Source organism: Battus philenor, unplaced genomic scaffold (genome assembly GCF_028537555.1).
Source record: "Battus philenor isolate CCGP_79_NKW_IND1 unplaced genomic scaffold, ilBatPhil1.0.hap1 SCAF_23, whole genome shotgun sequence".
Classification (NCBI taxonomy): Eukaryota; Metazoa; Arthropoda; class Insecta; order Lepidoptera; family Papilionidae; genus Battus; species Battus philenor.
Window position 1 is genome coordinate 12456865 of NW_027181686.1, and position 106603 is coordinate 12563467.

Consider the following 106603-nt stretch of genomic DNA (forward strand, 5'->3'; position numbering starts at 1 on the left):
GCTGAAGGAATATACTTGCATCACTGAAATGTTTTTATATAAAATAACACCATTACAATGTAACAGAAGTTTTAAATGTATTACCTCAAAAGGATATTATTTCTAGCAATCTCGTAGGAATTCATGAGTGAAATTATTAAATTCGCAAAGGTTTTTTAACGCATACATTATGAGTTAGATGCATATAGACAGTTCATTAGAATTAACTATGCTATTTTTATATGGGAGCTCCGCTGCGAGATTGAATCAGAAATAAATATATCCTCAGAAGAACTAACTCACTGATGTGGAAGTCGAAGAATTGCTCGTTTAAAGTGGCAGTGGAGTACATATATCTTACAAGCGATGGCTGTGGATGCCGAAAGATTCTTGGGTGGCCACTAGGTGGAACTTCAACATAGTTAAGCGCGTTTGAAGTGGCTGGATACGGGCAAGTCAAGACAGATTATTGTAGCGATCTTTGAAGAGCAAGAAAAGGACCAATATTTAGCCACTTCCGCACATGCAGTGGTAGTCGTGGAATAAAATGCACCGCCCGCCAGCCCGCTGATAAATACGTATGCGGTAAACAATGCGAATCACACAACCGCCGCCGCCAAATTACTCAACACGTGTTTCACCCCTCCACGGGGCATCTTCAGGAATTATGTTACACCGATTAGTGCCAAACACAGATTCTCTGACTCTAACTTAGCCACTGGGAAGTGGCTAAATATTGGTCCTTGCTTAGGATGGACTTCCGCGAGGTAACGCCTGATTCCATTAAATATCTTTGAAGAAGCCTATGTTTTCCAGTGGGCGTCAGTGGCTGTTTTGACAACCGAGATCCACACATTTCGATCAACTAAAAACTCTTGAATGATATTATAAGATTTATTTAATAACATACTTTTAATTTTAGATTTAAAACTAAGATATGGGAGGATCTATAAAATCTTTATTATATATGCGTACACCTATGATTAGTGTAGTCCACAGAAAACTGGTAAGTTTTCGTCTATGATAAGAGCAATAAAAATGGTGGCAAAGTTTTTCACTAATAAAATACGTGGCGAGGTAGACACGATTGGAAATATTAATAATTTGATATTGAAAAGATTTAGGTGTAAAGAACTACGTGAAGGGACTGCCGAAAGTTTTTTTTGCACGTAGTTTCGTCAGTTTCGTAAATTTAGTTAAAACTTTATGTATGTTGTTTGAATTTACCACTGTTGAACAAAGGCGTATAGGGAATGTATACTGTCATGAATATAAAATGGTTAGGTTAGGTTAGGTTAGGTTTTAGTTTCGGAGTCACGGGAGTTTAGGGTGGGGGCCCTAAACTCCCACTAGCTTCGGCGACTCTGAGGCGGACTATGGTTTGACGTGGTTTCGAACCATCGTGGTAGCACCACGAGGGTTTCGGGGGTAGCGTATATACGCATACCCCGGGACGGGCTATCGAAAAATAGCATGGCGCGTGGTAAGACCGCGTGGCGATCCCTGACTGGGAGATATCGCGGTCCCCCGAATAGCGCAGAGGGCGATAATCGGAGGGGTTAGTGGGTAGGAATCTCACATACCCTGTCCTCCCCCCAGAGGCGAGGCATCTTGAACGTCCGGAAGATTTCCCCAACCGAAAAAAAAAAGGTTAGGTTTTAGTTAACTTATTTTTAATATTGTAAAATAGTTAAATATCTTTATACGTCCCGGCAAGTATTTATAAAATTTAATTTAATTTTTTTGATTTGAATTTATTTACTAATTAATATATTATTAATTAATATTTTTTTTGGTGGTGACGTATAGATCATGATATGGTCACTTACGACGGGGCTCATAGAAGACTCAAGGTCACTCAATAGATAGTGCTATGCTCAGAGTCTCGGTATGAGATCCGTAGAAGAACCAAGAAGAAACGTTGCTCGAAGAATTGCTCGTCCGAGGTGACAGTGAGCGGGGTACACATATGGGCGTTAAGGTCGAAAGATTATCGAGTGGTGACCACAGGCTGGTAGTTGCGGTGTGGGTAGATTTCCCACTTGGTGGATCTACCACTGGTAGACCTTGGTCTACCTACGGTAAGTCATCGGAGCAATCTTTGCGGGAGCCCTATGCCTTGCAATGGGAGTCTATCTGCTGAAAATGTTTAAATTATAATAAATACGTATAAATATTTATATTATTTATAAATATCTACGAGATGTCATACGTTTGAACGTCTTTTAGTTCGGCTTAGTTTTCAAGTCCATATGAATTGATTGCTTCTTTCGAAGTCGGTCCGGAAGTGAAAACCTAATCGCAATCGCTTTCACGTGCGTGAAGACGTGATAAAATATAATAAAATATCTTTACGGACTGATGGAATTATGTTATTTCATAAGAGAACGCTAAGAATGTGTGATATTAGAGGTTGAAAGGAGGATACATTTTTTTATCGACATTTTCGGTTTTACGGCAGCTCTAGTCTAGGTATGCGTGTCGTTTATTACAGAAATATTTATTCAATCAAAAATACGTTTTCGTTCCATTTTTTTTTCTAACATTTTTTAAATACGCATAAAAACTCCTTATTTGCGCTACCTTCGTTCGCGTCTAAAAATATCTTTATTTGCGGATCCAATAAGTAGTTAGTAATAAAAGGATTTCATATTTAATGGAATCAGGCGTTACCTTGCGGAAGTCCATCCTAAGTAAGAAAAGGTCCAATATTTAGCCACTTCCGCACATGCAGTGGTAGTCGTGCAATAAAGTGCACCGCTGATAAATGCCATGCATTTTTCTTTCTTTTCTTAAAAGGATTTCAATAAATATCAACTCAATAACCTTTGTAAATACTGTCCAATAGACGAATTAAATTAAAATAGAGCTTATTACATATTTGCCTTAAGTATATTGTTAAATGGCATCGCCGATGACTGACAATCGTTCGCCGCGATCGGTGTTTTTGAGAATGTAAACAAAAAGCAACTTTATTGCTTAAGGTCTAAAGTTTATTTTTAAATGTTGCTGTTCCTTTCTATGAGAAAAGACGCATTGTATGTTTTTTGTTTCGTCTTACATATTAGTAATAAAATTTTTGTTAGAGTAACACGTCTCTATCTCTCTTTTTTAAATTTATGATGTCAATTAAGAAAATAGAGACGAATTTCGGCACAAAAAAAATCTGTTTTAACGCTTTTGCTTGTCACTTGGAACGTATCTCCTATAATCTCATATAGATTACCATTTCGTGTTCACGGTGTCTGTATTCGCGGCATGTTTATGAAAAGTACTTTTTGTATAAAGAGGTTTACTGTATGTATTTACATCGATTCATTTTTTATAACAAATAATACGATTTGTTTGCTATCGCTATCTATATGTAATTAACAGAAATTTCACATTAAAATCATTATTTTATATGGCTCTCTTACCCCTAACTTATTTTTGTGTCAGGGACTTTTGAATAATTTTTTCATATTGTATTTTAATTTCGCGTTATTCAGTCGTTCCTCATATGATCTTTCATTCTTTTATTATCTTTCTCAATACAGTTCTTCTACCTTTCTCTTTCATCCATTTTCCTTTAATTCGACCATTCTTTCTTTTTCTGATATCTTAACTATTACAATTCTTGTTTAAATCTTATTTCTCACATTGGTCGTTTTGTTTACTTCTTTATTTATTTATCTAATTTATTTTATCTACAATTTTTATTTCAAACATTAACTTTTGTTTATATTTATCACCTGTATTCCAATTTTTCAGCAAAACTATATGAACTCTGGAAAATCACTATATTGCACCAACTGTACTGTTTCGAAGATAGATTTTGTCAGTTTCATCTGACACGAGTTCATTGAGCAGAAGGGTCCATGAATGTAGAGAAACCAAAAATTATACCGCGATATAAGATACTAGTAGCGCCATCTGTTATCGTCCAGTTAAACTAATACATAAATTATCAATCAAATTAAGCATCCATTTAAAAATTTGCTAAAAAAAGTATTTGTACGAAAAGCAAAGCTAGATCTGTTTTTATTAGGTATCGTCACAGATTTATGTCCAATGGCCAAAATCCCTCAGTGTTATGACGAAAGTCTAAAACAGAGTTCGCCAAACTTTTTTGTGTCGTAGACCCCTTGCCATGTTTTTCCGTGTTGGGTAGACCCCCTACTTACCTGATATTGATTTCCTGTAAATTTCTAACTGTAGTGAAGTTTAGTGTTAAAAACTTAAAGTAAAAACACATGTTAATTTATACATTTATTAATTGAATTTAAATTAAAACTACTCAAAATAAAATTTTGTATCTGTTATGTAAAATATACGTAACACTAAATAAACATAAAATAAACTATAAATAAAATAACATAAAGTATATAAGTACTTCATAGGTACTTTTATAAATAATGTAAATGTTTTGATGTCATAAGATGGTATGATGTAAATAAATAGTTACTATCAGTGTATGTATCCACTATCGTGGACCCCCATTTTCATTTCATAGACCCCCAAATTTTTTTTCGCTAACGTAGACCCCTTGCAAGTTGCCATAGACCCCTAGGGGTCGATATAGACCACTTTGGGAATCACTGGTCTTAAACCTTTGTGTGTTATGAGTGACGGTATAGAGATCTAGTCTTACATTCTGTGCCTTACAGATTAGTTTGCAGAGATTCAACGAGCCATGAAGCTGCTCGGATTGTTCTATGAGATAGAATGAAAAATGAGGAAATTCGTAAATGAAAGTATCCACTTAGCCTAGCAAATTGGAAGGTTAGAGTGGCAGTAGGCAAGTTTGTGATCTAGGACAAGTGCAGTGCAGATCGTTCGTCCACAAGGTGGGCAGAGGACGTTGCTTAACACGTTCACTGCGGGCCCAATTTTGAAGAACTTTCAGCTGGTGCGGCTGAGGTCAAATCAGCCTCAAGCTGAACTTCCTAGTAGTGCGGTCGAGGCCTTTTCTGCCTCATGTTCATCAATATTTTTTTACAATATTGAGTCAATGCTTCGCAGACATAAAGAAAGCTATATTTGTCTTTGTCATACCTCATACGGTTTAGTGTAAACAGCCGCCGCACTAGAGAGAAAACACGAGTTTTACGCGCCGCACCAGTGCAAAGTCTACCATGAGGCTGAATCGACCTCAAGCCGCAGTGAACGTGTTAAGGCTGTTTTTTACCGGTCTTTTTAGATATATGTCGAAGACCTACAATGTCGATGAAATGTAAATAAAATCTAAACGCTATTTGATCAGTTTTAAGTTATTTTAACGACACGTTATTTCTACATTAGGTTAATTTCGTTACAGAGCTACAGTGGAACGGGATTTTGTTAACAGTTTAAATCTAATTTTAGGATACGACATCCCGCCTGTCAGCTACGCTCCCGGCAAAGTTAAACAAACGTACGTGACCACTTCCGGAAAAGTTAACTGCGCAAACACTTGTCGTCTGAAATTACGATGCTCAGGAAATTTCGGTAGGTTTTTTAAGGTAAGTTACATATACACCTATCCCCCGATTTACACGGTAGATACGTTCCTGAGAAAAACGTGTAAATCGAAAAACTTGCAGAAAATGGATAATTTTGCTAATTAACAGTTGCGGATTTTTTTTCCAACATTTTTAGGTGTACACAGAAATTAAAAATAAAATGCATTGACAAGTTTAAATATTTAATATATTACATAAACACTACTTTTTTTGTTATTTAATTACAATACATTAAACAGAAGAACAAAAAATAAAACCAAAGGTGTTTTATTATCCTTTATCACTGTCAGAAATTACTACTATTCTTTTTTTCGGAATCGAAGGATCGAATTCACTTTCATCACTCGAAGTTATTTTTGCCGATTCGATGTTTGAAGCAGAAATATTTACATTATGAGAGATGGTAATAAAATCGGTTATTAAAACTGAAAATAAAAGCGAAAACCGTGTAAAATAAGTACCGTGTAAATCGGGGGATAGGTGTATACTCATGGGAATAGTCCTATCAAGCAATAGTACGTCAAACTTGAACAAGTCGCTCGCACAGGTCTGTGTAGGTATTGTTATATACTTGTATAAAGGTTCATCATAATCAACGTACATACATCCAATACTGGATAAAGGCCTTTGACCATCTCTTACACCAGTTCAACTTAGGTTCCTGTCCATTCTGATAACATCTTTTTAGTCGATGAACACCCACTGCTGGATGGATGACTGGTGTTGCGGTGCCCGCTTATACCGATTTCCCGTAGGTAGATCAAGGTCTACCTATGGTAGCTCCACCTAGTCACTCGAGAATCTTTCGGCCTTAACGGCCATCTGAATACCCCGCACACTGCCATCTCGGACGGGTAGTTCTTCGAGCAACGAGTGACTTCCCGCAAACTTAACTGTGTTGTCGGTTTACTTATGGGGGTGTGGGGGGGGGAGTCTACCCACACCGCGTCTACCGTCTAGTGGTCGTCACTCAAGAACCTTCCGGCCCTAATGGCCATCGGTTAGACGAGGGATGTGCCCCGCCCACTGCAAATTCGGAAAAGCAATTCTTCGAGCTACTTCGATGATCTTGGTTCTTCTTTGGATCCCCTCATTTATGGCTCGATCTCGCAGTGAAACTCCACGACCTTGAACCTTTTGACTCGTCGTATGTGACCACGTCTCAGATGTATATCCCTTATGTCATCACCGACAATATATATACATTAAACAAAGGCCTTCGTCAAAAATTGCGGTATTTTGGACGAGAAGATGTTTAGGAGCTTCCTCAACGCTGCCCATACGAGGTGGATTTGCTTAGTGGTCATTTTCTCTAAGTTAGACTTAAAGTTGGACGGCTTGTTCAAGGTATAAAGAGTCAGTAGCAACTACGACAAGTACTAAAGTAGGTAAGACATGGGTATTAGACATCATTTTCGTTTTATCCATGTTGATTTTATGGCCTACTTGTCTGGACACTCTATCATCATCTAGTCCAAGTCCTCCATGCTCTCAGCTATTACAACCATGACATCAAACCGAAGAATATTTTGACACTCTATCTGTTTCGTCTATCCAACTTGCTAACATATCTGTCTCATTTAAATTTTCTTTTTGTACGCATATTTATGCGTCAACTTGATCAGCATTAATTTGGATTTAGATCTATGGGCCTATATCCAAATTACAGCCTTTTTAATTGATTTTCCTTCTTGCTAAATGATCTTTAAATTTTATGACCATTTTAAATAGATGCTGTTACACAAAGTTTACATATAAAATGAATAGGGTAGAAATAAAAATAAAAACACATTTTCCTAACAAATATATTGTACATTCCCATCACACAAATCAAACTGTAAATATTGAATATTAAAAATATTTTAACGTCTGGTACAATATATCTAACAAAACTTTTAACCCAATAGCAGATAGATTTCAGTTTTTGAAAATTCAAATTACCTAGTGAATATTATGTCTCGTACTGGTCCATTATGAAATTACATTTAAATTTACGTCTAATTTTACATAAATATGAACATAAGACTAAATAAATAGGTTCAGAATCTAATGTATATTCCTTATAATGTAATGTAGTTTATTTTCCTGATTTTAATACTTAAATTTGGACCGTTCGTTGATTTTCGACCATGTTAGTTACAACATTTTGTGTAGTTTTCTCAGTATTGTTTGCCCTTTCTAGAAGTATTCTATTTATAACATTAGCACAATCCTTATTCTCAATTATACTGACGTGATTGCCTTCGAAGTAATGAACGGTAACGGAATTTTCAGTGTATTTATCCAAGCCGTAGTTTTCTTCGCAGGTCATATAAGGTGGTAGCTCTTTCGGACGGAGAAGAATGATAGGAGATTTCAATTTCTTTTCAACAGGTCGGTAATTAAGTATCATTTTCACACGATCATAGCAACTTTCAGCGATTGCCATAATAAACTTGTCTGAATAATTATTCTTTACTTTCGCAACGCTAAGTGCGTATTTAATTTTATCTTCGTATATTTCGAACTCATTAAGCTTCTCCATCAGGCCCTGGGTGTAATCGCTGTTAGGGGACACGATATCGATGGTGTGGCAGATCAAGCTGTTCTGCAGAAGGACGTCGTCTTTAGTTTTCATGGTTACAGCGACAGTACTGAGCAGGAAATCAGGCGCTCCGTCGATGCAGAACACGATGCCTTGGTGACCTGTGAGAAACGATATTGAAATATATTTAATCAGATTTGATGGAAAACCTTAGATGCAGGTTGAATTTAACCAGCCTTATTGAAAATAATCTGGAAGGCTTACATCTAGAAGCGTATATACTACAGTTGTAACGATAAGATAAAGTATCAAAAATTGTTATTTGTGCTAGTCTACAAAGATATATTACTAAACATTTTGCTTTGTAAGTTAGAAGTATCTATATATATAACCAGCTGTCAGAGTATTGTATTATAAAGACAACTAGCTGATCCCGCAAACGTTGTTTTGCAAAAAAAATTAAAGTTTTTAATTAACAAATGTAAGATAAGGGTTAATTGTAGAAGGGTGAAAATTTAGGTATGTATATATTTTTGTATGCTGTATCATAATAAAATAAAAACCAAAAAAATTGTCTAAAAAATTAAAAATAAAATTTAGGGGTGGACCACCCTTATCACTTAGGGGTATGGAAAATAGATAGTAGCCGATCCTCAGACATACTGAATACGCATGTAAAATTTGGTAAAAATCGGTCAAACCGTTTCGGAGGAGTTCAAGTTCGAACACCGTGACACGAGAATTTTATATATTTGATGATCTACAAAACCGTATCCGTCCTATCTTGTTGGTAATTCGTTCTCTTCTTGTCGATGTGCTAAATTAAAAATCATGCAGGCAAATCTGAAATTGTAATAATACTTTAAATAATTTAATTTTAATTATACCGTTGCTCTCTAATGCAGCTGCAAGATTCAGGACGGGCAAAGTTCCAAAACTGTACCCCAAGAGGATAAACGGCGCTCCGGGAATGAGACGACTCTTCACCGTCTAGAATGAAATTAGCACGGTTTAGTATTTGATCATATGTAACTATTATAGCTTCAACTGGTCCAGCTTTTGGAAGTTTATGGTGGAGGTAATTCAGCAATGAATATTCTGCAACTAAATTATTAATGACGAATAATAATTTTAAAGAATTGTAAAATTTATTAACGTGATTTAATATAGTCACGTATGTTTAAACTATATTTATCTGGAATTATTTCACATAAACAAGTTACTGACTCTAAACGTGGCAGACATGAATTGCATTGATGTTTTTGAAATATGGTATTAGAGAAAGATGCAATATTAGCTGAAAGTCACGATGAACTAATAGAAAAATATACCTAAGCATCTATTTACCATTTATTCTCTACCATTCGCCCCGAAACTAATACTTAAGTATTTTAGATATTACCAAAAGAGCTAATATTCTTGAAAAACTGATGCTCATCGGCAAATTTAGATCAAAAAGACATATGGTAGTAACCCAATATGATAAAACCAAAGCAATAAGTTAATAGAATGAATAAATGAAAATGTAGAATTCAGGAGAGAAGACGATGAAAGTGAAGCCATGCATGTATAGAAAAGAATGAGAAGGAATGAAAGAATGAAGAGAAGGAAGAAGAAGACGAAAAACAATTGGCGAATGTAAAGAAGGATGTAAGAAAAGATGGAAAATAAAAGATCTTTGCTCACACATGGTAGGGGAGTAAGAGATGCCTCAAAAATGGATCCGTAAAGACACCCAAAATGATTGTCTTATTAAATCAGATATGTTAAGATCTCATTTGAAGTTTAGGAGCAGACCTATCTCTAGTTATTACAATGATCTCTAAATTACAATCTGATGATGGTGTCTCGCTTGCTAACAATAGAGGTCCAAAATGTAAATTAGGTAACCTTCAGAATTGATAACGATAAGAGGAAGAGCAATTGCTTATGTATTCAAAATAAAAACAACTCGACAAGTATAAAGTGATTTAACAATGAAACAGAAGTGCTTGGAAAAAGAAACTTGTGTAATGAAATTTGTAGATCAAAATATAATTACAAAAGATATTGCAATAATGAGATAACATAGATGTTTTGTTGTAGCATTTATGATAATGCTTACTGTGTTCCCTTAAACCATGTTTTATTTCTATTTAGCAATCATACGAAGAATTGAAGGCAGTTAGTAAAAACGTACCAAATAGATACTTTTGACAAGATCATTTTTTGTTATTTTGACCATTTTAGTTTCATATTCATCTCATAGTGTAGTCTCTTCACAGTTTTTATGTAAATGATTTGTTTTCATGTCAAAGTTTTTTTTATGTTTGCATTATTTTTTAGTTCTATTTTAGATTTTTGATGAAAAATTTGAGGTCTACCAGTGATATTACCTGAAGTAATCTCTCAACCATGAGATCTATGGTGTCGTTCCTGAATTCCACTCCGAGCTGCAGAGCGCAGATCTTGATCTTCAGTCTTCTGCACAGAGGTTCCAAAGCGGACGCGCAACCTTCCAGACCTGGCAGTATGAACATCACCGGCTCCGATTCATGGATTGGCACCTCGTTCTGTAACATTTGCTTACACAATAACTGCCTGGTTTAAATTTTATATAAATAGTGCATAACTTTTTGTTTCATTCCATAGAAGCCTGGAAGGCATAGGTCACCCAATAAGATGCCTGTGGTATTGTGGGACACAGAGGAAGCTGCTGCCCATCCTCTGGAAACTTTTTTGTAAGTAGTAGCAGTCCCATATAGTTAATTCATAAAGTTACTGTATCCCGGGAATGAAACCTACTACCATTGCTTAAATATTTTCGTAATTTTCCGAAATTCCTTTATGATACTGTTTATTGATTTGTTTATAGTACTTTCCATTTTGAAAGAATCAAGGTAAGATTAAAACACTTGAAGTATTTTAATATAAAGGAACTAAACTACATTGAAAACTTAAAACAAACCTACAAAAGGGTTCAAAACTGATTTTAAGAATCCATAATGAACTACCGCTTTATTCTTCCCTCCTTTTCAATTAAAAGTGCATTTTGATAAACATTTTCACTTTTAAACATTAATACAATAATATATATTTTTTGTAGGACATACAATCACATTTCTATTGCTCACCATATTTGAAACAATATTATCGGAAAAAGCACACAGAGTGTAAGAAAATTTAATTTTGATCAATGATTCTGATGTTTCATAAATAAATGCTAGAAGACTGGAAATGATTCTTCTTGTATCACATGTGATGAATAAACTAGAATACCTTAAATTGGTTTGCAAATCTGAGATGAGTTTGACATTATAAGGTGCCATGACTTACATCTGTTTCATCAGTAACCATAGTGGTCATGTACAGGAGAGGCTCCGAAGCCAGTTTCTCATCCCCGAAGTTCCTCATCAAGACTCGCAGACCTGCGCCACCTTCCACCTGAACTGGACGAGCTGCTGCCGTGGAAGCGGCCGCTTCCCTTTGGGCGGTTAATTCTAATAATCTGTTAAGGGATGAAAGATTTGTTACATTAGAACATGGTTGCACAGACTTATTAAGGCTAGGGGCCACTCGGGCAAGTCAAGAACTGATGGTAGGCCGGCCGCCAGAAGTATAGGTAATTAAATTTTTTTGGTTTTATTCTGGAATATAATTCAATATTTTTCGAATGTATCACAGTATTATTTTTGCTGTCGGCTGTGGTCTTTGCATTCATGCATTAAAATCTTAATATTTTCACTGTTAAATATAAGCATTCTTCCTGTTCTTTTTTTCAGCGTTCAGATGCTCCAAAGATCGCCATGATGACTGGTCTTGTGCTGCCCGTATCCAGTGACTTCCCCTGACCTTAATTCTGTCGTTAGTCAACCGTGTGAGGGTCCTACTAACGTCACGTCTACCTGCTCGTGATCGCCACTCAAAAAACTTTCGGCCCAAACGCTCATTTCTTGCACAAGCGATGTACTCTGCCCACTACCATTTCCGACGAGCAATGCTTCGAGCTACATCGGTGATTCTGGTTCTTCTCGGATCTCTACTTTTTCATATAGAGAATCAGTTGTCAATATCTAATGGATTCAGGCGTTACTTTGCGGAAGTCCATCCTAAGTAAGAAAAGGACTAATATATAGCTACTTCTTTTAGCTTAGTAAGGATCATCATGTTTGAGACTTATCGATGTAACATTACTCCTGAAGATGCCCCGTAGAGAGGTGAAACACGTGTTGAGTGATTTAACGGTGGTAGTTGTGTAATTCGCATTGTTTGCCGCATGCGCATATATCAGCGAGCTGGTAATCGGTGCACTTTATTGCACGACTACTCCTACATAGCGGAAGTAGTTATATATTAGTCCTTTTCTTACTTGATTGAGTATATTTATATTTACATCATAAATCACATTGATATTTGATGCTAATTTAAAAATCAAGGCACATTCACATTATGACATTACTTTTGCGCCACGTGTTATTAAAAGGCGTACCTGGCGAAAGTCAATGTTCTTATGTCCTGGGCTGTGAGGAAGACCTCGAACTCTCTTTCAAGGGTCTGTTTGATCTCCACGGCCATCATGCTGTCCATGCCCAGTTCGGCTAACGACACTTGCTGCGATACCGTCTTGAGGTCTTTTATACCTGAACAGATAATTGAGATATTACTAAGTAGGCTATACTAAACTAAATATATTTACAGTTTTTTATAGGAAACACTTTGGAGAGTAATCGAAGGCTCTTTTCGAACTGATTGAGCCATCTCCATTCCTTTATCGGACTACTAGGCGCAGGCAAAAGTTTAATCCATTATTGGTGAGGGTCGCCAAGATTTGGAACGACCTGCCTGGGTCTATTTTTTCTGTTGAGTTAAACTTTGGAGCCTTTAAGAGTAGAGTGAAAAGGTTTCTTTTGGATGGGCGTGTACCACCTTCGTCTTCATCTACACTTTCCATCAGGTGAGATGGAAGACAAACGCCTAATCCATTACAACTATACAACTACTGTAAACAGAGATTTAGATTTGGATGCCTATGTCCATCCTGAGGTAGAAATATTGATAATAATGATATCTTTAATAATACGTCTATTCCTGAGTTTTTATAGTCACGCTGATATATATCCAAAGAAGCATATATAATACATATATAATAAAACATTGTAGTCACAAGTTTTTATAAACAATTTTTTTATTGCGGAAAAGAAACAGATTTGAAAACCTTATATATGACTTTTTAGTCCTGGTCGTTTCACCTTATAGATACCCACTGCAAGAAAATGAACTTTTCACAAAGATATCTATGGTGGAATATAGCATAATCGCCACAATTGGCAGGCAATTTGGCGAATACAGTGTGGGATTATGGTACTCAGAGGACGCTGCTGACCATCCTCTGAAACTTTATTTGTGAGCAGCGACAATTGTATATAATGAATGCGCAATGCGTGAATAATTTAAGATTGCTTCCCGGGAACTGAACTCGTGACCCATGATCGCAAGTCTCAGTTGTCTACTGCTGGAATACCATTGCTAATACGGTATTATTAACTGATAATAAAACGTAGGAATTAATTGCTGAAATTAATGTCAAGTCTTCTTAGTTTGTTGCGGGCTTTTAGGTCCAGAGGAATCTGTAACCTTTGTTGGTTTATTTTATATTAAGAAATGTATTGTAATATTTAATGGAATTAGGCGTTACCTTGCGGAAGTCCATCCTAAGTAAGAAAAGGACCAATATTTAGCCACTTCCGAGCCGGCTCACTCTGTGTTTGGCACTAATCGGTGTAACATAACTCCTGAAGATGCCCCGTGAAGGGGTGAAACACGTGTTGAGTAATTTGGCGGTGGCGCTTGTGTGATTCGCATTGTTTGCCGCATACGCATTTATCAGCGGGCTGGCAGGCGGTGCACTTTGTTGCACGACTACCACTGCATGTGCGGAAGTAGCTAAATATTGGTCCTTTTCTTACTTATGTATTGTAATAGTTGAACTATGTTTGTACTGTGATTGTAGTTTCCATCAATTTGAGCTATTCTGATATGGATCTATCAACAGCCTCAAATAACTGATATAAATGATTCAAATAGAAATAGTTATGAACAAATATAGATAAATGTTGTTGCTTACCCATAATCTGGGCAACTGAGTCGACGATGTTACCACAGCCGGAACCGCCCGCCTTCTTCTCCGCCACAACTATTGAGGAAACTATCACAGCGTCCTGCCTCAAGAATTTATCTAAGGATAGTAGACAGGATGATATTCTCTGTTGCAGAGTTCCACCTATTTCCAATTGGACATCTTCGTCTTGCATATCAGCGACTAATCCAACCTGTATATGAAAAGATTAAAAAAGAATGTTAGAAATCATTTTTATAATCTTTGTTTTATACATTCATTTAAGTGTGTAAAGTTTCACTGCCAGATCTTCACCAAAGACCGCAGCAATGATTGGTCTTGCAATTCCTGCATCTAACCTACCCACGGCGATATCTACTGTAAGTTTATAACATATCATCACCATTGTAATCATCATTATCCACCAGGGAGGCGATGCTGCCAACCTCTATACGTATCTCCAACTTAATCTAAATATAAAAGAATTTAAAATAAGAATCGAAGTTCGTGGTCCATAAAATATATATATATGACCCAAAAAATAAAAATAGAATCAAATATTGCTACAAACAAGTAAAATGTAGATAAAGTCGAAAAATTGCATCAAAACTGTGATAATGTTGAAAACTGTGGTCTAAGAATAAATATGGGGGAAGGAAGGTGATACACGGAGGTCGATTTGAACGTGATAAAAGATAGATATCATGAAGGATAAAAGGAATTTGTAAAATATGATATTTTGAAAGATAAAGGAGAAAGTGACATAAAAGAATAAAATGAACAGTTTTCTCGAGTTGTAACTTCTCTGCCCAAAACGTGGCAGGTGTAAACATGAGATCCACAAAAAAGGGAGCCATAAAAAAGGTGGAGGAAGGTAAATGAGGTATTGGACAAGAAGAATAGATAATATAAGGATGGAAGATGATGAAAGAGAAATATTGTAATGAATAAAATAGAAGAAAGGCAATAAAATAGGACGGGAAAAATTTACAATGTTTAGTAGAGTCCCTGACTATGCTCATAGGGGTTGAATGTAAGGCCATAAAACGCGGTGTTAAAATTCAGGATACCGTGTTTCAATGCTACATTTTAATTTAAGACTAATTTACCCTAAGACATAAGTAGAGAATGTTCTGTAAAGCAGTTAATTTTGTTGTAATTCTGATGCAATATCGCACTTACATCTCCCACTGCTCCCCATTGAACTGCCAAAGCTGGTAGACCAAGTTTCTTCCTCCATTCGCATATTTTCTCCATCACAGAGTTGGAGAGACCGTAGTTGGTTTGACCAGCATTACCACGTCCGCAAGACACTGATGAGAATATCACGAAGTTCCTGAAATCATAATTTTGTTTTAACATTTCATATTATTATTTCCAATTATGATGTGTGATTATATTCTGTTTGCAGAGACCGCTGTCTTAGGTGTTCCTTGAAGATCAACATGACCGGTGAATTGCCTCTTCAAAAGCAATTCGGTGATCTCAGTTCAGCAAATATCATCATTACTGATTGTATCTCGCACCGAATAAAACAAACGTAATTGACCACCCTGATCTTCGAGATACAGGCCTGAAGGCTTATTGCAAAGTTCAACCGCAAACATACATATTTAACAATATTAATTATTTGCCTCAACAACTTACAAGACATCGGGTCAGACAATTCTGATAATGTACTTGGAGTTTTATTTAAAATTTGATATATACAGGATGGTTAGTTAGTATTGTAAAAGGTTGAAAACAGCTTTACTGCCAGTGTCTTGAACATGGGAGTCAGAAGCCAACGTTCTTTTTTATTTAATTCACAATGATTCATATCTTATTAATAATGTACCTTTTGCTTATATAAGGTAATAAAAAAATCAAAAACATCACGCACCGGCGCGAAATCGGTACTGCGAAAGGAATTTTCTTTATCAGTGCCGGGTATGTCGTTTTTTGGCACGCGGCTAACCCTTCCTCGTACTCATATTGAAGGCGAAATAAAAAAGATAACTAAAAACCTTCGGTTCGGCTACAAAGTTAGAACGATAGCGTCGTGCAGGCAAATTAGCATGTTACTTCGCGCGATGCCGACGTCGTACTGACTCATAAAAATTAGTGGTTGGTCATCTCGCACCGGCGCGAGACCGGCACCTCACCGTACACAATGTAAGTTGTTAAAGCTGTTACATGTATTTTAATCATCATATATAAAGTAATCACTCTGAAATATAATACATTAATTTATATCTTCTATTGACTTATGAAAGGTCAATAATTTTTGACTGAATAATTTTAATGTATAGCAATCTGCATTTTGAGAACGCCTTTTCTAACAATGTTATCATTACATTGTTCTTACACGTACTACCACCTTTAAATCTTTTATTACATAACTAAAAAACCTTTATTATTGGATAAGAAGATATATAGAAAAACATTTGACTTACTTTAGTTCAGGACAAAGCTTCCTAGAAAGTTTGTCCAAATGCATTGTGGCCAGTGCTTTGGGTGCGAAAGAAATCTTGAAAGTTTCAGGCGTTTGATTTTGGAATATGGAATCTTTAAGAATAACAGCCAAGTTGAATATCGCCTCGACCTGTCCCATCGAGTTCGCCATCATCAGCATTTCCTCGCAGCCTGATTCTGTGGTCACGTCATGTGTGGAAATTCTTATATCCGCGCCATAGGACGCCCATGCTCTGGAAAAAAAATATCATTTAAACTACTTATTGATCAGGTAATTCAGGTGTGAACAACATTTTGTAAATAAGTTCTATAATTTGGATTTTTTTCTTGCATTACCCGTACCATTTGATTAGCCACAACGGACTGAACAAGCATGTGCCTTTTCATATGCCATAGATTAGTTTGTTTTTGTAGAGCGTTGTCTTTATCGTATTATTTCAATAGCTTTATGTATGTAAAGTAGATACAACTGATTGTATTTATAAATCGCATATTTACATAAACCTTTGACCATTTTTGATACTTGAAAATTTCGATTTTGATTCCAAAGTGTCAAGACGTGATCTGTCATGTAAAACTGATCATAATTCCAAGCAATGAGCGTATTGGGAGAATATATAAGCTACATTATCATTAGCAAAGTAATCATGAAGGCTTTGATAATTAACTTAGATTAACGGAAGGTGTTAATTGAGGCTTCTTGCAATTAGTCTTATTGGAAAACAATTAGGAAAGCCTTTATTCCTTAACCATTGTAATAATGGTAAAATTTTTGAAGTTTTGGATAAACATAAGTGAAGTTAAAAATTGGTTGTCTGGAAGGAATTTATTTTTTATAACACCACCGATCTATGTGTGTGTTTTTAGTTCTTTCACGGATACCACAACGCGATACTGATTACATTTAAATAATATGAATAAGAAAGTACAAACAGTATAACATAAATAGATAAAAGATCAATATAAGATAGAAAGCTAATGTAAAGTGAAAAAAAAAAAACCGAACAAGATATACCATCATGCTAAATGTCATGTATTAGACTAATAAATACCGGGAATGTATTATTATGACATTAAAATTAAGATTCACATAAAACAATGCTAAGATCTAGTGTTTAAGTAATTTGATATAGTAAATACTAAATTAAGAAAAAAATATTATGACTGAGGTAGTACAAGATCTCTGCCATTTTCGATAGACGTGTAAGGCGTCTAAAAAAATAATGACTTAAAAATTATACCTTAGTCGTGATGATTGATAACCATTGCTGATTCCTCTTCGTGACGTCAGCAAGATCTTCCTGGCGCCTCTCAAAATCAGCCAATCCGCTAGCTCTAGACCGAACCCTCCAAGACCACCAACCACGACGTACACCAAATCATCTTGGCACATGTATCTGGAATTTATTTGAATTTTTAAGATCTTGAACTAAAAAAAATATATGTAAGGTTTCCAATAGCAAGCCTTAGATCAAAATAAAAAAAAATGCTTCTTAAAGCGACCGGAGGCTTTATAGGTAGAAAAAGAGGCTGTATGCAATTTAAAAATTTGTAGGAACAGCTATTTAGATAGGGTCTACCAAATTGTCCTTCAGCTAATAAAGCTACTCAAGCAAAGCCTCAGATATGTTCAGATATTGGAAGAGTCAACAACAGACTCAGGTAAACATTTGGAATCATTTTCATGTGGAATGACTTACCGTGGTACTGCATCCATCGGCACACAAGTGGGTTTCACTGGTCGATTGGTTCGTTCTTCATCACGAATTTTTATTATAACCTAAAAAAATTAATTAGTATCAAATATTGTTAGATTTTATTCTGCAAAAGAACACTTTTTTTATAAGCAATGTCCATGATTTATTTCTGCACTTAAACATCAAGTGTTGTAGGAATTTAATTGAAATAGGACTGTAGATAGTATATTGGTCTAATAACTTGAATCAAGGCGATACGTTGAACCATGTATGACCAATAACCATTGAACAAAAGTCAAAATGAAAAGCCTACAAGGATGAAAGAGTAAATGTTTCTATTGTAAGATCAAAGTTGACCCATCGTTTACAGAAAATGTTACCTTTCCAACGTGTTTTCCGGCAGCCATATATCTGAAGGCGGCTTCGACTTCATTCTTTTCGAATACGCAGTACGTGAGCGGTCGAACTGCCCCGCTTTCTATACCGCCGTTGAGGAGATCCTGTATTTTCTGTTGAACAATTCTAACTGTTAACTACTTCTCCTTTCTTACTCTATGTTTATCTATAGTAACAAAGTCTTAGATCTTTGCTATAAATTGTGATAATTTAACATTTTTGATTACCGGAAAAACTAACGTACGGTTTGATCAGGAAGCCGCAGCTTCTAGCTAGTCCGATCAGATCCAAAACATGTTGGACACCGAAATAGCCGAAGCGTTACATATCGCCGAAGACTGGTATAGATGGTATAATATAGTGTATTACCAACTTCCCAAAAAGGGTCACGATATTCACCAGCGGAGGATATGACGCAAGTGGTGATGGTAGAAGTGGTGGTGGTGGTGGTGGTGGTTAGGGGGCGATAAATAAGACTACTATTGTTAATCATTTATTATCAAATCTTCTTTTTGTAGTGCCTTTAGTTTAATGAAGTTTGGCAGTTAGTTCTTCGTATTTCTTTTTGACTTTGAGATGAAATAGTTCCACCCCAGTCTGGATTCCCATTCATTCAATGTTTCTCTGTTTCTATTTTTATCACCCCTACTATAATTCACATCAATAACGTGACCCGTATTAGGCCTTTAAACTTCGTGTACTGAAATATCAGATTATTTTATGAAAATATATCACCTAAAGTTATTTCTTCTAAGTAGGATCATTTAAAAAAATAAAAAAATTGTTTTTCACTTTCGTGTTTCTCATACATAGGTGATATTTTCCATCTCACTCACTTCAACTATTTTGTGTCCAATTTTGTGATGCTAATCTTTCCAACAGGATCCGTTAAAAGCTACCTGCATCTAGAGCCTTTCGACGATGCCAATAAGGTTGTATAACCACTCTAAAATTTAATGACCCTAACTCCCACTTGAATTTACCAATCTGGACCATGTCGGTCACTCAAATTATTAAAATTAAATGATGAATATAACTTACTACATTAAAATTATTTAAATAATCAAGCTCTTGATGAAGATACTAAAGTCTTGTACTTATATGTTTAATGAAACGACAAAACTAACCTTTCTAAATTCCGTATCTTGTTCGAATATGTAGTCCAACATGATGCCGTGGAAAGAGATTTCTTTCAAGAAGTAGTACATGCCGATCGGGGTGTTGTTGCTTATGTCGAATTTGCCGATCTCCAAGAAACGCCCGCGGTAACCCAAACAGCGCACTGATGCCTGTAAAAAGAAGTTTAGAATTATTCTTAGGATTCTTCTTTCTCTTCTTTTTAGCTGATAGACGGCGCCTGCATCCAGTGCCTTTCCGCGACCTAAACTATGTCGTCGGTCCATCTAGCAGGAGGCTTAGTCACGCCACGTCTACCAGCTTGTGGTCCTCATCCAAGAATCTTTCTTCTTTAACGGCTATCGATTCTATGAGCGATCTACCGCCACTTGAAACAAGCAATTCTACCAGCTATGTCGTTAATCTTGGTTCTTCTGCGAATCTCATTTTTGTTTCGATCTCCCAACGAAATGAGCATAGCCCTCTCCATTGCTCTTTGAGTGACTTTGAACTAAAGCTATTAGCTATATTAACTATCAACTTCAATGCAATATTTGCATATATATTCTTTCACTCTCTTGTAATATTGATTTACAAAACTGTATAATTTTGTTAATCAACAAAGGTGTTTATTTGAGACAAAATTTCTATCACATCAATGTCAGGGTAAAATCAAAAAAGATCTTTAACCACTGGTTAATTTTAACTTTCTAGTAAAAAATATTCAGATGTAGTTCACCTGCAGCTTCTCATCCGAGAGTGAGTTGAGGACCATGTCCACACCTCTGCCTTTAGTTTCGTTTCGGATCATATCTTCGAAAGATGTGTCACGAGAATTACCGATGTGGCTGTCTGTTAAAAGAAATTTATCAATTACATAGTGGTATAAAGTGTAATGGTTGTTTTTTAAATAAGCTGTTATTTGTACACCTTATCATTTTGTCTAGGATTTTAATATACAAAATATCAAGGAGCATTGTTCATAAGGTTCTCTCTCGAAGGCTGTCGTGCATAGTTACTCTATGAATTATCACCTGATTGAGCTTGGGAACCTTTCAAGTCGGTGTAAGATACCCTCAAACTTGATAACTATAAATAGGTTAAAATTTTGAAGATCTATTGTCTCAAACACGTAAACACAATAAGCGCGAATATAAAATAGTAACTTAGGAATATAAATGGATTCTTCTTCTTTTCAGCTGATGATCGCCACGATGATAGATCTTTTGCTGCCCGTATCCAGCCATTTCCCATGACCATTACACGTGACGGCCCCCGGCGAAAAAGGCCGGTACCCCTAAAGCTCACAGCTATTACGTCATCGCTGTATTTGACATCGGAAACTTATTTTTGTAACATATAAAAATCAAACTACTAATAAAAGATGATTCTTGAAGATTTTGACTATGAGAGTAAGTACATGCAATTGTGTATTAGTAGTAAATAGAGGCTGTATTTTTTATTAAAAAAATAAATTTAAAAACTTTTAAGTTAAACGGTTTTTTGATACCCATGTTGTGGTGGTTGTGGGAAAATTTGTACCTAGTCCGCCATATTGGAACGGCGTCCATCTTGAATTTTAAATTTTGACATAATCATCGTGTTTTACTAGTGTAGCCCTTTTATTTTATACCCATATTGAGGGGGTTAAGGAAAAATATGTAATCCGCCATTTTATATCGGCGGCCATCTTAGATTTATAATGTTATTGATTTTATTATATTGCATTGTCATCTAAATTAAATGTGTGTTTAATTGTGTGTTTAAAATTTCAGATCAATCTGACAACGGGAAGGTGCTTAAATTTCAATTCCTAATTTTGACCCAAATAAATATGCAAAGGTATATCTCTAGTGGTACAACTTCTACTGGATATAAACTTTCCCATTTCCTATAGGACTGGAAGGAAGATGACTGCATCCAATGTCTAGATAATTCACCTTGTTGGACATCCTTTACTGCTCTTACCAGTCCATGGTCCAAAGGTATGTAGAATTTTCTACCACAAAATCTGGTTTAACATCATCTACCTAAGAGATCTACCAGTAAAACAGATTAAGATACCTGCGTCTTACCTTTCAGTTGAGGAAACAGTTTCTTGATAAAGGCTCTCTTCTCCGGAGTTCCAACTGTAGTGAACACCTCGCATCCGTAATGTAGCGCTACATTAATAGCAGCCTGACCAACTCCTCCAGTGCCTGCGTGAATCAGAATTGACTCCCCTCTTTGAAGCTGGCCAACAATGATCTGGACAAACAAAGTTACTTTGTAAACAATATTGTACATAGGAATTTAGTTTCACATAAATCATAGAAGCAAGTTTTGCAAAACCATTTATGTTATTCCTTCAGTTCAAACTACAACAGCAAGGGTGTTAATTTCGTGCTAGTCTGATTACTGTTCTTTTTTGGTAATCACCTTTACACCTTTACCCTACCGTGATTCAGGCAGAGACTACATCATCAGGTAAATATATTTTTTCGTCCTTTTAATTTCATTCATCATTTTCACATTCTTTCACACTTCTCAATTTCTTATATATGTTTCTTCTGTTCTTTGCAACCTGCTTTTCCCTTCTCTTTCGTATCTTCTTTCACATATCGCCTTCCTTCTCTAGTTATCATTCATAGAACACAGATTATCACAGTATCACAGTTTATTTGACTTGCATATTACTTTAATTTAAATTTTTATTTCTGATAATAATTATCTTTTCACTAAAACTATTTTTATAAAAGAATTAGTTAAAAAGCAATTCATTCTAAGCTGTATTATCTTTAAGACATACTCTACAATTTAGAGGTATTATTTTGCTGCTTTTCATTTGATGCTTTAAATGTATTGACCTATTCATGGGCATCAGGAGTTGCTAATCTTCTCGATTCTTAAGATTTAGCAGTAATGACGTGACCAGTTAACATTTATTCGTATAGTATCTGTGGTAAATTACCATTGCGTAATAAACTGTGCCGTAAGCTACAGGAACGGTCACAGCTTCTTCGAAAGTCCATTCATCCGGAATAGTCCACAACAGATTTTTATCGCCTTGTACCATGTTTGCCGTACCACTGTTAGTGACCATCGCCATCACTCTCGAACCACTGAAATTGAACAAAGAAATTAATAGTTGAGATGTATGGAGAAGAATGAATGGTATCGAATAAAAGTAAAAATGTATATGGAAGGGAAATAAAGAAGAATTGCAGAAAGAAAGAAAGTTAAGAAATTAAAGATAATAGGATGAACGATAGAAGAGCGCTAAAATAAAAATATTACATGAAAAAATTATTAAATAAAAATAAAGTCCCTTTCCCACAATAGATAGGTGTAATAGGGGTCCCGATAGCGAGGGCTATATAAAAACCTCTGAAATTGAAATTTGAACTTAAAAACGTCTGAATTAAAGTAATTTTTTGAGTATCACATTTTTGAGGGTTATTCATCATTATAATCTCATTCGACAAATGCTCATACGTGGGCTTTTCCTAAAGACATGATCGTGCGGATAATTTCTCATCCCAAATCCACATTGCCATCAGGCTGTGTGCCAGTGTATGCGAGGCGGTAGCCGTATTCACCACATCTATGAACCTTGCGATCGAATCTTGAGTCTCATCCGTATACGACGTGATACTGCTATCGCGTGATGGACACTTTTATGGAGCCCGAGGGTGTCTGTTGATGGATAGACAAAGATGATCACCTCGTTCTTGAACCTGCCTCTGTACCGTACCCTTTGGCTAGTAAGAACTTGTTTATCAGCTTGCGTCTGAGTTATGGTGTGTTCCCGTGAAATGTATTAATTTGTACTAAAGAAAATATTACTTACTTGGGAGTCCTGCCCACAATTTCGAATCCTTGTACGCATTCTTGGTTAAGTCGGCCTCTGGCAACTGCATCGGCAGTGACACGTCCTAACGTTGTCATCACGTCACGGAAGTTGATGGCTGAATAGTAGACCTGGTGGTGGAAATAATTATCATTAAATTTCTGGACAAAAGACTAGTTAATCTTGGAACAATATCCGAAAAATAAATGACAGGCTTTGCATTATATTTTACATTCTTCGTAAATCATCGCCCACATTACCAGCAAATCCGAAAAAAAGTAATGGATTCTAGTTGGGATAGGAAAGATTGCTATTCGGGGGTAGCGTATACACGTATACCCCGGAACGGGCTATCGAAAATAGCAAGGCGCGAGGGAAGACCGCGTGGCGATCCCTGACCGGGAGATACCGCGGTCCCCCTTATAGCGCAGAGGGTGATCACCGGGAGGGGGGGGGGGTTTAGTGGGTAGGAATCCCACATACCCCTGTCCTCCCCCCAGAGGCGGGGCATCTTGAACGTCCGGAAGGTTGCTAATATAACACTCAATCATTCATATCGGTTTATTAAGGTATGTGAATATATTGATTTTACCTGAATAAGAACTTTTTGTGGATCTTTGAAAGTCTGGTTTTCTTTAAGCGCGCCTTCTAACCATTTAAGCGTGGTTAGATCTCCGACGGTTGTCACGTTGACGAATGCGTGGGTTGCCCGGATTGTTTCCAGGTCTCCCAGCAACAGATGTCTGTATGTACCCCATTGCCCCTAGAAGTAAGCAAGGAACATATAACATCTTCTGTAACTTAAAACTAAACATAGATAAAGGCAATACAGATGGCCGCTGGGGGTTTAATGTTCTGGAGTAGTCCACACAAGGTAGACATGACCTTGTTGAGGTCGCCGTAAAATATTAGACGAAGGCTGCTTTTTTAAGGCCTCCGTTTTTGAGAACCTCTTGTTATTCCTCAGTGTTGAGTGGGGACAATTTTAACAAAAAAATATTTCTTTCATCATATTATTGGTGTTCTTATCTTTAATGACATTTATTCATCAATGTTTTATTCTTCACAAATACTTTCATTCATCACTTCACTTTCATCACCTTTCCACAAGAATACTACAACTTTACATGATGTTATGTTTTGCTTTATTTTTATTTCTTTGGTTATTTTATTCTTGCATTAACATTACTTTATGATTAAATTCAACAGATTTAGGTTTTTATTTTGACTCGTCTTATACACTTTTTTTGCCTACTTGTTCCTTTTAATTGTCTTCTCTATGTCCCTTCTGTGGTACTTTAGGAAGATCTTTTGACTCTTTTCGTTGTTTATAATTGCTTGATGCAACGTTCCGTGAACCACTTTAAACCAATATAACTAATCTATGATGGGTGCATAAGCTCAGCAGTGGACGTCTCATTCCTAAAACGACGATGAAGAGGTGCTGGTTCAAATATGTTTTGATCATCCGGTAGTACTTAAACTCCTTGAAGCGGAAGCTGTTAATGATCTACTCAAGCTGAACCTTAACTGCGATCAAATTCAGTGATATCAAAGAGTTGAATTTGAATTTGAATTTTATGAGAGGTTTATTAATCTAACAGAAGTATAATTTTCTGGACATGATAACTTTATTATGGATCACAATAATAAGGTCACAGTTATTCAATAACCTATGGAAGGATCTATGATAGATTTCATCGTGAGATCGAATTAATAGTTAAAAGACCCGTAGAACAACAAAAGTAATAGATAGAGCCTTAAGATTCTGGAGTTGGGATCTAAGACCGACATATATATGACATCGTTAAGGGTGTCGTAAAATGCTTAATTGAGGTCACTTCCAATTGGTCTTATTTGAAATTGTGATAATTATGAATAAATATGATAGTAAACATATGTAATAACTTACGTCTTGGTAGACATTTATAGCTAGATCTTTGTCTAATTGTTCCTCATAAAATTCTAAGTCAGGGTTGAATGCTGGAGCAGAAGGGTCTGTTATTAGCAGTCCATGCACTATTTCTCCTCCAGGCTCTCTCCTGAGGCAGTTCACCAAACCCAAGAGTCCGTTTATTGACTCATCTTGACTGTAGAGTACGAGTTTTTGGCCAGCTTTCAGTTCCTCCTTGACTTTGTCTATCCAAGAGAACGTTTGATCATTCGATACTATTCTAACAAACTTGGCTGGTTTTGCTCCAATTCGTTTTCTGAACATAACGATGTATTCTAGACCCGTATCGTGTATGGTGATTATGTCGTATTTATCGGAATGGATCTTTGGATCAGGACGTTCTTTTTCACGGCTCATAATGAAGCATTTATCACGAAGAGTTGCTACTCCTTGTTGCAGGACCTATTAATTAAGAAAAAAGAAGTTTTTTATTTATTTACAATTTATTGTACACAAAAAGTCTTTAAAAACATCAAAAAGGAAATGTAACAAAATAACAGATACTAAAAGGAATAATTTTTATACAGGTACAAGAGGTGGTCTTATCGCTTGAGGCGATCTCTACCAGACAACCTTTCGATGGAGATGAGAGACATTCAGTTCCCCTTAGGAGAGGGGTGTTTATGACCTGTATAATACTATCATACTTACTTAAATATATGATATATACAAATATACATACATGTATATATTTTACATGGAAAAGGTATTACGTTAATACGAATAAATAGCATATGGTGCACAATATCTTATTTTAGAGGTCAAGGTGGTATTCTTTCACCATCTTTGTAAAAGCTGATAACAATTTAGAGCATCTTGTTGCTTTTAGTAATCCATTCCATAATCTAACAGTCACAATAGTGAAAGATTTATCCATAAATATAGTAGAATGAGCAGGCATAGTCAATTTCAAGTTCTCAGATGATCTAACCAACTTATCATGTGAGTCACGTTAGAAAAGAAATCTAGATTTAAGGTGAGGGAGTAAGCGGGATAAACAAAATACTACAGAAAAGGATGCAGGCATTTCAGCGAAGTCGAATCGGCAACCACTCGAGATTATTATGAAATTCAGAAACGTATTTGCGCAGACCAAATATGAACCTTGTACTAAAATTCAGAAGGCACTTGAGATTTTTCATTTTTAGCTTAGCTTAAAATGAATGAAACAAGATATAAGAGTATTAACTATGCGAAACCTTTCTACAGCCCTGATTTTCAGGAAAGTATCCAAGTATTTGTATTTTAGTATTTATACGACCAGATTTTATTGCTTGCAACCATGAAAAGGAAATAAATTACTTAAAAATAGAAAAATCAAAAGTTAGTTATAAATAAATAAAACAAAAATGTGTGAACGACTTTTGCCAATTTACAGAGGTTGAAATATTAGCAACATCGTAATATTAATTAAGTTAGTAAAATATACGCATTAATAGTGAAAATTATGTAAGGAAATAAAAATAGTAACAAACTCACATCAGGCCTTTCTAGCAGATTTGCTCCAATGAATATGACAGCATTTGTTTCTCCGGAAATTTTTCTGTTTTCAACTGTAATATTGTTCGGCATTTCTATGGTTTCTTCTGATATAATCAAGAGATCTGGTTGCACGAGAGGCAGATCTCCAAGAATATCTCCGACTATTTCCATAACTGGTTTAAATTCGTTCTCTTTATATACCTCGTCGGCAACTTCAATAGCTTTCACTTTGTATGTTTGTATATTTTCAAGAATAGTTTGAATATTTGAACGGAGCACATCTTCTACCTGTAATTATATTGCTATTATTACCGCTATCTGAATCATTTTCTATTTGTTATCTTGTATTATTATTTATCACCTATCTTACCTTCATCTTGTACTTTCCAAAGTTTGGAACGAACTCGTATTTCTCGAGTACTGGTACACCTAACGGTGCTTTTCTAGAGATCGGAGTCGCGTGAAGTCCTCGGATCTCAACACCGCCAGCTCTGTAATTGTATAAAGTTAATTAATCTGTATTAAAAATCGATTTTATTTTTGGAAATTTTTATCGATTTTTACCTGATAACATCAACGTGAGGATACACTCGAATTTCGAATGACTGACGGTTAGAGTCGGCGTTCATTTTGGATATGGCGTCATAGTGCATTTTTGTATCGATGCAGAGCTTCTCGATCCTCGTTGGAACGAATAGACCTCGTGTATCTTGTCCCACAATTTTTATTTGCAGCATACAGTCCATGAAAGTGACCCAGTTATTGACCCATGCGATACGGCCTCTTGTTCCTTCTACGTTGCACCCGATGATGCCACGGAAAAGTCCGCTGTAAAGATCACACATTATTTTATTGATATTTAAATTTGTATGTTTGAATATTATACGAATTAATTATACGAAAACACTATTACTAGCGGATCATACATCACGTCATGTATGTCCGATTCTGGAAATAGGACCCCCCCGTAGATTTAATATAGGTCTGGTTGGAAGCGACATTAATCTAGCGTCATCTATCAACTTTAGCAAGATCATGCCATCCTCTAGGTGGACATCTTACGCCGTGTCCTTCATTACTGACGAACGATAAGGATTAATTAATAGCCTTTCCGCATTTGGTGGGATTTTAAGTGATTTACTAAAGTAATGGTTATCTTCATCATCATTTTAGCCACAGGACGTATTTTACTACCTTCACGTTCCAGTATTGGACAAAAGTTTAAAATTGGAAGCGGCTTGCATCAAGCGTTTATCGACAATCTTAACAAGGTGGTTTCGTCTGTCCATCTTGTTGCCTGTACTATGCTACGCTGGTCCGTGGTCTTCATCAGAATCAAAAGGTCCAGCTGCTATGTATTTTGCGTTATGTGGCTCGCCTACTGCTACTTCAACTTGTTAATCCACTGAGCTAAGTCGGATACTTTTGTTCGTCACCGGATTTTTATATTTCTGATTCGACATTTTAGACTATAGTCAATACAGCATTGTTAAAAGACTCTAGAGTGACTATGAGTTTAACAATGCTGATGAATATGTGGTAGATGAATGAAATTGGTGTAAAAGTTGAAGAAATATCACCTGTATTGGTAGCCTCGAAGACGCAATTCCTTGTAAAAGTCTTTGGTTAGTATATGTTTGATGTTGGGTCCACTCGCCTCCGGCATTGCCTTGAGGGCACGGTATTCCTGTCCCACATTCTTCTTGGCATATATCCGACCCGTCACAATGGAAGCTCCACTTTCGACGATCTAAGTTAAAAAACAAAGTTATCGTAAATATTTTAATGAAAATTCCTTTTATAAGTAATTCGTTTGATCACTCCCAAGTTCGTTATAGGCTTTTGTTTTCGGGTTTCGTGTCGTGAAGTTCTCTAGTTACTCGATTGTTTTAAGCTTTTCGGAATGTGTTCGGTAAAACACGGAGTTTTGATGTGAAATTATTGACTTCATTCTTTTCATATTTCATTCTTTTTTATAACGATAATGGTTTATTTTTTTATTTCTAGATGTTTGTAATTTCTGAGATATATTAATTATGGAAATATGCTAAGAGATCAAAAACATCTTGTAGCTCTAGTAGTGGAATTTTAACTGATTTGGAACCTAAGTATAAGTATGGCATTCAAAAGTCAACGCTTTGTTTTACCTGAATACTTAAATTTAATTCCGAATTCGATTTTTTTTATTTTATATGGCCTTGTTATTAGGAGCCTTTTATTCCACCTATCCTATTTGAGATAGAGATTTTATTTAGCAATATTTTTAATATTTTTTTAATTTTTTTTTCGTTCTCCTGTTTCATCATTCACAATTTCTATTGCTACATCCTCCTTTATCAGCACATTTTCTTTTATTCTTCTCCTTTCATTTACAGTCATTTCACATGTTGCCGCATTTTCTTCGCTACACTCTTTGATATCACTATTGCTTACAGTTTGTTCGTATATTTATTTAATATAAAGTGAGCCGTAGACATTTTTCATATTAAAAATTATTATTCACACCCGTATTTATGAGTCTTTAAATAAAATAGCTATAGGAAAAAGGTGACAATTAAGAAAAACTTGATCATTGGAACAGGGGAAGCAATGAACACCGGCAAAGATCGGTGACGAATCTTTTTAGAAGATGGACGCTCTCTGTAAAGCATAGGACTGTCTTCAAGATCATCACGATGACTTGTTCTGCGCTGCCCTATCTAGCATCTTCCCGCGACCTATGTCGTTAGTCCACCTAATGGGGCACCTGCGACATTTTTATTTTTAACTTAGCAATGTTTAATACTGACCTCAAAGTTACCGCTTCCTTTCTGGATCATTATGATGAACTCCAAATTGCCCTCTTTAGGAATGTTAGTCGCTCTTTGGAAACGAACGTTTTCGAATACAACCGATATCTCCATGAACAGCTCTCCCATCATCATGCCGAGTGTTTCCCAAACCATCACGAGGTATCCAGTGGCAGGGTAGAGGTTGCGACCTTAAACAATGATTTGGGTTACCTATCTAATAGATTCAGGCTTAGAAAAGGACTATTATATAGCTACTTCCGCTATGCAGCAATAGTCGTGCAATGAACTGCACCGCCCGCCAGCCCGCTGATACTACCCCGTCAACTCTATTCCGAAGCTTTAAAAGTCCCCGGGCTAACAGCATCAACATCTACAGAAACCTTTGGATCTTTGAATTTCGTGTTGTCATTATATTCAAGGCCTACCTTGGAATCCCATAAACTGTCCAGAATTATGAAAAGAAGATTCCAATAAATTTCTTACTGAAGTAAAGATTTAGTTTGGTGACTACAAAAATCTTTTTAAGAAAAGGACCAATATATAGCTACTTCCGCTATGCAGCAGTAGTCGTGCAATGAATCGCACCGCCCACCAGCCCGCTGATAAATGCGCATGCGGTAAACAATGCGAAACACAACTACCACCGTTAAATCACTCAACACGTGTTTCACTCCTCCACGAGGCATCCTCAGGAGTAATGTTACACCGATTAGTGCCAAACACAGAGTCTTTTTGGTCTAAATGTTTAATAAAGGAACGATAGAAATTAAAAAATTCATATGAAATTACCATCAATGACGTGACCGGCCATGAACTCACTATCTTCATCCGCTATAGACATTCGTACAGTTCGTTCACCTGATTTCATTTTCTCTTGAGCCTTGAACGATGTCACATACCTGTTTGGGACAATTTTTTTATGATTAATAGTGTATTTATGGTATTAACATATATACATTAAGAGATGGGCACGAAAGTGGAAGAGGAAAGAGTCGTCTTCCTGATGGGTGACCACAAATATCGATCAGGGTTCCTGAGGTTCTTAAAAAAAGTGGTGCAGCAGATCATTGCTTGGACCCGCATTGTAACGTCTCTTCCCAAAAAAAGGAAGGGGAACAAGTATTTTAAAAATAAATTGGACAGGTGTTTTTCTTCATGTAAATTACTCACAAGGATGTTTTGTTAAAACCCAATTGAAATCAGATCTTGGTACAGTCATGTAAAGAAAGTTATTTTTTCCACGAAATTATGAACTGTACTATATTACCAAAAAAAAGATATGATTGTGAATTGGAACAGAAGGAGCTGGTTGAAAGTGACGTCACCGCCTCCCTAAAGGCAGAGAAAGAACGCCGCTGCACATTCCTATAGCAGGAAAGTTGTCAAAGGAGGTTACATATAAAAATGAAGATTAGATTTAAAAATATCCAGTCGATTATATAAGAGGAATGAGGATATTTAAATTGTACAGGATATCGAAGAATGTGGTGAAAGAAGAGAAGCGATGCGACGATCAAAGAAAGGAAGAGATCAAATGATGAAAGAGGATGTAGTTATAGAAATTGTGAAGGATGAGAGAGGAGAACGCAATGAAATGGTAACAATGAAAAAAATATTGCTAAATATAGTCAATGTCGCAAATATGATAGCGGGAGAATAAAAAAAATTAGTTGCAACTTCCAGTTAGAAAAATAGGCTTGCAATTTTTGAAGGTTGTAAATAGAGCAATATTTACCAATCTTCACTGTGCTCCCACTCGACCAAATGTCCCAACATTGGGGTCCCTTGCGACACTGGGAACGGTACAGTCGGGTAGATATTTGCTAGCTGTGGATTGATTCCAGTTTCATATAACCTGAAAATAAATTTCTATATCAATACAAGTTTTTAATAACTATACCTAACATTATCTGCTTTAAATCAACTTGGTAGCTTGTGGTTTAAGTAAAAGGGTGCTGAAGGAACGTGTATATTTATGACGTAAAAATTCTAAAGATATGTAACTTTCACTAACCCACATTTGATTATACAGGGTGATTTTTAAAAACTTGAAATAGGTGAATGTACGTATATGCTCACTTGCTATCAACTATTATATCGTAGTATATAGGGTGTGGTACATATCCAAAATCTAATAATAATCTATAAAAATAAATAAAATTGGAGTGTATGTCTGTAATACTAAAATATACGCTTTGAATACATACATACGAATATATATACGGTATATATATATAAAAATTTCACTTTATAAATTTTGTTGCGTGTCTGTTCGTCTATTCTCGTCTAAATAGCAGGACAGATTTTCACAGGACTTATACTGGAAGGTAGCTTATGTAATATAGAGTAACTTAGGATATTATTTTCTTAAAATCAAAAACTTAAAAAAGACTAAATATTTCTTTTGTTTAATTTTACATGAACGAAAGCGCGGGAAAAGCTAGTACAGTAATAAAAAACGTTTCCAAATTTCGGAATACTATATATAAAATAGTATTGTTTACTGTCTATCTCAGCAGAAATTGAACTGCTAGTAGTTGTATGCTTGTCTCGTCCAGTCCAGGGCTACAACATTATATATGCAATAGGAAACAGGAGTTTTTTAAAGTTTTGCTGACAAATGAGCCTTACATTTACTCCTGTAGAGTTCCTTTAAAGCAATAATTCTGTCCACATGAGAAGACAGTCTCCTAACAAGGAAGACTGGGTTGATAACAAATGAAGAAGAGACCAGAGAGGAATATCAGAAGACTACATATGAAATTTTTATAGACGAGATTGTACACAATACTCACTTTCCTAATGCTGTTAATAGAACTTGCACGTTATCTTCATTCCTCTGAGTAAGAGGAATATTAATGACGTCCTTCTTCAGCGAGCGGCGCAGAATCGCCTGCAGCAGTCCGTGGGGGGCTATTTCGATAGTGATCGCATTTGGCTGTATGAGTTTTGCAGTTTCTTCAAATAACACCGGGCTCTGTTAATTTAAAATTGCCTAATGTATTTCTTAAATGTACTGAGCACTTTGCTTAATTAATTAATTTATTTATTCGTACTCCGTAGTTTCGTTCGGCAACAACAGATGGCGCTTGTAAGATATCATGGCAAAAATGGAATATTCTGGATCAGCTCAGTGGTCGTGTTGCCGGAACTTTCTGGGTCAGATCGAGCTGTGATGCCAGATTATTTAGGGTCAGGAGTAGTCGAGAGCTTAAAAAATCACTGTTTTGTTTCATCATCTTTTATGGACACGTAAGGCGCAGGCTATATCGTTTGCCTACTGCCATTTCCACTTACATCATTTGGATTATGTCAATGGAACTTGATTCGATGTTGGATGGAAATCCTGGATACAATAGCACTATAGCTCGTTAATAAAAACAATTGAAGCTAACTATCATAACTTCTTTTCAGCCAATAGGCTTCCTGCCCTGTGGACCAGTCCTGCACTGTCCGCATACAGTGACTCCCTGTGATCCTTACAACGTCGTTGGTCCACCCTGATTCTCCCGGTTCGTGGTTGCCACTCGAGATGATGACCCTCGGTTGCAAGTGTAATGCATATTTATATTAACAAACGGTGGACACTTTTCCATCAAGAAGTAAGAAGCTTCATCAGAAGGTTTTGGTCTCAGAAACCATCTACGTGCCATGTCGCCTACAACTACTTTAATAACCAGTCAACTTACCAATAAATTGTTGGTATGATATTCTGCAGACGATAGTGCAGCCTTCGTATCACCCCACAGAGCCTGGGGTACGGACGTGGATACCCAACGTTTGGATCTAGGCTTTGGATCTTTGATCACCTCCCGCAGGTACTTCAATAATTTAGGTCCTGTTAAATAATTCAAATATTAAAATGTATATTGTGTAGACACTATTAATTTTGTTATGTTCATCAAGCTTGATGGTCAAGAAAAATTGGAGGGTTTAGGACAAAAAAAGAAAGAAAGAAAAGTAAACAATCTGACTAACGTCAGGGTTAAGCAAATAATGATTTTCTTACCAGCATCAGAGATATATCTTGAATGGTACGCGATATTAGAGCAAGGCACTTCCTTCGCAAATATTCCCTGTTCTACAAGTTTAGCTACAAACGACTTCATGATATCAGCTGGTCCTGAAATTGTACAGGAATCGGGTCCGTTGTGGCAGGCGACTTCGATCTCCGGCGGGCATATTGTCTTTATCTGTTAACAGAATAATGTTATTAGCTTCACATTGCACACTCCGTTCATTCATCGCTTCACTTATTCCTCAAATATTACAGATCTAGTTTATATCATATTTCTTTACCTTAATTTATATTTACTATGTGCTATTTTGCATTCTTAATTAATATTATAATTTATTACGTATTATCACAATTTATGACAGTTACCAGTTTTTATTTTATTTACCTAACATTGTTTTGGGTTTACTTTATCCTAGTTCTTCTAGTTTTATTCTTGCTTTTTATTTGGTTGCTTAACCAAACTGTACCAGTTTTATTTTTTATTGCATCCTCCTCTATCTACCTGACGCATGTGAAAAACGCTGGCCTGTCATTGTCATCTTTCGTGAGACGATGCTGTCCTCGCTTATCTTTTTACCCAACTGTCCTCCGAATACAGGACAGTCGACTATCAGATGCATCATGGTCTGGTCTAAACTAGATTCATAGAAGCACGAGAAACTCTCCTAGAGGTTAAACCGGTGAAGGTACTCGGAGAATTCCCCGTGCTCCGTGAAGAGCTGGTCTAAGCATGTCTTCAGCTTGATGCTGTAAAATTAATATTTTAGTGTACCTGATTGTACCCCAATCCCACTGCAGCCATGGAGCCCTTGATGAAAGGTGTCTCAATGGAAGCCAGGCCACGGCTGTACGAGGATAGTATCATTTCTTCAGCTGTGAAGCATCCATCCGCGTATGCACATCCCAATTCTCCTACGCTATGATCTAAAACATTATTTATTATTAACATGGCATATCAAAATCCAAATCAAAATATTCTTTATTCGAACAAGCATTTTTCAATGGTCACTCAACATAAAATCTCGACATTGTTGTCCCTACAGGAAACTACCGCCGGCTCGGAAGGCAGAGCCGGCAAGAAATTCAACAGTTGCTCTTTACAAACATATTTTTATAGATGCGCGACAATAATTAGCTTCCCGAGTGAGCAACAACAACATTTAATTCTACGCAATAACATTAGTACAGTTTTTTTTAATATCGGTGGGATTTTTTTTGCATATGCGTATACCTTGAGCTATCAATTATTTATTTGATTTTTGGACACAATAACTAGGAGCATACAGCCAATTTTATTCTTTGTATTAACACTGTGTCTATCACCGTTTTTTTTTAAATAATCCTGGAAGTTTTTAAAGACAAACTAATCATTATAGATATAATTTACAAATATAGCACTTCAAATATGGTCTTCGCGTATGTGCGTATTTATTTTTAAAATGATACTTTATCCCTTTATTTTGGTTTCAGCGGGAGAGGGAGGGATCTTGCTGATGTTCAATATACCCTGCCTCTGGGGATATATTCTTTTTGTGAAAATAATTTTTACAGTCGTTACCTTGCCTTTATGATTCATTACAGATACTGTTCCACACGGAACATTGTATTTGGAAGATTTATTTCATTTAGATATGTATATATGATCCTCTAAAATAGGATTTTGGATAACATTTGTTATTTATTCGTATTTATATAATATCTTTACGAAGCTATATATACATATATATATATATATATATATATATATATATATTTATATACACCCTAAACTGCCCTCTCCTTCATGTCTCTCATCTCCATCCAAAGGTTGTCTGGTAGAGATCATCTTGAACGATAAGACCACCTCTTGTACCTTTATATAAATTGTTTCTTTCTTTTAGTAATAATCTGGTTTACAATAAAGATCTACCAGCCTATATCTATAATATGACATACCTATGATGTGGTCAGGTTCAATTCCAACAGCTTTCAAGATGTCGGTAAGGCCAATTTGGACCGCAGCAATTCCGATGAAGGAGTTAAGTATGTTGTCGTATATCTTCGGATCGGGTTCCGTGATGATTTTTGTTAAATTGATCCCCTTCGGTTCTAAAGCCTTGTGGCATCTAAAACAAATTAGATATGTAAAAAATCTGGAGTTTCATTTGAAAGATTTATTGATTTCTAAATTGATCTTAAATTTGTGTGGTAAGTTATATTGAACTTAGTTCTAGATTTTTCCATGTCTTTAAGTTTGACTGTGAATACTCGCTGTTACGTATATATTTCTAGTAAGATATGTCCTTTTACTAAACTATGATTTACATTAAACAAATATACATTATACTATGTTTTCAATCAATTACTTCTAGAATGAATTATAGATATATATCCGTTGATGATTCGGATCGCACATTGAATGATTCTAAATTTAAATTTGTTGCTATGTTTTCTTTATGTTATAACATTATTGTTAGAAATGTAGTTTATGTCTTTAAGAGCAAAATGGTCTTCTATTTCGTGGGGTACGTAAAAAATTAAAATATTTAAGAAGGATTTATTATTATGTTTGCAAATACATATATGAAGTCAGTTACAGTTTTAATTTTATCGCTATTTTTATCACAATCTTCATCGTATTTATATCCAACATTATCATACTCATCATCATTATTAATTACAACTTCATCAACGTCTGCATTATCATCATTATTAATTACAACTTCATCAACGTCTGCATTATCATCATTATTAATTACAACTTCATCAACGTCTGCATTATCATCATTATTCCTATCATCGATATCCTCTGATTAGTTTATAGTTCAAGAAACAACATACCTCTCGATAGCAGCTGCGAAAATTGGTATCCTCATGAGTTGAGTCGCCATACCAGCCCACTGCGAACCCATTCCTGAATACACGAACCACACAGGACGACGGACTCCAGAAAAGTACTCCATACTCCTGGCTAACCTTACACTCTTCGTCGGGGTTGAACCTGTAAGTTGAAGTTATTTTAGTTTTGTAGCGGTTGTCATATACGATGTAACAACGACAAGATAAATAAAACAAACGATATGACTTAAGTTGAATTTAACTCAGGATATAAAAGGTGGTTTAATCACTTAATCATGACCTGAAATTTGTTGAACAAGCTAAAACGTTGTCTCGGAAAAAATATATAGTTTTAACATGAACCAAGAAGAAAACAGACCACGCGTTGTGCCTTTGTATACAAGAGCAGATTAAGATAAAAAGGAAAAGAAACTGATTAAATGTTTCTAATGGCAAATAAATAAACAAGAGTTGATGTCACAAACAATGTCGTCCTATAAAGTGCCCATAGATATCCAATGCAAGGTATAGGCCTCCTTGCGAAGTTGTAGGAGTGGTTGTAGTACTGTAGCTTCTTGTTAATGTTGACCACACCTCCGCTCGCAGTTATAATGAGCGCGGAGACTCTCAACAGCGCGATGTAAACTTTTGTTGCGTCTACCCTGGCGCCATCTATCATCTATTCGTTTCATTACGACGCCGCCGCGATGCGATCGACTCCGCGGACACGTGGGTAAGAGCTTGTTGCTAGGCAACGCGTTTTTCGAGGCGCGGTCCAAAGGCGGAGCGGTTAGCGAGTGGCGCGCGATATGCACGCCACAAAGTTATCTATGGGGGTGGGGTGGGGGGGATAAACCTTAATCGCCACACTTGGCAGACGAGATCGCAATTGTTGTATTGGATTATGGTACGCAGAAGACGCTGCCCATCCTCTTTAAACATGCTTATGTGCAGTGGCAATCCTATATAATCAATGCACTTTGGTAAATTATCAAATGTATTAACTATTATGTGATCTGAAACGAGAAGATCCATAGAAGAAGAAACAAATCACTGATGTAATTGGAACAATTGCTTGTCTAAAGTGGCAGTGGGGGGCGGGAGGGGGGGGGGGATGGCATCTCTCGTGCAACAGATGGCCGTTCCAGCCGAAAGGCTTTCGAGTGACGACCATTAGCCAGTAAACGTGGCGTGGATAGGCCCTCTTCGCTAGGTATATCGATGACATAGTGAAGGTCTCAGGAAGCTAGCTGGATGCGGAAAGCGCAGGACCGGTTTTCTGGACTATCTTTGGGGGAGGAAAAGAAGAAAATGAAGTTTGAATTATTCACAAGAGTGTATCCAGGAATCGAACTTGTAATAGTATTATAAGTGTCATTCCGCTATCATGCTCATGTCTGATATCAAGAACACACACGTCGTCATTACATTTATTTAGACATATGATAGAAATTAAAAATGTTCAATACGTATAAATATTTATAAACAATTAAATAACTTTACAAGTTCATCACCATTAAAGCCTTAAGAGCATAGGCCTTTCTATCCTTGTATAACTGTCTTGGACAGACAACCTTCACCTTTTCAATATGGTGTTCCATATACATGTCCGCTATTTTATTGAAAAAGATAAATAAATCGAGAAATTACCCAGCAATGTATATCCACGTACAACGTGTCCCGTGATGTCGTCGTTATGTATTGAATGTATTAATCGGATTAGTTCTACATCCACTGTCTTGGACTCCAAATCGTTTAGGATTCTTGATACGGCTGATTCGGTTCTTCCTGACACGCACACCAATCTAGGCAGGTCATCAGATGGCATTCCATTGTTTACCTGAAATTAATTTTATATATTAAGAAATACAATACAATAATAATAGTCAACATTTTAAAATGGATTTGTTTATTGTGGGCCACCTCTCAGATCTTAAGTTAAACTTAAAGTTGATTTACAATAGTGAACATATTTATTTTTGTGAAATTTTAATTTAATTTAAAATTAGTTTTTCTTCCGATAACACGTCACTGTATATTATTCTAGTGCGAAATAACTTGAAACAAATGAAATTAAATAAATAAATAATTCAATGATTTTATTTACAAGTATCTATGTAGAAAAAAAAGCTATTTTTAATACGTAAGATATATATATACTAGCTGATCCCGCAAAAGTTGTTTTGCAAAAAAAAATAAAGTTTTTAATTAACAAATGTAAGATAAGGGTTGATCGTAGAGGGGTGAGAATTTGGGGTTGTATGTGTTTTTGTATGCTGTATCATAATAAAATAAAAACAAAAAATTTCGTTAAAAAAAAATTAAGTGTGAACATCCCTTATCACTTAGGGGTGTAGAAAATAGATAGTAGCCGATTCTCAGACCTACTGAATACGCATATTAAATTTGGTAAAAATCAGTCAAATCGTTTCAGAGGAGTTCAAGTTCGAACACCGTGACACGAGAATTTTATATATTAGATAAATAATGACTTGAACAATTGTAGTTACTGACCTTGTCTCTAGCGAAGTTTTTCAAGAGGACGTGAGCGTTTGCGCCTCCAAAGCCAAAGCTGTTGACACCGGACATGCCGCGGTTCCAGGGCTGCTTCTCCGTGATCACCTTCAAGCGACCCTCAGCCAGGGCTTCCACACCTTCTCGTGGAACTATGTAGTTCAAATTGGGTGGAATGTAGCCAGTTGTGTATGCAATGCAGAGCTATAAACGAAAATTGTAGTTAAATTTATATGTTAGTACACGTTCACGTGTCAACAAAAAGGCAGTTTTGATGTCTCAAACGTAGTGTTAAATTTTTTTTCTTTGGAAAATCTTTCTAGAGATATACCTCAAAATTTACTAAATTTTACAGATACAGATAGACGGACATACACATACATTTATATATAGATGGTCACATATGTACAAAAAGCATTTACAATTCACACGACCCTAACACAATAGCAGCGACCACATCACTGATGGTATCTGAATTCAAATAGGTGTCCAAATTTGAATTAGAACACGAAAGAATGATTTAAAAAAATTGGGTTCGTAGTGGCTTGCAATACAGAGTGTGCTATTAGCAATGAAGTGCGGTGTAGAATATCCATTCACCAGATGATCAAATAACCCTTTCAAAGTCTTCGAAATACGTTGATAGCCTCTGGTATTCGATCTTGTTGGAAATCTTTATTGGTAGCTTTTCTTTTATCGTTTACAGCCAAAGTTTTTTGACCTCTGTCTCGCCTGATATTAATCGATGACGAGGTCTATGATGCTTAATGCTTGTATAGAAACCTATCCACTCTTGTCTTGAACACTCCTAAGTTAAAGTTGAAAACAATGACATTGGTAGGTTGTTTCACTTCTTATCTGTTCGCACTATAAAAGTGTAAGCAAAACTCTTAGTGATGGTGGAAGGAATTTCAACCGTGTACGGATGTCGTGAATCTATGCGTGTTGTTCGATGAAAGAAAGTAGATGGAAGTATTTTTTGATTAGTACCAGTAACTTATTGTCTTTGGAAAGCTCTTTAATAATTGCAGAAGTGTTTCTGTATGCTTGTCTAAAAGAAACCTCTCTAGTTTTAAAGACTCAATTTATATTTGGTTATAGTCTATATTAAGTAAAGGACTTAACTCAACTTAAGTGATGAATTTTACAGGCATCCAAACTTACTTTAGCAATAGAGCAAAGACCCGAGGCAGGCTCACTGTGCCCTAAGTTAGATTTGATTGAACCTATCATAAGTGGTTCTGATCGTCCTGTACAGAACACTTCGTCGATAGCTCTAAGCTCTTCTGGATCTCCAACTTTGGTACCTGTCAAGTTAAAGTTTATATTAAGTTATCAACTACACATGTATGACGTCCGCCAACGTGGCGTATGGTTGCCTTGATTGATAGTAAAACAATGTAGATCACTTCCAAACATATGAAGTACGATGGTTGAATTGATAAAAACGAAACCTAAGAAAACATTTAAGATTTTAATTGACATTTCAATAATAATGGAAGTTCTTTTTATTAGAATAAACATACTTTTTTATTTTTGATTTGTAATAGAATTAGACTTATATTAAAATTACCTATTTACGATTGTAAATATAAATGCTAATAAATATTTATGTATGATTTTGATTATATGATTGAATTGTTTATTGTAAAGATATGGCTTAAAAATTTATTTACATGTAAACGCATATTTACATTTTCAAATTAAATATTTTTGTTTTTAGTCGATATAAGAATTTTAATAGTTATGCCTATATCATTGTATTTTATAAACACGCCTATTTTGTATCGATTATCTTTGTTTTATAGACGGCTAAAGATATATAATCACAGTGTGGTATTATGGTATGCAGAGGACCCTGCCCCCTTTGGAAATTTGTTTACAAATTGTGAATTATTTAATATTGTATCTCGGGCATCGAATCTGCTACCTACGTTCGCAATTGTCAGCCCTAGCGCTGGGCTATCATTGCTTAATTGTATATTAATATTAATAATCTTAATAATAATAATAATAATAATTAAATATTAATAATGTTTGACTATAAATCATTATGTGTTCTCAGTGAGATAGTTATAAGGTAACAACTGTAACTAATTTTATATTTCTAAGCTTCAATGTTTGTACTTTCTTACTGCCTTTTGTTACTGTCTATCTCCTATAAAGTAAATAAATAAATAAAACAATTCAGATAATTTTCAAATGCTATCTAAAGAGATATAATGTCACATATAGAAACACTTTTCAAATAAAATCATTTTATTCACCGTATAAAGATTTGTTCACATGTGTTTTATATTTGTAAAGTTTCATCATACTGGGCGTGCATACGTGAAGTAGTATTTGAAAATTAACATTTATTATTTTTTTAACACGTTCACTGCGGGCCCAATTTTGAGAACTTTCAGCTGGTGCGGCTGAGGTCGAATCAACCTCAAGCTGAATTTCGTAGTAGTGCGGTTGAGGCCTTTTCTGCCTCATGTTCATCAATATTTTTTTACAAAATTGAGTCAATGCTTCGCAGACATAAAGAAAGCTATATTTGTCTTTGTCATACCTCATACGGTTGAGTGTAAACAGCCGCCGCACTAGAGAGAAAACACGAGTTTTACGCGCCGCAACAGTGCAAAGTTTACCATGAGGCTGAATCGACCTCAAGCCGCAGTGAACGTGTTAATATAGTACAAACTTTTTTTTGTTTAATTTTTTTTTACTCACCAGTGCCATGTGCCTCAACAAACTCTAAGGTGGAGGGAGGAATGGAGCATTCCTCATAAAACTCGTTGAGCAGCAACTTCTGGATCTGACCAGCTGGGTATGTTATACCCTGTTCCTTGTAGCCGTCGCAATTGGTTTTAGCGTGGAGAACTTGAGCGTATACTCTGTGAAAGAAGAAGATGATTTTTGTGTTTATTTTTTTTTAATTTTGCCTCTTTTCACCGAGTTTGATATAGGAAATCGAAAATTGCTTAATATAAACCTTAGAAACCTCCATTCACGCTTCGCTTCCCCCATAATTTCTGTTAAAGGTATCTTTAATCGGATATACCGTAATCGCTTTATCTTAACCAAAAAGCCTTCCCGTAACGAATCTATACTCAATTACTTTTTTATTTATATCAATGTTACAAACAAAACATAACTTTGATCTAAACAATGCAATCACAAACACTAAGTTTTTCCGAGTATCATAGTTTCGTCGGATATTCTCGTTGTTGTTAATTAATAAAGTAATATTATACAGGATGTTTAGTTATAAGTGCATAAGCTTTGAAGAGTGGAACCTATAGGTTTTTTGCCGTCGTTGTTTCAGTTCATAGATGCCTGTAGGCTTCGCCAAAGGTATATATATATATACTATATACTACTTATCGGTATATATATATATTACAGTATATATCTATCGATATATACTGTAATTGTAGCGCTGGGCAGGTGGAAACATGTTTCTGAGCAGTTGCAATCCTATTTATATATATATGTATCCTGGGAATCAATCTCGCGACCTATGCTTGTAACATTCTTTATTTCACTAAATTTAGAGGCTTCCAGGACTAGTGTTTCATTGGCTGAACGTAAGGTGTCCTTGGACGGAACGTCTTAGGCTATATTTTCCAAAGATACTATTCTAGGGTTTTCCTACGTGCTTGATATTTTGTTACAACCTTACTGGCGCTGAACGCAGACCGATGTAAAATGTTCTAATGGAAATTTAATATGAATGCATGTGTCCAGTTGTAAACGTCATGCGGGTAAAATTATGATGATAAATAGTATAAGAATAGGTAGAGAACAATTTAAGATATATTTAATGAAATCAGGCGTTACTTTGCGGAAGTCCATCCTAAGTAAGAAAAGGACCAATATTTAGCCACTTCCGCACATGCAGTGGTAGTCGTGCAATAAAGTGCACCGCCCGCCAGCCCGCTGATAAATGCGTATGCGGCAAACAATGCAAATTACACAACTGCCACCGTCAAATCACTCAACACGTGTTTCACCCCTACAAGGGGGCATCTTCAGGAGTTATGTTACACCGATTAGTGCCAACACAGAGTCATCTCTGGCTAAATATTGGTCCTTTTCTTAATTTAAGATATATTATGGTTTTTATAATACTTTGTTTTATATCGAACCTTCTGGAATCTTTTGCTTTTTGCAGGAAGCAAACCACAATGGCCTCGGAGCGGGCGTATCCATTCGCGCTGTTGTCGAAACTCTTACACTTGCCGTCCAATGACAATACTCCCAACCTAGAAAAGTACAACACAGTTTAGTGACGTCATTCAGAGATTATTTTTTTAAAAATTTATATGTTGTATCTACTCTTTATTAGATATTCAGAAATTAGAATCTAGATTATAAGGTAGTAATTTAAGTTTAAATTCATTTGCTACAAGAAAATATATTAACAGTTTGTCTCAATTAAGAGGAAGTTACTTTGTTATTGTATTATTTTTTAGTTTATTCCCTACCATACTAGACGTAATATACTAACACAAACGGTTATATCTGTTTTAGTGTTCACACTATATTTGTATCGTTAAGGATCTTGATTGACATTCACGTGATGGTGAAGTCCTCGTTGATAAGGTTCCTTAGAGTCCTGATGGTGTCACGTTGTAACGAAATAAGGCAGTGGAAAGTAGAGCCGGATGTAAGGGTGTAAAATGGCACTATTGCCTCCATAATGGAAAATAATGAAATCCGCCACAGATTATTACAATACTGCTTAAAGTAATAATAATAAAATTAAATTATGTGAACTAAATTAAAGCGATCTGTGTAAGAATTTTGAATGAAATACAATAGTATACAAGAGAATGTAAATGAAAGAAGATATATTAAATGAACTTGTGAAAGAGAAGGCTAATAAAACATGTACTAAAAAATCATTTGAAACTGTCAATGTCATAGATTTAAAATAGGGGAATGAGGGGGCCTCCAAAAACGAGGGATGGGGGCTATGACCATAGCCGTCTCTATTCCGGGCCTGTTGTAGGTGATCACGTCTCGGATCCATATGTCATCACCGGCAACACATTTTTTAAGATCTTCAGATATTGTAATAATATATTTTGGACGTGAAGTGATTTTAGAGCTTCTTACTCTTTCTATACAAATCTCAAATAGTTTTTATTGCATTATTGCAGTTTAATCAGTGAAAACGTAGTACAAAGATTTCTATATTAAACGGTTTTATTTAGTTCGACCCGTACGGAATTTGTTTATTTGGATCAAAATGGACGCCGTTCCAATATGGCGGACTAGGTACATATTTTTCCACAACCACCACAACATGGGTATCAAATGAAAGGGCTACACTAGTGAAACACGATGATTATGTCAAAATTTAAAATTCAACATGGAGGCCGTTCCAATATGGCGGACTAGGTATATATTTTTCCACAACCACCACAATATGGGTATCAAAAAATCGTTTAACTTAAAAGTTTTTTAAATGTATTTATTTTACCTTGAAAACTGCAAGGACACGTAAGGATGTAAACAGAGGTTAGAACCTCCAACTATAGCTGCATCGCAGTGTCCATCGCGGATGGCTCTGAAGGCATGTTCTAGAGCGTACAAGGAGCTGGAGCAGGCCGAGTCCACGGTGTACGAAGGACCGGTCGCTCCCAACCAATAGGAGATGCGGTTAGCCAACATAGCACGTGAACATCTGTAATTGAAGTAGATGTTAGAACTTCTACATCTTGATCTGGAACCTGGTAAAACAATCTCCACATAATTTTTCGAAAGTAAACAAAGTAAAACACGTAGAAATTTTTTAATCAAGATGATAAAAAAAAATTAAAAATCGTTATGTAAACGCATCTTTACAATCTTTACAACTGTTTATAAGTACAACTCATCTGACTCTTTATATTTGCTAATAAAAACGAAGTTGAAAGAGCGCTTTATTACTTTTTTATAAATTTTATTATTCACTTCCCATTCTATTTGTTAGTGAGATATTAACAATCAAACTACCCCCCTGTGGGCGTGGGCTTAAAGTTCAGAAACACTGGTCTAACGGTAACGAAAAAATTTAAATTTAAAACCCAAAATCTGCCATCGGACAGCTTGTGCTATATACTTATAATGCATATAAAATAACTACATATTAACCTAAAACATAAACGACATAATAAAAATAAAATATATACGTATGTTGAACGATAGGCAAATATATGTCCCTACATTTCATTCTAGTATACAAAAATAATAAGTGATTGTAATGTATTATAAAAAAGTCAATAAAAAGGGGCTTAGATGAAGGTTTTACAAAACAATCACTAATCATTGTTGTCAATCATTGAAGATTGAATAGTACACATAATTTAAATAATTAAGTTATATAAATAAAATATAAGCAAACAAAATGGAAAGACGAAACATCTTCAATTTATTCCAACGTCCATTATTTAAATTAGTTACCGTCCTCACCTGGCTTCCTTTTAAAACTTTAAACTTTGAAATCTTTACATTAAAATCAAAAATTATATTCGTTGACTTGTTTGTTTGGAGAGTAAGTTTGCATGCGTCTTATTACATTTTGACAAATGAAGAAAGATCTGACATAAGAAAGACCGTCGGGAACCAAGAACGAACTCTGCAAACGAACTAGTCGGGGCTGACGGCGCGACATCAAAAAGTTATGCGGGCTCTATTGTACGTTCCTCGTTTAATTGCATATTTCACTGCAGCTGGCAGTGGCGAGATGAGTACGGACTATAGATGTTCATCCTTTACACCTGGCGTCGTACCGAGAAATTACCTGCCAGCGGTATTTCAGTAGCGATCTTCGTCACCTGCTGCTGCGATAACAAGCGAAACGGCACATCACCGGGTGACGATGTGAATCAGTGTTCGTGGAGTTAGTTTAATATTCCAGCAGTGGATGATGATGATAGTATAGTAACTTACCCGGTGACACCAAATCCGTTGACCTGCATCTTCTCGTAGAACCATGTTTTCTCGGATTCAGAGAAACAGGCACCGATGAACACTCCTGTCTTTGTGTTGCGCAGTTCTTTGGGATTGAGTCCTGTGTGAAAGACGTTGAAGATAACAATTCTATGACTTATACATACACACACACATACACACATATATCTATATATATATATATATATATATATAAACATTAACATTTAGAGGGTTGAATGTGTAGGTCAATTGTCAGCAAAAATATATTAATTATAAAGTGCGAAATATATATTATTGTATGCCGGGAATCGAATCCGCGACATACAATCGCATATGTCAGTTCTGTTCTTTACCACCAGGTTCTGTTTATTTCGTAATATATTGATTCTTAGATTAGGAATACCGTACATTAATTGGCAGCATATATATATATATATATAAATACACACAGACATATGACCACAATCTTAAGAAAGTCGTCACCTAAAAATCGTACACATATATAGATAAGATTCTAATGTATACTTTAATTATTTATATTTCATATAATTGATTACTTTATTAATTTCAAACAATAATAAAGTACTTAATATAGAATATATATTGGGTTCACTTGTTTAATGAGCAAATTAAAATTCCACCGGCGCCCAGAAACGTTCCCTGTGACGAAATTTAGTTATAATTACTGTCAGTGTTAAACTTTTAATGGATTCTCTGATAGAAGGTCCTTTGTTTGGATCCTTCCGACCGGGTTCCATTCAAATCGTACATTGTTTGTAATGAATCCTTAATAAAATATGACTTGATGAGACTTGCCTCTCCATTCTTATACACTTTTGAGAGTGAGATAAAGTGAGTTTTGAAGGGAGCTTCATTGTGAGATGGAATCAAAAATGAGTGGATCCGTAGAAGAGTCAAGATCACATAGCTTGAAGAATTGCTCGTATGGAAATGGCGTTGGACAAGGTTCTTATTACGAGCAAAACGACATAGGATTGAAAGAAGAAACTAGATTCGGGCATCACAAAACCGCATGGCGATCTTTGGTAGTGGTGTTACAGAATTTTGCGTTTTACTTTTAAAAACTCACTTAGTCTTTATCATTATATTATCTGTAACATGTCCACTGCTACCTTTGTTCCTCTTCCTACAGGTTTTTAAGGTAATATATAAAGAACCTTTGCCCATTAGTGGAACTATTACTAAAATTAAGATCAACACGCATTTCAAATTTGTTGGACAATAATGAAGAGATGTTAATATGCACTACGGTACATTTTTTTCTTCTTCAAAAAATTTTCGTATTTTTAATGTAAATATGAAATAAATTTTATAATTAAATATATGATTAGTAGAGTTGTCTGAGAGTTCACTTTTAAAGAGTCATTTAAAAATTTATTAGAAATATAAGTAAAGTTGCATGTTTAATGGAATCAGGCGTTATTTTGCGGAAGTTCATCCTATGTAAGAAAAGAATCGATATTTAGCCACTTCCGCACATGCAGTGGTAGTCGTGCAACAAGACTCTTTGTTTGGCACTAATCGGTGTAACATAACTCCTGAAGATGCTCCGTGGAGGGGTGAAACACGTGTTGAGTGATTTAACGGTGGCAGTTGTGTAATTCGCATTGTTTGCCGCATACGCATTTATCAGCGGGCTGGCGGGCGGTGCACTTTGTTGCACGACTACCACTGCATGTGCGGAGGTGGCTAAATATTGGTCCTTTTCGTACTAAAGTTGCATGTACTGTGGGCAGGTGAGCCCAGTAGGATATAGGATGCAGGCTGTTTCCATCTAGTCTTCTTGGAAATCAGTCAATCAGATAATGTTGAGTAATGTTAAAGTAAATGACGATAAAATATTTAATTTTTGAAAGGTTTATCATTATTTTTTTATCAAAGGAACCCTAACAATCTTTACTTATAATAACGAATAGCAGATGTAAGAAATTGTAATAACCTTAAAAATGTAGACTTCACGAATTTGCTTACGCTTTATACAGTTGAGAAATTTTGCTAAAAGTTATGGAAGATTTTTTACAGCTGAGATGATTTCAAAGTTATTTTAATAATGGATGTTTCTTAACTTGCGAATCAATCTCTTTACTAAAATATTTTCGTAATGGTATTTATAAAAGGCTTTATTCTAAATGTTAATTAACATAAATTTTTGATACTCTTTTTAACACTGCTTTAAGTCAAATGTTAAGTTATATTAAGTCAATTAAATATAAAAATTAATATCATTATAAAACGGGGGTGGTCAAGCTTCTTGATAGTGCGACCCATATATCGAAATTTAAAATTTTCTGCGATCCGCAAATAGTAATGTTTAAAAACGATATTATTTTTTTACACGAGAGAAAAATATAAGTACTAGTAGATTAATAATCTGTTATATGTATATGTATATATATATATATATATATATACTTATATATAGAAAGAACCGCGAGAGATATCGACATTTAATAAGTTACTTTTACTAATACACCAAACAACTCCCCCATCTACTTTCTTCCATCGTAAGTAAGAAAAGGACCAATATTTAGCCACTTCCGCACATGCAGTGGTAGTCGTGCAATAAAGTGCACTACCAGCCCGCTGATAAATTCGTATGCGGCAATCAATGCGAATCACACAACCGCCACCGCCAAATTACTCAATACGTGTTTCACCTTTCCACGGGGCATCTTCAGGAGTTATTACACCGATTAGTGACAAACACAGGTGTTGCACGACTGCCACTGCATGTGCGGAAGTGGCTAAATATTGGTCCTTTTCTTACTTACGACGGAAGAAAGTAGATGGGGGAGTTGTTTGATATGTTAGTAAAAGTAACTTATTAAATGTCGATATATTTCGCGGTTCTTTCCATATATAAGTGTATATATATAACAGGTTTTTTAATTTTATATGGCTATTTTTAAGCACACAGCCTTGAAGAAGATTACGCGCCGGTGGAAACATTTTCTAATTAAGAGCTGTTTTGATGTGTAAAGTCGCAAGCCAGATGTTTCCTTTTACATGCGATTACTTTTCTCTTGAACCTATATTCAATCAGTTTATTTTCATTTGATAGATAGTCTTTAGTAGATTTTTAAAATAGAACACGTATCAGAAACATGTTTTAATGTAATGTTAATTTATGTGTATTGCTGGTGTATCTAAATAAACGAATATAAGATCAGTGATCAATGAAGTTATTAATGGAAAAGTTAAGTATATTCTTTTTTCTCTTCATTTAACAATTCCCTAGTAAAAGCATTTAAATGTATAAAAAAAAGTTCAATTGCGAAATTATCGTGTGGACCAGAAACCGATGCTTCCAATCGCTGCGGTGAATTTAATCTGGCGAGGGCCTCAGAGTTTCTGGATCAGATAAATTGCCCTCATTACGGGAGGACGGAGGGTGTGGGTGCCGGGTGGAGGGGCAAGTGGGTATTCTCCATTGTAATTCAGATACTTCGGTTTCCTTATTTCGCAACACAATTTGTCTTGTTATTTCCAAAGGAGAGGCGACGTTTTTTTAAGATTAAATAGGGACCTATTATGTAGAGCTTCTGCTTGGAGATATAAGATTTTCGAACAACCCTTATAAGGTTTATAATGTTTTTTTAATATGTATAGAAAACTTTACGAATTTAAATAATATTGATGGTTTAATTAAATATCTAATAGGTTCAGGAGTTACATTGTGGAAGTCCATCTTAACTAAGAAAGGAACTAATATATAGCTACTACCGCTATGCAGCAGTAGTCGTGCAATGAAGTGCACTGCCTACCAGCCTATATAAATGCCAAAAACCAAGTCTTGGTGTTTGGCACTGGTCGGTCTAACATCTCCTGGGAATACCCCGTGGAGGGTTGAAACACGTGTTGAGTAAATTAACGGCGGTAGTTGTGTTCCGCATTGTTTGCCGCACACGTTTATCAGCGGGCTGGCGGGCCGTGCACTTCATTGCACGACTACTGCTACATAGCGAAAGTAGCTATATATTAGTCCCTTTCTTAGATGTGATTCAAAACTTGTAAAATAAATAAGAATAAAAGGTGATGAAGAAATCCTTACCTGCGTCAATAACGGCCTCGTAAGCCTTTTCCAGCAGGATCCTACACATAGGGTCCATGGTGTGGGCCTGTTTGAAATGGACCCCGAAGAAGGAAGCGTCGAATTTATTGATGTTGTTGATTTTTCCTGTTCGCTGTGGGATCTCTGGATGGGCTAGTTTCCAACGACGGCCATCCCCGGAAATCAAATCGACCTGTGACATAAAAATACTCTATATTTATGTATAACTACTACTTCGCTAGCTCAGTGACCCAAAGTGGGTCTTGGCCTCCGAAGCGAGAGACTTCCACTTTCCTCTATCTTGCGCCATCGTCTGCCGTTGGTTGACATTCAATTCGCGCAAGTCTGCCTCAACGCGATCGATCCAGCGACACCTGGGTCTACCCACTGGTCTTCGACCCCTCGGTTTTTCCAGGTACGCTACCTTCACGCTCGGTTCCTTACTACTATTTATGTATAAACTATTATATTTAAAAATTCATTCTTCATTCAGATATAAAATTAGTTGCCTCTTGTCCGCGCCGCGTGGCCTGCGCTGCCTTTTTTGAGTGTAAATTTAAAAAAACCTATTCTTTTATCAAAATACCAAAAACTAACTTGAGCAGTTGTATCTTAGCGGTGAAGGAATGAGATTTTGAAATTGAAGTCGAAATTTCGATTCTCAGGGTACAGTGTTATAATCGCTTTATGCATTAATTACGTAAGCAGTGTGTATGTAGTACATAAGATAGGTACTATGTACACACTGCGATCTTCAACTTTCCGGCAAAGTGTGGCTATTATGGTTGTATGCCTTACAATGCGATTAAAATAAGAATAGGACCGGCCTAGCGCCATGTTGTGACGTCACAACGGGAACTTGGTATAGTGTGCAAAAAAGCAATGTTAAAAAATAATACCAGTGGCTAAAGTCACTCGCTCGGTTACCTTCGAAGCAGTTTCCAAATGCTTAATGAAACTTCCAAATACATCACGCGATATATGAATATTGCCACCTGGCCCTGGTACAATTGTTGCTTGTTTTAACTGGTCCAACAACATAATGGCACGTTTTTTCTCTTCCTCGAAGTACTTATCAACATTGCTGATAATCTCTCGAGCTCGCCGATGTAAAACACTACCTCTTTTGCTCATTGTAGAACAAATTAAACAATCAACAAAAACAATTATTATTATTTTTTTATTTTATATATTTAATGCTGACCGTACTTATATGAGTGAAGTTAGCCGAGAGCCCGTCCTCTTCTTATTTTAATCGCATTGTACATTGGGTGCTTATGGACGTAGATTTTTCTAGTCATTACTAACCTTATTGAACAGATTTTCCTGTAGATGGATCACTGAGTCTGAATCGGGGAAGTACCCGGCGCATCCGGTGATGAGCACCTCATCACCGGGCGGCGGGTGCGACAGCCGCTGTCCTGATGTCAACCTGTCACCGGTGAGTGTTGTTGGCGGCATCTGGAAGGAGAAGCATTTCTTTCAATACTATTCTAGCAGTTGTAGTATGAACAAGTATTTAAATATACGCAACATCTCTATAATTTTGTTTTCTAGATGCATCTATTATATATGGCATGAAATAATTGTAATTATTATATATACTACCTCCTTATTAAGACAATGTTTTTTTTTATTCTTACATAAAAATAAGTCATAAAAATCTGTTATTTTCAATATGGAATTGTGTTCAGAGAATATAGATGAAGTAAGAAAGGTGATGTATTTGCATTTGTAAATGTGAAAAGATAGAATATATGAAGGTCAAAAGACAGACAATTTGAAAAACCTGGAAAACTTAGGTAGAGGAATTATTTGCATTTATGTCTCCCAAAAATGAAAAGATCACAGATATTATTAAAGGGTTGTCAAACAAATCATACTCGAAACCTAAAAGCATCTTAGAGTCATAAAATACCTTCCAATTCAGCTAATTCTTATATGAAATAAATAAATAATCAGTTTCAATACGCGTTACATATTAATGGTTATTTGATGTTTTATTTCGCATTCATTTTGGAGGTCAAAGGTAATATCAGTCATAAACAATGGACGAATACGTGAACTACATTACCATTTATTTTCGTTTACATTAACGAATGATTTAAATACAAAAGTTATTTGTTATTTTAATTATTTTTTGTTTCATTGAAAATGTACAATGTTAATACGTATTTGTCTGCAATATTATTTAAAGCATTTCAAATCGGTTTTTATAAAAATGCGCTAATAAAAACGACTTATTTTTTTATTTGATCGACTTTGTATTTTCCAAAAGTTTAGTTAAAACAAGTTGAAGATATCATGGTATCATCATATTTATTGCTTTGATAATTTTAGTGCTTAATATTTCAATATCTAGTCAATGATTTATTTCACGTGATGTAGACTGTATACCGTAGATCTAAAATAATTAAAAAAAACAAAAAACCTTGTTTTGTACTGTAATTTCTTGTTGATCAGTTCTTACGTTATTTTTTTAATATTTAATAGTCCACCTATAATCCTTATATAAATCTTTTATATCGGCAACATATATCATATTTGTTTTTTACATTTTTCCCTTCAGCTAATTCCTTATTTAAATTTTTATATCTATCCGATGCCTTATTACTTATATTACTTATATTACTTACTTATTATATTTACATTCTATTGTTTGTATTGTCGCAAAATAAGAATCATCTTTAAAATAGGTTGCGAGGCGAAAAATATTTTATTGTGAAGATTTTAATGCTTTTTTAAATAAACATTTTTAATCTACAGCTAGAGCATTTTTAATACTGAAAATGAACAAAATGAACCTTTTATTTGTAGGTAAGAGATATATGAATGTTATGAAACATTTATATTATGGGGACCAGAAGATAGTGTCGCTTTCTTAAGTTAAATACAAGCGACTATATTTTTAATAAGTTTTTATTTCTAATCAATATCCTTTTGCCGTCTAGTATACAAATCAATGCCGGAGCGGTAACAAATCAATCGGTTTTTCTGTAAAATATGTCGACAGAAACTGGCAATTTTTTTAAAAAAAAATTATCAGTATCACACACGATCTAATTTCAAAATAAGAATAAAATACCTATATAATTATTGTTTCGTACAAATGAAAATTTATTTCAAAAGAATTTATAAATTATATCACTAATAGTGGCATTACATACAGACTACTGTTTATACGAATCGATATGATCAGATGTTCTAATTTCAAAATAAAAATAACTAAATACCAAAAATTATACATAAATATACAAAGGTTACATTCTTTCGACATTTAAATTATATGTACATTAATTAAAAAAATTAAATACATAAATTTACACAGAAATGAGCCAATGTTATCCAGAGACGTCAGTTGACGGCGGCCATTTGCTTTCGTATTTTATTTTGCAAATGGCGGCTTCGGTTGCAACAGCGAGCCTTGCGCTTCTAATAGGGTGAAATTACGTTTTTAATTAAACTAATTGTGTACAATATTAAAAAGTTCGTCTTTATAAGTATTTATAACTGATAAAAACTTACGTTATAGTATTAATTTGTTTTTCCTATACTTATATAAAAATGTATACATAAATTATATCTTTTAACAATTATAGAGTAGATATATGTACACATATAAAAGAAATACATTTAAAAAATGATCAAAAACTAAACTTTGAGTGAGAAAGATTAAAAAAATAGATTTCCAAAGAGGTTATAGTGTTGTAGAAAAGACTGGTTCAATAAAAAGAAAACTTAAACAATTAAATGAGCGTAAAAGAAATATATATTAATAAAACATTGTATATACAAGGAAAAGTTTTATATCATCATCATCAAAGATAAATGATGAAATGCTACCTATGATAGACGCAAGTAGAGACTTAGAGTAGTACTTGACAGAAAGAGTTCTGCTGTCTCAAGTTGTCTCTGATCGAAAAGTAAAGAAAAATTCGTCAATAAATTATTCAGATACAAACTGGTATTTTATTAGATGAAGCTGATGCTAGCACGAAGACTTTCACAGCTTCATACGAGTTGAGTTCACGTACCGGAAGGGTTCATGAACACGCAAAATCTTTTACCGGGTACTTGTACTCCAGTTGTATGATGATGTTCACACGTCATCTGAGGATCCAGATCGATCGAATGAGGGGGCGGAAGACCACCCACGGAATCGCATCGTAAGTCATACTGGAGTACATAATAACACGTGTAGTTTAATGTACGTAATTGAACATCGACCTGGGTCGTTCACTTAAATTTGAGTATATCAAAACTATTCGAAAGTCAAACCTCTGGAGGGGTTACCATTATCAGAATAGACAAAAGTTATGTTATGTATAAGCTATATTATGTTACATTATTAAGGATAACTTAAACTTTTTTGACTACTAAGCTTCAACTCTTGTAGCATCAGTGTAAAAGTTACCAGTTTATGATTGATATTCTACAGTATTTTGGAGTCGTGTGAGTTGGAATTACAACGAACAACTCCCCCATCTACTTTCTTCCATCAGGCAAGACGCACGAAAATAACTTGAATTAATAAATAATCACAACCAATTTCAAATCTATCACTGAAGATTAAAAAAAAATATTTAAAAAAATGTTATAGAAAAAAATAAATTATTGTATCCAAGAATATTATACTAATGTTAATGCGTGGAATTAAATGTTGTCGATGCTCATTTGGGAACCTAATTATTGTCGCGTATCTATAAAACTATATTTGTAAAGAGCAACTGTTGAGTTTCTCGGCTCTCACCAGAACTGCCTTCAGGCTAACAATGGCGACGTTTAATGTTAATTGACGATTTGAAAGTGCCTTGTAACTGCCTATTCGAATAAAGAATATTTTGATTTTTAAATAAAAATCTCTTTGGTGACCCCAGATTTCTCAAAGGAAGACAATAGTTACGCGTTACAAATGAATAATATTCTAGTAAAATATATATTTGTGGTGGCCAACCTGTTTCACAGTCCTGTCATTATTTATTTTTAATTTTTTTTCTAGCCGCAATTAAATGCATATTTAAAGAAACTAAAAAAATATTTATTGACATCATATAAATTAAAGTTTAGAATATTTTTATTAAATTAAAATCTTAAAAATGAAACGACTGTTTTATTTTACGTGATAATTCTTTAAAATTTGTTAAATAATCGATTACTTTTGTGACACCTTAGTATATCTTTAAATAGCCTGTTAATTAAAACTGATCGGTTTTTAAAAATCGATTTTTTTAAAATAAAAAAATCAAAAGAGAATTCGTGTACATTTATCGAGACCTACAAATATTCCTTAAATTGGCAACATTTGGCTTGCGGGACGTAGTTTGGCCGTCCCTGTTCTAGAACTTTCGATATCCTATCATGACCGCGACCTTTGGTCCTGCCTTAAAGTCGGTCTTTAGTTGATGTACGCGACCCCCACCATAACCAATTGCGGGTCATATATATATATATATATATATATATATATATATATATATATATATATTTGGGGTTAAAAACAAAACACTGTACTTACCTCGAAGGATCCAAATTCAAGAATAGAATTCAAAATGAATTTCAAACGGACTTCCGTTGCTGGTGTAGATGCGCTATTGACACCAGCGGCGGTCGGACTGAACCTTCCGTCGCCTGCGACTTGTTTATAAAATGGAAAATCATTAAAAAATATATACAGGGTGCTCTGTTTGTTCACATTCAGAGCGTATTATGCTGTATGCAAACATTCATGGTTCGTTGACATCGGCGCTAGCTTATGCGACAAAGTTTATTGAAACTTTAACATGATTATAAATATTTTTATAAATAAAATTATATCGACTTGATTTTGACTACTTATAACCTCTGGTTTTACTTGTGATTATAAATTTTTGTTCTTTGAAATATTTTTTCATGTTTTTTTAAAAAAATGCTAAATAGTATTCCGTTGTTACGTCTTGTTATGTATATAACATTATTAAAATAAAATCATTTAAGTTTCATTAACGGGGTAAGATAAAATGTTTTCATTTATAGAAATCTATTACTACACTAGCTGTGCCCGTGGCTTTGTCAGTTTGAATCTAACAAAATATTATTCACTTTCATTATTATTTTTTAATTGTTTCTAACATAAAACTAACTTATGTTATTACTTATTGCATCAGCTACTACCCGTCAAAATCGGTCCAGACATATCAGAGATTAGCCCAAACAAACAGACAGACAGATACAAAAATTAAAAAAATGTGATTTTTGTATATAAAAGGGGTTATTTTAATAGTTTCAGAGATTAACCAGAATTAATAGACATACTCAATTAAAAAAAATTGATACATACTGTACATTCATATCTTCATCTTCTTTTTAGCCGATGGTCACCAATTGCAAGGTATTGGCCACCTCCAAATATCACCGCGCTGACCTATCCTGCGCTTTCCACATTCAGCGAATTTCTGCGACCTTCATTACATCGTTGGTCCACCTAGTGGGAGTGTTTGCCCACGCCGTGTCTACGAGCACGAGGTCACTTTTCGAGAACCATCTGACCATGGGTTACACGATCGCTGTGGCTCACTGCCAATTCTTACGAGCAATTCCTCGTGCTAAGTCCATGCTGTTGGTTCTTTAGCGAATCTTCGCATTTCTAAATCGATCTTGCAGCGGAACTCTGGGCATACCCAAGTTGGTACTTTGTGCATTAATATAGAATTGTCACTGCACATGAACATGTTTCCAGATGATGGGCAGCAGAGCAGAGTGTACCATAATAACACTGCAATCGCCAACCTGCCTGCCAAGCGATGCGATTAATCCCCCCATAATTATCCTTGAGGAAGCAATTGCCTTTCAATGGATGACTATAGGCTGAAATGAAATGAAGAAGACTCTACAATAAGAAATTTCTAACGGAATCAGGCGTTACCTCGCGGAAGTCCATCTTGAATAAGAAAAGGACCAATATTTAGCCACTTCCGCACATGCAGTGGCAGTCGTGCAATGAAATGCACCGCCCGCCAGCCCGCTGATAAATGCGTATGCGGCAAACAATGCAAATCACACAACCGCCACAACCAAATAACTCAACACGTGTTTCACCCCTCCACGGGGCATCTTCAGGAGTTTGTTACACCGATTAGTGCCAAACACAGAGTGACTCTGTGCATTTCATTGCACGACTACCACTGCATGTGGGGAAGTGGCTAAATATTGGTCTTTTTCTTACGTAAGAAATTTCGTCAAAAAATATATTTTTTTAAATTTATTTAAGTTTTATACACCTAAAAAGACACATGTATTACAAATATAAAATGGGAACCTTGATTAAAATTCGGTGGCCATATTTGGGATTTTCTAAAACGTGATCATGTGCCCAATGTGAGGTTTAACGTAAATTACATTTCGATAACGTAAAGGCTTCGTTCCGTTGATCACGAATGCCTGAAGTGATTTGAATACGTGGATGGTTTAATTGAAAATAATTGAAGAATTTTATTTCTATCAATTATTATTTTTTATATAAATTTCTTTACATAGAGATTTTTCAATTTTTTTTGTGTTACTTTAAGATTTGATTTCTATATAGCTATGAATTGATTGGAAAACTGCAGTGGGCTGAAAAGTTTTCAAATCCCAGGTCCTTCACTAGGTACATTGAGGATATAGTCAAAGTCGGGAAAAGTACCCATTTACGACTTTGGCCGACACAATATATTTATGATAATATCTAGTACGTTTACAATAATTATGATAAATTGAAAAAAAAATAGGGCATGTCCATAGTGTACTTACAAGGCATCGTGAAAAACTGTCTGTAGCAAAGTTTCGACTACAAAAAGTTTCTAATTCATTTGTAATAAATTGATGGTAAAAGGCTTATTATTCAATAAACTAATGTTGAAATGACAAGAATCCTTGGCAGTGATGTCGCTTGACTATTTTGATCTCATTTAGGCTATATCTTATATTATATTCTTAGTTTATATGTGTAAATATGTGTTAAACTTTATTAAAAGATGTTTTGTTGTGGAGTTTCTTACTGCTTTTTCTCCACAACTATAACACCTTGTGAAAATGTCAAACATAGATTAGATTAAAAAATAATATGTCGACAATCAATAGCTCTGCTAAAAGTTCCAAAATCGAATAAATCAATTTTATCTTTATTCAAAGATCGTCACAATCACACATGCATTGACTTTTTCCGATATTGACTAATTGCTTCACCTTGTCGCCTATCTAACCTAGGTCTGATATCAATTCGAAACAAAATATCAGGCGCCGCATTACATTAGATATATTTTTGTAATTTCTTAGATGGCGGATTTGGGATACGTGGGCCATAAGTTCAAAGAGGCTGTAAAAGCCAGGAAGGCTGTGTTTACTAATCGAATATAGCAACAGTAGTCTCGTGGTTGCAATTTGTAAACTTTTTTGTCACCAAGTCCGTCACGTTGCGCTGACAATATGCCCTGTTCATGGCACTAGCAATTTTTCGAACTACTTTATAAGTAATATGTAAAGAAATTAAATTGTAAAATAATATAAAATAATATTAAATAATCTATGTAAAGATTTGTATGCTAAAAAATTATTAATAATAGTATTCGATTATTTTTTAAAGTGTACTCTTTGAGTACATTTTTCAGTTGATATACACTTTGTCTTTAAGAAAATAAAAAATACACAACCAAAGAGTAATATAATAACTTTTTTAATAATAGTTATCTATATTAAAATAAATACAATAAAAGTAACAGCTATTTTTATAACACACTGTGAATAACATTCGACGACGATGTAGTTAAAATAAGGAATTTTGTAAAACGTCCATTATTTTGTAAAATCATCAAAAACATTTTTTTTCATTGGTCACTCTAGAGGATTTATAAAATTCAATATGGTGATCTATAGGAATATACATAGTCTAGACTTCCTATAAAATTCTTGTTATCTTGATATATAGATATATAAATATATATATATAACTTTTTGCCTAACAATATAGTCATATTTGACATAAGAATTTTGTTATAAATTCATATATATCGATAGTTTTTTCAAACGCGAGAACTTCAAAAACGCTTTTTGTAAATGTACATGATCCGTTTATCATGTACATTTACAAAAACTTCCATTTTAGACCACTAACAATGATTAATAGTGTAATTAAAACTTATAGAAGAAATCAAAGGGTCATTATTTTATCATTATCAGTTATTTGTCCGTCTTTAATCATCAACTCGCGTGATGGAAAGCGAAGATGAAGCTCGCAGACTAAGTACCTATTCATTCGGACCCTGAAGACCCTGAAGAGAGAGAGAGAGAGAGAAAGAGATATTTCTCAAAATACTAGGAAGCCGGCAGAATGTTCCATGCGGATCAGAAATAATACTTGGTAAGCCTCCAAGGACACTTTACAGTGTAAGGGTGGTAGTGAACTGACTTTCTACTCGTACTTTATACACACGGGGATGGTGGAATAAGGTCGTTTAGTGCTACAGCGCATTATCCTGTAAAAAATTGACAGATCCGCTGCTCCCCAGCAGTGGTGAAGGCTGAGAAGTTGCTTAAATAACAACTTATTATCATCTATAAGTAGAACAGCACGCCGATCTACTGAGTAACTTTGAATTGGTATTAAACTGATCCATCTAAAAGGTGGCTGCAGTATTCATGTCCCTACCTGTGCTTGATACGAAGTAAGCAACTGTCCTGATGTAAATAGCTCTTTATGTTTATTTACCAGCTAATTTAGCCTTAGTAAGAAAAGGACCAATACCGTACAGGACCGTAAAATGTACGCATTTATCAGCGGGCTGGCGGGCGGTGCATTTTATTGCACGACTACCACTGCATGTGCGGAAGTGGCTAAATATTGGTCCTTTTCTTACTTAGGATGGACTTCCGCAAGGTAACGCCTGATTCCATTAAAAATTTAGCCTTAGTCAATCCAAGGAGCTCAAGATGGTCAGCCAAAGGTATAGCAGTATTTTGTAAGAGTGGAGATTGAAATATCCTTCAATTAAAATAATGTTCAATAATTGTATGAAAATTCGCCTGAATAAATAATTATTGAAATAATTTTTACGATTTTTAGATAATTTTGATGATTTTTCAAATTCAAATTCAATTGATAATATCTTTATTCAAGTAGGCATTTATATGCGCTATTGAATCGTCGATTATTTTCACCGAGTTATTGGTAGGTTACTGCGTATAAATCTACGAAGAAGAAATTTAATAAATTTTCACGTGTACTTAATAATTATAATTATGCAAATGAGTTAACAAACCAAGTTCCTCACATTTCGTTCAACTATAAATTCTTGAATATATAACATAAAAATGAAAGAATGCCCTTATATAATAAAATTAATTTAATACACTCTTAATTAAACGGTTTTATTTAGTTCGACCCGTACGGAATTTATTTGGGTCAAAATTAGAAATTGAAATTTAAACACCTTCCCGTTGTCAGATTGATCTGAAATTTGGTACACACATTTAATTTAGATGACAATATAATATAATAAAATCAATAACATTATAAATCTAAGATGGCCGCTGATACAAAATGGCGGATTACTTATTTTTCCTTAACCCCCTCAATATGGGGATTAAATGAAAGGGCTACACTAGTAAAACACGATGATTATGTCAAAACTTAAAATTCAAGATGGGCGCCGTTCCCATATGGCGGACTAGGTACATATTTTTCCACAACCGGGTATCGCAAAACTGTTTAACTTAAAAGTTTTTAAATGTATTTATTTTAGATTTAAAGTAAGAAAATGAAGGTCTATGATATCTCGTGGAACTTTATTACACATGCGTACACTTATACTCAAGAAGGATTTATTAATTTTTTGAAGACAGAATTTCGGGCTTTACGAGTTTATTTTTATTTACTATGTTTCTCATTATATCTTTTACTATTTTATTATAAGATTTTAAATTATAGTGCATATATAATACATAATATATTTATTCCTTATGTAGTTTTATTAGTAAACGTCGTAATAAAGAAATAAGCAATTAGTTACTTATTACTCTTCGATACAACATAGTGATTTTTATTTTAGTAATATCACTAAATGTATCACTAGAAAATAAAAAAACAAACCTAGGAAATAAGTTTTGCAAAAAGTTTTAGTTTTAAAAAATCTAGTCATTTTGAATTTCGTCTGAAATAATTGTTGTGATGCTACATTATGAACTTCGTACATTGTTTGTTAATCAAGCTCGCAATGCCCGATTTCCGTGACACTGTACTACAGGTCGCCTAAATTAAACTATTAGTGAAATGCTCCACGCATACTAATGCCTTTCTTATCGACCAACCTTTGCTAAACTAAAATCATACACACTTTGTAAAAGAATAATTATCTACAATTAGATTTTTTAAATTCCCGAGAATAACCAGTCTAGTTAATAGGGCTTGATAACTGACACAATCTTCACGAAGATCTTTTATTAATATTACAAGTGATAGAAAATTGTCAAATACTAAAAATAAGATTGAACTTTTATAAGACATTCTTAAACTAAACATCTACGAAGATTCCCAACGCGACGCTCTAAATAGAGCCCGAAATAAACTGGAGAATTATTCTGTGATCAATTTTACATCGTCCTTAACACAGTGGTAAAGCAATATAATTTGTTTCACCATCACCGTTATATCGCACGGTTTGAGGAATATTTTACAATCGGCAGAGCTTCTGTATCTCTACCAAACGACGAATGACTTATTTAAACTCGGCACTTAAATATAAGTACGGGTTTCTGTCAGTCTAATGCAGCTGATCCGATCCTTGGCTTCACTGCCAAAAAATTCGGCCGAGAAGGATGATTATCTATTTATTCAATGCTTAAGAAAATATTATATTTTTCTTATGTTTAAAATTAAGGAAATGCAATAAACTTAAAAAGAAATTTTAAAAAAAGTATTGTAGCGATTATCACTGATTATACTTAGTTAATTTTATTTTTATTTATTAATTAACACTTTTTTGTACACCATAGATAAAAAGAGAAACAATTTATATGATACAAGAGGCGGTCTTGTCGCTCGAGGCGATCTCTACCAGACAACTTTTGTATGGAGATGAGAGACATGAAGGAGAGAGCAGTTTAGGGTGTAGGTTCATATATATATATATATATATATATATACGCGGGAAAAGTACTAAATAATTGCCAATAATTAGGCGATGCTATACAAAATTCAATTTTAAAGGCGAAGGCAGTGCTCTTTTACCACTTTTTAAAATATTTAATAAATTTTTTTATAGCGAAGAAAGAATTTCCGTCAGATATTATTTGTTAGCTATTTTCTTCAAAATGTTGCGTCAAGAAATAGTGTATCTAGTATAGCATATATACATGTCTAATGCCTTCTCCTCGTTCTGTAGAGTGAGTATAAGCTTGTACTAGCCTAATACGAAGCACGAGGTGTTTTAAGCTCAAGAGAAGTTTCTTGTGCATCTGGACCTAACGGTGGACCAGACCGTGGTGCACGCAGTAACTAACTGTCTCGTATTCGAAATACAAACGTTTGAATGTAAAGTAGTGGTTAAGGAGAAGATAGAAAGCGGAACCATCGTCTCTCTAATGGGAGACGAAACAAGCCGCCACTTATTTTGAAATTTTGCAACAAGATTATAAAAACTTCAAAAGGTCGTAACAGTATAGTACATAAAAGTAGTGTAAGTAAATGTAAAACCAATAAGATAAGTTGAAACAGAGGTAAAGTTAAAAACAAAATGTAATATTGAAAACTAAAAATTGTACAACATTGTATACACAGTGAAGAGAAAAGAGAGGCGACGTGTGTAAGAATTGCGAATAGAAGAAAAGAGAATGTAAGAGAATATATAAAATGTTTAAAAGAAGATAGAATGGAAGAAATCGTGAATTTATCTTAAATTAAATAGTAAAATTATTGCACTAAAAGACCCAGTTGTAGCTATAAGAAATGGGGAATTAGAGGCCCCAAAAACGGGGGCTTATATATATATATATATATATATATATATATATATATATATATATATATATATAAGCTTGTGCTACGAATCACAGTAGAAGAGATGAATATAGCATCTCTAATGAGCGACGTGGGCCGTCGCCCCACTTTTCTCAAGCACTGCAGAGTAATAGAGCAAGAAACTATTAAAAGAAATAATAATTAAAAAAGGTCTGGAAAGATCTAAACTATTTAAAAACCGAATAGAACTTACAATTATAGTGTAACAATTACAGTTAAACGAAATTATAAAACTGAGGAGGTAAAATCGTAAGAGAAACATTTAAAATGTGATACAAAAGTAAATCAAGGTAAATTAAAATAAGTAAATTGATACTGTATCTGTGATATTATTGGAATTGAGAAGTATAAGAGACGACATTTTAAGGGTAAGTTGAGAACAATAGAATTTGTGAAGGAAGAATGAAGAAAAGCGTGAAAGAAAAAGTAAAATATGAAAGACAAAATAAAAACTTGAACTGAAATAAAAACTTGAACTGAAAAAAAAAATATTAACTCTATGAATAATAAAAATCTTGCCCATAATTACAGGGGTTGGATGAACTGCCCTTATAACTAAAAAAGAAGGCAGATAGACTGAAGGTGACTTAAAAGTCAATGGACAGGAAGCTAATGTGTGTAATTTTAAAGTAAATACAAAAAAATGACTTAGATCTGCTATCTGCCTTGGATTGTAGCATTCAAATGGGCTGGTCACATCGCCTTAAGCTTAATTAGATTGAAGACCAGAAAAGAAATGATGACATCTTGAAAGTGGTGTGTAAATGGGTCTTTATTCAAAACAGGAAAATGTAAAATTGAATAAAGGAGATTAAACTAGATTTAAAATTAGAAAAAGAATCATTTTGGACTAATAAATGATACTTTTGTTCTGATTCGGTAGGTTGCGCTAAAATTGTGAAAATTCTGTTTTTGATTTCTTTTATATATTTTTATCTAGATTTGTTATACTTCTTGTTTAAGTGAAACATGTTTAACACATGTGTAATTATCGCGTATATAATGTAACTATATGCTTGTTAATAACTATATAATATATTTATATTTTTTTTGTACATTTGTTTCCCAAAAATTTAACTTATAGGATCCCACAATCTCGCTGCGATAAAAATTGTATAAATTACATTCTTAGCTGATCAGTATACAGTACAATGAATATTTTAATCAAATTTCAAGTGCCTTAACCTTATAGTTCAAGAGATAATGTGATGAGTAGGTACATGCTAGGAAATAATGTAGACAGGTGTTTGTGAATAGTTCGATAGTGCGGTAGTATTTGACAGCGGCTGCCAGTGACCTTGTTTCAGTCGACCCGGGGCGGCTTTTGAATGAACTTTAGGAGTTATTTATGCATCCATTTGTATACAGTGACTCCTATTGTTCAGCGGTAGAGTTCATACCACTCACCGCTCGACGCCTCCTATTAAATATATTAAACGTAATATCACTTACGTGAATAAAATTTAATTCGACTATGGAACAGCTATTTCAATTAAGCACTTCATTTAACACGTTCACTGCGGGCCCAATTTTGAAGAAGTTTCAGCTGGTGCGGCTGAGGTCGAATCAGCCTCAAGCTGAACTTCCTAGTAGTGCGGTTGAGGCCTTTTCTGCCTCATGTTCATCAATATTTTTGCAGCCGCCGCACTAGAGAGAAAACACGAGTTTTATGCGCCACACCAGTGCAAAGTTTACCATGAGGCTGAATCGGCCTCAAGCCGCAGTGAACGTGTTAATATATTAGAACATATTTTGGTGACAAAAAAAGAGAGAGAAAGAGAGAGTTGCTTTTAACAACTTAGTCGTCGAATATATGACGTCAATCATATTAAAAAAAATGTAGTATGACTGAACCAACAATATTCTTTCATCATCATAACTTCAGTCGCAGGATGTAGGTTGCACAAAAGCCTCCGTCATATATACGAATCAGACCAGTTTTTTTTTAAATGGCCCCCGCTATTGGAGGCCTCTCGTACCCCTAATTAGTTAAGATCAGGGTCTTTGTTTACAAATAAGTTTTTTCAGATTTTTCATCTTTATTCTTCACTCACTGTCATACTTCTCAATTTCTTTTATTCTTACCTTATTTCCATCATAATATCTTTAATTTTGTTCTTTTATTCCTTCTTGCTTTTATCGTCTTCTTTCTATTATCTTATTACTCTTAGGTGACTAGGTAATTTTTTTTATTCTTTATTTTATTATTTACATATTTTATTTTTTTTATCACAGTTTTCTTTGAATCGTGCTTTCTTTATACATTACTGCACTTTTCTTATTCTATTTTTCCTATTATTAATTGACTACATAGTTATTAGTTAGACTAAGTATATAGTTATTTTATGTGCAGTTTATTAGGTACCTACTTATCTATACTGTTAAGTTAAAAAAAAATAGAATATGTAATGTGAATATGTTGAAATGTAATATGAATCAGACCAGTTGGAAGCTGCGTATAACTTATAACTTTACAAAGACCTTCAGGTCATCTGCCTATACTAGTGGATATTACTCTATGGTTACCGTTCCGTAGTCTATACTCCAGTATTTTAAGCTATCTAACTATAAAAACATACGCAATTTATTACACCCAAAGGTATTCAAGGAGGATATACCAAATATTTAATGGAATCAGGTGTTATTTTGCGCAAGTCCATCCTAAGTAAGAAGGACCAATATTTAGTCACTTCCGCACATGCAGTGGTAGTCGTGCAACAAAGTGCACCGCCCGCCAGCCCGCTGATAAATGCGTATGCGGCAAACAATGCGAATTACACAACTGCCACCGTTAAACCACTCAACACGTGTTTCACCCCTCCACGGGGCATCTTCAGGAGTTATATTACACCGATTAATGCCTCTGTCCTTTTCTTACTTAGAATGGACTTCCGCAAGGTAACGCCTGATTCCATTAAATATAAATCTGTTTTAAACTTTATTAAAAGATGTGTTATTGTGGAGTTTCTTCCCGCTTCTCCACAACTATAACACATTGCAAAACAGAGTAGAATCAAAAAATACAATAGATTAAAAAAATAAGTTGACAATGATTAAGAATTCTGTCAATAGTTTCAATGTTGAACAATTGTCAATGTTGTTGCATTGAAATACGTATTATTCATGCATTGAATATATAAGGTCGTAGTTTTAAATAATTGTGTTGCAAAGCAAATCTGACACCACATACATTATTGGCGGTAATTACAAAATAATTATATGTATGTAACAATTGCGTAACTTCTTCGGAAAAGGTGACCACTCTTTTATATCGTGCGTTGTTATATATACTAACATCTTACTTTTCTTTCTCTACTTTCTCTACCTACAATAATTTATTTTTAACTATCTATGTGCTATGTATATATAGGTATACCACTGGAGGGATTTATCATAATCGATTGTGATATATCCTACTCAAGTAATTGTTGGAGGTACAATCAAAGTTGTAGATTATATATCTGAGAAAAAAACAGTTTGGTAAGTCCGACTTTGAGAAAGAGACCACTCGCCGAATCAAACTCTGATGAACAGGTATTCAGGAATATTTAATGGAATCAGGCGTTACCTCGCGGAAGTCCATCCTAAGTAAGAAAAGGACCAATATTTAGCCACTTCCGCACATGCAGTGGTAGTGCCAAACACAGACTCTGTATTTTTGACTCTGTGTTCGGCACTAATCGGTGTAACATAACTCCTGAAGATGCCCTGTGGAGGTGTGAAACAAGTGTTGAGTAATTTGGCGGTGGCGGTTGTGTGATTCGCATTGTTTGCCGCATACGCATTTATCAGCAGGCTGGCTGGCGGTGCACTTTATTGCACGACTACCACTGCATGTGCGGAAGTGGCTAAATATTGGTCCTTTTCTTACTTAGGTATTTAGGAAGCTTCGAAACTATCTTTTCGTACAAAATAACGCAATGTATTAAGATGAAGGTTTGTAACTAATGTGGGAACTTATAACTGGATACTTAAGAAGGCTCGGGAGAGAGAAATGGAGAAGACTGTGCTGGGGTTTCGCTGCGAGATCAAATCAGAGAGGAGAAGAAAGAACCAAGGTCAATGACATAACTTGAAGAAGTGCTCTTTTAAAGTAGCAGTGGGCGGTGCATGTCGCTCGTGCAACAACGACTTGCGGGCGGTGAGTGGGATGCAGCGTGGGTACGCACCCCACTAGGTGAACTAAAAACACTTTAAGTCGTGGGAAGTCCCTGAATGCGAATAACCCTAGATCGGTCATTGTCGCAATCTTCGTGGGAGGCCATTACCTTACAGTGGGCAACCATAGGCTGTAAAAGAGGAATTACTATATATATGTCAGATGATTTGATTAAGTAAACAAATCAAAAGCCTCTAACAAAAAAGCCTTCAACAATTATCCATTTGCATTTGTACGTTTCTCTCTCGACTCAACGAAGTCATAATTGAAACGTAATTATACATTGAAATGCACTAAAAGCAATTTCACAAATAAACCATTTGTTAATTAACAAATCATGCAAAGTAGAGAGGAATAATAATTTTATTTAATATATTAATAGTTATTCAATTTATACTCAATAAATTTGTTTCATTTTGAAATACATTGAAATTAATTATGATATATGATTAGTTTATTGGTGAAATGTTAAATATATTTATAATAATTGTGTATAATAATTTATAACAAAGTGCACAGAGTCTCTGTGTTTGGCACTAATCGGTGTAACATAACTCCTGAAGATGCCCCGTGGAGGGGTGAAACACGTGTTGAGTGATTTGACGGTGGCGGTTGTGTAATTCGCATTGTTTGCCGCATACACATTTATCAGCGGGCTGGCAGGCGGTGCATTTTGTTGCACGACTACCACTGCATGTGCGGAAGTGGCTAAATATTGGTCCCTTCCTGCCTGGTGATTTAAGAGCGATCAATAAATGATGCAGCTGTAACGCATTAACGGCGTGGCCACGTCCGCCTTTCTCTATAGATGGACCGGTAATATAGTTAGGGTAAAAATAAGACTCGAGAGTAAAGCCGTCGAGCAAGACCTTAAGGTAAGTCAATTAAGAAAAGTAATAAATATTTTAGAGAAATTTAAAAAAAATTGAAATAAATGTAAATGAATTAAATAAAAATGCATCAATACTGTAGTTAAAAAATTTATCGATGTTCAAACTGTAGTATAAGAGCGAAGAGGAAGGAAGGAAGGTGATGAGGCAGATGATAAGTAAGCGACGGAAATATATATATTGTGAAGATTAGAGAGAGAATGAGATATAAAACTATTAACTAGAAAAAATTTTCTTGACTTTATAACGTTCCCATACATGGCAGGGGGGACGAGAGATCTCAAAAAATGGAGACCATACAAAATAAAACATACATAAGGTCGCGGTACGTCGCTGATTCAGGGCGGCGCAAAACCTGGTGATGATCTTTGAGGGAGGCCTATACCTTGTAGTGGGTGTCTATTGGATGATGATGAACAGTCCCATACATTTCCATACAAAAAATATTTTTTTCTAATAACAGTTCTATTATGATCATATTTACGATGGACTTCTTTGCAGCTATACAAAAGCGCAGAGGTAATCTATAAATTAACATTTGCAGAGTTATTTCGTGTAAAATCAATTGTAACTTAGATTCTAAGTAACAAGCCACGGACACCGCAATGTTCGTAAGTACAAAACTTCCTAACTTACACCGATACCGGGGGATTGTTCCTAACTTCACCATACCCTCGGGCCACATGTCAAGGAAGAAGCATTTAACATATTCAAACTTCTAAACCTTAGGCTTAGTGGTAAATAAACACATGCGTGATAAGTTCGATAGGTAATAATATTTGATCAATAACAGAAAGTAAATCTTTGTGAGGAAACTCTGTAAATATGTCGCTTTAATTATGACCTGACAGAAAATACTAAAATGTATTGTTAACAAAAAATGTTAATTGCCCTTTTAATTAACTAGCCGAATTGGTTTAGGCAATCTTGAACTTTACACTTATCGACACATCTTGCGATATTTATTTACTCATTTATTTATTCCTATAGCATTTCCTGTTTAATTATATGTTTTTAATACACTCTCACATTTTTGTATTCACGACTTAAAGGTAAAATTAATTGCAAAAGAAAAAAAAAATATTTGTTATTTTTTTTTGCTAACGGTATTTTTGACGTCATTAAAATGGCGGATGTGCGTTGGAGCAATTTTTTGAAGTAACTCAAAGGACTAATAATTTATTTCAGATATAAATAGATGAACCTAATAAACATGTGAAGAGTATACTTTACGTGGGTTTATTATGAAGATCAGACTGTTGACTGTCTGTGCCGATTTATGAGTTTCGATCGTATAGGTAGGAAGAAGGAAATCCCTTGAACAAGTGATGATGATAAGAAAAGTCGAAAACAAATATACCAATCTACTCAACACTTCTTTTATTGAGCAACGATTCCTCTGAAGCCTAACTCAGAACTGCCTTCATTACTGTCATATGTCTCTTTCGTTGTTCAGTTGTTTTTCTCGGAGAGGACGTCGAATGGTTACATAGATTAGACAGCCTATTAGTCAAAGAGAAGTTTAAGAAATAGATATCATCCCTTGCTTATCCTGCGTATTAATCTGCAATAAGCTCTATAATATGTTTATAACTTTATTTTTAACTAATCTTTTTTGTAAAAATAAAATAAAAAAATATGACATTACTTATGCGCCACCTGTTATACATAAGTATTTCTGCACAGTTTAGTCGTATTGTTAATAAAAGAAACAGCGACGACTTAGTTGCGCAATTAATATTTTCTTTCCGTTAGTCTCGTGTTTAATACCGCAAATATATATTTGTCTTTAGAACCTTCTTCGTTTATTATATAAACAACTCATTCTACCCAAGTTTATAATAAAATATTACCAAAGAAATTTGTATTATTTTAGTAAACAAATATAGCTTTAGAAGTTGCCGTGATATTGGAATCGAAAGAGGCTCTAAGGGACTTAAGCTCCTTATTTATAAAGCCTTTTACGTTTCTAAGCGCCTTGCAGCAATCTAATGAGTGTTTTTCGACGTAGAGCAAAATATTTATCTGAACAATAAATATAAAATTTTTTGGGTAATTATATATATAATTTCGTTACAATAATTACGTTTAGATTCTATGCCGTCCGGCGACACCACAGTGGTGTCGCACGAAAAATAATATAAATAGCATCGACGAGTTCTGTTACTGTTGAGTTCTGTTGGTGTTTTATTTAAGTAACAATAAGTTACACTCGTCAAAAAGTTTTTGTTTTTATAAGTGCTTGTGCCCTTTCATCGTGGCAGACGAAATGGACGACACGATTATTTATGATAATGGCGGGCGGTGCACTTTGTTCCACGAATGCCGCTGCATGTGCGGAAGTGGCTAAATATTGGTCCTTTTCTTACTTAGGATGGACTTCAGCAAGTTAACGCCGGATTAAATATTTTTCATCATTATGTTTCGTTCTTCAACAGATATCCACATTTTTGATCCGATCTTGAGCGTAGCTTCGAGCATAGTTTTCTCCATTGCTCTTCATATACTATTTAATAAGGTTCATTGTAAATGACCATCGGTTTCACGTACTTGTCAAAGATCTCTCAATTTTTTTTTTGTATATTAAAAAGAAAAATTTTAAAATTAACATGTAAAACAGATGTGTGTAATGTCGGTCGAGTTCTCATCACCCCTGCACCTGCACCGGACAGCTCGCGAGAGGATCACGTTCCGGAAATCGATTACGTCTCGTCGACCCGCTCTTTGAGATGTCAAAATTTAAATTAATATTCAAATTACCGCTCGGATCAACATGAGAACGTAATCCAGTCATTCGGCAATTCTCGTTCCACGTCCGGAAAAGTTCAACGTTTTTTTAATACAATCATTTATACGGATATAATATGCTTTTGATCGATTAACATACTTAAGTAAATTAGATGTACAAAGAAACATTCTTATATCAATTAAATGCTTGGGTATAAAATATATGTGTATGTAAAAACTTGCTGATCTCGCAAACGTTATTTTGCAAAAAATAATGTTTTTAATTTACAAATAAAAAATAGGGGTTGATCGTAGAGGAGTGAAAATTAAGGGTTGTATGTATTATTGTATGTTGTATCATAAAAAAATAAAAAAAAAATTTCGTTAAAAAATTAAAAAAATTTTTTAAAGGTGAACAACCCTTATCACTTAGGGGTATGAAAAATAGATAGTAGCCGATTCTCAGACATACTGAATACGCATATTAAATTTGGTAAAAATCAGTCAAGCCGTTTCAGAGGAGTTCAAGTTCGAACACCGTGACACGAGAATTTTATATATTAGATTGACCGCAGTCCCCAGAAGAAATAATCTCACTGATATAGTTTGAAGAATTGCTCATTTGAAGTATCTGAGCATTAACAAGCCGGTAGACGCGTCTTTGGTAGCTCTTTCACTAGTTTTTTTATCTTCTTAAACCATGGGTGGACAGGATCTTTATTTAAGTTATAATATTTCCAAAAATTTGAATTAATTTCCATATTCATCTTTTGTCTTTCTCATTGTCTTTTATCCTTTCCTCTAATTTCTTTCACAATATTTTTTATACCATTCCATACTTCCTTTCCATACCCCATTCCCCATTGCTTTCGTCTTCCCTTCAGAGTTCTATAATTTTTAATTTTTTTTACCGTTTTTCCGTCATGTACAATCCATGATCACAATTTTACATTATATATCATAGATTTTTCACTCATATCTATATGTTCAATTTATTTCTAGTTTTATCATTACACGCTTCTGTAATATTTTCAATGATAAGGGATGGTGGGTATTTGATATTGCAACAGTCTTGATGGAACGTGAATTGTTCAAGATAATACACCTTTGCGCCGACTCCTTGGCCGCCTATCCTGTCGCTTCTGCTAATGCCAGCTCTACCTGATATACGGTGCAGAAGTTGACCAACTTCATGAGGAAGCCTTGGAGTTAAATTTAAGGTAAAAGCCTTCTATGCTAATCTTTCTCAAGCTTGACGAATCTGATAAGGAAATGCCTATAAGGTAACAATATGCCATCAGAAATTCTTTTCTTTTCCTTTCCTTTGTCTTGATTCTCTTTGTCATCAATATAAATTATAGCTGAAGTTACTATTTTGATTATGTTCGTATATTCATCACCATGTTTTTCTTTTGGAAGTACAGGGTCGTTTTTTGTCTTATTTTTTTTAACTGTCTTATTATTATTCTCTACTATCATTCTTAAAATAATCTATCGTTCCATTCTTTCTTTTCACAGTGCATTCTATCTTTCTCTTTCGTTCTAATTCTCGTTCATACATCGTCTTCTTATTTCTCTATTTCACATTTTTATTAACAGTTTTATGCTTACTCTATTACAATGTTTTACTTGTTTATTTTTGTAACATGTTTAACTATTGCTTTATAAAAATCTAGAAGCTATTCTCTATTTTTGGAGTCTTCTAACATCACAATGCTAGATTGGAAACGCTCACTAAAGGCATAAGCGTTTCAAAAGATCGTCATTTCGGGAACTTGCAAACTCTACTATACCGTTGGTCCATCAAGTTCAGAGTTCCCCAAACTTTTTTGTGTCATAGACCCCTTGCCATGTTTTTCCGTGTTGGGTAGACCCCTTACTTACCTGATAGTGATTTCCTGTAAATTTCTAACTGTAGTAAAGTTTAGTGTTAAAAACTTAAAGTAAAAACACATGTTATGTTATAAAATTATATTGCGACCACAAAGCGAATACCAACATCCTACAACTTACACAATTTTATAAACATATATAATAAATTTTTTACTTCATAGGTACTTTTATAAATAATGTAAATGTTTTGATATTATAAGATAGTATGATGTAAGTAAATAGGTACTATCAGTGTATGTGTTGAGAACCACTATCGTGGACCCCCATTTTCATTTTATGGACCCCCAAATTTTTTTTTCGCTGACGTAGACCCCTTGCAGGTTGTCATAGACCCCTAGGGTTCGATATAGACCACTTTGGGAATCACTGATCTAGTTGGTGGCCTATCCACGTCGTTTGTTCACTATTGATCACCATTACTATTTATTACGAAATAAAGTATGTATTTTCCTATTTTCAAATATGAGTCCATAAACTGATTTATGTTTAGGCAATGTATAACGTATCTATCGATTTCGAACTCTCCTCGATTTCATATCGCTGCCAACTCTATTACGCGTGTTTTGTATTTGCATGAATATTGGATAGCCGTCTTCAAGAGGGCCGAGAGTAGGGAGGGAACAATAAGCTTGTATTCTCAGGTTTTGGGACACTTTTATACATTGTTTTACTTCACAAGCGAAGCGTCTGTGAAATTAGTATTTATAAGCATCTAGTGTTTACAAAATCCTAACTATTTTATATTATTCTTCATTTAACCCTTAATTGCATAATGGTGAAAAACTGCAACATACCAATTAAACGGTATAAGCAACAAATGCATTATGTTGTATATCTACAACATGTGGCTTTTAAAAAAGTATAAGAATAGTTCATATTTTATATGATGAATATATATATATATATATATATATATATATTTATATATATATATGTATACATATATGTATATTTTTAAAAGTATACATAAAAGTCATGCATTTAAGTGTTAGTACAAATGTCTAAAAAATGGTTTTTAATGTACATGGAGCACACGTAAAAATTTTAAAAATTTTAGATGAATTATATTATAAATTAAAAAAACAGTCGCAAATAACAGACTTTAGATAAGAAGGTTTTTTTTTTAATCAATACTGGTACGCTATATTTAATACACTGGGCGGCAGATATCGGCCATATCTAAGTGTTGGGCGGCAGTGTACCGGTTTGCCGCCCAAGGTGTGGTAAGGTGATAAGAACAGCGAACTCAGCAACAAAAAAAATATATATTTAAAATAAGATAGTAGTGGGCAGAGGGCCTATTCTCATTTTCGCACAGGACGGTAAAATACACACACTATTGGGATGCCACGAAATACAAACACAGTGGTGTGAACTTAGTTATGCTCTAAGAACACACACACATAAATCTAATATATAAAATTCTCGTGTCACGGTGTTCGAACTTGAACTCCTCCGAAACGGCTTGACCGATTTTTACCAAATTTTACATGCGTATTCAGTATGTCTGAGAATCGGCTACTATCTATTTTCCATACCCCTAAGTGATAAGGGTGGTCCACTCCTAATTTTTTTTTTAATTTTTTAGACAATTTTTTGGTTTTTATTTTATTATGATACAACATACAAAAATACATACAAACCTAAATTTTCATCCCTCTACGATCAATCCTTATCTTACATTTGTTAATTAAAAACTTTAATTCTTTTGCAAAACAACGTTTGCGGGATCAGCTAATATATATATATATATATATATATATATATATATATAAATTATCACTTTAACATATCAAATACCTGCTTTACAGACCGACGACCGCAATGGACGCCATTATAACACCATTGTTAACAGCGCCATCTATGAAGTGTCAAGGTTAAACAGACACTGCTTTACCGACATTAAGTCAGCGCGGCACAATACAAAATAGAATTATTAAAGAAAATAGTTCCTTTATATATATTTAGTATATCTCTCCACATGTAATAGATTAGATATATTTTACTAAACAAGCATAGTATAATGAATAGAATCGCACAATTAGAGTAATTAATCACCGACAACAAGGCGAACAGAAATTTAATAGAGTCGCTAATTGCTTGTATATTTTGTTAATAGAAACATAACAATATCTTTCCGTTATATGTGAAGCTGTAATATTGAATTTCAAAAATGGGCAACTCCATGTCTTTCTGTGCTTTAATACAGTTATTATTTTAAAATACGATGAAAAGTGTTAAGGAATGTATTATTGTGTTAAATGTTTAAATGCATCCACGAAATAAAGTCGCAGGAAGTCCCTGGATACGAGCAGCGCAGTACCGCGTTCATTGGATGTAAAAAAAAAGGAGAAATATTTACTTATTGAACTTAATTTTGACTTTAAAATAAACGTTAATAGTTTTAAATAAGCATTAATTTCAACATTTCTTCTTCGCGTCTAGGGTTCAATAAACCGCATTTGGAATAGAAGGGCAAGGTTAGTATGCGACAAAGATTGTAAAGAAATATAACTCTATATATATACTATTTTTGAATGCGAGCAAGGAAAGTATAACGTTCACTATTGGACATAAATCTACCCTATAGATTTACAATGAGACCGACACGAAGCGGCTTGCATTCGACGAACTCAATCTTGAAGTGTGGGATCGTATGCGGCGCTTATTGGGTTTGTGGTCTTGACTCCAGAACTTTCACGCCACGGCATTTCTGCTCACTATGTTGGCTGCCCACTGTTACTTCAACTTGTCGATCTGCTGGGCCATGTCCGTTACTTTTGTGCGTCTACGGAACTTCTCATTTCTAATTCGATTACGTAGAGAAACTTTTAGCGTAGCCCTCTCCATGGATTTTGGAACAACTGTGACCTTGTCAGCATGGCTCGTATACTGTATGCCTCTATGAAATCGATCATTTTTAGGCCATTGGCAAATGAGGTCAGAGGTGTGAAACAACTGTCAAAGGTCAACGTAATTTTCAATTCATTGCTGATCGAAAAATAGACAAATTTATCAGAAATCAAATTAGGAACATACAAAATCAATTAGAAATACGTCGTAGGATATACAGGAGTTAATAAATATATATTAAGATGGAAGAACGAAGTTCGCACCGATTAAACGACACTTTATCTCCTTAGTTTATTGTCACTTTATTCTATATATTTATATAACTATTTATTCAATCTTCGCTTATATAACATTACTCTATTTTCAATTATCACATCCTATACGCTATAATAACATTTTTTACATGTATTTCTTTAATGAACCTCTTAAATTTAGTAATAGATAATAATAAAAAAATTTAAATGATAAAATTAACAATCGACATCGGAACTTTTAACGGTAAAATAAAATTTCAACTTTTTTTATTTTTGACTCTACTCTGCTTCGCAAGGTGTTATAGTTGTGGAGAAGAAGCAAGAAGAAACTCCACAATAACACATCTTTTAATAAAGTTTAACAATACAGATTTATGTACATACATTTTGTCAGCTATAGCCTAAATAAAAACAAAATAATCAGGCGCGACATTGTCAAGGATTTTGGTTTTAAATAATCGTTTATTGAATAACAAACATTTTACGTGTCAATTTAATTTTAATATGCGTTTTAAATATTGTAAATGGTAGTCTAATATAATTTTGCGGAATTTTATTAAAAAATCTGATTTAATTTATAACAAATCAATTTGAGATTTTTTTGGTATAGGCGGTTTATCACGATGCATTGTAAATACACTATGGACGTTCCCCAATTTTAAACGGTTTTTTTTAGTTCGACCCGTACGGAATTTATTTGGGCCAAAGTTAGAAATTTAAATTTAAGCACCTTCCCGTTGTCAGATTGATCTGAAATTTAATAAAATCAATATATTTATATAATAAAATCAATAACATTATAAATCTAAGATGGCCGCCGATACAAAATGGCGGATTACATATTTTTCCTTAACCCCCTCAATATGGGTATCAAATAAAAAGGGTATACTAGTAAAACACGATGATTATGTCAAAATTTAAAATTCAAAATGGACGCCGTTCCAATATGGCGGACTAGCTACATATTTTTCCACAACCACCACAATATGGGTATCAAAAAACCGTTTAACTTAAAAGTTTTTTAAATGTATTTATTATTAAATTATTATGATTATTGTAAACGTACAAAATATTATCATAAATATGTTTATGTAATGCAGTAAACAATAGTAACTAGTCATAATTTGTACATTTTCAGGTGGAATTCCGCGATTGCTCAAAACGAAATTAAAAAGTAATTACTTTTAATACGCACGAAACGTAATTTTTAAAACTGGACATTATTAGGGTATTATTAAAATAGATTAACAGACTTACTATTTACTTAAAAACTGTAACATGCAAAAACGTGTGCAAAAAAATCATAAGTGATAGATGTAAATTTGAAACAAAGGCACGGATGTTAATGTCTGTGAAATGTATATCCTTATAGTAAAAAAAAACGAAAGTAATTATCCCAGGGGATTCGAAAGTTGAATTGGCAGGGTCAAGGACACAGGCTTTTGATTGAAGAGAGACCATGGATCCACAAGCGCAGCCTACAACTTGTCAAGAACTAGAAAAACTCTAACGTACAGTGGCCTCTGCAACCTTGTCATTGGACATGATAAAAGGCGATATCTGATCCCATACGTCTGCTTAACTTTCGTTCTGAACCTCTTGACTCTGAAGTCTGTCAATAAATCATTAAACCCGTATCGAATCTGGCCATAAATACTGTTGTAATTAAAAATAAACAAAACATTACTTTTGAATTAGGAAAATAATTTGTAATATTAAAATAGGATGATAAAGAGAATCAAATCACTGTGGTTGCGTTATGTAAAGCAGGTATTGCGCCAAAAACAATTTTTAAAATCCTCCATACGCTTGATATTAGTCATATGTTTGTGTACTAGGCTATCGATAGGTACAATGAAACCTTTTATGAAATCCCGTGTTATGAAAAAGGCGATCAAAGTAGTAAGAGAAATAATTCTAAGAAATCAGGTCCGAAATCAAGAGATTTTATCTCGGAAGATGAAGATAGCACCTAAAATCATTTCCTTTGATGTAAAAGATGATTTAGGACTCATAAGAGACGCATTTGTTCTTTAATAGATATTTTAAAAATCATAGACTGGTAAAATCAAAACAATCAAAAATGTTTATATGATTGTACATTGTTTAATAAAAGCAGAATGGAAAGTAGAAAGCAGCAGGATTGACCACATATGTTGCTGAACATGAGTCCAGCCCAGGACTTCTGTCCACAAGGTAGAATTACAACTTTGCTAAGATCTTTAGATGATTTGTGAACAGCAGTCGACATCCTGTGATTGAAATGAACTAAAAAGCATCATCTAAATTGACGTGAATATATTTAAAAGTCAAGGTTAATATTTATTCCGTCATTGTTGGCTTCCATTGTCGAATATACAGTGAGGGCGTTTTTAAAAGCATCCCCTGAATACCTCGCCTGTCTGCCATTGTTGTTGGAGGTAATTAATGAGCCTACCTCACAACAACACATAGCTCTACGAGTTGGTTCGTTGTTTGAAATATGTCTTGACCGTGATTATTCAGTTTTATTCTCTATTGTATTCACGAGAACATACAGACAAAAGAACAGACGCTACTAATTGCGCATTTTTCTTGTTTCATCTGATATGTGTACAGTGTATAATAATTTTGATTGACTTTTAATACCTTAGTTTTGTCTGATACGGAAATTATAACAGAGACAATCTATTTCAAGGACTAACAAAGATTCCAGTATAAAATACTACGAACGTTCGACGCGGTTTATTAAAACTTCGTTAACATCTTCGGATACTTCTTCTTCTTTGTAGTTGTCTCATAACAGAGGATCATCAAGCAAATCAGTTGCTACTATCTTCTTTTCCATGCTGTGCTATTCTGTGAGTTTCATGGAAGTACACACTGTTGTTGCATGCTTTTGAAATTGATCCAGTTCAACGCAAAGGTAACCAGTTCTTTGGCGCTTTTACTCTACATTTATGATAACTATGTTAACTCAATAGCTCTTTCAGGAACCTCAGCTTAGACTCAACAATATTACCATATTGGAACCTGCCAAGGTCCCGGAGTTCCAAATTTCAAATCACACATATACCAATATGTGTGATTTGAAATTTAGAACTTTTCTAAGTAAGAAAACGACCAATATTAAGCTACTTCCGTTCCTTTAAATCACTCAACACGTGTTTCACCCCTCCACGGGGCATCTTCAGGAGTTATGTTACACCGATTAGTACTTAACACAGACTCTAAGTTTATTATTATTTATTTAACGGTGGCAGTTGTGTGATTCACATTGTTTGCCGCATACGTATTTATCAGCGGGCTGGCGGGCGGTGCACTTTGTTGCACGACTACCACTGCATGTGCGGAAGTGCCTAAATATTGGTCCTTTTCATACTTAGAATGGACTTCCGCAAGGTAAGGCCTGACTCCATTAAATATTTGGAACTTTTCGCCTAGACTTGCAATCTTGTCTACTATCTTCTTGTATAGTAATGGATTCCGTATTAAATGAAATAAGTTTAGTTTTAGTGGCGCATACGTTAAGAAAGCCCTCATGTTGCTTGGGTCACATCACAACTCAAGCATGCCTGAGAGGATGAATCTCGTCTTGATCAGTCGCTAGTAGCCTAGATATTATGTTTTTATTTCGAAACAGACGACGTATGTCACAAACATTTACCTTTGCAATTAATTTATCGACTAGCTGAACACGCGACTTTGTCTGCGTACTATTATACAAAAAAAAAATTAATTCATTTAGTATTTTTTTTGTCTAAGAATTTTTCTAAACTAAAAATAGGCAAAGTTATCCATTACATCAACTACCTGCTAGTAGAAATCCCGTAAAATATCTATGTAGCCGTTTCAGAGATTAGCTGGAACAAATAGACAAGCGAAATGACAAAATAAAAAATATATAATTTTGGTGTACTTACTGTATATATATCCATAAGTGTATAGTAAAAAGCAGTTACTTTAATATTACAAAGTTTTTTTTTGTATAATATGTTTATAGGCAAAATTAAAATGGTACATTTTTATAGTAACTTCTGCTAAAGTTGTAAAAATTAGTTTAAGTGCTATATATTGGTAAAGCTATTTTCAAATTGATACATGACTAATAGAAATATGGATTAATTTTTTATAGATATTATTATAATGTATGTATTATCTGTTTCATTTTTCTTCATTATTTCAAAATCAATTTGTTGCATGAAAAACAATAAAGTTTTAGCAATAGTTTTATTTAATCTTGCAATAATGGCTTCTCATCTCCTATAAAGAATAAAGAAACAAATAAAAAACAATTATATACATGGCATGAAACTGACGAAAAACTTCTTTTGCATATATGTCATTGAGAAACTGAACCGTCATTTTGACGGTAAATGTGTTTACAATGGTGAAAAGTACAACGGAAGAATTCACCAAGTCATCAGAAAAGAGAACTAGAGATGAAAGCAGGAGTTCCACTAATGTCCCTCTACATTTCACCGTCCACAAGCCTGGGTGTCACTTCGAGAGCTGCTGTGGCGTGTGCAATCTGTTCCCGGGGGTTCTGCTGATCGCATTCAGCCAGGTCCTTGTGGGTTCTGTGCTTCTCACCCTGATCCTGACACATGGGAAGCAATACGACGAAATGCATCAGACGCCTGATTCTCAAAGTTAGTTACTATTTTTCTCTATATATATTACTGCTTCTCAAACTTTCATGGAAACTTATTAAGAATGAAAGATTTTTACGGTTTGTTATATCTTTCTCTTCTTAAATTAGTAACGCCTTTGTGGGCAAGACTTTACGGTAAGAAGTTCATCAAAAAAAAAACTTTGAAAAGAATTTCTCTATTACTGAGTTGATGATTTTCTAGGAGACATAAAATACCTTTTAATGGAATTAGGCGTTACCTCGCGCAAGTCCATCCTAAGTAAGAAAAGGACCAATATTTAGCCACTTCCGCACATGCAGTGGGAGTCGTGCAATGAAAAAAAGAGACTCTGTGTTTGGCACTAATCGGTGTAACATAACTCCTGAAGAACCCCGTGGAGGGGTGAAACACGTGTTGAGTAATTTGGTGGTGGCGGTTGTGTGATTCCCATTGTTTGCCGCATGCGCATTTATCAGCGGGCTGGCGGGCGGTGCACTTTGTTGCACGACTACCACTGCAGGTGCGGAAGTGGCTAAATATTGGTCCTTTTCTTACATAAAATACCTGTCTGAGTTTGTAGTAAACATCATTGTTTTTAGTGTTTTTGACGACCTTATCATCTGTTCACCTTATGGATGGAGGTCCTTTGCTGTGATTGTTGGTGCGTGGTGTTCACTTCAGAACTTTATCTCCTGACCACTACTCTCCAACTTGCCAATCAGCTGGACAGTGATACTTTTGTTCGTCTACGAATCTCAGTTTGGTGGATAGAGAGAGGAAGAAAAAAAAGTGTTAATTTGTTTATTTTTTTTATTCGAAAATCAAGTATAGAACGGTGCCCTTCGTTCCTAAATTCAGCAAAAAGGTCGTACAAATTACAATAAAGAGAAATAAAAGAAAGCGGTAAGGGTCGGGTATATATTTGAAGAAAAAAATAATGAAAGTTGTATAAGAATGTAATTAGATACACAAATAGGAGGTATATCACCTACTATGATATTTTGGGAGCGAAAGAGAAGCAAGGAAGGTGATGTATAAAAGAAAGCCAGAAGAATGTGAGATATCAGAAGTGAAGTAGGGAAATGTATAACTTAGATTGTGACGGGAAAAAGAGAGTAAAAATAATATAAACATAAGCGAAAAAACATTATTGAATTGTAAAAAAGCTTGTCCTTGATAGGGATGAACGAGTGTGTAAAACAATTTAAATACATGCCAACCATACAAAAATACATGCTAACCAATTTGACATGCCCATCTCTTTCAAAGTTATAGAGAGCGGTCGGTAGTCTTTTTACGCATACATACATACATATATATATATATATATATATATGTGTATATATACATGTATGTGTAAATATATATTTATGTATATTTAAATACACACATAACATAACGTAACACACGCACATACAAGGATATCGTTCCATGTGGAACAAAAAGGTGAGGTTTATGTGTGTCTATTTAGTTTTGGTGTAATTTTTTATCTATTTATAATTATTATGATAAAAGATTTTCTAAATGAACAAATACTCTTAACTATTTATTGTAGTAAACAGTAATAGAATAACAGATTTTTGAGTTAATAAATTTTGTACACATTAATTATTTATACTTCTTCCTTTTCAATATTATGGTTGTATATTATTATGAAACTATTTAAATGTGTGCGTGTAGAATAAAGAATATTAAATAAAATAAATGAAATTATTCTTCCTCGCAGTCATCAGCATGACAACCGGAGCTATCCTGAGTGGTGTGACTGGTGCCGGAGTTCTGCTTATCGTGGTGGCTCTCACAGAAAACTGTCGAGCGATGCTGGTACAATATCTTTATTTATCTTCATACTAATATGCCTTCACCTTCTCAATCCCAGGGAGGATGTAGAATTGTTTTGTTTTGCTAAGATATAGTACGTTTTACATTATGCTTCCTCACTGGATGTACCTTAAATATGAGGTATACACATAAATATATCTTCTATAATAAAGTAAGCGCTGCTCGAAGAATTATTTGGCTGCAGTGGCAGGGGGCGGATACTCGGAGCCCGATGGTTCTAGAGCAGGGCTTCTTAACACGTTCACTGCGGGCCCAATTTTGAAGAACTTTCAGCTGGTGCGGCTGAGGTCGAATCAGCCTCAAGCTGAACTTCCTAATAGTGCGGTTGAGGCCTTTTCTGCCTCATGTTCATCAATATTTTTTTACAATATTGAGTCAATGCTTCGCAGACATAAAGAAAGCTATATTTGTCTTCGTCATACCTCATACGGTTGAGTGTAAACAGCCGCCGCACTAGAGAGAAAACACGAGTTTTTCGCGCCGCACCAGTGCAAAGTTTACTATGAGGCTGAATCGACCTCAAGCCGCAGTGAACGTGTAAAAGAACGTTATGATTGCGAGTTTCTTAACGACCCCATACAAATATAAAAGAAAAATAAATTAACATTTTTTGATGATTTATTTATTAGGTAACAATATACATATAAAAATATATAGTTTTAGAATTCGTTTTGAAACATACAAAAATCTAAAATTAAAAGATTGCACAAAAAATTATAAAATTGTATTTATATAAGTTTAAAACCTTCAACAAATGCGCGTGTCTAGACACTGCAAGTCCGCTGTATTCCGCCAACTCTAGTGATGTTATAAAATGGTATATATAAATATTTGACATTAAAATCTCTCGACCCCAGAATTTTGCTACCAGACCCCATTTGGGGTCTCGACCCATAGTTTAAGAAGCCCTGTTCTAGAGTGATCACGAGACGGTAGATAGGTTAGGTTAGGTTAGAATAAGACCAATCACCATGGCGATCTTTGTAGGGAAATGGTGGTGGTATAAGTGGTAGATATATGTTCTGCATTGGACTCCAAACGGCTTGAATGAAAAGATTTCATTTCAAACTGTGTCTATTAAAGCTATGTTAGTAAAGGAAGGATATGTATTTTATTAGATTTAATATTGAGTGTATCTAAATTCATTGTCATTTCGGAATTTCGTTATAAGAATTATTTACCTATTTCAGAATAGAAGTGTTCGAAATAAAAATATTAAAAGAATAAACGGTTAAGCAAAGAGAAAAGGACAAAGCTCTTTTAAAATATCGACTGAACCGATACGGGATGTCGAACAGTATGTCATATTTACGTGGGCGTGGAATATTACTCTGGCAGCCAAAAGCCGTGGTGGCTGAAAAGATCTCAGGTCCTAGGTTACCTGATAGGTGGATCGAGGACATGGATGGCAACGTAAGAACGATCATCGTGGAGATTTGTGGGAGAAACCTATGCCTTGTTGTGGGCATCTATCAGATGATGAAGAAGTTCTTGTATGAAATTGTAAATATATTTATCATATCCAGGTCTATCTGCTGGTGGCGATGTTTATGCTGATGGGTATAATTTCCCTCGCCGTCACCAAGATCGGAAGAGCTTGTATTCGATTTAAAGATGGTATGTCTGAACTTAAGATATGCGTATTAATTTTAGATTTCAAATTGACATATATTTATGAGGATGACATACTATATAATGCATATATACTCAAGTAAATTAAAATTACTATAGGACTTTCTACTGCCTCAAAAAAATTCGCTAGTGTTTTAAAATAAATTGCCAGAAATGTGACTGGCCACCTCGTGAAGCTGATGAAGGCGTGAGTAGGGGGTAAAAGAGCGCGTGAACATAGCCTTATCCGATGGTCTTATCATTGGAAATCTCGATACCCGAATATACGACGCCATACAGGTCACAGCTCCCAGAACCGACGAGAACGAAGGCGACCAGCCAGTCGACAACTAGCGCCATCTGTTAGCGCAGTTTGAAATTACAGCGTTTGATGTAAATTACCTTTTGTTAATTTCAGCTGCAAAAATAAAGGACGAGAGCCACAGACTGGTCAACTTGGCTTGTGTAAGCGGTCTGTTTACGTTTTTTGGAGCTGGTGGGTATTCCGTCTAGTTTTGAAAAATACAATTTATTTATCTGTGTATAAATTTAGATTTAATGTAGGGATATTCCGCAATTGCTCACTTTAGTAGAGACGTAAGGTTGTTAGAAAGAAAGAGTTAAATAATGTATTAAATAGGCAGGAAGTTGACCTTTTCCACGTATATATATAGATATGTTTATATGTTTCTGTAAGTATTCTTGTAAATATGTATGTATAGCTATGTATTTGTATGTATGTATACCGTAAACTGCCCTCTCATGTTTTTCATCTTCATCCAAAGGCTTTCTGGCAGAGACCGCCTCGGGCTATAAGACCACCTCTTGTACCTTTTTGATCTATCGCACATCACTTTATTTCCTTCATCCGCATTCCTTGTTAAATTCCGTTTTAATTACAGCATCTTTAGAATTTTTTTTATTCATTTTTCTTTTCTTTCTTTATTATTTCGCTACAAGGTGTTCAACTCCATCACCTGCTTGGAGAGTCAGAATTAAAGATTACAGCTGTAAGAGAAGGTGGAGGCAAGGCATACCGTAGATAGGTCCCTGTCCTCTGACAGGTGTATTGTACCTATGAGTATGATGGTTGGGGAAATTTTGAGGACAGTATAATCTCTAAAGTAGAAATAGGTCAGAGAGGAATTTGTCCCAAAGGGTGTGATGGGAAATCTGTGTCCATGTAGGCCATGATGATTATTCTATCTCATCATCTACAGGACCTGTCGTTTTTAAAAACTATATTGAATTTTCAGTTCTGTACTTTTTCTCGTTCATCGTCGTGTTCAGTTTTTACCATTTCCGCTACGTGCGTCGCGCTATCTTGATGCATGAAGCGGAGTGCGAGTGACTTAAGTGCTTCTAGAAGTTTCAAGAACGTTCCATTTTATATTTGTATGTTTTTAAATAAAAATTAATATTTTTACGTATTTCAATAACTTTTAAGTTTTTTACAATATCTCGCTGAATCCACATAGCGGATCACTGCTTTTATTTTCTTTTACAATATTTGCTTTCGAATATTGGTAAATATACTACTTATAACATACTATACAACATATAAATCATAATAGAACTATATCTCAAAGCACAAGTGCAAATATGGTATGAATTTTAAAATGTAAATTCTTGCAACTCTTTGTATATAAAAACGATAAATAATTCTTTCCTTGACAGTACTGTGATGGGTTTTGCAGGAATAATTACGTAATGAATCCTGCAAATATATATTTAGACAATAGTTTTGGTAAAAGTTAACAATATAGTTTGCAAAGATATAAACAGAAGTTCAAATGCTATACAGCCAGGAATAAGAAATGACCAGATCAAACGCAAGTAACTTAGGCTTTAGCAGGTAGGTAAATAGGAGTGGCAGTTGGAAGAATGCATAATACATAGAAGGTAGTGCAGCACAGAAAGAGCTGGACATATGTTGAGGTAAGACTTGGAGGAGGTCCGTCGCTGGATCCCACTTCCAATGGTTTTATTTGAAATCTATGAGAAAAGTCTATGTCCAGCTGTGCAGGGGCGAATTAACCTATAGTGCAGGGTGTGCAATGAACACGGGCGCCGCCTTCGTCCCCTGCCTGAGACAGCTAAGAGCATCGTCTTGGACTATCATGGTACAACAATGATACGACAGAAGCGGCCAGCCAGCGCGGTGGCGGCAGCGGTAGGCGAGCGCCCTATGAACGACTTCTTTTTGAACATTTTGTTTCAACTCGAAATAAACCTCATTTCACTTATTTAAAGTTTAAAAGCGGCCAGACAGCGCAGAGCAATGAGTGTTATTCTGCCGTCATAAGAAGAAATGCCGTAACTAATACCATACTGTAAGCTATACCTACTTATAAAATAGCTTGTTGGAGTATGAACAATCTTTCTTGTTATGACGGCAAAGTTAATTGTTAAAGCCGCGATGGGGGTGGGTCAGACCTGCAGCTGTGAATGTTGGATACTACACAAAGCCAATCAAGTGTAGAACCAGAAGGTAAACAACACTTAGTGAAATATAAATCTAAATAACTTTTCTTGTTAAATTCAACTTGAACGAAATCGCAGTTAGTAAATAACAAAATTCTTTCATAGGAACACCACATAATTGGCTAAACAATAAATCGACAAAAAAAGATTTATAGCTCGCTCTCCTTAATAAGGTAGGGTGTCCATAATTTATGACCTTACGGCTTCTTATTGCAGGGTGTTAACACACCTTGAGGGACTTAAATAAAGACTCTTCGAGACTGGCAGAGACGGAGTTTTAACAAAACTGAACGTGTACCTATAATTGTACATTTCGAGCATTAGTAAATTTGATATATCAATATCACATCTGTCTAGTCAGCAGCTTATGCCTTTAGGAAGGTAAAACATTACTTAGATATTGATACTACTAGGAGAATGTATTTTAATTATTTCATCTCTATGCTTTGTGTCCTGAAAATATATTTGTTTTGCCGAGAGAGCCATCCGAGTACATACTTCCTAGAACTGCGAATCTCTTTGAGAGATCGGTTTAAACACGTCAATATTCTTACAGTGGCCTGGCATATTTATGATAATATCTTATATGTTAACAATAATTATAATAAAATCAACAATAGAGGACATCTATAGTTCATTTACAAGGCATCGTGAAGATCTGTCTGTACCAAAGTTTCGACTGCAAAAAAATTATTTCATTTATTATAAACTAAATCTGATTTTTTAATAAAGTTAATTTATATAGGCTTGTTATTCAATAAGTGAATATTTAAATGACAAAAATCCTTGGCAGTGATGTTGCTTGATTATTTTGATTTCATTTAGGCTATATCTTACAGTGTATATGTATACATCTGTATTGTTAAACATTATTTAAAGATGTGTTGTTGTGGAGTTTCTTCCTGCTTCTTCTCCACAACAAAGAGTAGGATCAAATATAAAATAGGTTAAAAATATAAATAAAAATTATATTGACAATCAATAAGTCTGTGTATCTGGCACTAATGTCTCTATGTTTGGCACTAATCGGTGTAACATAACTCCTGAGGATGCCCCGTGGAGGGGTGAAACACGTGTTGAGTAGTTTAACGGTGGCAGTTGTGTAATTTGCATTGTTTGCCGCATACGCATTTATCAGTGGGCTGGCGGGCGGTGCACTTTGTTGCACGACTACCACTGCATGTGCGGAAGTGGCTAAATATTGGTTCTTTTCTTACTTAGGATGGACTTCCGCAAGGTAACACCGGACTCCATTAAGTATATGGAACATTTCGCCTAGACTTGGAATCTTGTCCACTATCTTCGTGTATAGTAATGGATTCCGTGATAAATGAAATAAATTTAGTTTTAGTGATGCATACGTAAAGAAAGCCCTTACGTTGCTTGGGTCACATCTCAACTCAAGCATGCCTGAGAGGGTTGAATCTCGTCTTGATCAACTGATCTATATATATACTAGCAACTGCTAGTAGCCTTGATATGGACTTCCGAAAGGTAACGCCTGATTCCATTAGATAATCAATAAGAGTTCTATTAAAAGTTCTAATGTGGAATAAATAAATTTTGTATGTACCATTGAAGTTATTCACCTTTTTTCATTTCAATCAAAGACTTGGAAGTTGGTTTTAAATGATATAATTATATGTGGTAATAATCAAAGGTAGACAATTAAGTAAAGCGGATTTTAAAAAAGTTTCACCAGAATATATTTCTATTATGTAACTTATCTACGAGTCGATTTGGAGACTGTGTGTGAGCTGGTGCTCTGGTCAGCAGCGATTCCTCCCCAGCCTGACCCAGCGCCACCGCTGCGACCCCCTGATGTCCCTCGCGTTGCTATTCTTCTTTAAAGCGACGCCTGATGTTCACATAGTCTAGCAGGCAGCTTATTCGTCAAAGGGAATACATATCATCTCTTGTTCAGCTTGTGTATTGTTCTGCAATAAGCTGTCTGCTGTGAAAACATTTATTATATCTAATATATAAAATTCTCGTGTCACGGTGTTCGAACTTGAACTCCTGTGAAACGGCTTGACTGATTTTTACCAAATTTAATATGCGTATTCAGTAGGTCTGAGAATCGGCTACTATCTAATTTCTATACCCCTAAGTGATAAAGGTTGTTCACACTTAAAAAAAAAAAATATTTTTTTAACGAAATTTTTTGTTTTTATTTTTTTATAATACAGCATACAAGAATACATACAACCATAAATTTTCAACCCTCTACGATCAACCCTTATTTTTTATTTGTCAATTAAAATATCAATTTTTTTTTGCAAAACAACGTTTGCGGGATCAGCTAGTTATAAATATAATTGTTGAACATCGCTCGTAATGGATGGTCGTTAGAGCCGAGAGGTTCTAGAGTGGTGACCTCGAGCCGGTAGACGCGGCGTGGGTGAACCCCCCACTAGGGGGACCGATGACTTAGTTAAGGTAATCGGAAGTCGCGTGATATAGGCGACCCAGGAGTAGTCATCATGACGATCTTCGGAAGCGGCCCATGCCATGCTGTGGGCGTCTATAAGCTGAAACAGACATTTGCGACCTTAAAGGTTCGATTTTCTGTTTTGAAATTCGAACTGTCTTTTAGGTGTAGATGCGTAAATATATTTTACAGCGCCATCTTTCTTTGTTAGGTATGTTTTTCATAGGTAAAAATTATTTTATCATCTACATATATATATATATTTTTTAAATAGAGCTTTATCAAAAGAATGTAGCGTATTCGTTGACAGACATTAAAATACTTTGTAATGTTACAACAGTGATATAGAAATCATTCGTTTGATATGAATGTACAAGAGTATTAATAATGAATATTAAATTTGTTGAAAATTCGTTGTAATATTATTTTATTTCTACAGCTGTTCGCAAGTCAATTTTAACGTTTTTATTTAAAACTAACTGTGCCTGTGACTTCGTTCATGTGTAAAAAAAATTTATCCCTTCAGGAGTTTAATAGAACTCATCTATTGTCTTCATAAATAGATGATTAAATATAAAGAAAGATGATGGTAGAACAATTTGTGATGAGATGTGATACAAAAAAATATTTAGTTATTTTTTTTCATTAAAGATTTTTTTCTGTAAAGAGGTGGCGAATGTTACTCGCTATTACTTCAGCTGCCAGCCAGTATAAGTCTCGTCAAAATCGGTTCAGCCATTTTAGAGATTAGCCGGAACAGACAGATAAATGTAATTTTGTTATATGTACCGTATATATATTCATATACATGTAATAAAATTGTTATTTTAATATTACAAACAGACACTCCGATTTTATTTATTTGTATATATACTAACGAATTGAATGCAATTTAAAATAAGTAAAATATATTGGCGATTCGACTATCGATACATCAGGCGCGTGCAGCGAATGTAAGTACGCAATATATTCATGTTGTTACTTAGATTAATTATGCAATTAACTGTGATACTCTTTTCAGTGTAAATAACAAAACATTTTCAGATAAAAAACAGTTACAATCAATACATATGAATGCTGCACCTTATATGAACTGTGTACGACAGTATATAAAACACTCCTAAAAATATTTATCTTGAACCAATTTAAGAAAATAATTAAACAAATACTACTAAAAATCCTCGACCCAAACTTGGATGGGCGTTCATGAATCTCCGAAACATATCAACGAAAATACCACAATATTTGAAGACGAAAGGCTTTAAACAATGTGTGTTGCCGGTGATGATACGGATCCAAGACTTAGTCGCTTACAACTGGCCTAATAAGAAGGATCAAGATCACACAAAAAGCAATGAGATCAAATGAGAATGATGAGTATGTAAATGAGTAGATACGCTGAAGTATCAAGATAACCGATGTAGCTCGAAGAATTGCTCATTTGAAGTTGCAGTGACCTCGAGCCAGTAGACGTGGCGTGGATAGGTTTTCCACTAAGACCGATAACTTAGTTAAAAGCCCAGGAAGTAACTGGATGTAGCGCAGGACCTGTCATCTTGGCAAACTTTTAAAAAGAAAAGAAGTGGTAAGCCAAGAGTAAAGGATTGACAATTGCGATCGTAAGTCATAGGTTCGATATCTTCGTTTGAAGTTGAAGTGACTTCGTGAAGTAGACGCAGCGACAGTATGCCTCCCACTAAGACCGATGACTTAGTTAACACTTTCACTGCGGCTTGAGGTCGATTCAGCCTCATGGTAGACTTTGCACTGGTGCGGCGCGTAAAACTCGTGTTTTCTGTCTAGTGCGGCGGCTGTTTACACTCAACCGTATGAGGTATGACAAAGACAAATATAGCTTTCTTTATGACTGCGAAGCATTGACTCAATATTGTAAAAAAAATGATTGAAACATGAGGCAGAAAAGGAATCAACCGCACTACTAGGAAGTTCAGCTTGAGGCTGATTCGACCTCAGCCCCACCAGCTGAAAGTTCTTCAAAATTGGGCCCGCAGTGAACGTGTTAAGGGTACAGGAAGTTACTGGATGCAGTGCAGGGCCGGTCATTCTTGCGATCTTTGGGGTAGACCTATGCATTTCATTGGTCGTCTATCGATTGATAAGAAGAAGAATGTGAGGGTTACTATGGGCACAAATGAAACTTACCATGTCAGAGTTTGTTTGGAACCGTCGTGTCTTCGAGTTGGAGGATATCATTAAAGGAGAGATCCTTCCAGCTTCCTTCTTATGCTGTACACAGTAATCACAGTGTTTGATCCTTTGAAGTCCTGTCATTAATAATATAAATGAATAAACAAATGAGCAAACCTTCGGATTCGCTAATAAGGTAACAGTGACTTTTCAAAATCAGAAAATGTATTTTCCATTGTGGAGGAGGCTTCATTAATTACCTCCAACGAACACAATAGCAGATGGCACGTCGTATTTGGGAGAGTGCTTTTAAAAATGCCTTCACTATACATTTGACAATGTCAACAGTGATGTAAAAATACAATGACGTTTGAAAAATGTAACATAATTTTAGAGAAATTTTGACCATGAATAATTCGGTGATGGCAGGTATCTAGGTAAATTTAAAAGAAAGAAAGAGGTACCGATGGTATAGTGGAGGATATTGTTGTGCAAAATAGGGACTAAAATTAAAATAGATTAATATAATGGACCAATAAGAGTTCTGTTAAAAGTTGTAATGTTGTGTAAATTACTTTAGTTTAGATTTTTCTCGGATTAACAAAATATTAAAAATATAGACAAAATTTATATATATATATAAATTTTGTCTGTTTGTCCTTTATAGCATCGTTATCTGTGCATTTGATCATGTGATCTTTAGCAAGTTGTAGTGCATGAGTCCACGAAGGTTTCTATGTGAGTATGATCAATTTTTGACAGATGGCGCCACTGTCATTCTAATAAATTTTAATATTGCTTTTGCAGTTGAGACTGATTTGACTTGAAACGTAAATAGCGAACGAATGATGACATTTCGGGTTGTGAGTGACGTAAAAATTTATGTTAATAATAATGAAAACTAAATATTTTTCTGCTAAATTAAAAGCGGACGAAGTACAGTTAGTTTTTAAATATAAAAATCGTTATGTTCCAGTGTTCAGGTTCTATACAGCCGGCGTACAGCTGTAACGTTTCAATTCAACTCCACGTCTGACACTTGACAGAATGCAAATTAAACCTTTTAGAAAAACTAGATATTTTTTTTTTCGAGACAAGCTTTTAACGGCAGCGTACGCTGTAAAATGGAAGCCTCGGAAAACAGTGGACAGCCAGTGTTAGCAAGGTGGTACCTTAATAGATTCTGCCTTTGTCTTACTTACGGTTAAACTTGAAAAAAAAAAAACATAAAACATATCATGCATGTAGTATTATTAAATTCATTTATTCTTTTTTGAATTTCACAACAAGACAGTATAGTTATAATTTAAGAAACAGATGCTGAGTACTATTAAATAATGGAACTCATTACAGAAAGATAATTATATGTTTAGAAGGAGTACTAAGCGTCCAACCAATATATTGTTGCGTGCCTTTTAGCCTATAGATATTTATTCGTAGAAGCACACACACACACACATTTATATATATATACCCCGCTTTACGCGACCCCGTTATACGCGGTTTCACTATAACGCGAATTGCAAATTTCGCGCTCAAATGCCTCGAATTATGCGAAAGAGTGCATATAAATATAATGTAGTCATCAACTTCTCTATGGTGTCTTGACCATCTGTCAAACAATCAAAAACAGTGTTGGGTGTTATGAACGTATTTTACAAGAACGTAAACAAAACGTTACCCAAAAGACAATAGATGTATTTTTCCTTAAAAAATAAGAGTACGTGTTGCATAGTGTTCCTAGAATGAAAGTGAATGATTAAAATGATTTGTGTTTTTTTGTAATAATTTTTGACTATGTTTAATCATAAACCTCGTTATACGCGAATTTCAATTAACGCGATTTTTTTTGGAACGTATCCCTCGTGTAAAGCGGGGTATATATATTTATATATATATATATATATATATATATATATATATATATATATATATATATATATATATATCTATAAATATATGGAGGAGGAAGATCAAAGATGTCTATGGTGGGATATACTATAATCGCCACGCATGGCAAGCGGGTTGGCAATCGCGGTGTGGTATCATGATAGGCAGACGATGCCGTCCATCCTCTGGAAGCTTGTGAGAAATGGCAATCCTACATAATTATAGCACAAGGTGTCAAATTTTAACATTGCACGCTAGTGCTTCATATGTATAAATAAATATATAAACAAATAAAAATAAATAGTAAATATTTTAAAACTAGCTGGACGGTACATGTCAGGTGGTGCGGTGGGGAAACGCTATCGGCTCAGCGGATCTTTGTTCATAATAGACCTGCCAATGCGCCGCGCGATGGCGGAACTGAATCCATTGCCCGGAAGGACCCTGGCGTCGGTCGCGTTGAAAAGTTATGCGACGTCTAATGCGCCGGCGCTTATTTGAATTTACATTGCAAATTTTCGTCTCGGTCCTTCAACTATATTCTCGAAGCATAATTATTTAATTTTAATTTACGACACAACGTATGTGATGTTTCAAGATTTTTTCTAAGATAAACGTAGCATTAGTTACTCCTTATTACATTAGCTACCTGCCAGTAAAAATTCCGACAAAACAGGTCAAGATATTTCAACAGACAGACAGACAAACAAAAATTAAAAAAAAAAAACATTATTTTAGTATTATTTTAGTATTATTTTAGTAATGTAGTAAAAAGTGGCAATTTTAGGTAAAAAATAAACTATTTGTGTAGATAACAATTAAACAATTATTTAGAAATAATATCGGAAGTTTTTCGATTCTCCTTGATTAATTTATTCCCGGTACTCGACCAAACGTTGACCTTTTACGACGACATTTGTCAAATGAAATTTTAAACCAATCGACTAGTAGCGCCATCTATCGACGCCGTCCTAGTTTACGGTATTTTGACTTACATATGATAATACTACGTACGTATTTTAGAATAAATGTCTGTATTTATTGATTTAATAATATAAAACACCATGGTTACTTACGGATTTTAGTAGCCCAGCCAAATATCATTGGCGAATATAAAGCTCAACGAATCCGCTGGCTTGGTCACTTGGAGCGAATGGGATCGGATCGGAGCGTGAAGGTAGCGTACCTGGAAAACCGAGGAGTCGAGGACCAGTGGGTAGACCCTGGTATCGCTGGATCGATCGCGTTGAGGCAGACTTGCGCGAATTGAATGTCAGCCAATGGCAGACGATGGCGCAAGATAGAGGAAAGTGGAAGTCTCTCGCTTCGGAGGCCAAGACCCACTTTGGGTCACTAAGCCAGCGGAGTAAGTAAGTAAATAAGTATGGTTACTTACGAAAATTTATTGTCCATTTCGCATACTGAAATAATTTATTAATATTATGAATGTATTTCAATTACTATTATTAATCATATATTTTATATATTTGACAGCTCTGACACTGGTGATTTAATGTAATATTTGGTTTGTATGAAGGAGAAAAAATAATAGAAAGAAAAACCATGCTTTTATATATAAAAAATAACCTGAATTGATCGAGTTATACTTCTAACAATGTGTTAGGCGGTTCATTTAAATCATATAATATAAAGACAAAACGCTGCCAAGAAACACACTGTTAGTAGAGCTAACGGTAAGAGCAAGAGAACGTAACGTGGACAAAGAATATTAAAAAAACTAAATTAATCAAAAATTACTAGTTATATTTTTACTTACCTCAGTTTTTATATTAACTTGTTAACAAATAGTATAGGAAATCCAATAAATATTGTTTTGAAAGAGTAGATATTATTTATTTTATTACATAGAGATTAGAATTGGATAGATACAATAAAAACGTGCAAATAAAAAAGTACATATTATTCTATGTTACAATTATATAATAGGCTCGTATGGCATTATATAATTAAAACCAAAAATATAATTAAATTGAAAGGTTTTATGAAATAATATTAATGTCTTGTGTTTTGTTTATTAAATGGTTTTATTTAGTTCGACCCGTACGGAATGTGTTTATTTATTTGGGTCAAAATTAGAAATTGTAATTTAAGCACCTTCCCGTTGTCAGATTGATCTGAAATTTAGTACACACATTTAATTTAGATGACAATACAATATAATAAAACCAATAACATTATAAATCTAAGATGGCCACAAAATGGCGGATTACATATTTTTCCTTAACCTACTCAATATGGGTATCAAATGAAAGGGCTGCACTTGTAAACCACGATGATTATGTCAAAATTTAAAATTCAAGATGGACGCCGTTCCAATATGGCGGACTAGGTACATATTTTTCCACAACCACCACAATATGGGTATCAAAAACCCATTTAACTTAATAGTTTTTTAAATGTATTTATTAAAGTATGCTCTTTAAAAACATAAACAATCAATCGTTTTATCATGAAGCGCCAAAGCCGCCGAAAAAGTTCTTTCTAATTGTACACTTGTCGGCACTATTGTCATTAAGAAATCATATACTTTTTGTAAATACATTCCTAATGTTCCTGTTTTTTCAAAACAATAATCTCATCTTTTGTTTTTTTTTTCCAGATTTTTGTTGGAGAGATGGAATTTTTATATTAATTTCTTGTTTTAATTAATATTATTTTAAATCTAATCTCATCTAAAACTAATGCAATACCAAAATACCGGTATTTTTACATAAATACCGGTTTTTATTGTAAGCCCTGGGCACTAGCAGTAGTAGCCCAGGTGTTAAGGATTGAGACTTGTGATCATCGGTCGTGAATTCAATTCGTTGTGACCTGCTCTTTCTGCAATGTTGTATAAAGTAAGTTCTTAATGTTGTGTCGCCTATAAAGAAACAACAGAAACATTATTAATACAGAAACTTCTATTTTAATTTTAATTTATGGATACTGCTGGTGTACCTAAATAAATAATAAAGAATTGCCACAATTCATTGACAAGTTTCCAGAGGATGAGCAGCTGCGTTCTCTGTGTACTAATAGCACACTGGCATCGCCAACCAGCCTGCTAAGTGTAGCGATTATGGTATATCCTCTGTAGATATCTTCGGATGAAGTCTATGCCTTGGGCGGTCAATAAGCTGATACGACGAACACTGGAAAAGTCTTTTGGCTTGTGTTGTACTATCAAATACAGAGTTCCCCAAACTTTTTTGTGTCGTAGACCCCTTGCCATGTTTTCCGTGTTGAGTAGACCCCCTACTTACCTGATATTGATTTCCTGTAAATTTCTAACTTCTCCAGCACTCCAAACAAAATAACACTGACTCACTGTAATTTGTGTGATATACTATCTGATTATATTTTTTAAAATATTTTCTATGCACTTTTCTTTTCAAGATTCAGGAAGCGAATAAACGTATTTGTCCCACATTCGTATCTATAGAGCGAGGAATTGAACAAGTCAGTGCAAGGTAGCGAAGCTCTGAGACTGCGACTCTCACGTTTTTACAAGTTTAAAATGTATTGCGACCACAAAGCGAATACCAACATCCTACAACTTACTCAATTTTATAAACATTTATAATAATTTTTTTACTTCATAGGTACTTTTAAAAATAATGTAAATGTTTTGAAATTATAAGATAGTATGATGTAAGTTAATAGGTACTATTAGTGTAATGTTGAGATCCACTATCGTGGACTCCCATTTTTATTTCATGGACCCCTAAATTTTTTTTCGTAGACCCCTTGCAGGTTGTCATAGACCCCTTGGGGCCGATATAGACCACTTTGGGAATCATTGATCTAATATATATTGTTACGTCTCAAAGTGTGGCTTGAATTAGAATGCGTACTCAAAGGATGTTTATACACGGCAACGAGATAACACATATCCACGGACGTGTACACTGGACTGGAACTCCGAGAACACTCAGCATTCACGCCACGAACTCTATTTAAAACTACGGTAGTGCTGTCTATTGCTATGTTGCCGCGAGAGATTAGAATTCCTTCTTCCATACCGCTCATATACTGGTGACAATTTCTAGGGTGAAGAAACAATAAGTACATCACATTTCATATCACCACCTGCAAGCAAATGATACGAGAGAAGCACAATAGAACCCGTAAAGCTTTATTGCCTTAATTACCTCAACTATACAATTTTGCGCGCCGTCAGCCCCGATGGGCTCGTTCGTAAAATTCGCCGTTTTTGCTTTAAAAAGCAAATTTTATTGAAACCCGTCATTAAGAGTATAATTGAGATTTTTTTTATAATTAGTTTCTAGTGTGTAATATTTTATATCGCTTCTCAATCTGACATAACCTAAAAAAATATTTAACATACTCCCTGTTTTAAATAAAAAAAATCTTATCCGTCTAATATTAAGGCTTCGTAAAATATTATTCCACTACCTCGTTCCAACTCGACCGTATCGCAGACTTGAGAATGAAAAATAAATCATTCTATTCAATATCGCAATACAACTGTTTGTGGAAATAGAAAACTATTTACGGAATTGGATTTGAAAATTTTTCATTAAAATTATTCCTGAAAACTCCCGTTAAGTTTAATATAAAGGATTATGAAATTGAATTTTCATATTCCGTTCTTGTATATACTTAGTATAAAAGAATAAATACATTTAAAAAACTTTTAAGTTAAACGGTTTTTTGATACCCCTATTGTGGTGGTTGTGGAAAAATATGTACCTAGTCCGCCATATTGGAACGGCGTCCATCTTGAATTTTAAATTTTGACATAATCATCGTGTTTTACTAGTATAACCCTTTCATTTGATACCCATATTGAGGGGGGTTAAGGAAAAATATGTAATCCGCCATTTTGTATCGGCGGCCATCTTAGATTTATAATGTTATTGATCTTATTATATTGTATTGTCATCTAAATTAAATGTGTGTACCAAATTTCAGATTAATCTGACAACGGGAAGGTGCTTAAATTTCAATTTCTAATTTTGACCCAAATAAATAAATTCCGTACGGGTCGAACTAAATAAAACCATTTAAAAATAACGTTGTTTATTGTACGAAACATTTATTACTATTACTTATTGCTTTATACAAGCATATTAAAAGTTGTCTCCACTGCAATACAGTTCTTTAAGCTGTGAATGTCTTCCTCATCCCTACACCACATTTACATGCTCAGGTTGTGCGCCAGTATCTGCGGCGGTTGCCGTATTCACCACATCGTTGAACCTTGCGATCGCATCTTGAGTCTTATCCGTGCAATACACGCACGTGTGTGATGTGATATCGCTACCACCACGTGATGTACACTGTTATACAGGCCGAGGGTGATAGCCAGCTAATAAGGACTTGTATATAGGCTTAGGCGTGAGATAGATAAAGGGCTGTTTTTTGTTTCGGAATATTCTCCCCGGAGTAAGGGCGCACTCAGGGAGTACACCACCTTCTTGGACGAATGTATGCCACTGTACACTTTCTTCGAGGCATTAGCCGTATCCTTCGAGTTACTTTGTCAATATTAATTACAAATCAAATTTCGTATTTCTTCGAAATTGATTTTAAAATAAATAAATAGCTACACTTGTGATACGAAATAGATGAAACTATCTATGCAATGAAATGTTTACCGTGAGAACAAATGAAATATAAACTAACAATAGTGTCATTTTGTTTATTATACATTGCTCTTTGGAAATGAAATTATATAAACAACAATCAAAATAAATCTTCTATGTATAACGATTAGGTAGAAAATAGAGATCGATAATTGATGTAGTAGTTTGCGGTGCGAGGGCACTCAGTCAATTATTTAATTGGTCCAGTACATTATCAGCCAGTGTCTGCGGTCTCCGGCGGGTGGATGTTCCCGTCAATCCTAATTAGCTTCGCTTTAAATATTAACCAAAATAATTCAAAACAATGACTAAATATTTACTAGCCAATATAACGGTATGTTTTTTTAAATAATTATTGTCATGTTCAAAATGGTTTTTGTGCAAGAACTTTGGATTAAAAAAAAACCATGATTATTTTAGAAATTTATTTGGAAAATAATTAAATTTTGAACGCATTTGGAAGAGTATGTATTGTCAATAAAGAAAAATTATAAATGAAATCAAAGAAAAAATTACTTCTTCATTATTATTAAATACTAAATCTTTAACACTCAATAGAAGCCTACTGCTAGGCATAAAAAATAGAGATCCGTAGAAGAAACAATGACATCGACGTAACTAGAAGTTCAAAGTTGTCAGAAGTATCAGTGGGCGTGGTACATTGCTAGTACGGTCGGTCAATAGAACCAAAATGTTCTAGGGAGGCGACCTCGAACCGGTAGAAGCGGCGTAGACAGGTCTTCCACCACCAGGGATAAGCTTCTTTCTATTTTATGGAATCAGGCGTTACTTTGCGGAGGTCCATCCTAAGTAAAAAAAGACCAATATTTAGCCACTTCCGCATATGCAGTGGTAGTCGTGCAACAAAGTGCACCGCCCGCCAGCCCGCTGATAAATGCGTATGCGGTAAACAATGCGAATCACACAACCGCCACCGCCAAATTACTCAACACGTGTTTCACCCCTCCACGGGGCCATCTTCAGGAGTTATGTTACACCGATTAGTGCCAAAGATTCTGTGTTTAGACACTTTGTTGCACGACTACCACTGCATGTGCGGAAGTGGTAGTCGTGCAACAAAGTGCTAAATATTGGTCCTTTTCTTACTTAAGCTTCTTTTTTATTTCTTTTTATTCTTATAAATGTCAGTTACAATAGACAGTTTCATCATAATTATATCGATTGTTTGCTGCCGTATCCAACAACTTTTTATTTTAGATGCCACGGAAGTGTTCTTTTACCATCTTTATAAAAGCTGCCATTGATTTAGCGTTTCTTAATTCTTCTGCTAATACATTTCATAAACACAGCGACAGCTGTGAAATATTTCTCCATAAATATATAGTAGAACGAACAGATATATTGATATACAGGAATTATTGATTCAAGTCGCGTGCGGCCCGCTGTCCTCCAGTTTGACTCCCCTGGTGCACAGTCTCATGTGTCTCCCCTAACGAAAGTCACATTTTACGAAAAATTGATTAGAAATTTTCTTTTTTCTTGCAGAAATATTTTCGTACGTAACATATAAAAACTTCTTGGTACAGTTAAACACAAAACGCGATATGTTTTAAAACGATTCACTTCACTTTGATCTCTCGAGTAAGAATTCTTTGTTTATTCATTTTCAGGTAAACGAAGTTGTCTCCAAGTGAAACACCAATTAGCCGAGTGCGTAGCGGATGCAGTGTGAAAGCTTCGCCTTTGTGCTTTCGTATAAGACTGTACACCGGAAGTGTTTTTGAACTGAGAATAATTTCAAATTATATTAAACTTTATTATTTATAAATGTAAGCTCATTGTTGCTAAACTGAAACATTTATAAAACAATTGCTAACTTCACAAACAGAATTTGAACTATGATATGTAATGTTTCTGACATATGTCGAATGGATTCCAACAATCCTGATGATCATCATTTCATATTTAAGATGTCCACTGCTGGGCAAAGGCTTGCCCAATAATTTCGAATGGGACCCGTTGATCTGCATTCGATATCTTCCGAGTAGCTTAACAATTGATTGTTTACTTCGCTGCGCTACCTACCATGCACTATCTACGCTGCGCTGCCTGCTCTGCGCTGCCTGCGCTGCGCTGCGCTGCCTGCGCTGCCTGCTCTGCGCTGCCTGCGCTGCGCTGCCTGCGCTGCGCTGCCTGCAGAGCGCTACTTCAGGGGCTTTCCTTTCTGCACGCTATTTGGTTTCCACGGATATTTATATCCCGGCTATATTCGTACTCGTGGTCATCTAAAAATCTCTTTATTTGTGATTCTATCTCAGACAGCAACGTCTTCTGCGTACCATAATAAATCACTGCGTATGACAACCCGCCATCGTGGCGATTATGGTATAGCCTTCATAGATATCTTTGGCGGAGGTATATGCCTAGCAGTGCGCAACTAGTTTTAAAGTATATTAATAAATACGTAGTTCTATCATTCTGTTATTATATATACATATTAATTTATTTCAGCACCGCCTAACGGTTAACTGGTAGAGAATGCCTTGGACATTAAGTTCACTCAGGGGCAGCTCTAGCTCGTGTAGCGCCCGAGGCGCCCACTAGGCCTTACCTTCCCCCCCTGCGGCTATAACTATTAACTTTCCCGTCGTAACAAGAATCTTTTTTCATATTTCAACTGGCTATATTTATAAGTAAGTATAGCTTACAGTATGGTATTAGTTATGGCCATTCTTCTGGTGTCGCCTCAGGAAGCGCCGCGGCGCCCCTTGAGACGGCGGCGCCCGTGTGGATTGCACACCCTCCACTATAGATTAAACCGCCCTTGAGTTCACTGTCATATATAAAATGAATAAAAAGTGTTACACGTTCATTACGTTACGAGATCTAAAAGACCTCTCGACTTTTGTTTTATACCACAAACAAAATCGATGCCACACATTTGATTCGATGTTATAAAAAATATTAGAGACTTATCAGGTATCATACACAGTACAAGAAAACTTAGTTATTACGTATTGTTCTCTAAAGAACAAGTTTTTTTTTTTTTTGTAAATGTTGAAGCAGCGAGTGTGTTATATGAATAAAATAAAAAAACACTTCTTAACGTATACTTTTGATGTAATATTTCTTATATCAATTAAAGTCAATATAATTATAAAGAAAGTTCAACAGAGCTAGCTACTAATTGTTTACAAACATTACAGTGTTCGCTCTACCGTGAACGCAGCGAAGTACAGCGGAGCAGAACATTCAATTGCTAACAAAGTTTATTGACCCGGAGTCGGAGAATTCGCTTGCCAGCTTCATTTATCGATACAACACTGTCCCGGGAATAATTATAATACAGACTATCTATTGCCCTGTTAAACACTACACTAACTGTAGGTGTACATGATTTACGTTGTGAAATTATTGATTTGTAATTTTGTGATTATGATTTTGGTTTATTCTTTACCATCTTCACATTTGATAGACGCCCCCTGTAAGGCCTGCTCCAAAGATAGCTATGATCACCGATCTTACTCTAACTAACTCTACTTTCTGTGATGATAACTCTTTCCTTACCGCAGTCCGTTCCGTCAAAGTGACTCTACTGAACCGAGCAGCGCCTAAAGTGTGCACATTGCATGGGTGTAGGCTGGTGTTCAAATTTTCTCATTTGTAAGAAAAGGACCAATATTTAGCCACTTTCACACATGCAGTGGTAGACGAAGTCGTAGTAAACACAGAGACTCTGTGTTTGGCACTAATCGGTGTAACATAACTTCTGAAGATGCTTCGTGGAGATTTCTAATCATCATGTATAAAGTAATATCTCGCTCTCTCTATCTCTCTCTCTCTCTCTCTCTCTCTCTCTCTCTCTATATATATATATATATATATATATATATAAGTATGTATGAGATCACTCTGAATATATGTTACATTAATTTACAGAACAGATACTACATCACAGATAAAATAAATACAGAACAGATAGTAAACAATATTTAATAATTTTGAAAAGGCTTTTTCTTACCATGCTATCGTTACGTTATTTCCCTTTTATTTCTGAAAGTATTGATTTTAGGACTGTGTATACCGTACATTCACTTTTATAAACCTTTTACACTTATTACCAATCTGCTTGTTTAATTTATTGCACATCATTTGAATTTAGTTTAAGACTTGGTTATGCTATCCATTTCTTTTCTATTTTTAATATTTTTTTCCCTCACATAAATAAAACATGCTTTTCATTTTGGGAATAACAGACGGAAGGGTTCTCGGGAAAAAACAAGCGTTTTCTATCCAATTAGAACAGCGGGGAAAAATGTTGTTATAAAAGTGTCTTTTATAAGACAAAAGTGCAGTGCGGCACTCGAAGCTCGCGTCGAAAGCTCGGCGAGTGGCGCGGAGAGGGCTTTGAAACGAAACACTCGCTGCAGCAGAGGACTGAACCGGTACACAGTTTCACACGGCCCTTCACTATTTAATTTTAAACTGGTATACCGCACTGATAGATTTTATTCAGGCGTTCTATGTGATAACCGTATAGAGAGCCGTGCGGTAGCTTCTTGTTCGTCGGTAGCTTCTTGTACTTCGGTAGTTCGTCGGTTGTATCTTGATCTTCAGTTGCTTCTTCTTGCGTTGACCGCACCTCCGCTAGCCCTTATAATGAGCGCGGAGACTCTCAACAGCGCGATGCAGATTTTCGTTGCGTCTACTGTGGCGCCATCTGTCATGTATCTGTTTCACTGCCGCCGCCGCCATGCGATTGACGGTCACGTGGGTAAGAGCTTGGTGTTTGAGTGGCGCGCGATATGCACGCCACAACCGTATGCCCATTAAGACCAAGGGTAAAGTCTACAAAGCCGTTGTCAGACCAGCTATGCTCTACGGCTCGGAATGCTGGACTGTAAGTCAGAGACACGAGCAAACACTTCATGTCAATGAGATGAAGATGCTTAGATGGTCGGGTGGCGTCACTAGAATGGACAGAATACGGAACGAATATATCAGAGGTTCGTTTAAGGTAGCTCCGATCCCCAGCAAATTACAGGAAAATAGATTGCCATACCATATGGCCACATTCAACGAAAACCAGATGACCACGTGGTAATAACTGCTTTAAGCCTTCCAGAATTTCCAAGAGGGAGAGGGCGTCCAAAAGCTACATGGTGGTCTAATATCATAAAGGAACTGGAAACCCTTCAACTTGATGCAGAGACAACCCAGGATAGAGTGGCCTGGCGCAAATTGATAAGGAGACCCGACCCCAAATAAAGGGAAAAGGGAAGAAAGAAGAAGATCGTACTGATAGATTTTAATGGAACTACAAGTTGTAGGGTTCTTCCTAGAGCTTGGTTTTGTAGATAATGACAGCACTAAATCCAAAATAGAAGTGTGTATATTGATCAAATTTATCACTTATTTATACAAATAAAAACCTTCAGCCAATCACAACACTTCTCATATTGCTGCAGACGATAGACCTTTTCAAACTTTAGAAAGATACAAACAAAAATTTTGTCATATATACTTTTTTTTTTTAACACGTTCACTGCGGGCCCAATTTTGAAGAACTTTCAGTTGGTGCGGCTGAGGTCGAATCAGCCTCAAGCTGAACTTCCTAGTAGTGCGGTTGAGGCCTTTTCTGCTCATGTTTCAATCATTTTTTTTACAATATTGCGTCAATCCTTCGCAGACATAAAGAAAGCTATATTTTTCTTTGTCATACCTCATACGGTTGAGTGTAAACAGCCGCCGCACTAGAGAGAAAACACGAGTTTTACGCGCCGCACCAGTGCAAAGTCTACCATGAGGTTGAATCGGCCTCAAGCCGCAGTGAACGTGTTAAGAATGTATTACACACACGCAGAGTGGTTTTAAACAGAACAAAACGTCGGTAAATCAGTACTATGTTGGCTTATCGTCTAGCGCCATCTAGTATATTTTTTAAGAAAATATGATAAAACAGTTCCATGTATTTACCATTTGTTGAGCGCTCTCTTTCGCTCAACATAAATATAGAGGGCTCTGGTGTGGGATTCCCCTGATCACGCTACTGACGATGACGATATGTAGCTCCTACAAAGTAATCGATTTGAAAGCCTTCGCGTATCTATTGAATGTATGCGGATCATACGTTCGCTCGCCGTGAAAACCTTTGACTAGTTATGTTTTCAATTATGAAGTGCAGACCTTTTAATCGCTAGTACGGATCGCTTTTACAGATCCCTCAGTTTCAAAGAGCATTCATGTCAGTTCATTTGCAACGAGTCGTTTTAAAAGAATGAGCAACAATGAAAGAAATATTTATTCTTTCGAACAGGCTGTTTGGAGCACCTTCGCAAGGTAAAGACATTAATATAAGAATCAATACACACACACACCTACACATACACGTACACACGCACACACACACGCGGACACACACGAAACACACGCACACACACATATATAAGTCTGAAGTAAAGCTGTGTGTATTATTTCTAGCTTAGCCCATATTTATATCGATTTTAAATTATGAAAACAAAATTCAGTCAATAAAGATCTTCAGCCAATCACAGATCGAGAAGTATTGTGTAGCGCCCTCTATCGCCTGATGTATATAAACAATTATATTTCTGTGGAATTCCCCTTTTCGATGCGCCTCTGACAAATAAGAAATGTAGGTCTTGCAATTACATATATTTAATAAATATTGATATACTTTAGCGAACATATTATTCCCAAATGTGCTGTCTTCTATTAAGTTATTTATTTATTTTCAGCGTTTTTACCTATTTTTAAATCTAGTGATAAAATTTTTCTAAATATAATCTGTGATCCTATTGTAAAAGCGTATACATAGACCCTAAAAAAATTGCTACCTTAAAAAAGTCATGTCCATATCATATCTATTTAACGACATTTCACCCCGTAGACCTCCACTGTAAAGCCTGGGCCTCTCTCTTAAATATCTATGGTGTGACTATGGTATTCAGACCACCATGGTTTTTCTGGAAACTTAATTGTGGGTAGTGACAGTTCTATATAATCAGAATACCAGTCTTTTATAAGAGAGAATAGAGGAGAAAATCGCCTGACTGGTAAGTAAAGAGAAGAGTTAAAAGATCTTTTCGAATTCTGCAAAAATGTAATAGGTAAATCAAATAAAAAGAACAACATAATGAAAATAATAAATCAGAGTGATAAAATAGCTGTGATAGTAAAAATGTAAATTAAGTGCTATATAAATAGTAAGAAAATTAAAATTAACAATAAATAAACTGTTAAACAAATGATAAAATTGAAGAAATCTGGAAGGCAGTGAAGCGATGTATGAAAGTAAAGTATGGAAAGTATGGAAGTAAAGTATGGAAAGGAATGAAAGATATTGTGAAGGAAATTAGAGTAAAGAATGAAAGAAACAGAAAGACAAAAGATGATTTAGAAAATGTAATGGAAATAAAGACTGTCTGCCCATAATAGGGGTTGAATGAGAGGAAACAGAAAAAGCTACAAACCAATCCTATATAATTAATGAACAAAGTATGAATTATATACAACACTGTGTATTGGAAATTAAACCCAAGACCAACGATCGCAAGTTCCAGTCCTTACCGATATGCCGCTCATATTTCTTTTTTTTGTATATCACTTCATGGAAAAGTTGTTAATGTACATGTGGACATACAATACTATTTTATACATGGATTAAAAATCAACAGACAACATTTTAAATTACTTATTTCTAGAATATAAAAATACACCAAGGAAAGAATCAGTGTGTAATTTATTCAAAATTATAAAATGATGGTAGTATTTGATCTATTTAACCCTTATATGCACGACTTTTATTTATACAAATATTACTTTATTTATAATAACATTTTTTATAGGTACTTTTTTTAAAAAAAAACTTATGTTGCAGATAAACACTATGCATTTATTCTTAAGTGTAGTACTCATTTTACGTTTAACTGGTATGTTGCAGTTTTACATCATTATGCATTTAAGGGTTAAGAAGAAAAATCCATAGTTAGATCTTCAACAAAGTCAAGATCGAAGTCTACAATAAAATTTATAAGAAC

The 106603-nt window shown here is 34.9% G+C and overlaps 2 protein-coding genes across 2 annotated transcripts; one reads left to right on the forward strand and one right to left on the reverse strand.

Annotated features, from left to right (window-relative positions):
* Nucleotides 1-7266: 7266 nt before the first annotated feature.
* Nucleotides 7267-55693, reverse strand: LOC137924307 (fatty acid synthase-like). The gene is made up of 41 exons (XM_068767697.1): nucleotides 55664-55693; nucleotides 51457-51609; nucleotides 50149-50341; nucleotides 46074-46194; nucleotides 44623-44826; nucleotides 43283-43399; nucleotides 41865-42028; nucleotides 40311-40453; nucleotides 39147-39350; nucleotides 38283-38472; nucleotides 36636-36795; nucleotides 35751-35920; nucleotides 34588-34739; nucleotides 33807-33990; nucleotides 33487-33635; nucleotides 32593-32774; nucleotides 31533-31652; nucleotides 30587-30696; nucleotides 29795-29985; nucleotides 28586-28755; nucleotides 27570-27833; nucleotides 27376-27496; nucleotides 27003-27293; nucleotides 25482-25925; nucleotides 24162-24332; nucleotides 23570-23700; nucleotides 22691-22841; nucleotides 21816-21987; nucleotides 20480-20592; nucleotides 19752-19913; nucleotides 18609-18737; nucleotides 18232-18311; nucleotides 17773-17928; nucleotides 16513-16764; nucleotides 15260-15413; nucleotides 14087-14291; nucleotides 12452-12602; nucleotides 11299-11470; nucleotides 10359-10535; nucleotides 8871-8973; nucleotides 7267-8144 (listed from the first exon to the last, which is right to left on the reverse strand). Exons 2-41 carry the CDS (start codon nucleotides 51607-51609, stop codon nucleotides 7558-7560), a joined length of 7263 nt encoding a protein of 2420 aa, XP_068623798.1. The 5' UTR covers nucleotides 55664-55693; the 3' UTR covers nucleotides 7267-7557.
* A 24624-nt stretch (nucleotides 55694-80317) lies between these two features.
* LOC137924433 (uncharacterized) lies at nucleotides 80318-85368 on the forward strand. Its single transcript, XM_068767838.1, has 5 exons — nucleotides 80318-80582; nucleotides 82291-82388; nucleotides 83933-84023; nucleotides 84436-84513; nucleotides 85274-85368. The coding sequence occupies exons 1-5, from the start codon at nucleotides 80318-80320 to the stop codon at nucleotides 85366-85368; spliced, it is 627 nt and encodes a 208-aa protein (XP_068623939.1).
* The last annotated feature ends 21235 nt before the right edge of the window (nucleotides 85369-106603 follow it).

Coding starts and splice junctions, on each gene's coding strand:
- LOC137924433 (XM_068767838.1), top strand. CDS start 80,318: ATGGTGAAAAGTACAACGGAAGAATTCACCAAGTCATCAGAAAAGAGA. Junction 80,583..82,290: donor TCAGACGCCTGATTCTCAAA/GTTAGTTACTAT, acceptor TCTTCCTCGCAG/TCATCAGCATGACAACCGGA. Junction 84,514..85,273: donor GTTTACGTTTTTTGGAGCTG/GTGGGTATTCCG, acceptor TTGAATTTTCAG/TTCTGTACTTTTTCTCGTTC.
- LOC137924307 (XM_068767697.1), bottom strand. CDS start 51,609: ATGCCGCCAACAACACTCACCGGTGACAGGTTGACATCAGGACAGCGG. Junction 27,294..27,375: donor TTGGAAAGTACAAGATGAAG/GTAAGATAGGTG, acceptor ATATAATTACAG/GTAGAAGATGTGCTCCGTTC. Junction 19,914..20,479: donor TCTCGGATGAGAAGCTGCAG/GTGAACTACATC, acceptor TTCTTTTTACAG/GCATCAGTGCGCTGTTTGGG.